The sequence below is a fragment of the Schistocerca piceifrons genome, chromosome 1 (genome assembly GCF_021461385.2).
Source record: "Schistocerca piceifrons isolate TAMUIC-IGC-003096 chromosome 1, iqSchPice1.1, whole genome shotgun sequence".
NCBI classification, from domain to species: Eukaryota; Metazoa; Arthropoda; class Insecta; order Orthoptera; family Acrididae; genus Schistocerca; species Schistocerca piceifrons.
In genome coordinates this window covers 1,131,450,078-1,131,594,256 of record NC_060138.1, presented here as the reverse complement: position 1 = coordinate 1,131,594,256, position 144,179 = coordinate 1,131,450,078, and positions in this window count along the sequence as shown.

Here is a 144,179-nt window from a genome sequence, read left to right as displayed (position 1 = left end):
GAGTATGACCAACTGCAATCATTACAATAGCCAAAACAATAATGGATGACATACAACATAAACATTTAGTTAAGACTAGATGACTGGCAACAATCTGAAATAAAACAGAAGCTAATATAACAATTTTTCTTTATTTTACTCTAAAAAACGTAAAAGTATAACATCAGAAATGTTCAACAGCCTAGGTTGAAGTAGATGCTTGAGCACAGCCAAAAACTGGTGCATAGGCAGTCCCAATGCTGAAATAGTGGTCATACTGTTTCGGAATTAATGGATTCCGTTTGGGCATATAGTTATAAGGAATGCAATGTGAACGTGTATACCAGTGTGGAAATGTAGAACTATATATAACAACATAAGCTCTTTGAATTCGTAGCGAAACCCAAATGTTCACCTTTCATAAGGTTAACCACAATGAACTGTGCATGTAATGTAATTATATTCGATGTGAGAAGTTAAATTTACTGTACCCATAACGTGGATGCATGGCGAGGAAGCATGCGTGTGTTGCGATAAAACTGCAAAGTGAGTCAAATGAATAGCACGAAGTACTAATGTTGGCGAAATGCAAAGTACCGATGCACTATGCGTTGTCTGTATTGAAAGGAGCTACACAGCGAGGCAGGAACATTGTGGTGATGGCCTGCAAGAGCACTGGCTCCATCTCTTGGCGTGGAGTGAATCTATAGAGGAAGCCTGGCATGATAGCTACATAAGATCGGTCCATGAAAATGGCGGAACCAGCTGGCAGGCCAGGAGATACTACCGTACAGTCAGCTGTAATGGTTCCAACGTATATAGCTCTTGAATTCTAGATAATTACGGCTAATCTAAGCAACCTTAGATTAGTTGAGTCAAATCCAATATACATTTCATATAGTGGCTTCAGATAACTCTAAGAACCAGTTCTTACTGTAAAACTCCTGCTCATTAAGCAACTGATGCAATGGAAAGATTCCATGCATATATATTTCAAACTCTTCCAAAACATCTCACAGACGACTATGAGGGGCGATGTGCAAAACCTCAAGTCCTTCGGCTTTTTGCAGCAAGCAATGCTTCTTCGTTTTCAGATGCTGTCCCAGAGCACTGGCGTTGCTGGGGTATGAGTGCTCTGCGTTTCTAGTACTGAAATCTATCCCTGTCTTACCAATATAGAAATTATCACAATCTCCACATTGTATCTCATATAGAACTGGTTTACTAAAAGTACTTCTTGGTTTCTGTCCTACATCATGCCTGAATTCTATATGTAAATTGCCTCTTCTTTTGAAAGAAACATTGATATTAGCCTGTTTCAAAACTTTAGCAGTTTTATCACAGTGGGGACCATTGTAGCTTAGACTAACAAAACGATTTTTGTCCTCTTTTTTGACTACCTACATTTCATTTTTTGGTGATTGTTAACTGATAACAGCAGGATAGTTATATGATCTAATACCATTCTAATATGTTTAAAAAATTTCAAAAATTCCTTTTTTGTATAATAGATCTTTTCTTTCAAGCTGTTGCCACTAGTCTGGGCTGACATAAGTGATAATCCTATATGTCATTTATTATATGTTTGTCTGTTGTAATGCTTGATGATGCTTATCAAACATTTTCTTTAGGATGGTTGTAAACTTATTCTTTCACATCTTATAGTTTATTTCTAATGTATACCTGTTTCATTTCTTTATTGACCTCGCCAGTTATTGGTTCCAAATATGCCCTATTTTCTGATTATAGAGTAACGACTACCTCTATAATATTGTTCATGATGCTATCCAATGAGGCACTTTTCATTCAAATAGTTCAAATGGCTCTGAGCACTATGGGACTTAACATCTGTGGTCATCAGTCTCCTAGAACTTAGAACTACTTAAACCTAACCAACCTAAGGACATCACACACATCCATGCCCAAGGCAGGATTCGAACCTGCAACCGTAGCAGTCGCGCGGTTCCGGACTGAGCGCCTAGAACCGCTAGACCACCGTGGCCGGCACTTTTCATTCTGTCAGTATATGAGTTTATCCTACATAAAAGTAGCATAAATGCCTCTTTGTCAATTTGTTGGTGAGGATGCGATATGTACTTAATTGCAGCACACAGTTGTTTGTATAGTTACCCTTTGACTTACTTTCTATGGTTAATGTGGGCGCCACCTACTAGCCTTCATTTACTTTTTCGATAGCTTAATCGCCACACTCAGTCTGGCACTGGTTCTATTTGAATAGACAAAGGTTCTGTCAAATATGCCCACATGACATGAGATCTGTATTGTATTCAGTCTATGTCCTCACTTCTGTGAGCTTTGTAATAAAGTCTGATTTTAATGTATGATACTAATTGAAATTTCTGTTCATTGAATACTAAAGTCCATACTTATGTTATTAAGTATATATTTGCTATTGTTAATTTTCATGTATACTTTTTTTCCACCACATCAGTCTGCTAATGAAATTTTTAAATGGATAATGCTTAATAAAGAAGCGTGTGATCAAGACTTTTCTATACAATGATTTATAAGTATATAACCTTTTAACAACAAGAGTAGTATTTACTTCTTTGTTAAAACTGATGACATAACTGCAGTTTTGTAACGCAAATGATTTGTCTATAAGATGCATGTTATTATTTTTCTTGACAATTTAGACTAACACAATTACAATAATTATCGGTATTTTCCTTTCTTGATAGAGTTACCATACTTCCCACATTTGTTTCATTTTAACAGTGTTTCTTATTTATTCTTGACTTCAACATTTGTCCACATGAATGAAAGAATTTCAATAAGTGATAATAATTTTTCCCGTAAATATATCTCTTGAAAATTTTATGTCTTTGTATAGAAATTGCAGGAATAATGTGACATTAACAATACAGTGTTTTAAGCACTCCCATTATTATTTTGACTTACATGAATATTTAACTTATGGAAGTTTGAGTATAATCAAAAGAAAATTCACTGATAAATGATCGCAATTGATAGTACTAATGCAGTGCTATAAGAAATACAAAAACTGAAGGACTGAATACATAAAATGAAATACAAATGTGTACCATGTTCGATACAAGTCACGTGTATCATATTGTACAATATGTGAATGTTGATCTGTTACTTTATGCACCTCTCAGAATGTCATGCAAAAGAATTATAGACGGGTTTCTGGCAGTACATGTATAAGAAAAAAGAAAACTTTTTAAGTGTCGGAATTGCGTCGATACTGGCTGAACTTTATTTGTTAAAGCCTCCCCTTGAAAGAGTGCCTGTTTGTGATGTTTTTTTTTTTTTTTTTAAAAGACCTAATTCTGTAACTGTAAACTTTATTTGTGCTTTTCAGTGGAATTCGCCCAAGGCATCCATGTTCACAATCGATCGTTTTCTATTTTCATCATACATATACATGAAAAATGTATAGTATTAAGAACTTCCGGAAGTTTACAATCGTATGCCGCTCCGTCCGAACAGGCCTTGAAGGCCGAAAGGTACCAACAGACCGCCGTGTCATCCTGAGTCCGTAGGCGTCACTGGATGTGGATATGTAGGGTCATGCGGCAAGCGCGCCGCAGTCCCAGTCGCTATCAGCTGTTGCGACATGTGTCGCTATTTCTCAATCAAGTAGCTCCCCAAGGGGGTTCACAAGGGCTCAGTGCACCCCACTTGCCAACAGTGGCAGAAGACTTGCCCGGTCAGCCGTCCAAGTGTTAGCCGAGCCCAACAGCGCTTAACTTCAGTGGTGTGGCAGGGATCGATGTGACCACTGAGGCAAGGCTGTTGGCTTGCAAACGTACTTTCGAGAATTTTCGTACGTGCGAGTGTCGTGGACAAACTGTTTCGTAATAAACTGGTGATTGCAATTCACACTAAGGTGACAAAAATCGTAGGGTAGCGATACGCACACATACAAATGCCTGTAGTATCGCGTACACAAGGTATAAAAGGGCAGTTCGTTGGCGGAGGTGTCATTTGTACTTAGTCGATTCATATGAAAGAGTTTCAGACCTGATTATGGCTGCACGATGGGAATTGAGAGACTTTGAATGCGAAATGGTAGTTAGAGCTAGACATATGAGACATGTCATTTGTACTCAGTTGACTCATGTGAACTGGTTTCTGACGTGATTGTGGCTGCACGAAGGGAACTGACAAGGGTAGTTAGAGCTGGACACATGGGGCATTCCATTTCGGAAATCATTGGAGAAATCTGTTTACCGATATCCACAGTGTGAAATACGTGCCGAGAATAACAGATTTCAAGCATTACCTCTCGCCACTGACAACGGAGTGGATGTCAGCCGATACTTAAACGATCGAGAGCAGCGACATTTGCGTAGAGTTGTCAGTGCTAACAGACAAGTAATACTGCGTGAAATTTTCGCAGAAATCAGTGTGAGACGTACGACGAACGTATCTGTTAGGGCATTTGACGTTAATTGGCTCTGGCAGCAGACGACTGATGCGAGTGCCATTGCTAACAGTGCGACACCGCCTTCAGTGCCTGTCCTGGGCTCGCGACCATACCGGTTGGACCCTAGACGACTGGAAAACCGTGGCCTGCTTAAATGGGACCCGATTTCGGTCGGTAAGAGCTGACAGTAGGGTTCGAGTGTGGCGCAGTTCCCATGAAGGCCTAGATCCAAGATGTCAACAAGGCACTGTGCAAGCTGATGGTGGCTCCATAATGGTGTGGGCTGTGTTTACTTGGAACGAATGTGTCCTCTGGTGGAACTGAACGGGTCGTTGACTGGAAATGGTTACATTCGGCTACTTGGAGACCATTTGCAACCATTCATGGACTTCACGTTTCCAGAGAACGACAGACTTTTTATGGATGACAATGCGCCATGTTACTGGGCCACAGATGTTCGCAGGTTTGAAGAATACTCTGCACAGTTAGAGCGAATGATTTGGTTACCGAGATTATCTGAGATGAATCCCGTAGAACATTTATGCGATATTATCGAGAGAAAACTTCGTGCACAAAATCGTACACTGGCAACACGCTCGCAGTTATGGACGGCTATAGAGGCAGCGTGGCTCAATATTTCTGCAGGGGACTTACAGCGACTTGTTCGAGTCCATGCCAAGTCGGGTTGCTGCACCACGCCGGGAATAAGGACGTACGATACGATATTAGGAGGTGCCCCATAATTTTTGTCACCTAAGTGTATACCCACCTTAGGTAACGAACGTATCATCTCACATTAGTTTTCTCTCGTAACAAGAGTGTATTTGACAAACTGCCTATTGGCTTCTGTCTCGGGTTCTTCGGCCGACGTTCATCTAATGATTTTACTGACGTTTCGTCATCTCGAGTGGCTGGCATTGTCAAAGCTTCACACTCCATTGCCGGTGGTGAACTGGAGCCGAGCTCGCGGCCGCAGACTATATGTACCTGGCGTGCCAACGTCCGAGGGCTTCTCCGCGGTAATTTCCGGTGCTGTTCTCCTCTTGCTACCTGCGAAAGTCGTTCACTGCAGTACGGGAAGCCAGGATCCGCTTACCTTGAGGCTTTCCTCTTTCTTGTTGAAACTGTTCGCGTGTTTTTGTATTTCTACAGCTTCTCTGAACAAGCGCATGTGATAGTGCTTCTCTACAGCCAGAACTTCCGTGTCGGCGAATTTTATTACGTGGTCGGTCTCACTCAGTGCGTGCTCTGCCACGGCCGTATTCTCCACCTACCCCAGCCTGCAATGTCGCTTATGGTAAATTGAACAGCGTCCATACAAACATAAAATTTACCATGGAAGTAGAAAAGGACAAAAAACTGCCATTTTTAGGTGTGCTGGTCACAAGGAACGGCGAAGATCTGGGACACAGCGTGTATCGAAAACCGACACACACAGACCGATACCTGCACAAACTATCAAACCACCACCCGAGCCAGAAAAGAGGCATGATTAATACGCTCGTAACGCGAGCACGACGAATATGTGAGCCGCAACACCTCAGACGCGAAATGCAACACCTGGAAAATGTTCTGAGGAGCAATGGGTACTCCACAAATTATACGGAAGTGTAACAGAGCCAAACACTCAGCGAAGTGAGGAATCAGAAAAATAAATGTCGGGTACGGCCTTTCTGCCATACATTCCCAGAGTGACGGACAGAATCGCCCGTATATTGCGCAAACATGGCGTAAAGACTATTTTCAAACCGACAAAGAAGATCAAAGAGTGTATTAGATCGGCAAAGGAGAAAAGGGACCCACCTGCAACGTCGGGAATATACCGTATACCATGCGCATGCGGAAAAGTTTATGTCGGAATGACTGGAAGATAAATCAACACCAGGATCAAAGAACATAAGCGACATTGCAGGCTGGGGCAGGTGGAGAATACGGCCGTGGCAGAGCACGCACTGAGTGAGACCGACCACGTAATAAAATTCGCCGACACGGAAGTTCTGGCTGTAGAGAAGCACTACCACACGCGCTTGTTCAGAGAAGCTGTAGAAATACAAAAACACGCGAACAGTTTCAACAAGAAAGAGGAAAGCCTCAAGGTAAGCGGATCCTGGCTTCCCGTACTGCAGTGAACGACTTTCGCAGGTAGCAAGAGGAGAACAGCACCAGAAATGACCGCGGAGAAGCCCTCGGACGTTGGCGCGCCAGGTACATATAGTCTGCGGCCGCGAGCTCGGCTCCAGTTCACCACCGGGAATGGAGGGTGAAGCTTTGACAATGCCAGCCACTTGTGCTGGCGAAACGTCAGTAAAATCATTAGATGAACGTCGGTCGAAGAACCCAAGACAGAATCCAATAGGCAGTTTGTCAACAAATGGCCACGAAAGCCTTAACAATTTTGTAAGAGTGTATTTGTCTGTATCCATCGTAAATCAACGCTACCGTCAAACTGTGTTGTGCGTAACCTATTTCGCAGTAAATGCGCTTTTGTGAATTACGGTTGCCATACGTATCCAATACATAGTGTCAAATTAGTTTCCTCCTGTAATATAAGTATATATTGTCTGCAGTTATCGTTAATTAACGCCATTGTCGAATTTGTTAGTGAACGTAACCTGAAAAACATTTCAAAGAAGATGTAAATTTTGTATCAATTTTTTCTGTCCTCATAGATATCCCGTTTTGGCTCTCTTCTGTTCTAGAAGATTAGTGGTAATACTTGTAGCATATCAGACCCATAACTTAAAATAGAGTCAGCAAGCTTAGTTTAAATCAGTTTGTTTACGGTTCTGTAAAACATTGCACTGGGCACAATGCAGACTTCCGCGTATGCTGTTCCAGTAACGGGATGAGTTAGTTGCTGGAGATCGCCCCAGCTACTGTCAGTCAATTGGAAGCTGCTGTGAATTGGTATATTGAGGGGGGGGGGGGGGCTACTGAGACTCATGTACCAAAAATACCAAAGGTATCGCACGTTACTTGAAGTACTTGAGTCAAGTACTATCCTTTTCTGTAGATACTGTCTCTTACGTGGGAAATTCAGAATCTACCAGAGAATTCGTCCAGTTGTCTGTGTGTGGTGTGTCAGTGGTATCTCTGGCTCTTCCTGTACAAGGGAGACAGTTTCAAATGGCTCTGAGCACTATGGGACTTAACTTCTGAGGTCACCAGTCCCCTAAAACTTAGAACTACCGGGTGATCTAAAAGTCAGTATAAATTTGAAAACTGAATAAATCACGGAATAACGTAGATAGAGAGGTACAAATTGACACATTTGCTTGGAATGACATGGGGTTTTATTAGAACCAAAAAAATACAAACGTTCAAAAAATGTCCGACAGATGGCGCTTCATCTGATCGGAATGGCAATAATTAGCATAACAACGTAAGACAAAGCAAAGATGATGTTATTTACAGGAAATGCTCAATATGTCCACCATCATTCCTCAACAATAGCTGTAGTCGAGGAATAATGTTGTGAACAGCACTGTAAAGCATGTCCGGAGTTATGGTGCGGCATTGGCGTCGGATGTTGTCTTTCAGCATCCCTAGAGATGTCGGTCGATCACGATACACTTGCGACTTCAGGTAACCCCAAAGCCAATAATCGCACGGACTGAGGTCTGGGGACCTGGGAGGCCAAGCATGACGAAAGTGGCGGCTTAGCACACGATCATCACCAAACGACGCGCGCAAGAGATCTTTCACGCGTCTAGCAATATGGGGTGGAGCGCCATCCTGCATAAACATCGTACTTTCCAGCAGGTGTTTATCATCCAGGCTGGGGATGATGCGATTCTGTAACATATCGCCGTACCTCTCGCCCGCCACGGTAGCAGTTTCGCTGTCCAGCGCCATCTGTCGGACATTTTGTGAACTTAGTTTTTTTTTTTGTTCTAATAAAACCCCATGTCATTCCAAGCATGTGTGTCAATTTTTACCTCTCTATCTACATTATTACGTGGTTTATTAAGTTTTCAAATTTATACTGACTTTTTGATCACCGTGTACTTAAACCTAACTAACCCAAGGACATCACACACATCCATGCCCGAGGCAGGATTCGAACCTGCAACCGTAGCAGTCACGCGGTTCCAGACTGAAGCGGCTAGAACTGCTCGGCCACTGCGGCCAGCGGGGAGACAGGAACGAGGGAGAGCCTCAGATGTTACAGCCATCTGCCTGACCAACAAGTTCAAGTTGCTGTCTTCTACTGAACCTGAAACTGAACCATTGAGATTCACTTCACTTGTTGGGAAAAGTGATGAGTCCCATGTAAAGGGCACTCAGTGTGTGAGCCTGGGGATCTCATTCAGCATATTGAGCAGGCTGTTCTGAAAGCCATTGAGGAACAGGGTGTAAAATACCGCAGATTGTGGCAGACACTAAACCAACGATGCCTGTCACCAGGCTCTGAGGTCGTACTTGGACCGTTGCAGTGACTTGAAGAGAAGATTGAGAGTACCAACCTTTCTCATAGAATTTCAGAGGAGCTCACAATCAGCAGCATTGTCTCCAGCATAGATTATCGCCCCGCTGGTTCTCAGTCGAGTGGAAGACTATGGAGTTTCCGTGAAAAGGTAGATCGTGATTTCCTAGACTTGTGCCATGTGGTTGAGAGCACTCAGGTCCCACTAAAAGGGTCAAGTGTGCACTGCACATCTGAGGCTGTTGCCCAGGTAGCTGAGTGTGTAGGATGCACACAAGGCTTTTTTTAGATTGGACAACTTTCCATCCAGTTCAGACAATAACAGCTGTAGGAGTTCCAGAAGTATCAGTGTAAGATCCAAACTAATGCCACATATAGGCGAGAATGATAATATATCAGTTGTTAACTGTCGAAGCACTCACAACGAAGTGCCAGAGTTTGAAGTGCTCCCAAAAAGCAATGAAGCTCACGCAGTACTACGCACAGAAAATTGGTTAAAACCTGAAGCAAACATAGGCGAGATCTGTTGGAAAAAGTAAAATGTATTTTGAACTGATAGGCTAATGGGAAGAAAGGATGGCGTATTTGCCACAGTAGACAAGAAACTCAAACCCATCGAGATAGTAACTGAACCAGCATGTGTGATTGTTTGGACGAGACTCACTATCAGAGATAGGCATACCAACAATCAACTGGGGTAATACAGTATTTTTAGTGCTGGGTGTAACAAGACAACTCGTGAAACATTGCTAAATAACTTCTCTGAAAACTGCATAGAGCAGATAATTTAGGACCTAACTCACGATACAAATAAATTTGATTTAATGGCAACAAATAGACGTGACCTCTTTGACAGTCTCCATATCGAAAATGGTATCTCTGACTCAGTTGTAGCAAAAATGATTTCGAACGTACAAAGGACAACTAAAACAAGTAGAAAGATTAAAATTGTTCAATAAACTAGATAAAAATGCAGTAGTGCTATCGAGGAAGCTGAAACTTTTATCTCAGGACAGGAGCATCTGGGGGCAACTATGGCGCAAGTTAAAAAGAATAGTTGACCATGCACTACACATATGTAGCCAGTACAAGAGTTTGTGAAGGGAGGAACCATCCACAGTATACAGACACTGTAAAAACACTTCTAAGGAAACAGAGACCACTACATTACAGATCTAAAACAATGTATAGGGCTATAGATAGAGAGGTGCCCAATGAAACACATTTGGCTGTCAAGAGAGGAAATGCGTGAAGCCTAAAATGACTATTGTAACAGAATATTGGTTGGCTGGTTGATTTTGGGGGAGGGGACCAAACAGCGAGATTATCGGTACCAGCGGGTTAGCGAAGGATGAGGAGGCAGCTGGCCGTGCCCTTTCAAAGGAACCATGCCGGCATTTGCCTGAAGCGATTAGAGGATATCACGGGAAACCTAAATCAGGATGCCTGGACGCGGGTTTAAACCGTCGTCCTCCCCAATGCGAGTCCAGTGTACTAACCACTGCGCCACCTCGCTCGGTACAGAACCTTGTCGAAAGGTCTTTTACAAAACTGAAAGACATTCATGTTGTATGTTAAGATCGCAAGTGGCACGAAAGTTAGTGCGACGTGGCGCTGAGATAGCGTCCACCTCCAATCTACCCCATTCATCAATTTACTGAATAATTGCTTTCATGAGCGAATGTAAACTCGATTTAATCAGGTTAAAATAGAGAATGTGGTAGGTACTTACACGTAATTAATTTCCTGAGATAATATACTGAGTTACTTATGCATAAAAAAGTAGGAGCGAAAGCACTGGGAGCCAACATGGTCAATTTTAGGACAAGTTTCTCGCCGGAAAGGGTTACTTGGCTTTCGGATGCGGTGGCGTAGGAATACGACCGCCAGTTCCGAAAGTTGCGACGTAGAATACCTGTGAAGACATCCCTGCCTGACCGTTTTCCAGCCGAGAGAAGACACAAACTAGTGCGAAGCTTTCTTAGACCTCACAAGTGCTCTTTTTTGGGTCGGATGGCTAAAACAGAGATAAGTTGCAGGAATTAACATTATGCATCGCCATAGGTACTGACAGAAATATATCTCGTAGAAATAATAGTTTCTCATCATTGAACCGAGGTTATAAGAAAATGTGAATTCTGGTTTTTGGGGAGAAGGCGTTGGACCGAGCACTGGACGGAAGCCTGTATGAGTGTTCGACGAAAGCCGGCCGAAGTGGCCGTGCGGTTAAAGGCGCTGCAGTCTGGAACCGCAAGACCGCTACGGTCGCAGGTTCGAATCCTGCCTCGGGCATGGTTGTTTGTGATGTCCTTAGGTTAGTTAGGTTTAACTAGTTCTAAGTTCTAGGGGACTAATGACCTCAGCAGTTGAGTCCCATAGTGCTCAGAGCCATTTGAACCATTTGTTCGACGAAAGCTACCATATTGTTGAAAGTACACTGACAGAAAAAATTCGCAAGACCAAAAAGGAGTTGTGCGAAATAAATGAAAGTTGGCAGGCGTGTTTCTACACCTGAAAGATGATGTCTGCTCCAATTTCGGGCCAGTCGCATAAGAGTGGGGCTGGTAGGGCCACTATGAGGACGTAAATCAGATTTTCTATGAATGCACGCTGTAACAGTCGTGAGCACTAGCTTTCTTTAAGACTGGACGTTGTGAGGGACGGGAAAAACCCACCGTGGTTCAACAACAAAGTTAGGAAACTACTGCGAAAGCGAAGAGAGCTCCACTGCAAGTGTAAACGCAGCCAAAACCTCTCAGACAAACAGAAGCTAAACGATGTCAAAGTTAGCGTAAGGAGGGCTATGCGTGAAGCGTTCAGTGAATTCGAAAGTAAAATTCTATGTACCGACTTGACAGAAAATCCTAGGAAGTTCTGGTCTTACGTTAAATCAGTAAGTGGCTCGAAACAGCATATCCAGACACTCTGGGATGATGATGGCACTGAAACAGAGGATGACACGCAGAAATCTGAAATACTAAACACCTTTTTCCAAAGCTGTTTCGCAGAGGAAGACCGCACTGCAGTTCCTTCTCTAAATCCTCGCACAAACGAAAAAATGGTTGACATCGAAATAAGTGTTCAAGGAATAGAAAAGCAACTGAAATCACTCAACAGAGGAAAGTCCACTGGACCTGACGGGATACCAATTCGATTCTACACAGAATTCGCGAAAGAACTTGCCTCCCTTCTAACAGCCGTGTACCGCAAGTCTCCAGAGGAACGGAAGGTTCCAAATGATTGGAAAAGGGCACAGGTAGTCCCAGTCTTCAAGAAGGGTCGTCGAGCAGATGCGCAAAACTATAGACCTATATCTCTGACATCGATCTGTTGTAGAATTTTAGAACATGTTTTTTGCTCGCGTGTCACGTCATTTCTGGAAACCCAGAACCTACTCTGTAGGAATCAACATGGATTCCGGAAACAGCGATCGTTTGAGAACCAACTCGCTTTATTTGTTCATGAGACCCAGAAAATATTAGATACAGGCTCCCAGGTATATGCCATTTTCCTTGACTTCCGGAAGGCGTTCGATACAGTTCCGCACTGTCGCCTGATAAACAAAGTAAGAGCCTACGGAATATCAGACCAGCTGTGTGGCTGGATTGAAGAGTTTTTAGCAAACAGAAAACAGCGTGTTGTTCTCAATGGAGAGACGTCTACACGCGTTAGAGTAACCTCTGACGTGCCACAGGGGAATGTTATGGGACCATTGCTTTTCACAATATATATAAATGACCTAGTAGATAGTGTCGGAAGTTCCATGCAGCTTTTCGCGGATGATGCTGTAGTATACAGAGAAGTTGCAGCATTAGAAAATTGCAGCGAAATGCAGGAAGATCTGCAGCGGATAGGCACTTGGTGCAGGGAGTGGCAACTGACTCTTAACATAGACAAATGTAATATACTGCGAATACATAGAAAGAAGGATCCTTTATTGTATGATTATATGATAGCGGAACAAACACTGGTAGCTGTTACTTCTGATATCTGGGAGTATGGGTACGGAACGATTTGAAGTGGAATGATCATATAAAATTAATTGCTGGTAAGGCGGGTGCCAGTTTGAGATTCATTGGGAGAGTCCTTAGCAAATGTAGTCCATCAACAAAGGAGGTGGCTTACAGAACACTCGTTCGACCTATAATTGAGTATTGCTCATCAGTGTGGGATCCATACCAGATCGGGTTGACAGAGGAGATAGAGAAGATCCAAAGAAGAGCGGCGCGTTTCGTCACAGGGTTATTTGGTAAGCGTGATAGCGTTACGGAGATGTTTAGCAAACTCAAGTGGCAGACTCTGCAAGAGAGGCGCTCTGCATCGCGGTGTAGCCTGCTGTCCAGGTTTCGAGAGTGTGCGTTTCTGGATGAGGGATCGAATATATTGCTTCCCCCTACTTACAGCTCCTGAGGAGATCACGAGTGTAAAATTAGAGAGATTCGAGCGCGCACCGAGACTTTCCGGCAGTCGTTCTTCCCGCGAACCATACGCGACTGGAACAAGAAAGGGAGGTAATGACAGTGGCACGTAAAGTGCCCTCCTCCACACACCGTTGGGTGGCTTGCGGAGTATAAATGTAGATGTAGATGTGCAGATGTGCGCTGATGTTAGCCAAGGATACCTTGAAGGCGACAAAGAAGCCTTTAGCAACAATCAGTAAGTTTGAACTAAATCGTGTAATAGACTACGAGGAGATGGATGTTCCTTCTCCGATAGCGCAGAAACACTTGGCAGGAACGTAGCCACTGTGCATGACTGATTGCAGCGGTGGTCACGGACAGGTACGGTAACGAGAAGACCGGGCTCCGGACGGCCACGCGCCACTACCGAGAAAGAAGATCATTGCGTTCGGCGTATGATTCTGGCGCATCGTACTGCATCTGCAGCAGCAGTGTGAGCAGCAATTGGTAACAAAGTGACACAACGAACTGTTACACATCGGTTATTTCAGCTCCGAGCCAGATGCCCTTTAGCGTGCATTAAAGTGACCCCAGACCATCGCCATTTGCAACTACAGTGGTGTCGAGCGAGAGCTCATTTAAGAGCAGGGTCTGTTGTGTTTTTTTTATGAAAGCCGGTTTTGCCTCGGTGCCAGTGATGGCTGTGTGTTGGTTAGGAGGAGGCCAGATGAGGGCCTTTAGCCAACCTATCTGTGTCTTAGACACACTGGAACCACACCTCAAGTAATTGTCTGGGTTGCGATTTCGTATGAGAGCATGAGCACTCTCGTGGCTATCCCACGCACCCTGACTACAAATCTGTAGGTCGGTCTGGTGACTCGACCTGCTGTGCTGCCATTCATGGACAACAATCCATGACGTCTTTTCCAACAAGATAACGCTCGCCCATGTACCGCCGTTGTAACGCAACATGCTCTACAGACTGCCGACACATTGTCTTGGCCTCATCTACACTATGTGATCAAAAGAATCCGGACACTTACAAGTTCGTGTCCCCCCCCCCCCCCCCTCCCGCCCATTGGTAATACTGTATTTCGGAATGGCGTTGGTCCACCCTTAGCCTTGATGACAGCTTCCACTCTTGCAGGAATACTTCCAATCAAGTGTTGGAAGGTTTCTTGGGGAATGGCAGCCCATGTTTCACAGAGTGCTGCACTCAGGAGAGGTATCGATGTCGTCGTTCGGTGAGGCCTGGCACGAAATTCGAGTTCCAAAACATCCCAAAGGTGTTCCATAGGATTGAGGTCAGGACTCTGGGCACGCCAGACTATTACAGGGATGTTATTGTCGTGTGACCACTCTGCTCGATCGCGTTGAAAGATGCAATCGCCATTCTCGAATTGCTCTTCAACAGTGGGAAGCAATAAGGTGCTTAAAACATCAATGTAAGCCGGTGCTCTGACAGTGCCAAGCAAAACAACAAGCGGTGCAAGCCCTCTCCACGAAAAATACGACGACACCATAACACCACCGCTTCCGAATTTTGCTGTTGGCACAACACACGCTGGCAGATGACGTTAACCGGGCATTCGTCACATCCACACCCTGCACTCGGATCGACACATTGTGTACCGTGATCGTCACTCCACACAACGTTTTTCCACTGTTCAATCGTCCAATTTTCACGCTTCTTACACGAAGCGAGGTGTCGTTAGGCATTTACCGGCGTGATTTGTGGCTTATGAGCGGCTATTCGACACGAAATCCAAGTTTTCTCGCCTTCCGCCTGTCATATTACTTACAGTGGATCCTGAAGCAATTTGGAATTCGTGTGTGATGGTCTGGATAGATGTCTGCCTATTACACATTATTACTCTTTTCAACTATCGGCGGTCACTATCAGTCAACAGACGAGGTCGGCCTGTACGTTTTTGTGCTGTACATGGCCCTTCAAGTTTCCACTTCACTGTTACTTCGGAAACAGTGGAGCTAGGGATGTTTAGAGTGTGGAAATCTCGCTACAGACACAAGTGACACCCAATCACCCGACCACGTTCGAAGTTCGTGAGTTCTGCAGAGTTCTGCTCTCTCACAATGTCTAATGACTACTGAGGTCGCTGATATGGAATACCTGGCAGTAGGCGGCAGCACAAAGCAGCTAATATGAAAAACGTATGTTTTTGGGTGTGTCCGGATACTTTTGATCACATAGTGCATCACCAAGGTCTGTCTCCAATCGAGCACATATGGGATATCATTGGGCGACAACCCCAGCACTGACATTTCTGCAGCAGTATCACGATGACAACGTTGAGGATCGTCACAGGCGACGAGATGTGGATTTCTCACACTTGGCCACAGAAACCGAGCAGCAGTCAATGCGTTGTCTTCACAGTAGATCTCCAGTCAAGACGAAATTCAAACAGACTGTGTCGATGCAGGAAGTGATGTGGATGTGTTCTGGGACGGGAAGAGCATTCTGCTCATTGACTTTCTGCCCAGAGGTGAAACAGTGTATGGTGACCGTTACTGCGAAAAAATGCGGAAACTGCGACGTGTCATTCAGAACGAGAGGGGTGGAATGCTTACAACAGGTGTTGTGCTGCTCCGTGACAATGCTCGTCCGGACACGGTTCGGTGCGCAGCAACCGTTTTGCAGAAATTCAACCGTGCGCTGCTCGATCATCCAGTATAGAGTCCTGGCCTTGCTCCCAGCGATTTCCATCTTCTCGTGCATCTCAAGAATTTCCTGTCCTGTGTGCCAGCGTTTTGACGACGACCCTCACACGCTGGTCCTATTCACAGGCGGCAGACGTCTACCACACAGGTGTAGAAACGTTGATCCCGTGATATGATAAGTGTGTCAATTCTTTTGGTGACTATGTCGAAAAATAACTCACCATTGCTGTACCTGTAACCAATAAAGGTTTTCATGTGACTATGTTGTCTTTGCTTTAAAAAATACGGAACTTTACTTTCTGGAAGGGCCATATATACAATATGATCAAAAGTATGCGGACATCCCCAAAAACATTGTTTTTTTTTTCATATTAGCTGCAATGTGCTGCCGCCTACTGCCAGGTACTCCATATCAGCGACCTCAGTAGTCATTAGACATTGTGAGAGAGCAGAATGAGGTACTCTGCAGAACTTACGGACTTCGAACGGGGTCAGGTGATCGGGTGTCACTTGTGTTATATGTCTGTACGCAAGATTTCCATACTCCTAAACATCCCTAGCTCCACCGTTTCCGAAGTAATAGTGAAGTGGAAACTTGAAGGGACATGTACAGCACAAAAGCGTACTGGCCGACCTCGTCTGTTGACTGATAGTGACCGCCGATAGTTGAAAAGGGTCGTAATGTGTAATAGGCAGACATATATCCAGACAATCACACCCGAATTCCAAATTGCTTCAGGATCATCTGTGAGTACTATGACAGGCGGGAGGCGAGAAAATTTGGATTTCGTGCTGAGCAGTTGCTCATAAGCCACACATCACGCCGGTAAATGCCAAACGACGCCTCGCTTGGTGTAAGGAGGGTAAACTTTGGACGACTGAACAGTGGAGTGACGAATCACGATAAATAATTTGGCGATCCGATGGCAGGGTGTGGGTGAATGCCCGGTGAACGTCATCTGCCAGCGTGTGTACTGCCAACAGTAAAATTCCGAAGCGGTGGTGTTATGGTGTGGTCGTGTTTTTCATGAAGGGGGTTTCACCGCTTGTTGTTTTGCATGGCATTGTCACAGTACAGGCCTATATTGATGTTTTAAGCACCTTATTGCTTCCCACTGGTGAAGAGCGATTCGGGGATGGCGATTGCATCTTTCAACAAGATCGAGCACCTGCTCATAATGCACAGCCTGTGGCGGAAAGGCTTACACTAAAATAACATCTCTGTAATGGACTGGCCTGCACAGAGTCTTGACGTGAATCCTTTAGAACACCTTTGGGATGTTTTGGAACTCCAGTTTCGTACCAGGCCTCACCGATCGACATCGATACTTCTTCTGAGTGCAGCACTCCGTGAAGAATGGGCTTCCATCGCCCAAGAGACCTTTCAGCACCTGATTGAACGTTTGGCTGCGAGAGTGGAAGCTGTCATCAAGGCTAAGGGTGGGCCAACACCATACTGAATTCTATTATTACCGATGGAGAACGCCTGGAACTTGTAAGTCATTTTTAGCCAGGTGTCCGGATGCTTTTAATCACATAATGTACTTACGGTTCCAGGGATCCATTAAAAACAGTGGCATGTTTAGTGAGCGAAAGCTGGCCGTGCGCGTCCACAATGCCGACTTTCGCTGTTCTTTGAGAGTAGCCGCTCGTAAAGAAACTGCAGCACGGTTGCTGCTTTGTTTCAACTGCTGGCGAGGCGACGGTTATGATGGTACCATCGTCGTCGCCGATAGTGTCGCGTGCTTTGACCAGCAGAAGCTTGCAATCTTTCTTTGCGACCATCCATGCCTTTTAAGTGTAGGTAAACGCCAATTAGACGTTTTGGGTCACATCTTATAAGTGGTGTTTTAACAATTAGTGGCATCTCGTTGAGCGAGATATGACATAACGCTGAGTCAGTCATCTAAAACTCGTCAAGAATATCGTGTAAGTGCTGCCAGTCGTCGGACGATGCTGTATCAAGAATTTGTTCACTAGTCAACTCTTGTTGAGGGCCTCAATTCTGTGACCTGTACACCCTTTTTAATATGGTGTTTTTTAGAATGTGGTACTTGTTTTGTATTAGTATGTTTATACTAATGTCCAACACTAAAACAATATTGTTAAAAAGAGTAAACCGCCATTTGACTGTGTACTATTATACATTGAAACTGGTATAGACATGCGTATTCGAATACAGAGATACGTAAACAGGCAGAATACGGCGCTGCGGTCGGCGACGCCTATATAAGACAACAAGAGTCTGGCGCAGGCAGTTCTTAGATCGGTCACTATTGCTACAATGGCAGGTTATCGAGATTTAAGTGAGTGTGGAAGTGGTGTTATAGTCGGCGCACAAGCGATGGGACACATCTCCGAGTTCGCGATGAAGTGGGGATTTTTCCCGTGCGACCATTTCACGAATGAACCGTGAATATCTGGAATCCGGTAAAACATGAAATCTCCGACTTCGCTGCGGCCGGCAAGAGATCCTGCTACAACGGGACTAACAACGGCTGAAAAGAACCGTTCAAAGTGCCAGAAGTGCAACCCTTCCGCAAATTGCTGTAGATTTCACTGATGGCCCATCAAGTGTCAGTGTGCGAACCATTCAACGAAACATCATCGATATGGGCTTTCGGAGCCGAAGGCTCATTCGTGTACCCTTGATGACTACACGACGCAAAGCTTTACGCCTTGCTTGGGCCTGTCAACACCGACATTGGACTGTTGATGACTGCAAACATGTTGCCTGGTCGGATGAGGTTCGTTTCGAATTGTGTCGAGCAGATGGACGTGTACGGGTATGGACAGCCCAATGAATCCATGGACCCTGCATGTCAGCATGGGACTATTCAAGCTGGTGGAGGCTCTGTAATGGTGTGGGGCGTGTGCAGTTGGAGTGATATGGGACCCTTGATACAAGGCTAGATACAACTCTGGTGGGTGACGCGTACGTAAGCATCCCATCTGATCACTGCATCCATTCACGTCCATTGTGCATTCCAACGGACTTGGGCTATTCCAGCCGGACAATGCGCCACCCTACACGTCCATAGTTGCTGCAGAGTGGCTCCAGGAACACTGTTCTGAGTTCAAACACTTCCGCTGGCCACCAGACTCCACAGACATGAACATTATTGAGCATATCTGGGATGCCTTGCAACGTGGTGCTCAGAAGAGACCTGCATCCCCCCTCCGTACTCTTCTTAACGATTTATGGATAACCCTGCAAGATTCGTGGTGTCAGTTCCCTGCAGCACTACTTCAGACATTAGTCGAGTCCATGCCACGTCGCGTCGCGGTACTTCCGCGTGTTCGTTGGGGCCCTACACAATATTAGGCAGGTGTACCAGTTTCTTTGGTTGTTCAGTGTATTTATCTTTTGTATTCCAACGTTAACTGACTAGACTTAATAATGTTTCTTATTCCAGTCTCTGATCACAATACCAATTCTTGAATTGATATTGTGATCAGAGACTGGAATTAAAAACATTTGATATTATTGGATCACTGTTTTATACACGCGACTCTGTCGCAGTCGGTGAAGACTTAATAATGGTCTAACAACTTTTAGCATTGTACTTGATAATGCCATAAAAGCCGAAATCTGGATAGTACATAAGATAAATATAATAATACACAGCCAAATTAGGGTGTATTCTTTTAAAAAGTATTGGATGACTGTGGCTCAAGGCCATAAAATTTTTTTTGCTAAAACCAATGGATGAGGGACCAAAGCATTAGTTATCAGTATAAACTGCATTTCATCAATTAAAATACCATGTGCAGCAAAGGTAATTTCCAACACACAAAATTATAATGCTGGTTGCTGTGGTAAATATGACGGGATTTCCATGTCGCTTCATGGCTACATGCGATGTTTGGAATGTTTGTCATTGGTCTGGAAAATATCGAACATTGCGGAAATATTTGTCCTTTACTTTCTGAAGTTGCTTGGGAGATGAAGCCCCTATCTGCACAGTGTTTGGGTGCATGGTAATCTCTGAACCACTGAATCGGCGTAATGCTGTCTGTCGTTGTAGGTATTATTGAGCCACTTTGAATTTTTTTGTTTTAGTGTCCAGTTTTCTTTTCAGGGTCACCAGTTTATGTGGTTCATCAGCCACAATGAGAACCACATTTATTTACAGTCTGGTAAATACACACACAACACTTGGCTCACTGTACAAGAAGTGTATGTGACTAGTACCAGAGAGAGAGAGACTGGCTTAGCTGCTTGGCGCAAACAAAGATACAGGGTCTCGTACCACGGAAAAGATGAGTCAAATAGATAATAGAGTCAGTTTGGCTGACAAACAGCTGAAATCATAAAACTGAACAATGTTTCAAGGCCCGATGGGATCCCTATCAGATTCTATACTGAATTTGCAGGTGAGTTAGCTACTCTTCCAACTATAATCTATCTTACATCCCTCGAACAGCAAACCACGCCCAGTAGTTGGAAGAAAGGAAAGGCCGTACCTGTCTACAAGAAGAGTAGCAGAAGCGATACACAAAACTACCTACCCTTGACGATTTGCTGTAAAATGTTAAAATACCTTCTCAGCTCAAACGAAACGATCTCCTCCATGCCAACCAGCTCGGATTACGGAAACATAGATCATGTGAAACCCAACTCACATTTTTCTCACATAACATACTGAAAATTTTGTATCAAGGCAGTCAGATAGATGCAATATTTCTTGATTTCTGAAAAGCCTTTGGCTCAGCACCACATATATGCTTATTATCAAAAGTATGATCTTATGGGGTGTGAGATGAAATATGTGACTGCATCGAGGATTTCTTGATAGCAGCACGCAGTATGTTATATTGGATGGAGAGTCATCGACAGGTGTACAAGTAACTCCGAATGTACTCAATGGAAACGCGATGTGTCCCCAGCTATTCATGTCTCGCAGACAATCTTTGTAATATGGCGGCAGGTGGAGAGAATTTCGCAGAGGCTAGCGAAACAGTGAAAACTGTAAAAAGGGCGAGAAAATAGTTAAGAAAGGCGTATTGTGCACAATATGCAACAATACATAGAAGTTAAGTTGTGGTATTGATTCACGAAGTATAACAGCTTCACAACGAGTAACTGGGAGTGTAAACAGCAAAACAAATAGCGAAAACTGCGAACACTGAAACTTGTGATTTTAAATCTGAGCTACCTTCTTTAGCTCAATACGTAGTCAGTGAAACTGGAAGTCACACGAGAGAAGTAAGTTCGCTACAGACCATACTAGACGACGTGGAACAGTCAAGTATCGACGAATTGATCGTTACCGATAACTCAAAAGTGAGACCAAAACATTTTACTAAACAATCAGGAACACAAAGTAAATTAGAACAATGCAAACAAAAATCTGTTGCAAGTGCACTCACACAACAAACAAGTGAATATTGCAATTCAAACACCAAAACAGCGACAAATAGCGCGGAAGAAAGTGAACAGTGAATCCAGATATGAAAACAGCAACTAATAGTGCGGGAGTAAACAATCACAATTACCAGTGCAATGTGTCCATCATTCTCGGCGAATTCCTTGGGAATAAGCCTTATGAATCAACTGACCTCTCAAAAGAAAATTGGCAAGAGGTAAGCAACATGAAAACGCGAAGACTTGCCAGAACGTCTCAACAAATAATAATAACAAAGGAAGAATAAGTCTTATATGTACTAGTAAAAAACTGGACACGTTTTGAGGAGAGAAGAAGGCAAGGTTCCATTTGAGCGGAGTAAAAATGGTACAACAGCCGAAAATGCAACTGAATTTTTAAGACCACAAGAACTTTTTAGTTGAGAAACGAAGCACGAAGGGATTTAACTGCAGTTTTAAACTAGGTGTTGACTATGAACTAAAGGATAAATTAATGGAGCCCTCTGCGTGACCTGATTTCGTCATCCATTTAGGAGACGGCAGCACTAAGTGGAAAACACTCAAGTACTCGATGAGTAGCTGTGGGTTATATGTGGCTTGCCATGAGCCAACAAGTGGAGCGGCTTGCCTTGACACTGTCGTCGCCAACCTAAAAACCGGTGACTACAAAATATGTGTGGTGGATCCACTGATAGTAGATCATAACGCATTGCTTCTCCACCTAAATAGTCAAAGAAATAGTATGTGGTATTATGACTGTACTTCAGTAAAAGGAATTAACGGAGGAAGGAATAAACATCTTCAAAAATATGCTTGCCAGAACGGACTGGCAGTCTGAAGTAGATATTGTTGGAAAAATTAAAATCTTATGGCATAAAGGGTGTCGTTTTTGAGACACTGTAGTCTTACCTAAGAGATAAGAGACGGAGTGTTTGTGTCGAGGGAGCGATGATCTCGTGAAAGGGTACATGAACACAGTTACTGGAGGGCTCCATACTTGGTCCTCTGCTCTTTTTAATATTTGTCACTGAGTTAAGTTGTGATAGTGTAAGGTGTCAGGCAAATCCAACACCTTCCATGCAAACGCTGACATAATAGCAAATCCGGCAGTATGTCACATAGCTCCGAGTGAATCCTGACATTAAATTAACCAAAGTAATACGATCAACGAGTGAGCAAATGGAATACCACAGACTAACACAAGAACGCCTAAATGCATGTCATACCTTCCCACCGTGAAACAGACGCAGTTCCGAGGGGAGAAACGAGAACAGAAGCCGAGAGCAGAGTCGTGTAAGCTAGAAGGCCCTACAATAATGGACACCAACATTGCCCGCCGACCGCCAAGACCACCCCCAGCCCATGTTAAAAGATAGAGTCCTCCAGAAGAACAGTATAGATCTTACGATAACACTAAAAGGGGCACACCAGCTGCAAGTTTTAGCGTGTGACTATACGCGTCTCTGTTACGTTGCAAACATTAAAAACATTGCCCCACCACGAAAAGTATAACGTTTCTCATTGGATAGACAGAATTTTTGTAGGCGGAACTTAAGGTTAACACTGAGGCTCTGATTGGTCAGTTGAAAACACAGCCAGATACCTTTTTCTTAAACCAACTTCGGTAAATGGTAGGAAAGAGAAGTTACAGAGGGTTGCTTCCGAGACGGTGAGGTGTGTGGAGCTGCGCCGCCCGCCGCCCCCTGACGGTGACTAACCACCGACAAGGTAATGAACGCACGCAGTGCCGCATAAGAGTCATAAGGCTTCACTCAGAACTGCAGAAGTCTCATCTGTTACATCCCCTTTTTGCGTAATACTAGTGTCGATCATCAATTAAAGCTCATGGTATTCACATTTGCTACTAGAAGTTTAAATCTGAAACGCGATGATTTTTCTGTTATATAATTATTGAGAAGCCACATCAGCCACTGTAATTTACAAGTTAAATATGTAATTAAAGATAATTGAGGGTCACTGTAGACCATTTTGATAGTTTTCTCTTTTATGAAACTTAATTTAAACCTAGATTATAGATGTGATACGGCATAGGTCATCCTTCGATCCATTATAGAACTTGGAAACCCATCCAGGGAATATTCGTTCACATTTTTGTTGAACGCAGTTGGCTTTTATCATCCTGTATTAAAACATTTCCTTTTATCAATAGTGAAATTTATAAACAATGTTTTGTGAGTAGAATAAAAATTCCAATGGTAAATTTAACTGCTTTTTCGACGTTATTTTACCAGCTAACTAAAAATAGGAAAGCCTTGAACTCCTTCCACTAAATTTAGTTAGTATTAAGATTCTTTTACAGGGAGTGCAGTGGAGCTGACGCTGAAATCATTAAGTATTTGATTATATCATCGCTAGTCTCACTGAACTCTTCTGAACTCTACATGTCATGTGTGATCTGGCGTCTCCTTACCAGCAACAGGTCCTAGGTTCAAACTAGTCAATTCCCTAAAAAACACGCTCAGAGCGTCGTTGCGCGAAAGTGGTAGGGAGACACGACTTAGAACAAACAGACACAACGCAGAATGTTAGAATAGTCATACAATGTGCTTTCCAGATGACACAACCTTAATGAATAATGATAGAAATTCAACTGAGGCACTAAAGGATATTGTAATTTAGTTTGAAGTAGTCAGAAAGTGAAACTTCACAGATTAAAACTGTGTGGCAGACCCAGGCTCGAACTCGGGACCTTTGCCTTTCACGGGCGATTGCTCTACCAACTGGGCTACCCCAGCACTTTCGCAGGAAAACTTCTGTGAAGTTTGGAAGGTAGGAGACAAGGTACTGGTGGAAGTGAAGCTGCGAGAACAGGTCTTGAAACGTGCTTGGATAGCGCAGTTTGGTGGAGCATTTGTCTGCAGAAGGCAAAGGTGCCAAGTTCGAGCCTCAGTCCAGCAAACAGTTTATCTGCCAGGAAGTTTCATATCAGCGCACACTCTGCTGCAGAGTAAAAATTTCAAACTAACCAAAAAGTTGTGCAAAGCAAGCAAAACGAAATTAAATTACGACAAAGCCCAGAAAATATTATGTGACCTGGTGCCTGTGAACCCATAGCAAATGTTGAAAGTGTCAAACTCCTGGGAATCACATTTGACAATAAGCTGAGGTGGACCAAACACACTGCACATATGTGTTCTAAGCTCTCAATAGCAATTTATCTCCTCAGATAGCTCAAATGTGTGATAACAGATCTATATTTAATCACAACATATTATGCACTGCTCCACAGCCACGTAACATATGGATTGCCGCTGTGGGCAAAGTCTACTGAAAGTAAAACCATATTGCTTCTACAAATAGAGGTTGTAAGAATAATGTCTTGCAGCAAGAAATTTGACCACTGTAGACCCATTTTCAAGCAGTTGTGAACAATGACAATATTTAGCAAGTATATTTTCAACTTTCTTGTCTACACGAAGGAAAGAACAGCATCCTTCTGTAAAAGACAGGAGATCCACAACTGCAACACACGAAATAAGGCCGACATTCCAAGCTGACACCTAACTAAGACACTGGACAGCTTTCCCACAGCAATCCTGAGGATATTCAACCACCTACCACCGGATGTTCAAACATTGCCACCGAGGATATTCATACTAGACTCGCGCGTGAGCTCAAGCAACAGCCACCATATTCTGTAAATGAATTTTTCTCTACAAGCGGAACTGTTGACTGTTCAACATAATTCCACCACACGTGAAGCCACAGACTGGAAATATTTAAGAGCTATAAAGTGTTGTTCACAACGACTATTTATAAAATTAGTGTTGTGTAATGCTTCTTGTCTGTTATCGTAGTTTTAGTAATGGTTTTAGTAGATAATCACTAAGATCTGACGCAATCTGACCAGTCATGGTCGGTGAAAGATGTTTACTCAGTAATAATAACCTCAGACTTTTCATTGGTGATATAGTTATGTACAGTGAAATACAGTCCGGTCGAAGCTGTACAAATATTCACTGAGACCATCATAAGATTTCAAAGTGGTGCAAATACTGGCAATTTGCTTTAAATGTTCAAAAATGGAAAACTGTGCACTTCACAAAACGAAAACAAAACATAGTATCCTTTGAATATAATACCAGTGAGTCACAGTTGAAATCTGTAAACTCATACAAATACTTGGGTGTAACACTTAGTAGTGACTGGAACTGGAATGATCACATAGGCTGCTCGTGAGTGAAGAAAGTGATAGACTTATTGGCAGAATTCGAGGGAAATGCAATCAGTCTACAAAGGAGATTGCTCACAAATCACTCGTGTAACTCATCCTAGAATACGAAGTGCTACCAAAACATCCGAAATTCGTTTTACCGGTCAAACCAGTGGCAGTACCACATTCCGCGGCTAGATGTCTAGAAGTACACGTCTTAGCTACTGCATCACAAAGTTGTGTCATCTTTGGCGCACGCAGTTGTGAGTTGTAGTGGTGCATGTCAGGACGTGTTTCAGTGCTTCTGCGAATTGGGAAATGGATAACGTGAATGACCAACAGATTTGCATCAAATTCTGTTTGAAGCTGAAAAAAACTGCAGCTGAAACCCACCGTATGCTGACAGAGGCATTTGATGAGAGTGCACTGCGTCAAGGAAGAACATTTAAGTGGTGCAAGCGCTTCAGGAAAGGCCCAGAATCTGTGGCATATGACAAACATTCTGGTCGACCGTCAACATATAAAGCACCAGAAATGATCATGCTATTCATGAAGACTGACGATGACGTTTGTTTTGTGGGGCGCTCAAATGCACGGTTATCAGCGCCCGTACAAATTCCCAACCTTTGCTCAGTCCAGTCTCGCCACTTTCATAAATGTTGATGAAATAATGAGGACAACACAAACACCTAGTCATCTCGAGGCAGGTGAAAATCCCTGACCCCGCCGGGAATCGAACCCAGGACACATGAAGACTGAAGGTAGACACTTCACAATGTTTGTAACAAACTTGGGCTGCCGTACAGCACATGTCAACGAATTCTAGACAATGAGATGAACATGAGACAAATTGCAGCGGCGTTTGTCCCTCATCTTCTCAGCATCGACCAACAAAACCTCAGGATTCAGACATGCTCTGGACTGCAACAAAGAGTTCAAGATGTCCAAATTCTTATCTAGAGTCATCACAGGTGATGAACCTTGGGTCTAGGGTTATGACAATGAAACGAAGCACCAGTCAGCGCAACAGAAAACGCGATCTTTTCCAATGCCGAAAAGAGCTCGACGAGTTCGCAGCAACATGAAGTTAATGCTGATCAGTTTTTCAACATTCAGGGACAAATGTATTAGGAGTTTGTTCCACTTCGTCACATTGTCAACAGACAGTTTTACTGTGTGGTTTCGAGATGAGTAAGAGAAAATATTCAGAACAAACGGTCAAAGTCCGGGAAAAAGAAATGGCTCTGAGCACTATGGGACTTAACATGTATGGTCGTCAGTCCCCTAGAACTTAGAAACACTTAAACCTAACTAACCTAAGGACAGCACACAACACCCAGTCATCACGAGGCAGAGAAAATCCCTGACCCCGCCGGGAATCGAACCCGGGAACCCGGGCGTGGAAAGCGAGAACGCTACCGCACGACCACGAGCTGCGGACTGGAAAAAGAAAGGTTGTTTGGTTCTTGTGGTAATGGTCCCTCACCCTCCCTACTCGCCAGACCTAGCCCCGAGCGACTTCTACCTGTTCCCAAAGATGGAAATCGCGTTGAAATGGCGACGTTTTGGTTCGATTAAAGACATCCAAGTGGAATCGCAACGGGTCCCGAACACCATTCAGCCTGCGGACTTCCAGGATCGCTTCCAAAAACCGGAACAACACTAGAATCACTGTATACGTGCCTGAGGGTGACTACTTTGAAGTTTATGGAGAACGTTAGGACGTAAGTATGGAGTTTTCTGAATTTTACGATGTAATTCTCGGATATTTTGGGTAGTATTTTGCATTACTCAAGGATGTTCATCTCATAGGAAATAGAGCTAGCAGGGGATATTGAACATACGCAAAGAAGGGCAGCACGAATGGTGACAGATTTGTTTCACTCACAGGAGTGTGTCACTGTGGTGTTGAAACAAGTGAACTAGGAGACTCGTGAAGATAGATGGAAACTATCCAAGAAAATCTATTAACAAAGTTTCAAGAACTGCTTTTAAATAATAACTCTAACAATATCCGCTCCCATAGGGATCACGAGGGTAAGATTAAATGAATTATGGCACACAAAGAGAGATTTAAATAATCATGTTTCCCACGTTCCATGCATGAATGGAACGGGAAAAGCCATAATAACTGGTCCAGTGGGACACATTCTCTGTCATACACTTCACAGTGGTTCGCAGAGTATAGACGTAGATGTAGCAGTAGAAATTAAATAAACAGTTGCAGAATCATTACATCCTCTGAACATGGCGAAAAATAATGTTGCGGTTAGATTAGATTTATATTAGATTCCATACTTTTTCCATAGATCATGAATACGACATTTCGTAATTATGTGGAACATGTCAGTTTAACAGCAGGTGTCTTTGTATGCCATAATTCAAGTTTTTTCTTGTAAAATTACTAATTCATATCTAAAAATAAATCAACTGAGTAGAAGAAGTTGTCATTCAGAAATTCTTTTAATTTGTTTTTACATGTTGGTCGGCTCTCTGTCAGACTTTTGATGCTATTTGCTGAGAGATCAAAGACTTTTTTGGCAACATAATTCACCTCTTTCTGTGCCAAAGTTAGGTTTAACCGAAAGTAGTGAAGATCGCCTTTTTCCTAGTGTTGTAGCTATGCACAGTGCTCTCGCTTTTGAATTGGGATGGGTTATTAATAACAAATATCATAAATGAACATATACTGGGTTGTCCATTGATAGTGACCAGGCCAAATGTCTCACGAAATAAGCATCAAACGAAAAAACCCCCAAGAACGAAACTCGTCTAGCTTGAAGGGGGAACCAGATGGCGCTATAGTTGGCCCGCTAGATGGCACTGCCATAGGTCAAACGGATATCAACTGCGTTTTTTAAAATAGGAACCCCCATTTTATTACATATTCGTGTAGTACGTAAAGAAATATGAATGTTTTAGTTGGACCACTTTTTTCACTTTGTGACAGATGGCGCTGTAATAGCCACAAACGTATAAGCACGTGGTATCAGGGTAACATTCCGCCAGTGCGGACGGTATTTGCTTCGTGATACATTACCCGTGTTAAAATAGACCGTTTACCAATTGGGGAAAAGGTCGATATCGTGTTGATGTAAGGCTATTGTGATCAAAATGCCCAACGGGCGTATACTATGTATGCTGCTCGGTATCCTGGACATCATCCAAGTGTCCGGAACGTTCGCCGGATAGTTACGTTAATTAAGGAAACAGGAAGTGTTCAGCCACATGTGAAACGTCAACCACGACCTGCAACAAATGATGATGCCCAAGTAGGTGCTTTAGCTGCCGTCGCGGCTAATCCGCACATCAGTAGCAGACAAATTGCGCGAGAATCGGGAATCTCAAAAACGTCGGTGTTGAAAATGCTACATCAACATCGATTGCACTCGTACCATATTTCTATGCACCAAGAATTGCATGGCGACGACTTTGAACGTCGTGTACAGTTCTGCCAGTGGGCACAAGAGAAATTACGGGACGATGACAGATTTTTTGCACGCGTTCTATTTACCGACGAAGCGTCATTCACTAACAGCGGTAACGTACACCGGCATAATATGCACTATTGGGCAACGGAAAATCCACGATGGCTGCGACAAGTGGAACATCAGCAACCTTGGCGGGTTAATGCATGGTGCGGCATTATGGGAGGAAGGATAATTGGCCCCCATTTTATCGATGGCAATCTAAATGGTGCAATGTATGCTGATTTCCTACGTAATGTTCTACCGATGTTACTACAAGATGTTTCACTGCATGACAGAATGGCGATGTACTTCCAACATGATGGATGTCCGGCACATAGCCCCCGTGCAGTTGAAACGATATTGAATAGCATATTTCATGACAGTTGGATTGGTCGTCGAAGCACCATACTGCCATGGTCCGCACGTTCACCGGATCTGACGTCTCCGGGTTTCTTTCTGTGGGGAAAGTTGGAGGATATATGCTATCGTGATCCACCGACAACGCCTGTCAACGTGCGTCAGCGCATTGTCAGCGCATGTGCGAACATTACGGAAGGCGAACTACTCGCTGTTGAGAGGAATGTCGTTATACGTATTGCCAAATGCATTGAGGTTGAAGTTGACGGACATCATTTTGAGCATTTATTGCATTAACGTGATATTTACAGGTAATCACGCTGTAACGGCATGCGTTCTCAGAAATGATAAGTTCACAAAGGTACATGAATCACATTGGAACAACCGAAATAAAATGTTCAAACGTACCTACGTTCTGTGTTTTAACTTAAAAAACCTACCTGTTATCAACTGTTTGTGAGCCATATGTTTGTGACTATTACAGCGCCATCTATCACAAAGTGAAAAAAGTGGCCAAACTAAAACATTAATATTTCTTTACGCACTACACGAATATGTAATAAAAAAATGGGGGTTCCTACTTAAAAAACCGCAGTTGATATCCGTTTGACCTACGGCAGCGCCATCTAGCGGGCCAACCATTGCGCCATCTGGTTTCCCCCTTCAAGCTAGACAAGTTTCGTTCTTCGTAGTTTTTTCGTTTGACGCTTATTTCGTGAGATATTTGGCCTGGTCACGATCAATGGACCACCCTGTATATTGTGAAGCTACTATGAATTTCCCTAGTCTCTTAAATAAATGTCTGCAAGATGATTTTGGCTGGGCTGCAGCTTTTATTCTGATTGCAGGCGTTGGGGCAATGAATGCTTTTTATGATGAATTACCTCAAAATATAATACCATACGAAAGCAGTGAATGAAAATAGGCATATTACGCTAATTTACTTACATATTCATCGCCACAATTTATGATAATGCAAATAGCATAAGTAGATGAAATGAAATGTTTGAGCAGTGAGTTTCTTCAACTCAATCTCTCATCAGTGCACACCCCAAATTCTATATTTTTTAATGTTATTGTGCCATTTACTGTGCAGAACTGTATCTACTCTGTTTTATCAAAATTTAATGGGAGTTCATTTGCAGAAAATGACTTAATAATTTTCTGAAAGACATAATTTACAATTTCCTCAGCTAATGGACATGATCACTATGCTCATATCATCAGCAAAAAGAATAGCTTTGCATCTTCGTTAATACAGAGTGGCAAGCCATTAATATAGATTAAGAACAATAAGAGATACAAGATTGAACCTTTTAGAACCTCATTGTTGATACCTCCCCAGTTTGAGGAATCTGCTGAACTTTGCACATTACATGAACTGTTTTCTTCAACCTTCAGTACTCTTCCAGTTAAATATGAATTAAACCATTTGTGCTCTCTCTCACTCATTCCACAACACTTAAGCTTATCTAGATGAATTCCATGATTTACACAATTAAAAGCTTCTGAGAGAGCACATAAAATCCCAGTTGGTGACATTTGGCTATTCAGAACATTTAATATTTGATCAGTGGAAGCACATACAGCACGTTCTGTTGAAAAGCGTTTCTGAAATCCAAATTACCATTTTGTTTGAACTTTAGTTTTACAGATATGTGAAGCTACTCTTGAATACATTGCTTTTCCAAGAATTTTGGAAAAAACTATCAGAAGTGAGATTGGGTGGTAGTTATGGGCGACAGACCTATCTCCCTTTTTGTGCAATGGTTTAACAATAGCATATTTAAATCTATCAGGAAAATGACCTGTTTCAGTGAGTTATTACTTATGTGGATGAGAATCCTACTTACCTGTTGGGAACAAGCTTTTAGTAATTGCATAGGTACATTTCTACTTAAGTAATGGTGGCAGTCACTATCAGTTTAGTTGAGGTTAAATTGTGTGTATACTGTTAAAATGTGCACTTGAGAAAAGTTTTGTTTCGATTTCATGTGTGAAATGAAGACTGCACAGAGTTTTGTTATATTGTAGTGCTAATAACATTAATAAACCGAAGAACATCTGGAAATACTTATCAGGTTAATAATCTACACAAAACAGTCATGACACAACTGCTTCAAACCCCAAAGACAAGTATTTATATAAATTTCATTTTATTCTATACTACAATGTTATTATCTCTCATTGGAATACTGTACCAATAAAATCACGATCTTAACATTTTCAAATTTCAGAAACTGTGTATGATTACTTGTACTTATAATTGGGTGGGAACATTAGACTAGTCATATGACCAAGCTAGCACCCATTAAAGCCCCAGACTATGGTTCATCTTGCCAGGTATGTAACTAAATTTGTTGTTGGACAGAGGATTTATTAGTAGGGAGGAGACAGCATATTATTTTGGATGAACAGTCATCGACAGAAGTAGAGGTAACTTCAGGTATGCCACAGGAAAGTGTATTGCGAAGATTTACTGAAATGGAGAAATGTTCGAGATTTTTGCCAATTATATGAGACTTGAATACAAATTCCAGGAGACAGTAAACAAGAATGAAGACACAATTAATAATATCGCAAACAATATTTCTAAATATCATTCATTTTTCATATATACTATTTTGACAGTTATAATAAGGTTTTGATAACAACACAGACATAAACTATTAGAGAGGCATTTATAACAGATACAGGCCCATACTGATTCAGTACAGCAAGGATCTACATTAACTTTCACGATCACATTTTTCTTGCTTTTCGTTTAGACATTTGCTGTTACATTTCAATGCTGATAGAATATGAATAAATTTTATGCATCAAGTCCTTGAGGTGCGTGCAGTGTCAGATTTTTTTTATGTCTCTATCGATCAAGCAGATTAGTGAACAGGCTGATACATCTCCATATCTCGTACCTATAACTTGTTATTTAGGAGTTTGACACTAACTTACGATTTTGTTTAAAGAATTAACATTTGTGATTAATAATTTGAGTATTTTGTTGGCCTTGACTTACCATGTCAGTTCATGCATAACTTTAGATTGATAACAACAATATAAAAGTGATTGGTACTTCAATGTTTTTCTTCAAGTGAAGATATTTTTTATCGTATAAAAACATATTAATCAAAATAAAACAAAGCTGGCATTATTGTATATGGCAGCTTATTGTTATGTACATAAAGATAGATAACAAACAATAACCTTTGAACTAATGCTGATGTATTTATCTGTGGGCAACAATAGTGCCTCCAGCGCTAACGACGTAAGTATGTGGCAGGAGCTGAGCATGCTGAAAGTGCTAACGTCGTATATATACATTTCGAGGCCATTTTAGTAAACACGCGCTGTAAAACACATTGTATATGTGGACAACTGACACACAAGTCCAGCTCTTTTCCACTACTTGCATGAAAAAAGAACGTATGCCATAGGTAGAATTCGCATCTACAGGAAAAGTACGCCAAAACTTGAAGGCAAACTGCACAGAGGTAAGATGGAATTTAGGTCAACAGACATTACAGTGGCTTTTAAGTGGCGTGACAAGAGTGGTGAATGGGTGTTGACGACATGCCTTACAGCTGCAATTAAATCAGCTATAAAAGTGGTCCATCAAACTAATGTTGCTACCAGAAAACAGGATGACAGCGGTCTTTGGGCCCAGTGGACAAACACGACATGCTAAATAGCTTAACAAAATGCGAAAAGTGTCATCCAGGTGGGTGCCACGAATGCTGACGGACGACCACATGGCTGCCCGTGTGGCATGTTGCCAAGCAATGTTGACGCGCAACGACAGCATGAATGGGACTTTCTTATCGTCGGTTGTGACAATGGATGAAATGTGGATGCCATTTTTCAATCCAGAATCAAAGCGCCAGTCAGCTCAATGGAAGCACACAGATTCACCGCCACCAAAAAAATTTCAGGTAACCGCCAGTGCTGAAAAAATGATGGTGTCCATGTTCTGGGACAGCGAGGGCGTAATCCTTACCCATTGCGTTCCAAAGGGCACTACGGTAACAGGTGCATCATACGAAAATGTTTTGGAGAACAAATTCCTTCCTGCACTGCAACAAAAACGTCCGGGAAGGGCTGTGCGTGTGCTGTTTCACTAAGACAACGCACCCGCACATCGAGCTAACGTTACGCAACAGTTTCTTCGTGATAACAACTTTGAAGTGATTCCTCATGCTCCCTACTCACCTGACCTGGCTCCTAGTGACTTTTGGCCTTTTCCAACAATGAAAGACACTCTCCGTGGCCACACATTCACCAGCCGTGCTGCTATTGCCTCAGCGATTTTCCAGTGGTCAAAACAGACTCCTAAAGAAGCCTTCGCCGCTGCCATGAAATCATGGCGTCAGCGTTGTGAAAAATGTGTACGTCTTCAGGGCGATTACGTCGAGAAGTAACGCCAGTTTCATCGATTTCGGGTGAGTAGTTAATTAGAAAAAAAAATCGGAGGCCTTAGAACTTGAATGCACCTCGTATAAGGAGGTGCATCATATGCAGTAAGAACAAAAGAAAAAAATACTAAAGGACTCCCATTACCACTGTAAATAACGTATGTGGGACTGTGTATTGTGACTTGTTTCGAAACATATCAAAGAAAAAATTGTGATATTTGCTTCTTTGTAATATTATCTAGTTTTAGGAAGTTCAACAATAAGGAACAAGCAAAATACAATTTATTTTAAGAACTTACAGGTGAGAATAAATACAAAAGATCCTTCGATTATGACTCCACCACGGCAGGCGTTGCCATGTGGAATGTCCCAACTGCACACAGATGTTCGGATAGTTACGGCGCTCTCGGCAGTGAAAGTGTTAGGAGAAATGAGAAAGAGGAATGCTAAAATATGTGAAAATAGAACAAGGGAGGATTTGTACAAAAGAAACTAAAAAGTTACACGAGACGACATACTATGCAAAATTTTCACATATTATTATTTGCTGAACAGTTGTTTATGTATAATAAGCTTAACTGTAAACTAGAAAACCAACAAAGAATTTTGTGAAACGTGTGCTAAAAGATTATAAACATGATGGCAAACTACAAAAATATGTCTCAGTCTCAGTTCAGCATTAGTTCATCAATCGTCAGTAAATGTCAGTCGGTCGTATCAGTAGTAAACTATATCATGCCTGCATTTCTGGCTCAGTACAGTTTATTTACTGTTTGACTATTTTTTGTAGTAAAGACAAAGACAGCAAAGAGGCATAAATGTTTTTATTTGCGTTCAAATCCCACGACTGGACGTCATCGCTTAGACGAGGTAAGTACGCTACAATAGTTTTCATTACAATGTGGTAGTCTGCAAATATTTAGTAATGCACTATAACAGTGTGTAGATCTGCTGAAGTTTGGACCCCTGCTGTTCATGATGTACATTAGTGGCGTGCATGACAATAGTAATCTCAGACATTTTGCAGGTGATGTAGTTATCCATGATGAGGTATTACCTGAAAATAATCTGTGGAAATATAGGCAGATCTCGATAAAATTTCAAAAGGTAGCAGAGACTGAAAACTTGCTTTAAACGTACAGAAATGTAAAAAGGTCCATTCACAAAAATAGTACACACATCAAAAAAAGTTTTGCATCACATCGGTTCCGAGAGTTCCGAAACCTGTACAGAAAATTGGAATAGAGATAAACGTAAACACCATTACTGCCCTTTTTATTGCTCATGAAAACCACACATTGCATGTTGTACCACCATACAGCGAGACCTTCAGAGGTGGTGGTCCAGATTGCTGCACACACCGATACCTATAACACCCAGTAGCACGTCCTCTCGCATTGACGCATGCCTGTATTCGTCGTGGCATACTATCCACAACTTCATCAAGGCACTGTTGCCCCAGATTGTTCCACTCCTCAACTGCGATTCGGCGTAGGTCCCTCAGAGTGGTTGGTGGGTCTCGTCGTCCATAAACAGTCCTTTTCAATTTTTCCGGGCATGTTTGATAGGGTTCATGTCTGGAGAACATGGTGGCCACTCTAGTCGAGCGATGTCGTTATCCTGAAGGATGCCATTCACAATATGTGCACGATGGGGAGCGCGAATTGTCGTCAATGAAGACGAATGCCTCGCCTACATGCCGCCGATATGGTTGCACTATCAGTCGGAGGATGGCATTCAGGTATCGTATAGCCGTTACGGCGCCTTCCATGACCACCAGCGGCGTACGTCGCCTCACATAATACCACGCCAAAACAGCATGGAACCTCCACCTTGTTGCACTCGCTGGACAGTGTGTTTAAGGCTTTCAGCGTGACCGAGTTGCTTTCAAACACGTCTCCGACGATTGTCTGGTTGAAAGCATATGCGACACTCATCAGTGAAGAGAATGTGATGCCAGTCCTGAGTGGTCCATTTGGCTTGTTGATGGGCCCATCTGTACTGTGCTGCATGGTATTGTGCTTGCAAAGATGGACCTCGCCATGGACATTGGGAGTGAAGTTGCGCTGCATGGAGCATATTGCACACAGTTTGAGTCGTAACACGACGTCCTGTGGCTGCACGAAAAGCATTATTCAACATGGTGGCGTTGCTGTCAGGGTTCCTCCGAGTCATAATCCGTAGGTAGCGGTCATGCACTGCAGTAGTAGCCCTAGGCCGGCTTGTGCGAGGCATGTCATCGACAGTTCCTATCTCTCTGCATCTCCTCCATGTCCAAACAACATCGCTTAGGTTCACTCTGACTGGACACTTCCCTTGTTGAGAGCCCTTCCTGGAACAAAGTAACAATGCGGACGCGATCGAACCGCGGTGTTGACCGTCTAGGCATGGTTGAACTACAGACAACACGAGCCGTGTACCTCCTTCCTGGTGAAATGACTGGAACTGATCGGCTGTCGGACCCCCTCCATCTGATAGGCGCTGCTCATGCATGATTATTTACATCTTTGAGCGGGTTTAGTGACATATCTGAACAGTCAAAGGGACTACTGTGCCTGTGATACAATATCCACAGTCAACGTCTATCTTTAGGAGTTCTGAACCAGGGTGATGTAAAACTTTTTTTGGTGTGTGTGTAGTATCCTATGAATACATCATCAGTGACTCACAGGTGGAATCAGTCAACTCAACCCCCCCCCCCCAAAAAAAAAGACCTGGCTGTGACAAACTGCAGGGATGTGAAATGGAATGATCAGTCTAAGTGGCAGGGCACAGACTTCAGATAATTGGTGGGACGCTGGGAAAATTCAGTCAGTCGACAAACCACACTTCCTGTATACCACTGGAAGGTACATTTCTATCGTAGAATCTTTCTCGAGAGTGCGGTACCTATATCAAACAGGACTTTGAGGAGATATTGAATGTAACACAACATATATGGTTTTCTCTGCCAATTGCGGATGACAAAAAATTGTAATTTGTTGAGGGGGCATCGTGGAATATTCCCGTTTCAGTCCCTATAGTTTCGTGAAATGCCAAGAGGTGGTGGGCTATACGTCTGTAATGGAGGTGTGTTCAAAACAGAAGTTGTCCCCGAGTTTCTTTTGGCGGAAAACCATGCACTGCAGATTTTTATAAGCGCTTGGAAAATTTCTACAGAGACCTGGCAGTGTACAAAAGCACGGTGAGTCGTTGGTTAAAGCGTATCTCATCACCGCAACAAGATTACACTAACCTGTCCGATTTCTCCCGTACCAGCCAGCCGCACACAGCTGTGACTCCTGCAAGCCTCAGACACCTGAGAGCAGCTCGCAAAACTTCATTGGACCATTCTCCCTCATCCACCATACATCTACGAACTTCCACCTGTTTGCCCCAAAGAAAGATGCATTGCGTAGGAAGCAGTAGATGATAGGGAGTTTATTAATGCAGCAAGAGGTTGACTGTGACATCGACCCATAGAGTGGTACCATGTGGACACACAGGCCCTCCCAGTAAGATAGTGTAAGGTCACTGCATTGAATGGAAATTATGTTGAAAAATAGGTTTTTAGCCAAAAAATGGGGAATAATACGATGTGGTCATCTACAAATAAGAACAGCTTCCAAATAAGCTATGCATCCCCATTCACGTTACTGAATGAGGTTTTATATTCTGTTGTAAAAACCTGGAACACAGTATTAGCAGACATCACACAGCAAGTTGAAAATCCCCAGTTGTTCGAAAAACGAAGTAAAACAGTACCTCATCACCCACTCCTACAATTTAACAGAATAGTTGGATTTAGCAATGCAAATTGAACAGTTTCACATAACTCTGACATTTATGACAACACATGTTGATGCTGTGTATATAAAGTCAGCTGACAGCAGTTGAGCAGTGTAGGAGGAGGAGCAGTGGCATTTAGTATACTCTATAGAACTAGCCCGTAGTTAATAAACGATCTGATTCATTCCACGTGAATGAGGATCTCCTTTATGACAGCATTATGGCACATGTATGAATGAAATGTATTCAGTTTATGGGAATTCCAACTAGAAATGCTTGCAGGAAGAATCAGGATGTCAGTAAATGCAATAAACACACACTTTGTTACTAAACACAGACATACAAAGAAACACGTGCATATGATACAATTGTTCAAAATGAACTGAATGAGTCGAAGTATTCTCCCTGCGGAAGACAAAACTCGCTACCAAAAGTCTTGCTTTTTACCATTTCAGATCATCGATTGTGAGGTCCCCCAAGAGTTTTTGTGATATTTGATGGAATAGTGTTGTATGTGAGATTTTATTTCTGTCTTTCAGCATTGCATATGAATGGTTTTTCTTTGGTGCTTGCCGAGGTGACCATAATTTCTTTGGACAAAAGTGGGATTTCACAACTTTTCTTGTCCAAAAAGGGGGACATTCTCATTAAATGCCACTTTTAATTCCAACATTTCCTCTTCCTCTGGAAATGTAGCCTTTACTGATCTATTACAATTACAGAAAAGTGGGTGATTTATTCACGAGAAAGAGCTTCAAAAATTGAGCAAGTCAGCAACATGATGGTCCACCAATGGCTCTTATGCAACAGTTATTTGGCTTGGCTTTAATGGACAGAGTTGTAGGATGCCCTGAGGGATATTGCACCAAATTCTGTCCATCTGGTGAGGTAGATGGTCAAAATCGCGAGGTGTTGGGAGGACCTGTTCATAATGCTCCAAACGTTCTAAATTGGGGAGAGGTGCAGCGACCTGGCTGGCCAAGGTACTGTTTGGCAAGCCCAAATATAAGCAATAGGAACTCTCGCAGTGTGTGAGTGGGCATTATCCTGTTGAACTGTATGGCCATGACGGCTTGCCATGAAAAGCAACAAAACTAGCGTAGAATATCATCAATGTATCGCTGTCCAGTAAGGGTGCTGCAGATGACAACAAAAGGGGTCCTGCTATGAAAAGAAATGGCACCCTAGCCCATCATTCCTGGCTGTGAGGCCGTATGGTGGGCGACAGTCAGGTTGGTATCCCACTGTTTTCTGGGGCATCTCCAGATGAATCTTCAGCTGCAGATTTCATTGACTGGAGTAGAATTATCTTCAGTGACGAGTTCCACTTTAAACTAAGCTCCGATGACCAGTGAAAACGAGTTTTGAGATATCCCTGATAGCAGTGCCACACCAAAAAATTGTTGCCCATCATGCGGTCCAATATCCAGGAATGATGGTCTGAAGCACCATTTCTTTTCATGGCAGGGTCCCTTTGGTTGTCATCCACAGTACCATTACAGAACAGCGGTATGTTGACAATATTCTACTCCCCATTTGTTATCCTTCATGACAAGCTATCCTGTCCTTACATTTCAGCAAAATAATGCCCTTCCACACATGGCGAGACTTTCTACTGTTTGTCTTCTTGCTCGCCAGACTCTTACTTTGGCCAGCAAGGTCACTGGATCTCTCCCCAACTGAGAACGTTTGGAGCATTGTGGGAAGAGCCTTGCAATCATCTCAAGATTTTGACAATGTAACATGCCAATTTGACAGAATTTGGCATGATATTCTCAAAATGCTATCCAAAAACTCTGTCAGTCAATGCCAAGCCAAATAACAGCAGGCTGCGTAAGGGCCAGAGGTGGACCAATGCAGTACTGACATTCTCAGTTTGTGAAGCTCTTTCTCTTTTTCTGATATTGTGACCACATTTTGTCTGTATATGTACAACAGATCTACCAATATCCATTCCATTCAGATAACACTTTCGTGGTAGCAGTAGTAGTGTGGTGGTGGTGGTGGTGGTGGTGGTGGTGGTGGTAGTAGTAGTAGTAGTAGTAGTAGTAACTTTATTCATCCATAGATCTCTTTTTGTAAGGATATAGGAAATGTCAAAGTACTTACAAATTTAGAACAATTTACAATAAGCTAATTCGTATATACATATATTTACAGATTTCTAGTTAGAGACAATGATTCGATTTACTCCTAGTATACAATACGTTTCTTAAAATAACTTATTAAATAATATAATTCCACACCGTTCACTCGTATCTCACTATCAGTCACTCCACATGCACTACAAACATTGTTTCGTAACACTTCACTCATTTTACACACACACACACACACACACACACACACACACACACACACACACACACACACACACACTTTATATATAATCTTTTTGCCTTACATTGTACTAAGAAATGTAACATTCATTGTACAGAATGTGGAAAGACATACAGTAATGATCACGACAGAAAAAGTTTTGAATGATCACAAGGAGTTTGTGTTCTTGTGGAGTCCATACTGCAATTATATTTCTTTGGAGATGAAATTTCATTCAACTTATGTGTGCCCAATAGCTGTGAATAGAAATCGATACTATTTACTGAAGTTCAAACAGTTCAGTAAAATACATAAAACACTCCTCACTATAAACCTATTCTTCTCATCCACCTACTGCGATGATAGTAAGCTGAAAACTTTTTTAACATTTGCATTGTGAACAGGGAGTGAAAAGAAATAATGTGCTATGTTAACCTGCAAGAGCTGTAAAACCTAGTGTGTTCACTGTCTGTTTCCTCTTGTTTTACAAATGACGCACTATTCTATCAAATAAGACGGTATCTATTACTGGAATACCCTTTTCGTTTAATGACATTGAAATATTTTCAACTGCTGATCATTCTGGGTTTCTGTGACCAGCGTCCAAGAAAATATAGAAAACCAATACTCCATGTAACCAAAAGGATAAGTAGTCTACTGAGCCATCATAAAATACTGATACACGAAATTGATGCTGACACCAATGTCAAACAAAAGCAAAGAAAAACGAGCATTCAATGATTATAGCACTTAGTCTACTTACATATTAGGGGTACCAACTAGAACTGTTGATATTTCTAAAAATATTGGGAATCCATACATTAATATTTAAAAACGTATCATTATCGACCCTCGATATATCGAAAAAAGTATAGATATATCAAAGAAAAGAACATCGACCTAATGGCCTATTAAAGTATCGGCTGTATATTGAAATATACTGTCGGTTTTAGATCTGTATATTTAAGCATTGATTTGTTATTAAATAATTTGTACATCAAGAAGCTAGCTAGCTACCTGTTTTTCTTCTTTAACAAAAGAACTGAAAGAAGAACGATGCAAGTTCAGGCTTGGCGATAATCACTTTGCTAACAAATGTAACTGCATGTAGATGGCACAATAAAAGGGATCCGATGGGTTCATCTTTCGGTTTCGTCACATATCGGATTTGTCTGGAACACTTCATGCCGGCTTCCCTCTTTTTCCGTTCCTGTAAAAGCCAGCGGCATAGCAGTTTCAGTGTGAAATTAAACGTTGCAGTATCTGTTGGTAGCGCCGAGCGCCCATTACGTCAGCACACCCCTTACACGTCTCTGCCCGTCGCAAAAACCAATCTTATGATTTAGATTACGGTAATCTTTTTCAGCAACAGTTTTTGAGGAACGTTGATGTGAAGAAATAGCACGCTAGTTGCGTCAAAAATTGTTTTTATTTTTTAACGCAACTGGTGTGCTATTTCTCCACATCAGAAATCTTGTTATTTCATTCACCCCCTCCCCCAGTGGAACCGGACTTCTCCTTCGTGCCATCTACACTTGCTTTATGAAGTCAAAGAGAAAGAGCGGACATGATAGGAGCTCAAAAATTAGTAAGACTCCCTCACACAGTGGAAGTAAAATTATGTTCTACTACAATCTCATATATTTAACGAAAATTGTGAAAAAATTATAATACAAAATAAAAATACCGGCACTCGATACAGCCACTTTGATATATCGGGTAAAGAAATATCGCCTTTATATATATCAATGTTTTTTGGAAAAAATATTTGTATCTCAGTATACCGATATTTCATCAACAGCCCAAATACCAACATAAGGAATATCAGTTTCGATTATGAGTTTATAAAACTGACAGAGAATATCTTAACCAGTTTAGAAATGCTTCAAAACAATCCTTTGACAAATTGCTAGTTTTTTAGAAAATCAGGACAAATTTTTGATGCTCAAAAATGTGACAAACCCCTTAATCAGATAGTATTGTCATCATGTATATGCAAGAACTCGAAGTGTGAAATGATGCCAAAAAGAACAAGATTTTTCCACTGAAACATTTAGAAGCATACAATATCTGTTATCGAGTACTAATAGTTTCCCTACAGTAGTGCAGTTTACATAAAATCATACAAGGTTTGCCTCAGTTTCATAGAAATAAAATAATATGTTGTTCAAAGGAACACTATTGCACATATGGTATCTGTTTTTCTTATAATGTGTGGGCTACTGGAGTGTCTGAATTGAGTACATGCATTTGCCTTCATCCAAGAAAATGGATGCCATCTTTTTTTGGCTGACTTCAGGGTGTGGAAGTTCTTTGGCCACGGGGACCTGCTGTGGCACCATTCTTTTTATTGTTCCTTGGTTTCTGGGTTCTAAATGTGAAGCCAAATTTCATCCTCAGTCTCTAACCTCGCCAAAAATGTCTTGATAGCTTCAAAATGGTACAAAATGACTCCCGACATGTCAACACTTTCCTTACACTGATCACAGTTTGCTGAAAACTTGCACTTGTCCAGGATTGAGGTGATAGTGAAACCAACAGGCTCCTGGGAGGTGTCCTTACACTGATCACAGTTCTAATATTTTGCCGCCCTTTTTGCTGAAAACTTGCACTTGTCCAGGATTGAGGTGATAGTGAAACCAACAGGCTCCTGGGAGGTGTCCAGTACACATTATCGAAAATGCGTTGGTATGCGAAGTGTGTGCTAAAACATATTTCCAGATCTGAACCCTATTTATACACCAGCATCTGTCGGATATTTGTTAGTCCCAAAGAATTAGCTGATGGACAGCATCAGATGTTGTAGGGTCTATTGCAGTGTCAGGGCGACCACTGAGGGGGGTGGGGGGGGGGGGCCTTGTCTTCATCAGTGGAATGGCCCATCTTGAAACAAGACTTCAAAGTAGCAAGCACTCTCGTCTCTCAGTGTTTGTGACACCTCAGTGTGAATGTCCTTTGTGAGCTTTCCCTGGAGAAACAAAAGTATCATGATACTCCACTGATGAGAAACTTGCGTGTGACTCTGCCATCTCAGTTATCACCTGCAACAGAAAATACTATACAAATACTGAACTGCTGGTAGTTACACAGTTACATATTAAGATTTCAAACTTTCAATTAAGTCTCCCCTTTTTTTAAATTTCAACTATAAGGCATAAAAGCTACGTACTTTTCAGCAACCTCTCGTAAGAACTTCTTAAATAACTTGATTTCATCATGAGCTTATAATCTTATTCTATGTGAATGACATTGGATTTTTTTTCGTGTGGTCAAGTGTCACATATTTGTTGAAAAGATGAAAAACCTGTGGTTTCTTAAGTTCAGTTGCGTTATTTACAGAGTTTATCTTTTGTTCTAAATGTGCAGCATATCAGGATTTACTTACATTGCTGAGGAGGGAGTCCTTCAAAGCATTCTTTGATTGTTGTTATGAAACTGACTAGTCTACTCATAAAGCAGCTTCCTCATTAATCACATTGTCCGACCCTGGTAGCTGAGTGGTCAGCGCGACGTAATGTCATACCCAACGGCCCGGGTTCGATTCCCGGCTGGGTCGGAGATTTTCTCTGCTCGGGGACTGGGTGTTGTGTTGTCCTTCTCATCATCATTTAATCCCCATCGACACGCAAGATGCCGAAGTGGGGTCAAATCGGAAAACTCTGCACCAGGCGGACGGCCTACCCGACGGGAGGCCCTAGCCACACGGCATTAATCACATTAATATGCCTCGGTTTTGGTACAGATGACAGGACTTTTTAAAACTGCGAATAATTTTCTAGTGCATGTTGTCATTATTAAACCTCACAGTACTAAGGGGGTATACTTTATACAGACTGATTCAAAAAGAATACCACAACTTTAGGAATTTAAAACTCTGCAACGACAAAAGGCAGAGCTAAGCACTATCTGTCGGCGAATTAAGGGAGCTATAAAGTTTCATTTAGTTGTACATTTGTTCGCTTGAGGCGCTGTTGACTAGGCGTCAGCGTCAGTTGATGCTAAGATGGCGACCGCTCAACAGAAAGCTTTTTGTGTTATTGAGTACGGCAGAAGTGAATCGACGACAGTTGTTCAGCGTGCATTTCGAACGAAGTATGGTGTTAAACCTCCTGATAGGTGGTGTATTAAACGTTGGTATAAACAGTTTACAGAGAATGGGTGTTTGTGCAAAAGGAAAAGTTCTGGATGGCAGAGAACGAGTGATGAAAATGTAGCACGCATCCAGCCAAGCATTTGTTCGCAGTCCAGGAAAATCGACTCGCAGAGCTAGCAGAGAGCTGCAAATTCCACAATCAACTGTATGGAGAGTCCTACGAAAAAGGTTAGTTATGAAACCTTATCGTCTGAAATTGGTTCAAGCACTGTCTGCAGCTGATAAGATTAAAAAAATCGATTTCTGTGATCTTACCCCCTGCGATTTTTTCTTATGGGGGTATGTTAAGGATATGGTGTTTCGGCCACCTCTCCCAGCCACCATTGATGATTTGAAACGAGAAATAACAGCAGCCATTCAAATTGTTACGCCTGATATGCTACAGAGAGTGTGGAACGAGTTGGAGTATCGGGTTGATATTGCTCGTGTGTCTGGAGGGGGCCATATTGAACATCTCTGAACTTGTTTTTGAGTGAAAAAAAACCTTTTTAAATACTCTTTGTAATGATGTATAACAGAAGGTTATATTATGTTTCTTTCATTAAATACACATTTTTAAAGTTGTGGTATTCTTTTTGAATCACCCTGTATTTTAAAATTTTGAGAAAAAATTTATTAACTTAATCAGTTCTCTTACCAGATTCTGTAAATGTTTTATATTTTTCAGTAGAACATAACCCAAAAATTTAGGTCTTAGTAGTAGATGTCCCCAATGTCTGTCAAATTCAAGATTTTCAGGTTCAGGACCTTGCTCACACATTAGTATCCAAAAGTATGTTGTGTGTAAAGGGTAACAACAATTAACGAAATCTGCGTTTTAACATTATTTTTGTGATGGTCATAAAGTTCTCCCAATGAGATAGTACTCATTATTGAAAATGCACTGGTATGCGAAGTGTGTGCTAAAGCATATTTTCAGGATTGTACCCTATTTATACACCAGCAACTTTTTAAAAAAGTATGTTGTTAATATCAGTTACCACCAATTAATGAATTTGGATTTTTAAAAACTTTTCTTAGGGTTGGCATAAAGCACTGATTGTGTAGAGGAAGGTGTTGAAATTGAGTGACTGTAGGAGGATACGAGAGGACTTAGACAAAATTTCTAGTTGGTTTGATGACTGACAGCTAACAATAAATGCAGAAAAAATGTTAGTTAATGTGGGTGAGTATAAAAAACAAACCCATAATGTTCAGAGACAGCATTATTAGTGCTTTGCTTAATCACAGTCGCATCATTTAAATATCTGAGCATAACACTGGACACTGATATACAATGGAACAAGCATGTAAGGATTGTGGCAGAGGAGTCAAATGGTTGACAATAGCTTATTGGGAAATTTTACGAAAATGTAGTTCATCTGTAAAAGAGACTGCATATAGGACACTACTGTGACCCATTCTTGAATACTGCTTGAGTACTTGGGATCTGCACCTGGTCAATAAAAGAAGACACTGAAGTAATTCAGAGGCAGGTTGCTACATTTGTTAGTGGTATGTTTGAACAATATGCAAGTGTTACAGAGATGCTTTAGGAACGTCTGGTGGGAAGGCAACATTATTTTTGAGAAACTCTATTGAGAAAATTTAGAGAACTGGTATTTGAAGGTGACTGCAGAACAATTCTGTTGCCTTCAACATACAATGCACTTAACGACCATGAGTATGAGATACGAGAAATTAGGGCTCATACTAAGGCATATAGACAATCAGTTGTTTTTCCCTGATTGTACTTGCGAGAGGAACAGAAGAGGAAATGACTAGTAGTATGCGGTAGTCTGCAACACGCACTGTAGACGGCACTCTCCACAAGCACCATATGGTGGCGTTCAGAGTATGTAATTATGTGTAGTTTAACAAACACAAATGTTATTTAATAAATTTGTATCTAACAATGGAAACTCCAGGTTGGAACGACAACAATATAAAGGAAAGATATATTGCTACTCACTGTAAAGATGAAATGCCGAGTTGCAGAAAGGCACAACGAAAGATAGTTACACATTAGCTTTTGGCCAAAGCCTTCTTCAGAAAGGGAAAAACACACATTCATTCACACGAGCAAGCACTTCTCACATACACATGACAGCCATCTCCGGCAGGTCAAATTTGAACCCAACTGTTGCATAGAACAGAAGCAGCAATCTGGAAGAGGCGGGGTGGGGGGGGGGGGTATAGTAAGGTATTGGTAGGGGGGAGAGAAGAGCGCTGTCTGGCTTAGAATGCGGACAGGCACAGCATTGGGAGATTGTGGGACAGAGTGATGGGGCAGGGAGATGGAGAAGTGGAGGGGGCGCAAAAAAGTGTGAAGTGGGGAAGGGAAAGACAGGTGGACGGATTTGCAGAGTGAGGCACAAGAAGGGGGTGAGGGGACAAGAACAGGGAAGAGTTGATAGGTCAGAAGGAGCGGAAACTGTCGAGTGGAGGGTGTGAAAACATTAGGTTACCATAGGTTGAGATGAGATATTTTGGGAGCGAAGAATGTGTTGCAAGGATAGCTCCCATCCGCACAGTTTAGAAAAACTGGTGGCAGGCAGGATGATCCAGATGCCCCAGATAATGAAGCAGCCATTGAAATCAAGTATGTTATATTCAGCTGTATGTTGTGCCACAGGGTGGTGTACTTTGCTGTTGGCAGTGGCCATCCATCCTGGTTGACAGCTGTTAGTCGTACCAATATAAAAAGCTATGCAATGATAGAGCAAAGTTGGGATATGATATGGGTTCTTTCACAGGTGGTCAGTTGGCAGTCCAATCCCTGCATGCTTCCACTGTGCATGACAGTTGCATTTTGGTCGGAGTTGCTGGAGATGGTGGTTTAACTTGTGATCCTCGATCTAACTGATCCCCCTTCTCCCTCTCTTCCCTTATCCCAACACATGCATACTCCCATACCACGTGTTCCTTTTCTCCCACGTGACTGTAGGTTTTTAATGTATTGGTATACATCAATACATTATTTTTAAATAGTTCCACGCGTTTTGCATATTTTTACATATTTGTGCATATTTTTACATATCTTTGCATGTTTTACGAGTTTGAGTGCCTTTTCTGTTATCTAACTTCCCTTCCAATCGTGTGACACCTTGATTTGCCTATTTATTCATCATTCCCGTTTCCCCTACATCATCCCTGCCACAATGGACCCTTGTTCCATCTTCCTGTACCAGTTCAGAAAAGTACCCATTTCCCAGGCTAAAACCCAGGCCCATATCCTGTTTCTTAAATGCTGCCTAAACCATGGAATCCCCCTACACAACGGCCTAACCATAAAAATATGTTTCTTTGGACCCCACCCTTCTTTCACAACGATCTCCACCTTTTCGGACTCAGCCAGTCCCTGGACCTCACAAATGTGGTACTGCAAAAACACATCTCCATGGCACAGGCATCCCAGAATCACCTCTGCTCCCTCCCAAAGATACTGTTACTGTACAGTCTCTGCTAGATACATCACATCTCTCAAATTTCATCCCTTGTTCTCTATCACCTGGAGGTGCATTCGAGACACCACTTCCACAAGTTATCCAACCTGCTGATATCCTACTGCCACCTAGGGGCGCCACATTCAAAACCCTATACTACCCACAGTGTTCCTCGTTTTCAACCCCTCATTGCACCCAGATCCTGCCTAGCTGACCTTTTCAGCTTGCCACATCCCCCAAAACTCCCTACCATCTCTCCACCAAATCCATAGCAAAAACATTCCCTTAACACTGTTATTAACGTTTCTATAAAAACCCTCAGATCTACAGTAGTTTCAGTTCTATCCAAAGGCCTCACCTTTATCCCTACATCCAAATTTAACCAAGTTGGACTTGTCAATGATCTTCTCTCCTCCTCCCAATCACCGCAGTGGAAACATTTCTTTGCCACCAATCCCTCCAACTTAAATCCAACATTGAACCCTGACTCTTCCAGATCGTACTACCATCCAACAGTGATCCTCTCCTCCCCCCTCCCATATAAAAACTCCATGTTCACCTTCCAGAAATTCCTTACTTCCAAGCTGGCCTAACCATCTTTCCCCACCTCCCTTACTCAGAACACCAACATTTCAGCAGAGGAAAAGTCAGCATACACAACCTCAAAACAAATCCTGAGCCAAAAATCCTACTTACAGACAAGGATTCCACCACTGTTGTTATGAATCACGCCGACTGCCTGGCGGAAGGACTCTGCCAGTTGCATGACCCCTCAACCTATAAACTTTTCTAGAGGGATCCAATACTTAAGTCCAATACAACCTCCAATTCCTGCTTAAGGTCTTACGCCCTTCCCAGAACCTCTCCTCTGAACTCATTTCCCCCCTTAACCTCTATGACACCCCACACATCCACTACCTACATGCTCACCAAATTCCACAAACCAACAACCCTGCATGCCCCAACTGTGGATGGTTATTGTGTCCCCCCATTGAAAGAATTTCAGCTATCGTTGACCAACACCTCCAATCAGTTGCTTGTAATATCGCCTCCCACGTCAATGACATGAAGCATTTCCTTCACAGACTATGCACCATCCCCACCCCTTTACCTCCTGGATACCTACTGTGACGTCCCCTCTCCGCCGCGTGCTGTCGACGCCGTGGAGCTGTTACTGCTACAGCTCAGTCGGTGGAGTCGAGACGCGATGATGGATGTCTCCGTCAGTTAACGAGAGAGATCTGAAAAAGCTCTTCATAAATCGTTCCTCGCGTAATGATTAAAGTTTGATTGCGAGTCCGCACAGTTTCCTTATTAATGCGAACTCTCATTGTCTCTTATGGTTTGAAGTTGAATTATTATTTGCCCAGTTAACACTTTAGTGCAGTAATTGATGAATCTTCTCTCATGTGCATCGTCCACATCACCAAAAGCGAGGAAAAAGTTCAATTCCAGATAGTATTGGTCGTTGTTTGTTCGTTGCTAAGTAAAATTGTTAACTCTATATGACTTGAGATCCACATATACTCTCTAACAATGTCTTAATTATCTTGCGTCGTAATATTATGCATATACAAACCTTCCTTGTCACAACTAACAGACCATGAATTTACTTCACTATTCATTAACTTTTGATGTGCACTTGCTAAATATTCATAGAATGATGGAGGTGACACGTTGAATTTCCACTTTTGTTGAACAATTTTATTGTTCCTTTTCGTTAAATACTTTATAAACATTACTCCACACGCACACGCGGTTAATTAGCACTGACAGTTCTGTTAGTTTCAAGTATCGTGACAATTACGACAGCTTTAACCCTCGGCGTAATTGCATCTTCTTCATGTATTCGTGTCAATGTCTCCTACTCGAGACTAAACGTGTATTAAAGTCTTTTTCAACTTTGTCCATTCCTTTCTATAAGTTCACTTACATAAATGTTGAGTCCAGTCTTGCCTATTTCCGTTAATAAAGTCCAACAACTCGGTATACACAGTTAGCATACTACCTCGGTTCAAGTCTCTAGTCTGAATATCAGTTCACAAAATCCGTATGTCTCTGTCACGCAACAACGACTCTTGAAAGTAAAACAATCTCATCGCGCTCTGTTCACTCAACTATGGCAAGAGCTGCTCTCGTATGCTTGATAGCACGATAGCTAGCAAGCGACTTTTTCCGTGAATGAGTATTGTAGACGCATTGCATTTCTTCGTTGTGTTTACAACTCTTCAAGATAAAGGTTATCTCTGACCGACATTTCTTTGGACTTAACTTTCATGGTATTAATTTGCAATTATTACTTAGATGTTTGGCAAATAACTTAAGATGACGTTTCTTTCTTCTTCCTTTCTACCAAAACACACTCTGTAATGCTTAATGTTGGTGTTTATCAAGACATTCTGGTGTTATATCATCGGCAAAGTTGTTGTATCTATCAGGATAACTTTTCCCTACTTTACATCATGATGGTCTTTCCTAATTGGGTTTTGGGGCTCATTAGGGTGTTACACTACTCATCATTGTTGATGCCACTTCCCTATACATCAACATCCTTCACACCCATGGTCTTTCCACTATTGTGAAGACTCAAAACCCACTGCCTCGCCCTTCTTAATGATATACTAACTGTATCGTTACTTCTCATTTGAAGGGAAGATATACACACAAATGTGTATCACAACCATTTGGACCTGCATGACACCCTAGTATACCAATGCATTTATGGGCCATCTACAGCAGACCTTCCCAGCCTCCCAAAAAAGCCAGGCTCGGTTCATTGATGGTATCTTCCCACGCACTACAAATCCTCCCACAACACCCAAGAATTAGCCACAAATAGGAGCCCTCTTTGTCACCCAGTACCATCCCAGACACGAAGAACTAAACCACATTCTTTATCAGGGCTTACAGGAAGAACTAAACCACATTCTTCATCAGGGCTTTAAATACCTATCATCATATCCTGAATTGAGACACATCCTATCCAAGATCCTTTCCACCCATTCCCTATGTTGTCACTCCCAATTCCAGTTCCTTGCCACAGGAATAATATTGCTGTGGAAGACACACGTGCAAGACCTGCCCAATCTACAACCCCCTCTCCCCCCACTTTCAATTCCAGTCCTGTCACAGGCTTATCCTATCCCATCAGAGACCAGACCACCTGTGAAAAGAGCCATGTCATATACCAGCTTTGCTGCCTAGCTTTTTATATTCGTATGACTACCAGCTCTCCACTAGGATGAAAGGCAACTTCCACACGGAGACCAACGGCAATGTAGATCACCCTATGGCACAATATGCAGCTGAATGTAACATGCTTAATTTCAATCCTCTCGTCCACCAGCAGTTTCTTTGACATGTGTGGATTGGAATTATCCTTACAACACATCCTCCAGTCCATCCTGGACTCAAACTATGGTAACCTAATTCACCACACCCTCCACCCAACAGTTTCCACCCCTTCTGTCCCCTCATCCTCTCTGTGTGCCACCCTCTGCTAAAGCATCCACCAGCCTTTCCCCCTCCCCACTTCTTGCTTTTTCGCTCCTCCCCTGACTTTCCCACAGCCTTCCAAAACTGTACCTGCTTTTAGTCCTCCTTACATATTCCACTAGAGACCGCTCTTCTCTCCCCTCTGCCCATACCTTGCTATACGAGGTAGTCCCTGTAAGTACCCGGACTTATTGAGAGACGACAATCATCGCTGGAAAATATCTCTGGATTAGAAAGTATACGATCTATGAAACATAGGTTTCAAGTTCGAAGGTGCCACATTGTGAGTGAACTTTGAAAATGGAGAAAATTGGTCATCATTATGTGATACAATATTTTTTTTTTGAAAGGCGTCAGCGTAACCAATATTAAAGCTGAACTAGATTTTACTTTAGGAAAGTGCTCCTTCGTTGAGAACAGTAAAATAATGGATAGCTGAGTTTAAATGAGGCCGTACGAGCTGCCAAGACCAGCATCGCAGTGGTTGACCAAATGAGGTGACGACTCCAGAAATGGAGAAGAAAATCTACAAAATGGTACACGATGTGATCGCCTGAACGTGCGCGAGCTAGCAGACATAGTAGGCATTTAAATAGTGTGGTACTTTGCATATTATTTGAAAATTTGGACATGAGACTACTGTGGCTAAGATTTGTGCCACATTTGTTCACACTAGCAAAAACAGTGTCGTGAAGATGTTCCAATTGAGTGTTTAGCGAAGCTTCGCAGCAACAAAGCTGATTTTTGCTCCATTCCATAGCCGTGGATGAAACATAGGTCCACCAGTTCCCTCCCGAGACTTAAGAACAATCAAAACAATTGACACAAATTGGAAAACCGACTCCCAAGAAGGTGAAGACCGTTTCATCTGCAGGCAAGGTCAGGGCGTCGGATTTTTGGGATCGCATGGGATAATTTTCATTGAATACCTTGAAAAAGGTATTAGGCAAACTTATTGCAGCGTTTGGGCAAAGAAATCAAGCAAAAACGGCCACATTTGGCCAAGAAGAAAGTGTTGTTTCTTTAGGACAATGCATCATCTCATAAGTCCGTTATCGCAATGGCCAAAATTAATGAATTAAAGTTTGAATTGCTACCTCATGCAACCTATTCGCCAGATTTAGCCCTCTCGGATTATTTTCTGTTCCCAAACTTGAAAAAAATAACTCGGTGGTCAAAGACTTTCAACAAACGAAGACGTGATGTCGGCAGTTCATGGCTATTTGGAAGAGTTAAGTTTTCATCATAAAAAAGGTAGCGAACTTTTTGATCATCGCTGGGGAAAGTGTATAGAGCTGAAAGGAGATGATGTTGAAAAAAAATCGTTTACCAAAATTTTTGTTTTTTCTTTGTTGGGTCGGGTACTTACGAGACAATCCTCGTACCTTCTCCATGCCTGCCCCTTCCAAATTGCTGCTTCTGTTCTACATAACTCGTGGATTCCTGTCTCAGATGCCAGAGTTGGCGGTCATGTGTGTGTGATATGTTCTTGCTTCGTGTGTGTGTTTGTGTTTTCTGAAATAAGCTTTGGCTGAAAGCTATTGTGTATCTTTGTTGTGCGTGCCTGCATCTCAGTCATCTTTACAGAGTAGCAGTCTGTCTTCCTTATATTGTTACAAATTTAATCTCAATTTTTAAACACAAAGAACCTATTGTTAGACTTGATTACCGGTTGTATGAAACTGAAATCTGATCGAATGTGGGACCCTTATTTTTAAATGAAACAATTATGGGCATCAGTAATATTGCTCAGTCTCTAGACAAAGTATTTTATATTCCATTTGATGAGCTGCATTTTTTAACCAAATTTTAATTTATTTTGAATAATGTCACTTCCATGTGATCAGTAAATGAATTTTGATAATTAAAACTCCTATTTGTTAATAAATATGGAATTTAAATAAAGTAAAAAACAAGTGGCGAGTTTCAATCCAGTGACTGAATGTGAGACTTTTACACTACACAGGGTAGTAGGAGTAATCCATCGAACTACAGACCTATATCATTGACGTCGGTTTGCAGTAGGGTTTTGGAGCATATACTGTATTCAAACATTATGAATCACCTCGAAGGGAATGATCTATTGATACGTAATCAGCATGGTTTCAGAAAACAACGTTCTTGTGCAACGCAGCTGGCTCTCTATTCGCAAGAAGTAATGGCCGCTATCGACAGGGGATCTCATGATTCCGTATTTCTAGATTTCCGGAAAGATTGTGACACTGTTCCTCACAAGCGACTTCTAATCAAGCAGCGGGCCTATGGGGTATCGTCTCAGTTGTGCGACTGGATTCGTGATTTCCTGTCAGGAAGGTCGCAGTTCGTAGTAATAGACGGTAAATCATCGCGTAAAACTGAAGTGATATCAGGTGTTCCCCAGGGAAGCGTCCTGGGACCTCTGCTGTTCCTGATCTATATAAATGACCTGGGTGACAATCTGAGCAGTTCCCTTAGGTTGTTCGCATATGATGCTGTAATTTACCGTCTAGTAAGGTCATCCGAAGACCAGTATCAGTTGCAAAGCGATTTAGAAAAGATTGCTGTATGGTGTGGCACGTGGCAGTTGACGCTAAATAACTAAAAGTGTGAGGTGATCCACATGAGTTCTAAAAGAAATCCGTTGGAATTAGATTACTCCATAAATAGTACAATTCTCAAGGCTGTCAATTCAACTAAGTACCTGGGTGTTAAAATTACGAACAACTTCAGTTGGAAAGACCACATAGATAATATCGTGGGGAAGGCGAGCCAAAGGTTGCGTTTCATTGGCGGCACACTTAGAAGATGCATCAAGTCCACTAAAGAGACAGCTTGCACTACACTCGTTCGTCCTCTGTTAGACTATTGCTGCGCGGTGTGGGATCCTTACCAGGTGGGATTGACGGATGACATCGAAAGGGTGCAAAAAAGGACGGCTCGTTCTGTATTATCACGTAATAGGGGAGAGAGTGTGGCAGATATGATACGCGAGTTGGGATGGAAGTCATTAAAGCAAAGACGTTTTTCGTCGCGGCGAGATCTATTTACGAAATTTCGGTCATCAACTTTCTCTTCCGAATGCGAAAATATTTTGTTGAGCCCAACCTACATAGGTAGGAATGATCATCAAAATAAAATAAGAGAAATCAGAGCTCGAACAAAAAGGTTTAGGTGTTCGTTTTTCCCGCGCTGTTCGGGAGTGGAATGGTAGAGAGATAGTATGATTGTGGTTCGATGAACCCTCTGCCAAGCACTTAAATGTGAATTGCTGAGTTATCATGTAGATACATTCAAGCTAACAACTATTATATTTGAAAGGGGCTCAAGTTACTGGACGTGTATGTTTGGCAAAGTGAAAATTTCTAATATATTTTAGCAATGTAAGTAATCATTGAAAGTTGGAAACTGATGATTTTTTTTTTTTTTTTTTTTTTAAAAAAACCCACATGTACGGATAGTGAAATCGTGCACTCTTTTATTCAAGTTACTATTATGTTTCTAGAATGAAATTTTCACTCTACAGCAGAGTGTGCGCTGATATGAAACTTCCTGGCAGATTAAACCTGTGTGCCGGACCGAGACTCAAACTTGAAACCTTTGCCTTTCGCGGGCAAGTGCTCTACCATCTGAGCTACCCAAGCATGACTCACGCCCCATCCTTACAGCTTTACTTCTGCCAGTACCTCGTCCCCTACCTTCCAAACTTTACAGAAGCTCTCCTGCGAACCTTGCAGATCCGCAAAAGGCAAAGGTCCCAAGTTCGAGTATCTGTCAGCCACACAGTTTGAATCTGCCAGTAAGTTTCATACTGTTATGTTGATTGCACACAATATAACACAGTTCTACATCCCACAATAGTAATGAAAAGTGCTAAAACAATTAGTGTCTGACAGTCCATTCACTCTTCCTCCTCACCATTGTTCTTTCCAGGCCACTTCAAAATTTCTTCATAAAAAGGTTTGTGTTCATCCAGCAAACATTGTTGGAGTTTTATCAGGTCTTTGATTATATTATATTTAATTGGAACTTTTCCTGATGTGTAAGTTCATTTTCCTGGGCAGTCAATGGATCATGTTGGAGGCCCAGACAAAACCAGTGACTAATATCCTCCGATAGTGTAGAAGCTGTAATACAAACCTTTCTTGTATTAAAAACAGTATGTATGAAAGTGCTGACAATACCACCTGCCCTTTCCATCCAATACTTTATTTCTTCAGCAGTTCTGGCCTGGCTGTTATGACTTAGAAGCCTAGTATTTCAGCAGCAACAGCTTAAGGAATTTAAGTGGATTCGAATTTATATCCCCTCATTGGAAATTCCCAGAATTGGTTAAGTAAAGCAGGAATCCGCTGAGAGTGCGATCCCTAATCTGAGCTAAGCAGTTGTTTGATAACAGATGTTGTTCGGTGTACTCTGGTTGTGCAATGCATGTTTAACTGTATGGATAATAAAGCAAACAATGTAAAACAGTAAAAACAATTGTAGTGTATGGTCTTTTGTGATCACTACTAATTATACTACCCAGGTGTGCAAGTACGAAGTTTGAAATAATATACAGCATCGTCAATACAGCTATAATTTCAGAAGGGCACAAGTTGCAACTGATGCCTCTTGACTTTTAAAAAGGGCTCTAGTCACTGACTGTAGCCCCTATAAAAATAACATTTTTTCAGATGCTATAAAATGTACTCTGACAGACTGACACCGCTTTAACTTAAATTCGTGCAATTATAAATGTAGTATCCAAACCAATAAACTCAAAATGCTTTATATGTAACAGCACTCGCGAATCTTTTAACTGCCAAAGCCGAGTTTTCTGAGAACTGTATCGTACTGCTCTAACAAGCCACTGATCTGCCATTAAGGTTCAAATACTGTAAATATAAAACAAATCTGAGAAGGCCTGCTGGTAACATCCCCTTGGTAGTTTAGGATAATTAATGCCCTCTTTCTTTCATTGTTTAATTAGCTTTAGCTTTTAGTGTATCTTTTAAAATTTTCTGCCTCTGCTCTGACAAACAGCATGTTCATGCGTTGTATGCAAGGGTGTAGCTGTGAGCTTTGATTTTATCTATGAGGGATACAAAGTTGTGATTGTTAAACTCAACCTGTACCCTAACACAAAAACCACTAGAATTATTGTGTTTCAAAGGAGAAAGCCCTGTAAGATTTTTGTAGAGTAGTTCTTATGATGAAGTCTTACTCCATGAAACATCAATTCTTGTGCTTTTGCATTATGAAAGGTCATTGTGTCTAAATTTCCACTCTGTATAGCAATTTGTTTTATGGTAACATTAGTCAAGCCTGTTGCCAGCAACCTACCGCAATTCCTGAATGCTGAACTTGTTATTAAATAAGAAGTAGCAATGTGAACCAAGTTTCCACGTTTTGTTTCATAGATATTTAATTGTAGCTGGGCTGGCCTTTTACAGTATTAATGAAATTGTGTGTCTGTTGATAAGCTGTTGTTGTGACATTACTACAGAGAAGCGACATGTATCCATATCTTTCTGTAAGGTGGTGGGACAATAAAACTAAAGAACCAGAGGTTGCAGAGTTTCAGAGGGAGCATTAGGGAATGATTGACAATACCAGGGATGAAACACAGTAGAAGAATAGGTAGCTTTGAGAGATGAAATAGCGAGGGCAGCACAGATCAAGTAGGTAAGAAGATGAGGACTAGTAAGAACCCTTGGGTAGCCTGAGAGATATTGAATTTAATTAATGAAAGGAGAAAAGATAAAAATCAGTAAATGAAGCACGAAAAAGGGAATACAAAGGTCTACAAAATGAGATAGATAGGAACAGCAAAATGGCTAGAGGAAAGCATAAAAATAGATGCCGCCTACAGGAAAGGTAGAGATCTTTGGAAACAAGAGAACCACCTGTACGAATATCAAGAGCTGAGATGGAAAACTGCCCTAAGCAAAGAAGGGGCAGAAAGAAGGGAAAACAGAAAGGTAGGGGTAGTATGTAGAGGGTTTACATATGGGAGATGCAGTTGAGGGCAATATTATGGAAATGGAAAGAACATAGATGAACATAAAATGGGAGGTATGATACTGCGTGAAGTGTTTGACAGAGCACTTAAAGACCTAAGTCAAACTAAAGTCCCAGGAGTAGACAACATACTGTCAGAACTACTAATTGCCTTGGGAGAGCCAGCAATGACAAAACTCATTTTGTTTGGTGAGCAAGATTTATGAGACAGGTGAAATACCCTCACACTTCAAGAACAATATAATAAAAAGCATGAGCTGACATGTGTAAAATACTGACTTATCAGTTTAATAAGTCATGGTTGCAAAATACTGACACAAATTCTTTACAGAAGAAGAAGAATAATAATAAGAAGAAGAAGAATGGAAAAACTGGTAGAAGCCAACCTTCGGGAAGATCAGTTTAGATTCCGGAGAAATGTAGGAACATGGGATGCAGTATTGAACCTAAGACCTCTCATAGAAGGTGGGTTAAGGAAAGTCACCACTACATTTATAGCATTTGTGGACTTAGATAAAGCTTTCGACAATGTCAACTGGAATACTCTCTTCCAAGTTCTGCAGGTGGCAGCGGTAAAATACAGGAAGCAAAAGGCTATTTACAGTTTGTACAAAAACCAGATCATAACTATAAAAGTTTATGGGCATGAATTGGAAGCAGTGGTTGAGAAGGGAGTGAGATAGGGCTGTACCCTGTCCCCAATGTTATTCAATCTATATATTGGGGAAGCAGTAAAGAAAAATTTGGAGTAGGAATTAAAGTCCAGGGAGAAAAAATAAAAACTTTGACGTTTGCTGATTACATCGTAATTCTGTCAGAGACAGCAAAGTACTTGGAAGAGCATTTGAACAAAATGAATAGTGTCTTGAATTGAGGATATAAGATGAGCATCAACAAAAGCAAAACTACAGTAATGCACTGTAGATGTATTAAATCAGGTGATGCTGAGGGAATTAACATGGGAAACACAATACTTCAGTAATAGATGAGTTTTGCTGTTTAAGCACCAAAATAACTGATGATGGTTGAAGTTGAATCGTATATGGAAGTGAAACATGGACAATAAACTGTTTAATCAAGGAGAGAATAAAAGCTTTTGAAATGTGGTGCTACAGAATGATGATTAATTGGGTAGGTAATAAAGAGGTATGGCACAGTACTGGGGAGAAAAGAAATTTGTGGCACAACCTGACCAGAAGAAGGGATTGGTTGGTTGGACACATTTTGAGACATCACAGGATCACCTATATGGTGCTGGAGGGAAGAGTGGGGGGGGGGGGGGGGGGATCATAGAGGGAAACCAGTAGACGGACACAATAAGTAGATTCAGAAGGATGTAGGTTGCGGTAGTTACTATGAGACGAAGAGGTTTTCATGGGATAGAGTAGCATGGAGAGCTGCATCAAACCCATCATTGGACTGAAGACAACAGCACTAAACTGCAGTCCTTATAGCCCAGATCAGTTCTCAAACCTTTTTCCATGCCAGTTCCTTATTGGTGAACCACTCACAACACTCCCACAGCCTTTCTTACAGAGCCATCGTCAAGGTTGTCGAGACTCCAGCTCGTCCAGCAGTTTAAGCAGTATGTGTGGAAGCAGTGATTAAAGTAATATCTAACACAGTTGTAGGAGAGAACCAAACAGTCATCAACAAAAGACCGTCTACAGCCAAGTACAGTGGTTCTCCTGAAGGAAGACAACATGCTATCCTTCGGCTGACAGTCTGGGATCACTGTTTGCACACACTCTGTTACTGATCATTCTGTGCAAGTTGTTTCAGTGCATGCAACAATGGAAACCTATAAAAAATCACTATCGAATACTGTTTTGTTCAACAGAAAATAATTTCATTTCCTCGTTTGTTCGACCTAACTTGTGCTGCTTGTGATTATTTGTGTTCGTGTTAATTTATATAAATTAAGTGTGTGGAATATTCCATACTGGTGCAAGGTGCTGGCAGGGATTAGGAGCAGCTGAACACTGTCGCTGTGGGTAAGAAATTTCACTACCTAGCACCCAACAAAAAAGTACGGCCAGACCAGGCCACAGCGAACTGAGACAGGCTGTGAAAGACACTGCTCCAACACAACTGTAACTTTAACACAATGGTGTGTTAAATAGACAGTCCACTTTTATCACCTGCCTTTCCTTAGCAAAAAGTGCATGCACTGTTTTAGCTGTGAAAAGAGCCAGGTAGTGCAGGATTACTGCTTATTTCGTGGCTACCTGCACATGCAGTTTAGAACTTCTAAGAGGTTCTCCCGCTCACCATATATGTCTTAAATTTACGACACACACATATTGTTAGAGTTACAGCTTGTTAACAAGTGAAGGAAGAGCATACCACAGAACTGCTGAAGCACCTTAACAAATCTCTATTTTTAGTCCAAATGCTGTCAGACATTTGATATTAAAAACTAAAAAGGCTAGCATACTCTACTTACTTTTCTTCCACACAGTCATACTGGATTATTTTCCACGCTAAACTTTTCTGGTCCAAAAACATGTCATACGAATTATTTGTGGTGTGGACTCTAGAACATCCTGCAGAGACGTTTCAGGATCTACTGCTTCCCAGTACATCTATCTATCTCTTAAAGAAATTTTTCATTAAAATATATATCTTTTTCAAACCAACCACTCAGCAGAATCAATTCTAGAAATAAGAATAATCTTTACAAAAATTAGAGTTACTTACTTTGGTTCAGAAATCTGTCCCATTATTCAGGAACATACATTTTCAGTAACTTATAGCAATTATAAAAAGTTCAACCACTAATGAACTTCAGTTTAAGAAAAGCTTAAGGGACTTACTGGTGGCCAGCTCCTCCTACTTGGTAAATTTCTAAGTAGAACCAACTGATTTGCATATTTTACCAATAATATGAAATAATTCAAGTATTTGTTCAACCAAACTTCTGTACAAATTCAATGCAGCAATGTGACCATTTTGCTATAAAACGATTTTTCTATTTGATTATGCATGACTACAAATTATAATATGCACCCTAGTGTATCAAATGTTTACATGCCTTGTGACAAGTTATTTATAACCTTTTACATAAAAACATGTTTAAGATTTTTTTTCACTTATTTCACACCCTTGAGGACCTTTTCACTTGGGATATGAGAGGGGTACATTAGCATATTGGTTTTCCCTTGTAAATATTTAATGTGTATTTTTTTATTCTGACATGTTCTTCATCCTGGAGCATTTCCTCACTGGAGCGAAAAGTGTGTAATCTAGTCCAGCTTCCATGGAAGGTGAAAACAGTAACAAATACTCAAAGCATGGGCAGTGTTTTCATCCAACTTCTAAATCATTTTTATTTTCAGTCACAAATATTTCTTGCAGTTAATTCAAAGCATTGAATATTGACATGTGATTACCATGTACAATATTATGACATCTATATTCTGCCCTGGACCACGACTTTATGCTCAAAACAAATACAAGCAATTACACACCTATATTTAGTAGAATCTTAAATGTCCCTAATATCCATCATTATGATTTTTTTTTTTTGTAGGCCCATATATTAAAACACTTGTTTCTGTGTTGGAAAATTTTATTTCATTATTTACTACTTTGTCAGGTCTAATTCAGGTAACAAGTTGCTCATTGCAATACATATATTTGAAAGAAACAGACAAAATACAAGGGCAATGAAAATACTACAGTAAATACAATAGACTACTAGCAGATGGGAAAAAATGACATATTTAACATAAGAAATGAAAGTATGTATGCTCAAATTAAGTATAATTATCAAACAAAAGAAATATTGTAATGATGAAACCTTGACATTTGAGAAGCCTAAGAATAAGCTACCAGACTCTGAACCACCTAATAAAGAAGAAATTAAAGAGATCTTGAAAGGATTGAAAAACAATAAAGCATCTGGTAAAGATTCGTTAGTCGCGGAACTACTGAAATACGCAGGAGAAAACTTAATAAATAATTTCGAGGCGCTGTTTGAAGAGATTTGGAATACAGAGAAGATTCCGGAGGAATGGAAGACAGCATTGGTTCATCCGTTACATAAGAAGGGTGCCAAGACAAATGCAAATAACTACAGAGGTATCTCATTGTTATCAGTGGCCTATAAGATCCTATCCAAGGCACTACAAAACAGGATTGAAAATCAGGTAGAGAAAGAACTGGGTGAATATCAGGCTGGGTTTAGAAAAGGAAGATCATGCAGTGAACAGATATTCAGTCTACTCTCCATAATACAACTTCGCGCACGCACATCGAAAAATCTAGTAATTACATTCATAGACTTCAAAAAAGCATATGATTCTATTGATAGACCAACTCTGATTAACACATTAGAAGAATTTGGGATTGATGATAAAAGCAGAAGTCTAATCCAGGAAACCCTTACGGGAACAAAATCGCAAGTGAAGTTTTTGGGTAGATTGTCACAGCCGTTTGTAATTGGAACAGGTGTTAGACAAGGGGATGGGCTCTCCCCGCTGTTGTTTAACACTGTCCTTGAAAAAGTGGTCAGGGAATGGAGAAAGAAGATGGCAGAAGCTGGAGTGAAAAATGGGATAACGTTAGGAAGAAATAAAACAAAAATTGAATGTCTGGCATTTGCTGATGACATGGCAATATTGGCAGATGACATCGAAACAGCAAAGATTCAGATAGAAATGCTGCATGAGATCGCTGAGAAGACAGGTCTACAAATATCGTATGAAAAGACAGAACTGATGATACAGGACAAAACAGACCCAACACAGACATTGCAAACTAAATATGGAATAATTAAGAGAGTTCATAAATTTAAGTATCTAGGGGAATGGATTACACCGACAGGGTTACCAAATGTTTCACTACAGGAAAGAGCAATAAAGATGGAAACGGCATACCAGCTATGCCGAAATGTATACAATAAAAAGTCGATCTCCATCAATGCCAAGCTCAGGCACTACAATGCGGTAATAAAACCAGAAAGTTTGTATGCGATTGAATGCATCCCACTGAACAGAAAACGTCTGTTGGAGAAATTGGAAATAAAAGAGAGAAAAATACTGAGAAAGATCTTAGGACCTAAAAAGGATGGACAGGATTATAAATTGCGATCCAATAAAGAGTTATACGAGAAAATTGAAAAACTGACAACATCCTTTAAAAAGAGAAGACTGAGTTTCTATGGGCATGTCAAAAGAATGGCACCAGAAAGAACGGCAAAGAAAATCCTGGAATACATGGAAAGCAGAAAGACACAAATTAACTGGCTGAAAGAAGTAAAAGAAGACATTGCAGAAATGAACATTATACCAGAGACAGTTTACAACAGAATGGGATATAGGAATGCCATCAACAAAATACAGGGATTCAAAGACCGAACGCAATCAAAGAAGACGGGAACAACCTGGTCGCAAGAACGTAAAGAAGCCCACTCAGAAAAAATGAAGAAGTACTGGGAAGAACGCAAGAAAAAGCACAAGAAATGACTGATGCTTAGCGTAGTCCAAAGTTGACTGTAACGAATAATAATAATAATAATAATAATAATAAATGAAATGAAAATATTAATTGACAAAACATTTACAATAATTAAATAAAATTTGAAGTGTGTGTTTACTTTGATCAGTAATTAAATATTCAAAATAAGTTATGTAAGACAGTACAACTTAATAATAGATTTTAAACTGAATCATCATCATCATCATAGAAAGATTATAATAGCAGAAAATAGGTTATCAATAAATGTATTCACATTTCCTAATTTGCATAAAGCTAATAAATTTACAAATTAATGAACTACAACTACATGATAACTTCATGGAAATGTCATACTATAAATTCAAAAATACATAGAACTTTGCAACAATATGCTTACATTACATGAGCTGTTGCTCCAACACTTTATCCATGACCTATTTTTTTATGGATAATTGTCTTATGTTTAAGAAACTATCATCCATTTACAAATACAAATTTTCCACATTTCAACTTTTTTTTCTGAGTGTAAGCTGTAACGTATTAATGCTACAACAGAGGAGGAAGGGGTACAAAAAAAAGAAGAAAACATTTTGTGGACACCCAAGAGGTTTTTCATTATTCATGTATGTTATTCTGACTTATTTGTAATTTCTAATCTTTTATTCAAAGAAATTCTTTGAATTACAAAGCTGAACACACTGCCCTTGTTGCTTTTGACATTTGTGACAATTTTAAAAGAAATATGACAGAAAATTTACATAAATGAAATGTGTTTTTCCTGAACACAGAATATATGAGTAAATTTGTTGGCATACTTAAATAATACATACAAATATACACTGAACATGACCATATAAATTATTATCCTAAATGAGTACCTGAAAATGTAGGGGAGTGGGAGAGAGGCAGGAGGCCGTGGGAGGGGAAAGGAGGTGGTGGAGGAACAAGTTCATTTCACTTCTCACACTATGTTGCCATTCAAGGTAGTTCTCTTCTTTGCTTGCCAACTAAATGTCTTATCTACACTCGAAGTGACCACGTATATTTGTATAAGAGCAACACAGTTTATCACGTGTAGAGTATAAGCAAGGCTGAACAAAACTTGCACCATTCTCCACTAGACACATTCCAGCTCGCACCCCATGCCAACACCCCTTCCTTACAACATATCCATCCTCCCCTGTGATATGATCTGGAACAAGGGCTGTTCACTGAGAAAGTAGCTTCTGTTTGCTGCTAAGAGATGATCTTCAAATGCTCAAGCGGAAATGGTGAAAGTTTCTTCCTTCACAAGCAGCAAACCCACATCTCTGTGCTATGTTAGGTGCATATGAGCAATTGAGTTCTGTGATGACTTGTTCATGGACAGTAGGAAATAAAGGCCACGTAAATGTACATTGGTTATGACACATGATATGACACCACCACTTAGCACTACATGAAACAGGGTGTATAAGGAGTCCATGTACACACTCTCAATTCACTGGACACAGTGGTGGGGCTATCTGGTTGTCTTCTTGTTTCAGTCCATTCATCATCAGAGGTGTACATCTACTGGTGTCTGGTCAGTATCTTCAGCTCTGATGAGTGCAGCATTTAGAGCTGTGATACACAAGCTGGGAGCTACCCAGTCTGCCACTTTTGTCACATTTGGCTGATATCGTTCACTAGAAACCAGAAGCTGTGGTTACTTTCTACCAGTAGGAGATATGGGTCCTTCTGCAAATTGGTCATATGAAGCATCTTAACAATAATAGAAACAAGGGATTCATCCATTCCCAGCACTGCTGTACTCTCTTCCTCAAAGTGACTGTTTCTTGTCACAACTCTGGCTTCAGCAGCAGTAGCTCCTGTGATCATTCCTCTATAACAACAGTCCACATCTCTTACTCGTGTCCCTCACTCACTGAAATTCTTGACCTAGGCTGTTTCTGATGATGTATGAGAGGGACAGATTTACTCTCTGCGTGGTCACACACTAACAATGACATCTCTACACGCCTTATCTTGACTGTGGGGCAGGCAGGTAGGCAGGCAGCCAGGTGGCCACTGTTCATGTTTACTGGTGTGTTCCAAATGATGGGTGATGGCCAGGAGATATATTGTTCACTTGTCTGTACCTTCCACCAACCCCAATTGATGGGAAGGCTATCTTTGGATAAAATGCGAGAGGAATGGAGGAGAGAAAGTAACCTGCAACAAAACCACTGCACAAGAATATAAATAATATAAACTGGCTGTTTTGTTTATACATCAGAAAGAGACCTTTAGTACATTAAGTGCAATTAATGGGAACCAGTGCACAGCACAGTAAGTGAGAAAGACAATCACCTGGCACCACGGTGCATACAAAGCTCTGACCTATAGGCCTGTCTCTCTTCACTGTCAGCTGTAGGTGCCATCATATTTTAATAAAAATGGCTCAGGTCATCACATCAATCTTCCAGCCTTTGGTGCCAATGCTCAACATACCATCACCACCTGAGCTGCTCTCACAATGCAAACCAGTCAGACAATGGTGAACAAAACATGACAAAACCAAATATTTAAAAATTGAATCCATTGTTGTTACTGTATTGAAATTTATAACAGACGATATCCTGACAGAAAATGGAAAACTTTTCTGTGTGTACATATTAAAACGTTCATTGCTTAACATACTGGCAAAACTGGAATTTTGGCTTGGTGAAGCACAGTGTGCGCTGCTTACATCAAGTGTTCAGTTGGAGATGTTACATCACTGATCTAAGCACGACCTGTTGGTACATGCAAAATGCATGTACTACCTTTCGATAGTAAATATTTTCTCTGAGAAAGATCAAATGCACTGAATGATACAACACTAAACGCTTTAGCATAAACTCACTTAATTCCAAAAACTTTGTGACACATTTTGCTTTTACATCACACAACATCAATGATATTGAATGAAACACACTATTTAAATCTATTAACAGATGTTACAGATAAATAAATTATCTACTTACAAAAATTCAAGTACAATGTTCTGAGACTCAAATCGTGAGTGGCCTGCACAGTTTAAGCGAAATGGTGAACTACCAGATACTCAGAAGAATGAATACATCGTTCTATTTAGCATCTCTTCTACACACTATTTGAACAAAAAACTTCATTCATTTGCAGCCACTATGCCATACATAAGTCTGAGGAATCAACAATATACAAGAGAGGTATAGTGCATCAAACTGTGGTGAAATGTTAGTCCAATCCAATTTATTTCTTGCCAAGCAATAACGAAATACCACAGAAAACAAGTACCACATACAGTACAGATCTGTCACTGCCAAACTGCATAGCAGTTTAACCCTCCTAGTACCACGGGTGTCCATATGAGCCCATGAGCACACTGATATGTTTCCCCCGAGTCAATTGTATCCAATGATGTTTTGTTCATTCGTATATTTACAAAACATTATGTTAGTTCATTACAATACTGTCAACATATCCTATTTAAATTACTTGTGGCCTATGTGTTACTTGTGGTACTCAGTGAGAAGAGAAACATCCTGGTAGTAGGAGAGTTAAGATGGAAGTGCACACAATTCCTCAAACAAAGCTCTCAGTAAGAAACTGTATAGTTTGGAGTTGAGTCAGATAAGATGAAAGTTCCTAATGACAATTATTCTCTGAAATAATACATAAGTAACCATATTCAATGTTTTCTTTTTAAGACCTTCGCACTAATCATACCAATAATAATAATAATAATAATAATAATAACAATAATAATAATAACAACAACAACAACAACAATCATAATAATAACCATAATCTAGTATTGGTAATGGGAATAAGGCAGTTTAGAGAAAGAATAACATGGAAGTACGAAATAATATTGGAGAAAAATAAGATCACAACAGAAAAAGAACTTGGAACATCATTTTGCTCATGAATGTCTACAGAAAAAAGAAAAATAAATCATGTTAAGAAGATGTAAACAGATTTATAAAATTTCTCATCCTTTAGAACCTGTGATACTTGCATCCTATAGTTTTATGCTTAGTTTCTGATCTGCATTAACACATTTTGAAGTTATACAATAGGTTAACTGGCAGAAATGACACCACTCATCAACCAAGCATATCTTTCTCACATGTGCCCTACCTATGCACAATCTGTGTATGTCTATGACTGCACACTGATTGAAATCAACGATGATCATAGGCTGCAGTTTAAACTATTAAATAAGAAATACAACTTGCTTAAATTTATCACTTATGCCATCACATATACATATCTATGATGGAAAAGCCTGTTTGTTGATCAGTAAGGTACTTTAACAGGTGTTTAAAAATTTGCGTGAATAGTTAAACTTTGTAAAGCAAACAACACAACTGCTTTTATATCTTACATGTTTACTGTAATTATACTGCAATATTTAGTGGCAATGAGAACAAGAAATTAACATTTCGATAATTAAAAAAGTACACTGTGAGAGTATGTAGTATGTCTACATTGCAAATAGGAGAAATAAGCCAGTTTGTAATAACCAAGTATGAACAGAAAAAATTAATACGGTAAGTGCTACGCATCATCACAGATTTTAATCTACAGGTACTATTATGTAAAAGAATCACAAAAAACCTTGACACATCCAGCATTTAATGCTATAGTTGGAACAAAAATTTACAATGATGTGAAAAGGGTAAATAATACAAGGATTTTTTTTCTGGTTCATGCACAAAGTCATCGATTACACATTTATGGCAGCCTGAGAAATATTAAGGAATAATTTTATTATTGCTCGTACATTTAAAAACTGTTAAACTATTCAAAAATAAATAAATTTTGGGTTAACAAAGTACACAGAATCTTACTGATCTTTCACAATTAAAACACTAGATTCGCCATTTATCTATAGAGGTTTCTGTTATGGAAGAAACTTAATTTTTATTACTCTTAGGTGGAAGTAACATGAGCTATGTAACCTCCTTCACACACAACATGTTTTCAAGCTATTTATAACAATGAACTTCAACTGAGTGATTCATCACTGACACAATGCAACACAATAGCATTATGAACATGGCCAGAGCTGAAATGTTGAGTGTAATGGTACATTTGGACACGTTGTATACAATCTACACATACTCCACTATTCAAGTTGTTATGCTGTGTTTAATGCACTGATGCTTTACTTTTCTACGTTCAAATCTGGTTACTGATACAACTTCATTCAGTGTTGGTTAATTTGCAAGGTATATATGCCACTCCAGCACCAAATGGGAGATATTACTGTGGGATCCCTTGACTCAGGAACACCACCTTCTGGCCTAGATGACTGCAACCACTTGTGCAAAGAACTGTGCTCCTCTGTTCTCATCCCTAACAACTGTCCATACATTGCCTGTCTAGTTTTGGGGGTTGTACTCTATGAATACTATCAGAAGCCCATAACAAATATTCTTTCACACATACCTCACATTGAATCTCAAGGCTACTCTAGTTCATATATGCAAGTTGTGTGTCAACCATTATTTTCAGTTAAACTAGGCTCAAATTAATAGACATTTGAACACAGTAGTATAAATATACACAAAAGAGTTGCCTGTCACACCAGAATTAAACAACTGCTTGCCTTCTTACTTAAAATATATATATTGAAATTCAATATTTTATTTAAAGTGAAAAGTCTGTTTTTGTTCATTCACTACTTTGAATACTCTGTAGGATCAAATTACATCTAATGCCATTAACCTGTACTATTACAAAGCTCTTAAAATGAAAGATTCTTTGTGTGAGTTGCTTTCACCACTGCCTAGTATCGGTTCTAATGATTATATTTAACCAAAGGAAACCCAGAACTTTCATTTATTCTTGCGATCATTTTACCACTGACTATTACAACAATTTGAGTGTAGAGTGGGCTTTGTCTACAGGCTCGCTTGCACCACTGCATGCCATAAGAAGTACCAACTTGACAAAACCCACAGAAAATCAAATCATGTTTCCTGTGTATGAGGAACATGAGGCAAGTAGTAAGTTAGAAACTCTGCAGTGCAGAAGCAGCAACACAAAAAAACTAGCTTTTACACTGCTTGAAACAATTTTGTACACTTATCAAAGCTAACAATGTGAGTGGCAAAAATACTAAATGTGTGGGCTCCTGCGCACTTTGTGCAACACCACACCCCAGTACACACACTTTTTAAGACATAAGAGCACCATACCTGAACAATGGATGTGGCCAACGATGAGACATGCCACAATGCAGCCGGTTGTACACATACCACAAACTTATGGAAGCTGTCGTTTTGCTAGGATTGCTCCTCCCCGTGTTTAATAAAAAGTGGGAGACTAGAAACTGATGCTCCTCATAATGTTGTTGTTATTCTATCTTGGACTTTCCACTGTTTAATTTCATCTCTTACACTACAGTAGCCACGTGTGTGTACCTTATCATTTTATGACTGTTATATTCATAATGAAGTCTCTGAATTCATGTGGTCTCAAGTTATAATTCATATAATTAATACAGACAATTATTACTCTCTTTTAAATGTATTTCCATTATGTGCTCTTTAAGATTTTGGCACTTTGCTGTATTAGATCTGACCACTGATATATAAGTTCGGTATGTTCTTGGTAACAATTCTGAAGAGAGTAATTGTCCCAACACTCCTGGAAAGTTGCTGCAAATATGTTGGAAAATAAGTTTACTCATTTTGAGCTATAGGGTGCAATCTGTAGTGATAACTTAAAAGAGGAAGAATTTCATACCCAAGATTGCTGTAAGAACTTTATTGTAGATAACCAGTTTTGGTAAAACTACAATAAAGTTTTTTTGCAGAAATCTCAGTTAAGAAGTTGTTGTTCTAAATAATCACAACAAATTGCCTCTTCGAGCTCAAGATGAGTAAACTTATGAATATTGTGCCACACTGGGCACAAAGTAATGCACACAGCCTACTCGCATTACAAGAGAAGATCGCAAGAATCTGCACCAAGATACTGCTCAAGAAGTGTAAGGTGTATTGTCTTTTGGTTGCTCTATAGGTTTACGGTGAATTATTTGTATAAAGGTTTGTAGTACTCCTTGTAATTTTATTGCAGAGCTGAAGAAAACAATGTCTTACAGAAACCGGTTATCTACAATAGTTTTTTATAGCTATCTTGGCTAAGTAGATCATCTCTAAGTAATGCTAGAAAATGTCTAATAGTTCTGTGATACAAAGCTAATGAGTATTGGCTGTTTCTAATTATGTGTTTCAAATTATGCTTATGCATACTTCGTGCACTGAATACAGACCTCACTGAGAGAGTAGTTTAGGAAAACATTACATAGATAACCAAGAGAGGCCAAGCTGCAGTGGGTAAAAAAAAAATAAAAAATAAAAATAAAAATAAAAAATAAAAAAAATAAAAAAATAATAATTTGGAACCACTAAGAAATCATGGCCCTTGCGAAACTTATTACAAGAGAGAGAAATGGTGATAACCACTGTGGTTGTGTAACCTTGTTAAGAGAAGGAACTGAATGAAGAGCCATTTTCATCAACATAACTTATTGCATCACCTGCAGAAAATCAAGCACTGCCACCAGTGCAAGCAGGCAGCCCCAGCACCACCTCCGAACTGGGAGGGGGTGTGAAGAGGAAACAACCTGGAGAACCTGCACCTGCTGCATTAATGAAGGACATTGTGACCACATACCAAAGACAACCACGTAGACAGTTTTTTGGCATGCATAAAAGTTTGTCACCAATGTGACAAAGCAAGAGACAGAATTTATAAGTCTTGTCCCTACAACTAGAACAAGTACTAGAATAGACTGAAAATGCAATGTAAAGTAACTGTTCTATAAATGAATTTAAAGAAATGAAATAAAATATTGCTTGTCGTCGTCAGTCTAGAGACTGGTTTGATGCAGCTCTCCATGCTACTCTATCCTGTGCAAGCTTACTATATATTTCACTGATAACATTGGAAAAACAATCACAAGAAATGAATTTTATCTTTGTTCATTGCAAACAAGAGCTGCACTTTGTTTAATATGTACTTCCAGATAAGATCATTGTTTTAAATAAATTTTCCATATAGAAACAAGCCTGAATTGCACATACATACATACATACTTACTAGGTTGGCAACATAAATCACAGTTGGTTTTTAGCCTTGTTGATCAGCCTCCTCCATCTTCATTGGTCACTGTATCCTCCTTCAGCTAGTCCATCATATTCGTAACCTCTCTGATCCTGTCAATCCATCTCATCCAAGGTCTTACCCTTGGTTTTCTGCCTCTGATGTCTTCTTCCCCATAGCACTTCAGTCTCCTTTGTCTCAATCACAGCCACAATGTCCAACAATTTGTACAGCTCCTGCAATTCACAGTTTCTTTTTTCTCCAGCTGTCTCCATCCTACACTGGTCGAAAAATCTGTCTCACTGCAGCATTTTCAAATGTCATGAGATTTTAAGCTTCCTGGCAGATTAAAACTGTGTGCCTGATCGAGACAAACTCAGGACCTTTGCCTTTCGCAGGGAAGTGCTCTACAATCTGAGAGCACTTGCCCGCAAAAGGCAAGGGTCCTGAGAACGATTCTCGGTCTGGCACACAGTTTTAATCTGCCAGGAAGTTTCACATCAGTTCACACACTGCTGCAGAATGAAAATTTCATTCTGTCAGGAGTTTTACTTCCATCTTTTGCATCAAAGTCTAGGTCTCTGATCCGCTTGCAATATGTTGAATTAATGACCTATAGATCCTAATCTTGATGGAAGCTGGGTCTTCAGCAGCTTTCTGAGTAAAAACTTTGATCTGTTCCCTGCTTATTTTCTGGTCTTTCACATTCCTTTTATTGAGTACCACCCCAAAATATTGGGACTCTTGTTTACCCTTTACCATCCACATCTGAGGGCCTGTCATTGCTCTCTCTTCTCATTACAAGGTATTTGGTCTTATCCATATTCATCTTCAAGCCTTCTCCATTTACTCTTCCATTAACACCCTTAGCATCTGAACAAAATCTTGTTCAGCCTGTGCTATTAAAACTACATGATCCACATAGGTCCGGATGTTCATCCTTCTATCCAAATATATTCCTGTCTCCAAGCTTGTTACCCTTCTCAGTGCACTTTCTAGAACCAGATTAAATAGAAGGGGGCAGTGGCAGTCTCCCTGTCACACTCTAGTCCTCACCTTGAACTTCTTAGATCTTTCCACTCACTTTCACCACGTGTTATCTCTTAAATACATGCTTGTGTTAGTTTAGTCAGTTTTCTGGGAACCTGTGCTCTTTCCAGTTATTGCTACATCACTTGCCTGTCACACTCCCATACCCTTTTTGAGAAGGCCACAAAAGAGACAGTGAACACCTCTGAACTTCATGGCTCTTTGTAGTACCTGTCTTACTGTACATAGTTGGACGATTGTTTCTCCTCTTTGATACCTCCTTGATGTATGGTATTGTCGCGAATAGTAGAAGATAGAATTAAAATCATGTAGGCTGTAGGCTGGAAAAATATTGCTACAGATCAAGCGAGGTGGACGTGACCAGACTATCTCATGTGTAATGTGTACTCGACTAACAAGAGCGGAGTATGCAGTATCACGAGGCTCAAGCACAGTTAGTGGCAACCCTTGGACACAGCAAACAGTGGAGAATGGCTAGTTCATCACGTAGGCATCACATGCTGCCGCGTGACTAGCCTACTCAGGGCTCAAAGTTCGGGGGTGCTAGAACCTTCTAGAACAAGTGGTGCCGGGTGCACTACCCCCTATAAAAGCGGATAGCCACTAGATCGAAGGAGAGTGATGGAGTGAGGTTGTGTAGTCTGCATCGGGATTGCTGGCAAGAGTTGCAGGAGAGTATTGAGCACAGCAACAAGTAGGGACTTAGGCTGAATCGGACACAGCTGACACTTAGTCTGGTGCACTCGCCTCTGCTGTGTTAGGGACTTAGGTTTTGGGAAGTTAGGGGATGGCAACTGGCATAGCCAGATAGACAATCATTGGAGACTGTATATAGAATCTTATTTAATCAAAAGTGCCAGGGGGTACTTCCAGTATAATCGTTCTATGCATCGAGTGTTCATACATGAAAGCTTCCCTAAGATCCTATCCGAGTTCCATACTCTAGCTCACCTTGCAGCCTTCCCTACAACGGAGCAGTGAGGAGTTGGCGGCCCAACACCACCGCGAGACCTCATGCCAAGTAAGTTCTCTGACGCGCACTGACGCAGTCCTTCCACTCCCTCTCAGGGACACGTCAATGGGACCATGACAGTATTAGCTGTATCAGGAACAACATACTCAGGATCTTACAGGCTGTGGCATAGTAAGATAATTCCTCTATAGTTGCTGCATCTCACTGGGGTCTCCTTCCTTAAATATTGGCAGATGACAACGATTGCTTCCATTCTGCCAGGATCCTCTATCTCCTCTAAAATAGATTACATAGTACATTCTCTCCTGCGGGGATCTCTCTTCCTCTTTCGGCATCTCTGCACGTATGCTCTCTATCCCCCGTTGTGTTTAGTCTCACTTCAGCCATTTTTATGATTTCTCCAACCTCTTCCATGCTCGGCAGTTAATCTCTGATGCTGGTATTGTCACTGACTTCCCTGTGCAATTCTTCTTCTTCTTATGCTGTTATTGCAACACTGTTGTCAGTATTGTCTACGTTCAGGAGATCCTTTTCTGCCAGTGTTATCTTGCTGTTTATACAAACCCTGTTTTGGAGGAGATACATCTGAAGTTAAGTTGCAGAATTATACTACATCACTGCAGTGATTCTGTCCTCCATAGACAGGGAGGATGTCTCTCTGTGTGACACCTTCAACACACTACATGTGTGCCCATTTGGGATCTGTTGCCCCAAAGCACACTGGCATGGGGATGCACCTGATTATTGGAAGAGCCTCTTGTTTGGCACTGTATTGGGAGAGTTACACGTGCCGAGGATTCAGGTAGACAACATGCAAAAAAACAGTACATTCCCTAGTCCACTCACATTCTTGCGACGGTGAACAGATTATACTGTGTAACTCACGTGATCAAATCCCTGGCTCAGCAAGCCTTGGCCACCACCACTTCTGAACCATCTAGAGGCATTCCCCATGCTGCCTTGAACACTCACCCACCAGAAGCAACATCAACCAAGGTACATCAACGGGACTGTAATCCTGACATTGACGAAGACATATCAGACCCAGGAACAGAGAAAGGGGGATGAGTGGGAGAAGCAGCAAATCATCTTTCCATTCTGGCTCACGGCTATCCTGCTGGCAGCCTTATCCATAGACAGCTTCCTATGCATAGTGATAATGAAGTACCAAGCCATAACCAACCATGATGACAGAGTAAATATCTCCCCCCCCCCCCCCCCCAAAACTCTGAGGTCTTGGACACCATTTCAACACACCGCACAACAGGCCTGTTCCTTCGGATAACGCAACTCATTCATGGATAAACAACCTTGAACAAACTGGATAAACGTCTATAAAACGAAATGGGAGTGCAAAAACGGTTCGAACCCCTCAAAACATCACTGCTGTTCAACAGGCAATCCTCAGAAGTCCATGCCAGTCTGCCAAACAACATGCTCTATGTCTTGGAATAAGTAACACTTCGGTGAGAAGGATTCTTTGTCAAGATTTACATTTTCACCCATACAAAATACAGATTGTGCAATCTCTCAAAACAAGTGACTATCAGAGTCGATTACAATTTTGTGAGGAAATGGCCAGAAGACTTGTAGAAAATGACAACCAAGTAAACGACTTGTGGGTGAGCAATCAGGCGCATTTCCACCTCTCTGGTTTTGTTAATAAATAAAACTTCAGATACTGGTCAGAGGACAACCCTGGCACACTTCACTTCATGAAACGCCTCTTCATGCTCAAAAAGTGACGGTTTGGTGCGCAATGTTGGCAAGAGGAATCATGGGCCCATTTTCAGAAATTTCTTACGTCACAACTCGCCCGATTTCCAGTGAATCAACACACAATGTTCCAACAATCCACACTGCAAGAGTTGCCATGAATGCTGTGAATGCTTCGTTTCCAGGAGGCATCATTTCCTGAAACGGGGATATCCCTCGGCCCCCTTGCTCTCCAGATTTGACAACCTGCGACTTTTTTCTATGGGGTTACTACCCACGCAGAGAACTATCCCTGCTCTAAAACAACGAATTCGGGACAAAATTGAAGGAATACCAGTCAATATGTTGCAAAATGTCATGGGAAACTTCCATGCCTGGCTGCAGACGTGCATAGTGGCTTCCAAGATGGCTGCCAATTAAGTGACGCCAGAAACTATTTCCAGAAAGTTAAGTGATTTAGACAGGAATATAATTTAGTTTAACACCAACTACAAATTAAATATGTGCATTAGTGTATCGTTTAGTCTTGCCGTTAAAGGTTTCACTTTTCTTTGCATATTTTTCTCAGAAAACACGAAAAGATCGTATCTTCGCGAAGTCGCGTTTAGGCTTAAATTTTGAAAACGTGTTTGTTTCTTGTTTCTTGGTAACAAATAAGTAAACTACCGTAAATAGCGTATAACTTCATTGTTTTAATACAGATTTCAGAAAAACAGTGTAACCTTATATCAGAAACTTGCTTATATACATTTGTTTATAGGCATAATTCACGTAACGTTTTTGGAGAATCAAACTTAAAGTATCTCGTTTAATTGTCCTTTTTTTCATTCCAGCGAGTGAAATATATAATAAAATGCGTATACCCGCATTGTTTTAATACAGATCTCATAAAAATAGCGGAATTTTAAATCAGGAACTTGCTTATATACACTCCTGGAAATGGAAAAAAGAACACATTGACACCGGTGTGTCAGACCCACCATACTTGCTCCGGACACGGCGAGAGGGCTGTACAAGCAATGATCACACGCACGGCACAGCGGACACACCAGGAACCGCGGTGTTGGCCGTCGAATGGCACTAGCTGCGCAGCATTTGTGCACCACCACCGTCAGTGTCAGCCAGTTTGCCGTGGCATACGGAGCTCCATCGCAGTCTTTAACACTGGTAGCATGCCGCGACAGCGTGGACGTGAACCGTATGTGCAGTTGATGGACTTTGAGCTAGGGCGTATAGTGGGCATGCGGGAGGCCGGGTGGACGTACCGCCGAATTGCTCAACACGTGGGGCGTGAGGTCTCCACAGTACATCGATGTTGTCGCCAGTGGTCGGTGGAAGGTGCACGTGCCCGTTGACCAGGGACCGGACCGCAGCGACGCACGGATGCACGCCAAGACCGTAGGAGCCTACGAAGTGCCGTAGGGGACCGCACCGCCACTTCCCAGCAAATTAGGGACACTGTTGCTCCTGGGGTATCGGCGAGGACCATTCGCAACCGTCTCCATGAAGCTGGGCTACGGTCCCGCACACCGTTAGGCTGTCTTCCGCTCATGCCCCAACATCGTGCAGCCCGCCTCCAGTGGTGTCGCGACAGGCGTGAATGGAGGGACGAATGGAGACGTGTCGTCTTCAGCGATGAGAGTCGCTTCTGCCTTGGTGCCAATGATGGTCGTATGCGTGTTTGGCGCCGTGCAGGTGAGCGCCACAATCAGGACTGCATACGACCGAGGCACAAAGGGCCAACACCCGGCATCATGGTGTGGGGAGCGATTTCCTACACTGGCCGTACACCACTGGTGATCGTCGAGGGGACACTGAATAGTGCACGGTACATCCAAACCGTCATCGAACCCATCGTTCTACCATTCCTAGACCGGCAAGGGAACTTGCTGTTCCAACAGGACAATGCACGTCCGCATGTATCCCGTGCCACCCAAAGTGCTCTAGAAGGTGTAAGTCAACTACCCTGGCCAGCAAGATCTCCGGATCTGTCCCCCATTGAGCATGTTTGGGACTGGATGAAGCGTCGTCTCACGCGGTCTGCACGTCCAGCACGAACGCTGGTCCAACTGAGGCGCCAGGTGGAAATGGCATGGCAAGCCGTACCACAGGACTACATCCAGCATCTCTACGATCGTCTCCATGGGAGAATAGCAGCCTGCATTGCTGCGAAAGGTGGATATACACTGTACTAGTGCCGACATTGTGCATGCTCTGTTGCCTGTGTCTATGTGCCTGTGGTTCTGTCAGTGTGATCATGTGATGTATCTGACCCCAGGAATGTGTCAATAAAGTTTCCCCTTCCTGGGACAATGAATTCACGGTGTTCTTATTTCAATTTCCAGGAGTGTACATTTGTGAACAGGCTTAATTCTTGTAACGTCTTTTTTTATTTTCGGTAATTTAATTGATTTATTCTAGCTAAAGTATTATTTTTGCCATGAGTGAGAAGTGCCTGACTTGCCGTAGAATTGTTAGTTCCGGGGTTTGGTGTGATGGATGCAGTAGTTGTTTTCATTGGGGGGACTGCAGTGGCGTGGGTGTCGGGAAAGTGGATCAGGCTCATCAGTGGTTATGTAGGATTTGCAGCAGAGATAGGAAAATAGTGGAACAGGAGGTGAAAATTGATGCCCTTCAGGCTGAGCTAGATCAGGCTAGGGAAGATCTGGACATGTTAAGGAGGGAGAAGGGCAAAGAGGTGGGAAGTGGCAACAGGTAACAGAAGGAACAGGCCTAGAACTAAGTCTGACAGTTTTGTGGTGAATGTCAAAAATAGGTTTGACCTGTTGCTTCAGTTAGAAACTGATGAGCCTCAAAGGTAGGTGTAGACAGGACACAACAAACTTTCAATAGGAAATTGAAAAAATGTAGGAAAGTCATTGAAAAAGGAAGAAAGTTTTGTTGTTAGGCAGTTCTCATGCCAGAGGTGTAGGCCAACTTCTGCAGGAGGAATTAGGACCAGAATACCAGATCACAAATTTTTTCAAACCAAGTGCTAGTCTGGATCAGGTGACAGAGGATTTAGGTTCACTCTGTAAAGGATTTACCAGGGTAGACACCGTGGTTATTGTGGGAGGGCCAGGGAACAGTATCGACAGAGATCCTGGGTACAGTATAGAGTGTGACCTGGTAAAGATTGCGTCGGCATCGAGACATACCAATGTTGAATTTGTATCTGTCCTGAGACGCCATGACCGGCCTCATTTGAACTCTTCTGTTGGGAAAGTTAATTTGGAGTTGGAACAGCTGCTTGGGTCAGGTGCGGGGGCTCATATTGGTGTGGTTCCTGTTGATTCTCTCAGTAGGTGGGACTATACCAGGCACGGCCTACATCTCAAAAGGAAAGGGAAGGGTAAACTGGCTGGAGTAATAGCAGGAAATTTAAGGGGGGAGGCACTGCCATGAATGGTAAAATACCAGTGGTTACAGGTGTTGGAGCAGCACCTTTTTTAGGATAGGTAAGACAGAAAGATGTCAAGTTCCGCGAGAGGTCAGGATTGAAACAAATCTTCAGTTTAGGAAAGAAATTAAACAGCACAATTCTAGCACATTGGATCACCAATCACAGCTGTCAATTATAAATTTTCACTAATCACCATAAAATTTATCTCCACCGAGTTGTATCTCAGTCCTAGGTAATTGCATTGATGAATTAAAGTCACCCAACCCAGTTGACAATCTACCTCTCTGAACACCATATGACCACTCGTATAGGAACTAGGCCTAAGCACAATGAGAAAGACAGGAGAGTACTGCAAATGTTAGCATAAGGAAAGGTTCTCATAAAAGTATAATTAAAAATAATTTAAGTATATTTCATCAAAATATTGGGAGTTTAAAGAATAAAATAGATGAGCTTCTGGTTTGTTTAGAAGACTTAGAAGCTGAGGATGAAATAGATATACTATGGCTGTCTGAGCATCACATTGTTACTGATACGGATAAGGTAAATGTAAGTGGATATAAGCTCTCTGCACATGTAATTACAGAAAATATGGAGAAAGGAGGAGTTGCCATATATGTCAAAAGTTATCATTGCGCAAAAAGTATGGAAACAAAAAAGTTTTGTGTAGAGAAACATATAGAAGCATCCAGAATGAGATTTTCACTCTGCAGCGGAGTGTGCGGTGATATGATACTTCCTGGCAGATTAAAACTGTGTGCCCGACCGAGACTCGAGCTCGGGACCTTTGCCTTTCGCGGGCAAGTGCTCTACCATCTGAGCTATCGAAGCACGACTCACGCCCGGTACTCACAGCTTTACTTCTGCCAGTATCTCTTCTCCTACCTTCCAAACTTTAAAGAAGCTCTCCTGCGAACCTTCGCAGGAGAGCTTCTGTAAAGTTTGGAAGGTAGGAGAAGAGATACTGGCAGAATTAAGCTGTGAGTAACGGGTGTGAGTCGTGGTTCAGTAGCTCAGATGGTACAGCACTTGCCCGCGAAAGGAAAAGGTCTCAAGTTCGAGTCTCGGATGGGCAAACAGTTTTAATCTGCCAGGAAGTTTCATATAGAAGCATGTGCCTGTGAGCTTAAATTAAATAAAGGCACATTTATAATTTTAACTGTATGTATGTGTTGACCTACAACAGGTTTTACTTTGTCCTACATTGACTCACTCCACAGTATTCTACCAGAGACAGCTGTCGTCGTATAATTTCACGATTCATGACATTGGTACTGGAAACATCACTGTAAATTTGTGGGATGAATCCACCGCAATGAGAGGTTCAGCCGAAATAGTTTCCTGTCTGCTTAAATTTGTGACGCAAAATTATGATACGCCTCAAGAAGGTATGGAATGAAAACTGATTGATTGGTCTGACCGCTGTGTCGGGCAGAACAAAAACTGGAGAGTTTTAGCGCTTTATTTCTATCTAATCAGCTGCAAGTACTTTACAGAAATGCATCAGAAGTTTTTATGTTCGGGCCACAGTTTCCTACTTGCGACAGGGATTTTGCAGTCATCGAGAAAAGAAAAAGTGTCAAAAGTTATGGTTCCTTCAGAATGGAAGCACGTCATTGCTGAGGACTTTGTCGATCCTTCAAAACTGACCATTCACGAGATGATGGAAGACTTCAAGGACATAGGACCATCGAGTTGCTTTTGAAGAAGCCGCCTGCTTTGAAAATTACTTATGTACTTTGGATGAAGCTGTGTAGTGACAATCCTCGAGGTTTAAACGTGCGCCTTACCCACAATGTGCTTCGTCCATGGGAAAGACACTGTATTGTAAAGCATGGTTGCGAATATCAAGTAAAAAATTGTCCATTGCCTTCTGAATTCTGGTTGCTCTATAATGGGACACAAAGTTCACAAAGAGAAGAAAAGGGATCTATTGGACATGACGAGATATATGGAACCAAAATACAGGCAGTTTTATGAAAATCTTCAGTGTGACAACTGACTATAATGTACTAGATTTGAGCCTAAACTTGATAAACTAATGTTGTAATTTTTTTTTTAAGATCAAGCAATTCAGTTTACAATACATATTATTAGTATCTCGTTTTAAATCTCTTACTTACTATTTTTGGATTCTAGACACCTTATAATTACAGCAGAGCACTGGCTGATCTGGAGTAACGCTGTATATCCATTGCCATACAGCGTTATTCCATTTTAAAACTTACTGATTTTCGAAAAATCTGCTTAGCTAAATTTTAAAAACCAGAAATGAGTATTTTCCACAGTCTGTATGCACAAACAATACATATCTGCTATTACATTATTATATCGTATTAATTCTCTGGAACTACAAGTTTATGTCAATTTCCCAACAACTGCGAAATGTGCCATACAGCATTATTCGTGCACATGCTTCAAATATCTATAATAATTCCGTATGAAAGTGTGTATAAAATTCATCAATTTTCCTTTTATATTTTTTCCAAAAAAGGAAAATTTGTAATTACATTCTCGAAAAAAAAATCAATTGTTAATAAGTAAAGATGTAGAAGTTCAATAAACATTAAAATGTATGTACATATGTTCATAACATTTCTTAATAACTGTACCAAATTTAGATTGATTACACTAGGCAACAATGAAAATATTTTGGGCTTAAAAATAGTAAATTTACATGTATTTCCATCTGCTGAATTCAAAAATCACCATAAAAATGACAGATTAGCTCTTGTTTGGAGGATAAAGTGACATTTCATTTCTTAGAGTGAAGATTTTAAATTTGTTTTTTTTTTTCTTTTTTCTGGAGTTGGCACTCCTGTCAAATAACAAAATACAAATGCTCTTCAGCTGTTTGTAAGTCAAAACATAGATACTGTTGCTTTGACTGTAAACTACATGTAGTTTCTACTCAAATTAATGCAAAATTTCTGGTTCACAAGTGCTTTTTTAGTGTAAAATTTGAAAAAATGCCACGAAAATGCGTAAATATGCTGAATAACTTTTATTATATTTGTGGTGAAATAACATTTTCCTCACAGAAATGCAATCTGACGCCTCTTGTAAAGACTGCCTATCAGTATTATTTCGGTATGAAAGTCGGGGACCAGGATAAGTCTTGGGCTCCACATATATGTTGCAAAACGTTCAGTTACACTGCGAGAATGGCTGAAAAAGAAGAAACGATCTATGGCTTTCGCTGTGCCAATGATTTGGCGGGAGCCTACAAACCATACTGATGACTGCTATTTCTGCCTGACTCCACCTATAAAGGCAGGATTGTCTATGAAGCATAGAAGAACAGTTCAGTTCAGTATCCGAATCTTCCATCTGCTATTCGACCCATTCCACATTTGAGTAGTTTACCAGTTCCTGCTCCACCAAAAAATTGTGTGTTTGAAGTAGAAAATGAAGACAGTGTGGAACAAGAAGAACCAAACAAGCCTGATTTTGAGGGAAAAGATGATAAACCGCACAGACTGAGTCAAGCGGTATTGAGTGATCTCATTAGAGATCTTGGCCTGTCAACGGAGAATGCAGACATTCTTGGGTCTCTACTACAGCAATGGAATCTTCTCTAAAGTGATGTGAGAATCTCACAGTACAGAAAACGTCACAAGGAGCTGCTTCCCTTTTTTTGAGAAGAAAAATAATCTTGTTGTTTGCTGCGACATTAATGGCTTGATGAAATCTTTGAATTTGAACCATGATCCAACTGAATGGAGGCTATTCATAGACTCCTCCAATTTAGTTCGAAAGCTGTGTTACTTCACAATGGGAACCTTCTTTCATCTATTCCTGTTGGTCATGCTGTTCACATGAAGGAGACATATGCAAATATGACAGCTCTCTTGGACTCAAATATCATGAACACAGATGGAAAATCTGTGGTGATCCAAAAGTCATTGCCATACTCTTAGGCATGTAACTGGGTTACGCAAAGTGCTGCTTCTTATGTATGTGGGACAGTAGAGATCGGAAATTGCAATAAATTAAAGAAGACTGGCCCGCAAGTAATCTTCACCCTAGCAAGAAAAATGCCGTTGCCAAGCCTCTTGTGGACCCAAAAGACGTTCTTTTTCCACCCCTTGCATATCAAGCTGGGTTTTGTAAGGGATGCTAGTATCCAATGCCCGGGTCGATAGAAGACACGAGTCGATCGTTGAGCGCTGCAGTAGGCAGAGAGACGGCAGAGAGACGAGCGTCGAGTGCGGAGTAGTACTAGAGAGTGTCGAGTGAGAAGTGGTACTGGAAAGATGGGCAAGAATGGAGGTCGAGTAAATTCACCGAAGTGTGACAGGAGCGCGTCCCCCTAATCGTCGTGGGGTGGACCCTAATCGATACCGATTCGCGAGTGATACGACACCAAAAGTGACAAGTGCCAAATTTCGTGTATTGCGTCAACCGCGTCAGCCAGCAACAAACATGGATTGCAGTGAGGATTGTTGTGGATGTTAACCATCATCATTGCGCATGACGAAATACCTAAAATCAGTAACCAGTAAGAGATATAACCGTAATTAGATGTGTAAGGCAAAGGTAAACTGCCTCAGAATTTGTGTGTTAGTAGAAAATATACAGTTTGTACATCGCAACCTTTGTGGTCCTTAATAATAGACAAACTTTTAATCATTCCACTATTCAGTCTCAGAACAGCTGCACTCTGTTGAAATACCCCCGAAACCACAGCAGGAAAACCGATAGCCTTCATCCATTAAGCACACAGTCATATAAACATAATAATTAACTGTTTGGTGGCTTCAATAAATTACACAAAATCCAGTAAAGGAATTAAACGGGAGTGTTTCAGTTTGATGAAAAACTTTGTCAAAGCTATGAACCGAGAAGGACGGGCCTTTAAGTGCATAAGAGAGAAATTTTCGAAATTAAGTTATGCAAAAGTTAAGGAAGGCAGTTTTGTCGGACCACAAATATGAGAACTTGTAAGGATCCTGCATTTGAACAGTTTTGGAGGGGAAAGAAAAGGAAGCCTGGGAAGCTTTCAAGGGTGATGTTCATGGATTTTTAGGCAACAAAAGATATGACAACTACAATCATTTGGTGACAGTGCTCCTGCAAAAATACTGTACCCTTGGATGCAACATGTCCCTTAAGATCCATTTTCTCCGCTCCCACCAACACTTTTTCCCTCCTAACTGTGGAGAATCCATTAATATGTAATACTTCCACATTGTATCACAGAAACTAGCGCTAATAAAAAAAAAATTGTCATATTTGTTTTTCTCAACCCAAAATTAGTAGGAATTGCCTCATGAAGTGCTAGAAACATTAAAAATTATTTTTTTTGTTGCCCAGTGTTATCTCAAATAATTATATTTTTATAAAATGCTTTTCAAAGTACTGTAGTTTTGTGTACGTCCCGCCTTAAAGAATTAGTTACTTATTTGAATCTTCCCGTTCCACTGGCTAATCCTGTACATTCTAGGCAGAGTCGTCTTGAGTTCTTTGAAGTGCTTTTCGCAGCTTTGTCTTGGTGCTAGACATAATATACATCTGCTTTCTTCTGCCACTTTAAGATGGTACTTGAACCCACTGAGTTACCCCAAAATAGCACTCCATTCTGCAACTGTGAATGAAAGAAAGCAAAATATGCAGAAATTAATAAATGGTTACTAATAATGTGTCTTCTTGTGTGGTAGGAAGAGTGTCTAGAAAGTTTGCCACACAGATAATTTGTATGCTTATCCCATGCGAGTTTTTGATGTAAATGGAATTCCAGTAATTTAACACATTTTGTGTCTTGTTTAAATGTCTTTAGATGAAGTAAACTACTTCAGTTTTTGTTTTATTTATAGATAAATGATTGGCCCTGGACCAGTCTCTGCTCATTTTAGTTACAACTTTGTTATATTCTGAGACAGTAAAACAAAATCTGCAAGGTATAAAGACGAACTGTTTAACAACAGGTTGTTGGACATCAGCTTGCAATGAAAGTTATATGGTTGTGACTGGACACTTCATAACTGAACACTTCCAATTACAGTCAGTACTGCTGAACTGCAGTCATTTCAGTGGTGCCCATAGAAGCCCAAATTTGCCCACAGCTTTGGTTAAAATTACAGATTATATTTAGTCTTGGTGGCACAATTTTAATGCTGGTCACAGAGAATGCACCAAATATGAAAAATGCAGTTTCCACTATTCTAAAGTGGGAACATTTTGGTTATTATGCCCACACACTTAATTTAGTTGTGCAAGATGCATTGAAAACGTTCAGGAAGTCGACAAGAAAGTGAAGAAACTTTTTTTTTTGTTTTTGTTTTTTAAGAAGCAGCAGCTGCTGCAGCAGCAGCACAACGGAGCGGCTCTTAACATGCCGACAGAACAGAGGCACAGTAAACATTAAGAAATTGATACAGGACTTGCTCACAAGATGGAATTCTACCCTGTTTATGTTGGAACATATTGTTGAATTACCAGAGGTAGTAAAAATTACAGTTGTCCTTTGTAACAGGCCAACAGAAAGTCCATCACTGTTAAAAGATGTGGGAAATCTGCTCTGAACTAATTTTGAAACCGTACAAGCAGGTCTCAAGGCAGCTCAGTGCAGAGAACTACCCAACTGGCAGCTTGATAAGTTAATAATTTACTTTATTTGGCTAACGTAAGTTCAGTGCCATTTTATTGTTTACTTTTATTATGTGTTGTGTAGTTTTCAATATATCTGTCTCAATTTTCTGGTTATAGTTCTGACATGGCCTTCAGGCGGTGTGTGATGAAATTGCAAAAATGTTACATGAAGTTTCGATGAAAGCTGTTGATGCATTGAAAGAGGGACTTACTAACCTGTTTCAGAATCTTGAGCAGAACAAATCCATTGCCCTTGCTACTCTGCTGGATCAACGATTCAAATTGCTGGCATTTCAGAACCAGACAGCAGCAGACAACAGAAAGAAACAGTTAATATTGTTGCCCCGAAACCTGAAAAATGTAGGCCAAAAGGTATTCAGCCTTCACAACAACCTGTTGAGCCAAATAATTTGGCAACTGAGTCTTCTCTGTGTGGGGCATATTTGATGAGTTGGTGGAATACACACAGCCACAGGGGACAGTACAGTCATACTATTCTGGAGGTCCAAAGACATGTTGACAGCCCAGTCATCAGTAGAAATGATCTCCTGGCATGGTGGAGACAAAATCAGTTCATTTACCCAACTATTGCAAAAGTAGTGCAAGAGAGATTCAATGTTGTTACAAGTTCTGTGCCTTGTCATAGGGTGTTCTCTAAAAGTGGACATTTAATAAACGACAGAAGAACCCGTGCAAGCTATCAAATACACAAAAACTAATATTTTTGAATGCCAATGGTACTTGTGATTAGACATGGTTGCTGGCAAGTTACACACGACAACACAGTACATTCTTAAACTGCTCATAATCAGAATAGGTGTTTATGAACAAGAATAATTTTCATCTTAAATAAGTTTCTTACGTGCATATATGGTTTTGCAGGAAATAGTGGACACTTGTGAAATTTGATTACATGGAGGTATCTAAGCACTAAGAACTATCCCAGCCCTTAAAGAACGAATTCAGGACGAAATTGAAGGAATACCAGTCAATATGCTACGAAATGTCATGGGAAACTTCCAGTCCCGGCTGCAGAAATGCAGAGATTCCAATGGATAGCATTTGACAGGTGTTTTATTCAAAAAATAATTTTTTCACTTATTATACAGTAAATGGCTACCTTTATACTTTATATTTATAACCATTAAATTAAAAAAATAAATTTTCTTAAAGCATTAGTTACTTATTTAAATCTTCCCATTTCACTGGCTAATCCTGTACAGGGCTATTACAAATGATTGAAGCGATTTTATAAATTCACTGTAGCTTGATTCATTGACATATGGTCACGACAAACTACAGATACGTAGAAAAACTCAAAGTTTTGTTCGGCTGAAGCCGCACTTCAGGTTTCTGCCGCCTGAGCGCTCGAGAGCGCAGTGAGACAAAATGGCGACAGGAGCCGAGAAAGCGTATGCCGTGCTTGAAATGCACACACATCAGTCATAACAGTGCAACGACACTTCAGGACGAAGTTCAACAAAGATCCACCAACTGCTAACTCCATTCGGCGATGGTATGCGCAGTTTAAAGCTTCTGGATGCCTCCGTAAAGGGAAATCAACGGGTCGGCCTGCAGTGAGCGAAGAAATGGTTGAACGCGTGCGGTAGCCCGCGGAAGTCGACGAATAAAGCAAGCAGCGAGCTAAACGTACCACAGCCAACGGTTTGGAAAATCTTACGGAAAAGGCTAAAGCAGAAGCCTTACCGTTTACAATTGCTACAAGCCCTGACACCCGATGACAAAGTCAAATGCTTTGAATTTTTGGCGCGGTTGCAACAACTCATGGAAGGGGATACGTTCAGTGCGAAAATTGTTTTCAGTGATGAAGCAACATTTTTTCTTAATGGTGAAGTGAACAGACAATGTGCGAATCTGGGCGGTAGAGAATCCTCACACATTCGTGCAGCAAATTCGCAATTCACCAAAGGTTAACGTGTTTGGTGCAATCTCACGGTTTAAAGTTTACAGCCCCTTTTTCTTCTGCGAAAAAAAGGTTACAAGACACGTGTATCTGGACAGGCTGGAAAATTGGCTCATGCCACAACTGGGGACCGACAGCGCCGACTTCATCTTTCAACAGGATGGTGCTCCACCGCACTTCCATAATGATGTTCGGCATTTCTTAAACAGGAGATGGGAAAACCGATGGATCGGTCGTAGTGGAGATCATGATCAGCAATTCATGTCATGGCCTCCACGCTCTCCCGACTTAACCCCTTGCGATTTCTTTCTGTGGGGTTATGTGAAAGATTCAGTGTTTAAACCTCCTCTACCAAGAAACGTGCCAGAACTGCGAGCTCGCATCAACGATGCTTTCGAAATCATTGATGGGGACATGCTGTGCCGAGTGTGGGAGGAACTTCATTATCGGCTTGATGTCTGCCGAATCACTAAAGGGGCACATATCGAACATTTGTGAATGCCTAAAAAAACTTTGAGTTTTTGTTTGTGTGTGCAAAGCATTGTGAAAATATCTCAAATATTAAAGTTATTGTAGAGCTGTGAAATCGCTTCAATCATTTAGTATGAGGTTGAGCGAGAATTATGCCCTACGTAAAATTAATCAGAACAAAAATTCCAAAGAGAAAGGTCTTATGCGTAACTCTTCGGTGTCCAAAAAAATTCTGAAATAATGTAACTTGGCTGCACTGGAAGAATGTGAAAGTCCCTCGGCAGCTGCCCGGGTCAGCTCATGCCGAGCGCTCATTCACAACAAGTGGCAGCAGGTAGTGGCGCAGCATTTGCGACACACCCTGTGCCAGTCCCTCAGCATCCCGGATTTCTCCGGTTTGGGAAGTGGGCTACACCAAAGGGCTATGTGGGGTTTCCTGAATCTACGAAAATCGTGCCCAATACCTGCTCCCTTTGTGTCGGGCTTAACCACGCCCGGGCCATCCTAATCATCCTAAACTACCTGCTCCTCGGGCAGAACAGCAACATTCTTGTTCACCTGACAAAACAGATGTGGAGATAAAGGAAAGACTACATAATTGCTGAGAAAGAGTTCGCGAAGAGAAGACAGTGCCTGAAGCCCAAATTTTTAAGCAGGAATTTCAAGATCTGAAAGATAAAGGATTAGAATCTGTGGCATATATTCCAAATTATGACAGCTCCAGGACTCAATTGTGTAAGGCGAGAAGAGGAGCTATTGGGACAACCCAGAACCCTGGCTCTAGTTCGGAAATTCACTTGAGCGACAACGTTTTGAAATTAACAGGCCATAGATTTTTGAATATTGATGATGGTTCTGTTCCAGGCAAGAGACTTCTAGTATTTGCTTGTGAAGCAGCAGAGAAAGTCCTTCGTGACAATTGAACTGTGCTTATGGATGGGACATTTGACAGCTGTTCGAAACAGTAAAAGCAATTGTACACAATCCATGTCGACATCTGAAGTACAGAGGAGGCAACTAAATCATTTCCTGTTTTATTTGCTTTTCTGCCAGACAAAAGTCAAAATTCATATGAAAGACTTTTCTGGATTGAAATCTAAGATGGCTGGGTCATCACCAAAAACTGCAGTGCTAGATTTTGAAATGGCTACAATTGAAACAATGAATTCAGTGTTCCCAGAAACAACTTTCCAGTTGTAATTTTCACTTTAACCAGTGTCTGTGGAAGAAGATATAGGAACTGGGATTAACGGAAGACTACAGGGATAGGGAGGAAGTCCGATTGTTTTGTCGCATGTGTGCTGCAGTGGCACATCTTCCACTTAACACTGTCAATGAAGCGTGGATTTTAATAATGAAACAAATGCCCAGTGGACAGAAGATCACAGCATTTTCTGCCTATATGGTTGATCAGTGGATGGAAAATCCTAATATACCTATTGAGATGTGGAATGTTTTTAACAAACGACACAGAACGGAGAATGCTGTTGAAGGTTGGCATAGAAAACTGAACTCCTCAATAAATCAGAAACATCCAAATATGTACTTTCAGATTCAAACGCTGAAGGAGGAGGAAGTGAATGCTATTTTTGAAATTAGAAAAGGTTCCACTGGCCTACCTCTTCAAAAAAAATAGAGAAAAGGTACATAGATCTTGACAAAAGATTAAAAGACATTACGAAAACATACGAAGAATCTTGAGATTTAAAAACTTGTTTAAAATCTATAGCCTTTTTACAAAAAATTGAATAAGAAACTACGATCGATAAGAAAAAAGGTTATCAATTTGCTACTGCAATGTTTAACAACAGCAAAAACAAAAAATAAATAAAATGAAAAAACATTTAAACATGCCTATGTACTACGTGCATAGCCAGTCCATTTCAGTCAAAAAGTTCACGGTTACGAATATTTATTTGTAGTTGGAAACACGAGCGTCACCACAGAGGGTGTCAAGATATTCGAAAAGTTGGATGATAAAAAATTTACCGCCATGTTCTGTGTGAAAAATTCTGAGATTTGCTGTGGGCCTTAAAAATATTGTTGTTTCAAAACGGTATGTGTAAATACAGCACACAGTTTACCAGCATCAATAATTTAAGTTAACTTGCTGATTCTGGAGTTTCGTCATATATGTCATATGAAACTAATTATTTGTATTTGGTGGATCTCATTCACGAAAGTACACTTTTAACAGTATTTCTAAAGTTCTTATACAAAATCTGCTATTTATTGAATTTTTGACTCAACAAACCTGAAATTTTACTTGTTAAATTTCTTACATAACATGGTCACTCGTCCTGTGAAGCTTCCAGGATTTTTGGTGAGGAAGGGGGAATTAGGACTCAGACAGCTGGTTCCCCACTTTTCAGTCAGTCTTTTAAACACGATCATATTTGCCTTTATTGTGGTCCAACAGGAGCATTTTTCAGCTCATTATTATGTCGTTCATTTTGTAAAGATGAAATTCTAACTAGATGAACTTTGGTGGAGTCATCTCGAAACGGTGCTGTATGTACCGTTCCATGATTAAATACGATGTTTTGCAATCGTACCTTCAGGAAAAGGACAGCATCACTGATAGATATTCACGGGTGCAGCCACTTGCCATTTCTCTCTCTCTCTCTCTCTCTCTCTCTCTCAACGTGGCCCACAAAACTCCCATGACACAGGATGGAACATTGATTTATTATGTTGTAAAATATTTATTTAATGTTAATATGTTCACGCACGTGAAATATCCTTTACAACCTATTCCCATCTTTCCTGAAGCGATGTCAGCCATTAGTTTAGAAGTAGAAAACTCTTGGTAGACTGTAGTAGTGCTGACTATTTCCTTAAGCTGAAGTGGCAGAACCACAGGCAAAACTTTGTCAAAGAGAATGTGAGGACTTAGGGTTTAGTTGGGAGAGGTTGGTTAGGCTACCCCCTCCACCGAACACGAGAGGGTCTCAGGAGCTCCACCATGGTAAGTGGCTGTTCTTCGGAGAAAGGGCAAGCGAGTGGATGTGCCTTCAGCATGTCCGTCTCGATTGGTAATGGAAAAAGGTATTGGAATAATAGATATTTGTGACTAACCCACTCTTTTTCAGCTCAGTGTTGAATAGGGAAACCAATGATGCCGCTCATCGTTATTTTGATTATTTTCTGTTGTATGATTTTTGTGTATTGAGATTGATATATGTATGTCTTTGCGTTCACGCCACTTGGTAGGAAATCTTAGGCTTGAATAGTGAAATTGTCCATCTATACGATAGAGTTAGGTAACAAACTGTGTGACTTTCAATTTATTTGTGTGTGTGTTAGGAATTTTGGAAGGGTTTATTGATTTTTAATGTGTGTTTTCTGTGTATTACAAATAGGGGCCACTTGCTCCATGTGTGACGAACTAGTAACAAGGCAGCTACGCTCGCCTATAGAGAAACACTAGTAGAAGCAATAGATTATTTAAATAAACTGCTACCGCCTCACAGTAGAGGCATTTACACAGTTTCAACCGTTTGATTAAAATCTTGTAAGCATGTGGAAAGCCACTTTGAACCCATGTGGTCATAGCCACCAAGTGCACAAGCAGTATCCTTTGATATTGGTTAAATTCTAGCTGAAGATGCTATACGGTACACAATAGGAGTATAGAAGAAAGCTTTATCGTCTAATGCCAAGCCGACCTCTGTCCTCATCCCATTGCATGCTAGTATTGAATATGTGCACTAGGTGCAAGTTTGAGCTCTTGTCTATCGTGTCTTGTGTGTTTTAGTATTAAAGCAGCGGGAACATTACTAGTGGCAAAAAAGTAAGTTGTGCATTATTACTAATCAGGGTGTAAATACTGTTAGACACTGCCATAATTGCCGGCAGTCTCGTCGGTTCCTACTGGCCGTGGGCCAACATGTTTAATATCTACACCCATAAAGGGCTGTAATACAGATGGAGGCGGTTTCTGAGAACCTAGGACAGAAAAGCAGTGTAAACTAATTGCAAAATTCTTCCTTATCGTTAAAGAAAGTAAAATATCCCTAAACATACTTATAACTAAGAATAGATAATTTCCCCACAAACATAACTTTTAATGAAGGCAACTTCTGCCATAATATACCCCCAGCGAGAGTCCCTTTTCAATCTATATTAAGCAATCTGCTTGCTTGTGGAAAGTCGCTTAGTGATCAGAGGGGTAAAAATGTATCGGGAATCAAATCAGCAGTGTAGAAATAAGTTTGATAATTGATCACATAAATTTGTATCCCCAAAAAATTACTCACTATGGCACAAGAGAACAGCGTTATTTAAATAGCCAACTTAATGTCAAAATCATGCATGAGCAGTTCAGATTAAGACATCCCAAGCAAGTAATATTAAGTACGAATTTTATTAAAAAATATTCAAAGAATGTTTTTCACTTACATTTGGTCGACCACAAGTTGACATGTGGTACTTGTGAAGCGCTTCAAAATAAATTATGAAACAAAACTCTGAATGAAAAGGCTAAGAGGGTTGCCGCTGCAGAAATGATGGTTCATAAATGCAGAGCTGCAAAGTTTTCTGCTCATATTCGTGAAGTACAAGTATTTTGTCAAAAAAACGAGGATGTTGCAGGTATTGCCATAGATTTTATGCAAAATCTGTCCCTTCCTACCATTCTAGTTCAGGAAGTTATCTACCTTCGGCAACTCAACGTTAATGCATTCAATACTGACAACCTGAAGACAGTATATGCAACATTCTACATTTATCACGAAGGTGTAGCAAAGAAGGGTCCCGATGAAGTCTGCACATTTCTGCTGGATTACATACGAAACGAGTTGCCACCAAACATAAAATACCTGCATATATTTTCAGATGGCTGCCCAGGGCAGAATAATAATAATAATAGTATGTTCAGGTTCCTCATGGAAGTTGCAGCATCTCAGCGTGTACTCAGAATTTATCGTTATTTCCCGGTCAGAGGCCATTCATTCTTACCCTTTGACAGAGACTTTGCAGTGATTAAGACAAAAATTCGAGCTGTCGATAGGATTTATAGCATCATGCACTTTGTAGAACTTATTGTTGCTACAAGTACCTTTAACAAATACCGGGTTGAAGTTGTTTCCAACAGAGTTTGTACTGGCTTTCACGCAATTGTGGCCTAAATTTTACAAATGCAATGCCTTGTCGTTGGAAACAATGAACAGCAAAGTGCTCACAAGGAATGAGAAACAATCCTTCACCGTTTCTGAATTCATGGAATTTGAATATAACAGTGACTGTAGTGGGAACGTCATTGCAAAACCATACAATGGAAGCCTGGTGACTCATTTTTCGTTTACTTCTTGATTTAAAAAACAACATTAACTCTACCGGACGGCTGCAGCATACGAAAAATGTGTACGACTAAAATAGCTGACCTCAAGAAATTGGAGCCGTATATCCCTGAAGAGAACCTATTCTTTTACAGAGCTCTCTACAACTGGCCTTCAGTACACAGCAAAGGGCCTGACAGTGAATAATAGACATGAGTAAAAGCAATATTTCACTAAGCTTGCTAGTTATCTGATCTGTTATGTACACATAAAATAAGAATTTTGGTAATGAGAAATAATATAGCTGACCAGAAACTGTTATGTAGCGTAATAGCAATTTTTGTATTGAACATAACATGGGTGTAAACTAGATCGTGTCCATGGAAGAAGTCCATGCGTGCACCAGACTTATCTTCTCTAGAGGATCTTCTGGCCTTGTGCACATGGAAGCCAGCCTGTCAGATAGTGGCTCCTGCAGGAGCTGAATGACAAGAAATATCGGACCTAGCCTCCGAATTTTCCAACTAAATATTGAAGGACTAAGCAGATAAAAATGCGAAACTGTCTCGAATTCTCCGTGAGAGGAACATTGATATTGCTATACAAGAGACTCATGTAACTAGTGCAGTCGATCTTAAGGCAAGAGGCAGAATACCAGGATATGAGATACTAGGTGCGACATACTATCAGTCACATAGCTGTGCTACTTATATCCGCAGCAACATAGAAAATGTCCAAGAATTGCACTCTGGCATTGGCAGTGGAATCCACACTGTCACTGGAAGTGGAAATAGTTTCAATAAATAATTTTTACAAACCTCCACTCGTCCAGTGGCCTCCAGAGGTACTACCCCCACTCCCCCATCCGGCTCTGTACTTGGGAGATTTCAATAGTCACCATACAATGTGGAAATACATCAGTGACCAGAATGGAGTTGCACTCACAGACTGGATGGAAGAAAACAGTTTAAGTCTCGTATTCAATTCAAAGATAAGGGAACTTTCAGATCAGCAGCATGGGTTAGAGACTCAAATTCAGATCTATGTTTCTCCACCCAGAATCACAGTGGCCAACCAATTAGCATATCCAGAACGATCCTACCAAATTTCCCACGCAGTCAACATCGTCCACTCATATATGAAATAGGCATACAAATCCCGGTGATCCGATCCATACCAAGACCTAGATGGAATTTCCAAAAGGCAAACTGGGAACTGTTCTCCCAAGAACTTGACAAGGTCGTAAGATGGATCCCAGCAACACCTAAAAATTACAACAGATTGGTAGATGTAGTGATTGCAACAGCAAAAAAGTGTGTCCCACGTAGGTACCGCAAGGAATACATTCCGGGCTGGAACAAAGCTCGTGAGAACCTTTTTGAAACATATGTAAAACATGGTGATACAGACGTAGCCGATGAACGGCTACAGACACTGGATGAGGCTCCAAGAAATGGATGGATTAAGAAGACTGTTGAAATGGATTTTAAGAAGTCAAGCAGAAAAGCTTGGAGCTTATTAAAGAAGCTGGGGGGAAGTAAACCACCAATCAAAGTAGCTCTTACAGTGCTACCAGATCAGATAGCAAGTCGAATTTTATCACTATCTAGAGCACCACGAGACAAACACCACACACAAAAGGCAAGAAGGGAATACAGAAACATATAGTGAACAACACCTCACCTCAAGAAACTGAGTACTCTCGGAGCTTCACAATTGGTTTCAGCAAATCATCGTTTTCGAATTATATGTATACTGAAATAGATTGTTTTATCTGGCCAATTCTACCTTCCACAAATGCTATATTACACATTAAACATTTACAGTTATCATGACAGCGTTGTTTTATATATCACAGTGGTTATTTATATATGTAATTTGAAAACAGGTCACTTTACATTTTGTTCTTTATGTCGAAATGACTGCATTTGAAACAGCAAAAAATAATATTAATACACCTGTCTGCAGATCAAGTAGAAAATTTATTGTTACTGTAATTCTCATGCTGCCAAATGTAATAAAATAATGTACTATTTTACCTATACAGCTCTAAATATATATAAAAAACTTTATAATTAAATTAGCAATAACAGATTTATACATATATATTAAAAAAAAAAAATTCTATCACTCTACACTAGTGTAAAAGACATTACAGTTTTGTAAAAGAATATATGATTCTCTCCAAACATGGGACATCATCGTCAAAAGTTACGATATATCGTAGCATCTGTGACACCCATATGTTTGTAAGCTCTTTGTATGTACCAAAACATGTGGTGCGTGGTTGGAATGAACTCAGTGACAAATTTAAAGTGTACAGTGAGAACTATTACGTGTGCAACAACGAGGATGCAGTGGGAATGCATTTACATCGATTGGATGAACGTTATAGAAACAATCACTCGAAACCGACGTTTCACGACAATTAATCTGTAAAAACACACCAAATGTAGAAAGAAAGCGTGTAAACCGTCTGATGATGAATCGCAACGATTCGAAACCGGTAACGGTTTCCTTTGAATAAAGGAACTCAAAGTAAATTTGTGGCTGGTTGCTGTCCTAACACGATCAACAGTTATTTAGTTATTCACATTGGACAATTAGGACTGGTGTTTATCTTTAATGCTCTCCGAGTGGTTCTGATAGGTAGCAATGAGATATAGTAATATTTCACATTGCATCATAACCGGCACCTTACCCGTTTTAATATCACTGAGAGCAGCTTCTAGTGTATTTTGAATGTGCCAAAAGCATTTAACATTGTTCTTATGTGAGAAACAATATAAATGTGAAATGAATACTGAAACTAATCTAAAGAAATCGAGCACATGGACAGGATGTACCAGTAAACTTAATTATAAAATCATTACAGCAAATTGAATAGAACATATAAATAAAGCACATTAATTGACTCTCCGATATATGTTCGCACTAAAATTCAGCACTAGTTGATTTGTTATAAACAAATTTAGAAATGTAATTTTATCCATTGTTTTTCAGTGTTTGGACGAGAATCTTTGGCATGTTTACGTTCAGCTACTACAATGTGTGAAAAAGTGTGTGTATATATCCCAGTATGTACTGCAAAATTAAAGATATGTATTGTGTATACGAACTGCACAACAGAAGCAGACATCGTACAATGTTGAACTGTAAGTCAGTTTCATATTATTAACACTGTTAAACTTATATCTATAATATACCATGTTGTAACACAAAAATGTAATATCAACAGGCAAACAACTAAAAAACCTGATGTAAATCACTAAAATGCACCTGAAGATGAGCCTCCAGGGCTCGAAATGCATAGTGCAGTAAATAAACGCAACTTGTGACTGAAGGCGGTTTGTTGTTCATTTTAGAAACGTAATTGTTACCTGTAACATAATTGGTCAGAAATAGTTATATTAACTCATAACTAAGTTGAAAATAGGTTCACCTTGTTCAGCACTGAGATTATAAATTTTTAGCAATGTGTATCTCATATTCCGTTTAACTTCTAATTGTGATTTTACATAAAACTGTAATTTTTATTGTGTGTAACTGTTAACAAAAGTCTAAATAGAGGTCACACAGGCGCCTTTTGGGGCACTAGTTTTTTGGCTATGGTTGCGATCACATGTATTGTAGGGTCACTCATTTGTTGACTTCTGTGGCGTGAACTCTGTCGTTTGATGTCAACTTTTTTTGTACATGTGATGTAACCGGTACAGTTCACCAGGCTTGGACACCAGGGTCCTGGAAATATATTGGTATTAAAACTACACTGTGCTTTGGAATTTATTTGGGAGTCTTCCGCAATCCTTTTCATAGGCTGCACAGTGACGAGACAAGAATCCAGGAATTTTACAAACCCCCAAGAACTAAATAACTCAATGGTGGTACAATAGACATGTAAACAGCAGCGCATCGACTGCGCATTTCACTCAAAACATTTGCAACGCAGAGGTGGATCAGCTGGACTGTGGAATCGACAACAACGCGGTAGTGGAAAATAAACATCACAATGTGGTGGTTTGAGCTGGAATCGCCTGAAACTGCAACTGACGCTGGCGGCAACCATCTCAAATGCACCCTGAATTCCTGACTCGATGTGGGTAGGAAACGAAGAAATGGCTGACCAAGTTTTACTCATGCATACTAACATCGGGCTGCCTGCCAAAAGCTTTTAAAATTACTAAAATAATTGTTGTGCTGAAACCAAACAAACCATCAGATAAAGCCGAAAGTTACCGCCCTCTCACTCTTCTCAGCTGCTGCAACAAACTTCTGGAAGGGCTACTCCTCAACAGGCTGGGTCCACGAATCCTAGAAGTCATCCTGCCAGAGCAGGCAGGTTTCAGACCCAGTAGGAGCTGCACAGACCAGGTTCTAAGTCTAACAACATATATAGAAGCAGGTTTTCAAAAACAAAAAGACTGTGGTAGCTTTCATAGACCTAACAGCTGCCTATGGCACAGTATGGAAGGAAGGACTTCTACACAAACTGATAAAAGTAATCCCCTGCCATATGACACAGACTTAACAACATGCTTTCGGATAGATACTTCCAGGAGATACAGGATAATGACATAAGCAAACAGAAGAAACTGAACAATGGAATGCCTCAAGGATCAGTTTTAGCACCAATGCTCTTTAATCTTTACATCTCTGACCTGCCTGAAATCATCTCAAGGAAGTTCAGGTATGCTCATGATATGGCCTTAGCTATCCAAAGCAAGCAGTTTGAAGACACTGAAAACATCCTCACAACTGACCTAAACAAAATGCGCGAGTATTTCACCTAATGGAGGCTAATACCAAATCCCACCAAGGCTGAAGTCAACTGTTTTCATTCGAACAACAGAATGGCGGGATATGAGCTGAAGGTTCATATGAATAACAGTCAACTGCTATATCACCTACATCCAAAGTACCTGAGGGTCACTCTAGATAGGACATTATCCTTCAAAAGACACCTGGAAAATGTATCCAATATAATAAGCTCACTGAACAGCCTCATTCGGAGAATCTGCAGCACTAACTGGGGAGCAGCAGCAGACACACTACGAACCTCTGCACTCGCCTTAGTGTACTCTGCAGCCGAGTACTGTGCACCAGCGTGGTTAATCAGCAAGCATGTAAACACGGTGGACACCCAGCTGAACGCTGCTAGGAGAACCATAACTGGATGCATAAAGACTACCTCACTATATTGGCTTCCAACACTTAGTCATATAGCTCCACCCTCCCTGCGAAGACAGGAAGCTCTGATGAAGGAATAGACAAAATAATGAATAACCCCCTATTTCCTATCCAAGAAGATGTCCTAACTTTGGAAAGAATACGACTCCACTCCAAAAACCCCCTTTAAGACTGGCACAGTAACTGCCAGTTGCCAACTTCAGCATGGATACTAAATGGCACGAGAGCTGGAGTGATAGTGCCTCCCCTGACAACCATGAACTTATCTGTCCATCAGAGAAACCTAAGGAATCATACCCAGTGACTGGAAACATTGATCCATCCTCTCCATAAAAAAGGGGATAAAACAAGACAAAACTACAGGGGTATGTCTTGTTACCAATAAGATACAAAATTCTGTCTAAAGCACTTTTAAATACGAATAGAGGAACACGCAGGATCTACTACAGTAGATTATCACGCAGGATTTAGGGAAGGGAGATCATGTGCCGAACATATTCTTAAATTAAAAACAGTTTTGAGGGTGAGAGCTACTGAAAATAAAAACACAGTAGTTACTTTCGTAGACTTCAAGAAGGCCTACGACTCAACACTATTCCAGATACTTTAAGAATCAGGGGTAGATGAAAACACCAGAAGACTTTTTGAACAAACGCTCAAGTATACAACATCAAGGATTTCTGAACCATTCAAAATCAAAATAGGAGTTCGAGAAGGAGATGGACTGTCCCCAATTCTCTTGAACTTGGTTTTAGATAAAATAGTAAAAACACGGGAAAACACATTAAAAAGCAGAGGCACAAAGGGTATAAGCATGGGCCAAGGAAAGGAAAAATCTGAAATGGAATGTTTAGCCTTTGTGGATGATACGGCATTGATAATTGAAAACCGAACAGACGCAACAGTCATGCGTGATCTGTTACATGAGACTGCTGAAAAGACTGAGCTAAAGATATCCTATGAAAAATCTGAGTATATAGAACACAAACATAATGCAGAAAAGTTTATGAAAACAAAATATGGAAAAATTAAAAAGAGTTGATAAATTCACATACCTTGGGAAGTGGATCCAAGTCAATGGACTGGTTAACACAAAGAAATAAAGTTAGAATTTGCATATAAATTAACACCAAACTACTACAATAAGAAATCAATATCCACACAAGCAAAGATTAGATATTATAATTCAGTTATTAGGACACAAGCAACATATGAGGAGGTGAGAAGCCAAGGGGTATAAGTGACATTTTCTGAAAAAATGAGTTAAGTGCACAAATGGATTCCTAATATATGTAAAATTATGGTGGCCAAGAGGTACAATTGTATCTCTGTCTGGTGTTGCAATGTCTTTTTTTAGGCGTTAAAATTCATTGCTTTCAATTATAATGCTGTCGGCGAATGAAAGGAAGAGTGAAATAGTTAATACTATTTGTTACTATTTCTGAAGTGGATTGTATTCTCTGTTTGCTTTTTGAAGCTATCAATCCAGACTGTTCACTTGCCAGTTGTTATTGGTAACTTGGTAATGTCGGCTACTTCAGATTATAGACTTACGGGGATCAAATAAAACATGAAAGATAGGGTATTGGTAGGGTAAAAATGAGATAAGCAGAATCGGCTAAAAATAACCATAATTAGAGTAAATTATGGAAGGAAGTAAGGTGGAGGTACAGCCAACTTGTTTACCTGATCAGAAATCCTCCTTTAAAAATATTGCTGTGGACCCCAGTAATTTAAATGGTGTGATAGTAAGCAGGAGATTTAGTAACTGTATGAAACAGCACGCGCAAATCGTCATATAAAACAGCGGTATACCATATTTTGATAGCTATTTTCATTTACCAGTACTGGAAAATTATCATTTAATACATGTTTCTGTACAAATTTGGTTTTTATGTTGTTTCTTGTTAGTAACATAGACTTAATGATCCTTTAAAAGAAAGCTTTTTTCGTAGGCCATTTTTTCCTTATGTTTCACATATATGTGAAAATGTATATGTGTAAAAAGTTTCAGAATCAGCTAAAACTTATTAAAATTGTATACTGGGATTATAAAACACATTTGTATGCTAAACTGTGAGCTGTTTTTTCCATTGTTTGGAAAGGTGGAGGAAAAGTGGAGTAAACAGAAGGCAATCATATCTTGAGCAGCTGACTGCTTCCTAAGTTCAGTTTCATCACAAATAGTGTTTGCTTTTTTAAAAGCAATTAGTAACTAGTTTGTTTACTCGCTGTATTTCAATTTGGAAATCAGACTATCAGTAGTGTTGAATGCCTAGAAATTACATTAGACTGCAACCTTAAAGAGAAAAAGAGGGTATGCTTTGGTAGTTCAAAATTAACACCAGGTGTAAATAAAAGCTGTTACTCAACTGTAATTTAAACATACCATTGGAATCTCAGAGTAATGCTAAAAAGTTCTGAAAACACAAAGAACTGTTCTCAGTAAATATGTGTATACTTGCTTGGCTACATGGGCCATCCCGTAACTTCATTCAAGGTAAAACAGATTGTTGCTGAGTTTGTTCAGCTCAGTACTACAGAAAGCATATTTACCAGTGAAAAGCAGTTTTGCCAGTGAGGACTGGTTTTCAAATTTTACCAAACACCCAGCTCTAATCACCCAGAAACTTTAAAAATTTTAAATAATCTGTAGGAGCACACCAACATGCCCATTTGTCTTTCCCTTAAAAACATTTCCCTTAAGATTTGGAATTGGAACTATCAGACTGAAGTGTCTAAACAAATTTGTTAAGGCCAAAACGTGGTTTAAATACTGTATGTAACATTAATGGACATAGTTAATATTTCCTCTGTATAAAAATCTACCCCTTTCCTCAAAATTTATATTACATTTATTTGTTTTACGTAGAAATGTCTAACAGACCATTATATGAATTCTTTTTATGTTGCCTCATCCTTTTATTGTCCTATCACTTGTGTAAGTACTTTCTTCAATTTAGTCAATAGGTCTTGTTTTATGCCCCCAAGTATTTTTTCTTTTTTCAGTGAAATGTTTGTGTAAATATGAAACATTTTTAACCATATTCTGACAAGTACAAAAGCTTTTCACCCAAAATTTCGAAAGTTTAAATATTGTTTTGTTTTTACCCCTCCCTACCCAAGGTAAAATGTGTACTTATTGATAGTAATTATGAATTGTGGTGTGGTCTACATACCTGCCGCACTTCTTATATCAAATGCATATTACTGTAGGGAGGTAAACTCTTAAATAATTTAAATGAAGAAAAGTAAAGAAGTGATAGTAATACATGTTGTTCTCTCTTAACAGGAAATTCTCCTGCAGTGGAAAACGTGTGTTGGAGCTGCACAGAAATGACTGTAATGTGCAAGAAATTAAATCTTTAAACATCCTTGTTGATGTTTAAACAAGGGAGGAGTTTGGTCAGTGGTTGGCACAGTTTGAAAACGTAACAGAAACAAGTTATACAATAAGGTGCACTGAACCTGCATCAGGAAAGTATGTTGTTTTCAAACAAAGGCTGGTCTGTCACCACAATACACGCAATGTAAAAGTTCATGGTTCAGTGCAAAGGGCAACAAAAACCACTAACTGTCCATCAAAAATGACAGTGACATGATAGATACAGAGGTAAATCTGTAGAGAAAGCAATGCTCTATAAGGAAATGCCGTGTTTAGGTTAATTTGGTGTTGGGTCGTAACCACAGTGTTGAGAATGCTGCTGCTTTAAGATTTAGGCAACCATTGAGTGATGTCAAAGAAAAATTAATCGCCCTGTTTGGAAGAGGTCATTCACCAGCCACTGCTCGTGTCAATAAAGATTGAAATTCAGCTGAATTGTTCAGATTACCCTTTAGTCCTTGCAGACAGAAGCAAGTGTCCTGATTACAACTTTTGTCACTATTTGTTCAATAAAGTTTGTAAGAAAAAGTATGGGCCAACAGACTTCAACGAAGAAGGAAAGCAGCTGTTGCAACAGAAGTTAGGAATACAACAGCAAAGTTGGAGCTGTGTGTGCCAAGTTGATTCTGAAAGATCATGATTATATAGCATGGTACACTTACAAATTTGTAGCCTGATGAAAACTTTATGCATATACATTTAGCTACTGTTAATATTTGTAGAACTGTTTTTCAGCATTTGCTCACCACTGATGCAAAAAGTCCATACTCGTGTAAAAGCTGCTTCCAAACTTGTATTTATGGATTACACTGGTTCTTTGGATCATGATAGCAGCAGAGAGTTCGTTTTACTTACTCACAGTGAATGTGGAGGTTTACCACTAGGAGTTCTGATTATGTCTTCAGAAAGCTGCAGAGTTATAGAAATGGGACTAGAGTTGCTGAAAGAGAGAGTGGGGGAAAATATTTTTGGGGGAAACCATCAATGGCCCGAAGTGTGTTTCTGCCTGGCGACAGCCCGTCAGAACAAAATGCAATTAGAAGGTGCTTCCCAAACACAAAAACTTTGTTGTGTATATTTCATGTCCTGCAGGCAGTGTGGCGCTGGCTTCTCAATGCAAGAAGAGTGCGAGTTCTTCCAGGATTTTGAAAAAATAATGTTTGCACCAACAAAAAGTGAAGCAATGGTAAACTTTAATGTAACAAGAGCGAACATCAGTGAAAACCATCAAAATTTATTGAAATACTTGGAAGGGTATTGGGATAGGAGAGAACTGTGGACGCTTTCACATCGGTGAGGTATGCTTATAGAAGGGCACAACAAATAATATGAGTGAGGCCTTCATGAGAATTTTAAAGGACAGGATTTTTGAGAGGGTGCGTGCCTTCAATGTGGTTCCGATGGTGGACTTTCTCACAAAAGGTGAATTTGTATTATCAGAGGAGACTTATTGATGCTGCTAATGAAGCAAGTCCTATGTCTTTCTGCGGGCCTATAAAGGCTCCTTCACAGGAGATTCTAGCAAAAATCAGGCACGTCAAAGAGGATGCTCTGCTCGTTCCCAGTGAAGAAAGGGAGAATCATTATTACATTGTAAATATGGCTGTTCTTGTTTGCACTTGTTGCCGAGGTAATACAGGGAAGATCTGCAAACATATAGACTGGGGCAGAACTGTTTTACCATCAAGAAACTAAAGGGAGGTGACGGATAGTGACAGTATACGTAGACTATTATTTTATTGCTACAAATGAGGAGCCTCCTGAAGGGTGGCTAGAGCCTCTGTATTGCTCTCAGAATGCAGTGGCTTCAAATTCTTCGGAACATCTGGAGCAAATCGATACAGGACTGCTCTCTGAAAGCCAAGAAGAGATGCCAGAGACACTTCACATGGAGACATTTCCAGACAAAAGAAATAATGATTTAATAGACGAGATAAAAGCTTGTCTCATAGATTTTTCAAATAAATCCCCCGAGGAAATGAGGAAAGGCCTTGAAGTCATGTGTGAAAGATTGAGGAAGCTTAAAACGCTACCTGCACGTGCATCTTATTTGGCAAATTTTGGTCAAGATAAGTAATTCAATATTGTATGAATTCTCATTTTTGTTACAGAAAAATCTAGAAAAAATCGTAACTATATTCCCATTCAGCCCACTGCAATAAGCAGAAGAAAAAACAAGTTGGCAAGTCGCAGATGTCTTCCAGGGGGAACACGAAGACCACACTCAAAGCAAAGCAAGGAATTTGTAAAGACAGTAGAAATTTCTGAAATGGTAAGTATTACATTTCTAAAGGCAAGTATGGCATTTTGAAATTTATCTAGCAACTTTCTTTTCCCCAAAGGGCATATTAAGGAATAAAGTAATTATTATTTAACATTAAGTTTGAGGGAGCACTTCTAGCACTGCTGGACATACAGTGCTATTGGCTAACTTGCATAAATTTAATACTGTGTGCTAATGGTGGTGTAAAGACCGAAACACTACACAAAAGAAATAAGAAATTGCAACTGAAAACTGCCTCCAGACTGACCCCACATCCAGTATTGACAAAGGCTATGGCATGCAAGTTTCTGACACCATTTTTAAAATAATTCTTATTTTATCTGAAGGCAGCTCTGTTAGTATAATTAAAGAAAAAGGAAATACTTAATTATGATTTGATGTGACTGTCAAACAGAATAATTTGTAGACATAGCTATTGAAAAAACTGAAGTCACTCAACACCTTGAACTTGGCGTGGATAATAATTCCATTACACAGAAAGCCAACTGAACGATACACTGCAAATCAGTCAAAGTGTTTACACACACACACACACACACACACACACACACACACACACACAAGTGTGTACAGGATATTCACATCGGTGCAAGCAACATTGCATATTTCCATTGGCTTAAGACTTTCTCATGCAAATATGAATGTTCACACACAGTTCACAACACGTCTTGTTCCAAAGCAGTGTCATTAGTACATTATGGAATAACTGCTGATGGGTAAAAGTGCTCATATCTTGTGTTAACAAAACTTCCTGATGGGCAGTTGCCACAAGTTCTCCATTGGCTTAAAATCTCAGTCCTGACTATATATATAGGCAGAGAAACTACATCTGGTATTGATTATCACCCATATTAATGTATTCACGTTCAGACTGTTTGCTAATCTAGTTTAGATGTTAGGTTATTAACATCATGGCATTTAATTTCTTTGGCCCAGTATGCCTTGCATGTACAGTAAATTTCTCATTACACGACATCTAAATTTTAACATTTAACTAGGCCTATATTTTTATTATTAGTTATCTAAAGTGTTTCTGAAAGGTGTGGCATACAAATATTATGACTAAGTAGCTAATTACAATATAAAGATGTAAATACATACAAATGTGGAGCCACTTACTTGGAACTTATTATTAACTGCTAAACATTAGTGCACTGTTCTTTTATGGCAAAGACTGGTTTTAGCGCATGTGTAAAACTTTTCTCCCAAGTGTTATAATGAACATTTTTAATCAGTACAAAACAACAAAATTCATACCAGAAAAATTGAATATTTTGATATAGAAATGGATAAAAAAAGCCATGTTACATAAACATTTTCCCCCAACATTAACCGAATAAACCGAATATTGGAGCAACAAACTCAGTAATCCATAATTTAGAAATAAAGGTTTTCAGTAATGTTAATGTAGATTTTAATTTCTTTTCAGGCTACCTTTCCATCACCAGCTACACAATCATCCCAGTCAGCTTCGAACTTTTGAAGGTGCACGACTGTTTACTGCAGCGTAGTGTGTAGTATTTTCTTTAACTGGGATCCAACCTAATGAAAATATAAAGGGGGATGATTGTAGCAATTAAGTTTTTTCTTAAAGCTCACGCCTAGCCTCATTACTGAAATATATAATTTTTTTTCCTTGTAGCTCACGCCTAACCCGATTTTTGAAATAAGTTTTTTCTTAAAGCTCAGACCAAACTTCCTATTGAAATATAGAAGATTTTCTTTAAATTGGGATAACCCAACAATGTGGATACTTATTGCATATTTTGCACAAGTTTCTGGGAAATGTGAACTACATTTTATATTCTGCAATATGACTTCTTTTGATTTACATCTGTTCCTTCAGGTTACATGTGGCTTATTTAATTTGTCATATTATATCTGCTTTTGTAGTTGTGTCAGCTGATAATGAAAAATGTTTTTCTGAATGTTAATATACATTGGCAATAATAAACTTTAATGCTGACAGGAACGAACTGTTATTATCTTATTAATTGGCATTAAAACTTCATTTTAGAAGATTAAGTGAAGATATTTTGCAATGTTAATATAAGCATCACATTTAAATAGGAATCATGAACATATTGCCCCCATTTACACCAAGGCTGGCGTAACGGAATTGCTTATTATGATAGCATCCTCTGACATGTAGAGTCTAAACAAAAATTTTCCATCTCAAATTAACTAAAAAGGAAGTAAATAATTTTTTGCTGGGAGAACACACCTTCAGGCAACCATCCTAAACAAAGAAAAATGCATTAATGTCGTAAAAAACTTAATTTTTTGACGAAAGTAAATTTAAGAAAACTTTGACCATATTTCATCCCGTGTGGGGTTGCTAGTCCCCCATAGGGCGCCTCCCCGGGTGGCGGATTGGGGAATGCTCTCCAGATATGGGGGGGTACCGGGGAAATAAAACACCCGGGGTGGACCAAAACTAGCACGGGTAGGGAAGACTCGTTAAGCCATGGTGAAGGCAAATCCCTAGGGGTAGAGTACCCCAAAATCAAGACTCCTGGTCCTCCAGGTTGGGGGTTGTGCAGAGGGCTACCAACCCACTCATGTAAAACAATGGCCGCTCAGGACACTCAAGGTATGCCTCGGAAACAGGACAGAATTTACTGGAACAGAAATTGGCAAAGTTACAAGGATTTCTCTTTTGGCTCGTGGAATGTCAGAAGTCTATACCACCCAGGAAGCGCACAAATACTAATAAACGAACTAGGAAAATACAAGGTACAACTGGTAGCGCTCCAAGAAATAAGATGGCAGGGAACGGGATCAATGAAAATAGGAGACGGGACAATAATGTATGGAGACTGCGGTCAGCGCCATGAATTTGGAACGGGCTTTTGCATTCATAAAACAGCAATTGACACAATAAAGGAATTCAAATCAATTAATAACCGTATATCACGTATTACAGTTCAGGCTCAGTGGTTTGATATTACACTTATAAATGTTCATGCACCCACAGAAGATAAGGAAGATGACGTGAAAGAAGAATTTTATAGTCAACTGGAACAGACATATAATTCAATAAGTAGACATAACGTAACAATAGTGTTAGGAGACTTTAATGCCAAAGTAGGAAAAGAAGAAATCTACAAACCAACCATTGGGAATTACAGCTTACATGATGAAAGTTCAGAGAATGGTGTGCGACTCATAAACTTTGCAATGGCAAATGGTCTCACATTAAGCAGCACAAAATTCCAACACAAACGCATTCATTTAGGGACATGGATATCACCAGATGGAAAAGTAGTGAACCAGATTGACCATGTCGCCATCCAAAGACGATTTCAAAACGGTATTAAAGATGTTAGAACTTTTAGGGGAGCAGATTGTGAGACAGATCATATGTTAATCATAGCTCAAATGAAAATAAAGCTAAAAAAGAAACAAAGTACAAATAGGGTTGAAATTAAAAGGTACGATGTAGAAAATCTGGCAGAAGAAAAAATAAAAGAAAACTTTAGGAAAGAAATGGAAATTAACCTATCGGAATCTAGACTGACACATAGTGACCAGCAAGACGTGGAAAGTAGATGGAGACACCTCAGAAACAGTATTCAAGATGTAGCTTCCAAAACTATAGGTAAAAGAAAACGAACTAACAAAATCTGGTTTAATATAAAGTGCCAAGAAAGAGTACTGGATAGGCAAAATGCGAGGAAGGCATAGTTACAAGACATGGACAATATTACACTAAAGGAGAGATACTATAAAATCCGCAAGGAAACACAACGAACTCTAAGACAAGAGAAGAGAAAACACTACAACAACATGGTAAGAGAAGCGGAGGATGATTTCAAGCATCACAGAGCAAGGCAGATGTACCAGAATATAAAAAAGTCCTTGGGAAAATTCACTAAAAGGGAACAGTTTATAAAGGACCATAATGGGAAAATACTTACAAACAAGAATGACATACAAGAAACATGGAAGACATTCTTTACACAGCTGCTCAACTGCAATGATCCACAATATTACTTTACATTTGAAGAACCAGATACAGTTGATATACAAGTCACCGCACCATCAGTAAATGAAATAAGACAAACAATAAAGAAATTAAAGAACAACAAGGCCTGTGGGGAAGACCAGGTATATGCTGAGCTTTTAAAAATGGAGGACCACAATTGGAAATAGAACTACATTCCTTAATTGAAACAATTTGGGAGACAGAAAACATACCGGCCGATTGGAAAACTGCAATTATATGCCCCACTGCAATTATATGCCCCATCTTTAAGAAGAATGATCCCCTTGTCTGTGATAACTACAGAGGAATTGCCCTACTCGATGTCACGTATAAAATTTTGTCGATGTGTATACTACACAGACTGATTCCCATAACCGAAGAACTGATTGGGGACTACCAATGTGGTTTCCGCACTAACAGATCCACTTTGGATCACTTATTCACATTAAGACAAATAAATGAGAAGGCATGGGAATTTAATGTAGATATCCATATTCTATTTATAGACTTCAAGAAGGCCTATGATAGCATACACCGACAGACACTCTTAAACACCATGAAAGAATTTGAAATACCATTAAAATTAATCAAATTAGTTAAAATGTGTTTGGAAGAAACCATATGCAAAGTTAAGACACCTGCAGGAGAGACTGAAAATTTTAAGGTGTACACTGGACTGAGACAAGGGGATGCCATTTCACCTATTCTATTTAATATTATCTTAGAGAAGATTGATAGAGAATTCACCAAAACTAATCCACAAGGGATCCAACTGCAGGGACAGAGCATTACTAGACTTACTTATGCAGATGATGTAGCCTTAATAAGCACTTCAAAAGCTGAATTAATCAGGATGATGCAAAATTATTACAAAATAGCTGAGAAAGCTGGACTTCATGTGAATGAAGAAAAGACAGAATATCTAGTCATAAGTAAAAAACTCCAAAAGAATACACCACTGACCGTAAATGGTCTCACTTTCAAGGCAGTTGACCACTTCAAGTACTTAGGGAGTCTTTTTAGCAGAGACAATAGAGCAGAAATAGAAATAGACGCCCGTCTAGCAGCAGCTAATAGAACTTTTTACAGCTGTATCAAAATTTTAAGGATGAGATCACTTAGTACTGAATTCAAAATCCGTTTTTATCAGTCAACTATTGTACCAGTAGCATTATATGGATGTGAAGCTATTACATTCAGGAAAAAAGATGAAGAAAAACTGTTGATATTTGAAAGAAAAATACTAAGAAAAATATTTGGACCAATCTTCGATGAAAATGTCATGGAGTGGAGGATAAGGAAAAATGAAGAACTACGGGAGCTGTACAAACATAGTACCATTGTGGAAATGTTAAAGAAGAGAAGACTGAACTGGGCTGGTCATGTAGCAAGGATGCCGAAGAACAGACTACCCAAAATAGCATCCACTAAGAAATTAGAAGGAAAGAGAAGAAGAGGAAGACCTCGAATTAGGTGGATGGAGAATATCCGGGAAGATGCAACTAGGATGGGCATCAACTCTGATTGGACAACAATTTCCCTGGATAGAAATAATTGGAAGAGGCTCGTAGAGCAGGTGTATGGTCGATAAGGCCTTAGCCACGCGTAACGTAAGTAAAGTTGACCATATTTCATAAATGTCTGACAATAGAATGCCGTTCTTATAGTAGATCCAGATGTCTTAGTTTTCTCATAATAAACCTGCTCATAACGCCGTGCCATAACGACGTGTCACACCACAACACCCTTAGGTTGCGAGTCAAGGCGCACAGGTGGAATCTGACGCTTCCATTGACCTCTAGTTTCTTACAGTTTTCGATTTTCCGTAATTAGGCTGACATTCCTGATTATGGCACATGTTACATAGTACTGATGAATATTATGTGGTAGTCCACAGGTATTTCAAATACTCATTTACAGTGTAGTGAATGTTAGTTAATAAATTTGTTGTATATCTTTGACCAAATGTGTGGGAATCATTTACACCAATAATGTTCAGTGGCATCCTTTGCACTCTTATAGACTCGAAACTAGTAATCTATGTGTAATTTAAAAAATAAACACGTTCCATTAAATGAATATCTCTCTGCGGATACATAAATTTTAAAAATTAATAAAAATACCGCAATAATTTAATTTTATGCGTTAGAAATGGCTTGTGAAAGCCAGCGACTGTGGAAACAATAGGTTTGTTTATAAATAACTGCTACCAAACGATTTTTACTTTTATTTATATTTTTCACGACGCGTTTCGAGAAATAATTCTCATTTTGAAGTGCATTGTTCTGTATACTATGCCATTTTTTCCGTGGTGGTTGTGTGGGGTTCTGCTTGTTCTATTGTCCTTAAATTCTTCTGTGGTCCAATTTTCTGAGCACAATACAGGCATACGTAAAAAAAATACACACACATGAATAGTTACAAGCGAAAACACCACGAATAAACGGGACAGGATGGTGAACAATGCACTTGAAAATGGTTATTATTTAGCGCGCAACGCTACGTGCAAAATATAAAGAACAAAAAATTGTGACTGGGAGCTCAGTTATTTATAAACAAACCCTTAGCGCCAACAAAATTTGTGATTTGTCACGTTTTCTTAAGCTGACATGTTTATTGTTCCATAGTTATATTTCACTGCGTCAATACAAAATCATCAGTAAATCACATTCAAGGTTTATAGTAACAACCACACCAAAAGCTTTACATTCTACGCAATAAATCCACAGTTCTTCGATTTTACGGCGGCTAATCAGCACTAAGGCACAACATTATTCGTACTTGTAATCTTAGCACATTATTCATAAAGAAGCACGTATAATTTCAGCGAAGAAATACAACTTTCACAGAAGAAAACAAGTTTTCACACCTAATATATATATATATATATATAGACACACACAGGGTGATTCAAAAATGCATGTAAATATTTTAAGGGTGTATTTGTGAGGTAAATATAAGACAAAAATGTTCTATAAATGTTTTTCCATAAACGTTTAATTCCAGAGTTATCGTTAAATACGAAAGTCATGTCCGTATCAAAACGACGGCAGTGCAAGCAGCAGGATGCCATATTCTGGTACGTAATTCACATACGTATCTCCCAACAGTTGATTCGAAACTGCATGAATAGTGTTTGTTTTTGTTTGCACGTGATGTTTACTCCTACTGTACGGAAGATGGCGCTGATGTTGTTGGTAACGGAAAAGTACGTCCTGTCGTTCATTCATCGTCGGAAGGCTAAAGGTTTCGTGCACATGATGTACTCAAACAGTGAGTATGCTGATATGCACCTTGTGTATGGTGCAGCAGATGGAAATGCACTTGCAGCAAGACGAAGGTACAGTGAGCTGTTTCCAGGAAGACGGTTACCAAGTCATCAGACGTTTGTATCTGTGGACAGATGTATGCGGGAGTATGGCATTCGTCCTGGGCCACATTCAGGTCGACCACTTTAGCATGCAGTGAACGTCGAGGAACATGTTTTGGACCTGGTAGACCAAGATCCATCTATCAGTACGAGACAAATTAGTGCAGCTGTACGACTTCCACAATCTACTGTATGGCGGCTGCTTCGGAGACAACAGTTGCATCCATTTCACCTGCAAAAAGTGCACGAATTGACACCTGAAGACTATCCTCGCCGTCAGCAATTCTGCCAGTGGTTACAAGAGCGTCATTTGAATGATCCAATGTTCATTCGGCGGATATTATTCACAGATGAGGCCATGTTTACTCGTGCGGGTGTAATCAATTCGCATAATATGCACCAGTGGGCTGTCGAGAATCCTGGCGCGAGAATTGTGCGTGGATATCAACATCAATTCTCCATAAACATTTGGTGTGGTATTGTGGGGAATTACTTACTCGGACCTCATGTTCTGCCTCCAAGGCTGAATGGGCACGCGTACTGCGACTTTTTGGAGGGAGAATTGCCTGGATTGTTACAGGATGTCCCTCTTGCAACACGAGCCACCATGTGGTTTATGCACAATGGTGCTCCCGCCCATTACAGCCGCAACGTAAGGGCGTACCTCAATTCTGCGTATCCACATCGATGGATAGGTCGCGGAGGACCAATTGCTTGGCCAGCCAGATCACCTGACCTGAACCCTTTAGACTTTTATTTATGGGGCCGACTAAAGACATTGGTGTATTCTTCTGCAGTACCGAACAGAGAAGTGCTACAACAAAGAATTGAAGGTGGTTGTGAAATTATTCGTGGAGAGTTGAACGGACTGTGTAATGTGCGGATATCATTGATGCGACGAGCACGGGTCTGTCTGCAAGTTCAGGGACAGCATTTTGAACATGCATTGCATTAAGATTTGTGCAAATACAGTACAGTACAGTACAGTACAGTCTGTAAAATGCTTCAATTTTCCTTAGTTATTGTGCATTGCTGTAGTTCAATCAACAGGACCTAAATTAATACAGTGTTCGCGAGGAATTGTTTCAGTTTGTTACGTCACGTTTATTTATCAGTTTGCGTTGTTAGTCCAAATGCACTGTAATTAAACTGTGAACTCTGGGAATTAAATACCTTACGTTGTATTGAATGTATTATCCTGTTTTGTTCATAACTCTGTAATAAGCCAAGTATGGAAAAAATTGTATAGAACATTTTTGTCTTATATTTACCTCACAAATACACCCTTGAAATATTTACATGCATTTTTGAATCACCCTGTATATATATATATATATATATATATATATATATATATATATATATATATATATATATATATATATATCTCCAGGCCTTTGCGCGTAGTCTCCCACTACAAACAACTGTTTCCAGCCCGGCAATACAGCGTTTATAAGGCGCTATCTGATTGGATTCTCTGTTTCGCCCACTTCTGACCACTCATTGGTCGCTAGCTTGGAGCTCAGACGGATTGGAGGGGGTATGGCTAGATCCCGGGTCAAGTCAGGAGTTGCGTATTGTTTGGCAGCCAGCGTTGCCAACCATACGATAATTACAACGTGAACTCGATATACGATAGTACATTGCTGATAATTGCGGAATCTACGATAATTTTTGTGAAGATTTAAAATGAAAATAAATTGATACTTGTAGTTTCATACGTTAACAATCTGTTTTCATATATTTAAGTCCATACTCTCTTCAATATAAGCAATTTCCTCTTTCTCTCGTCCACTCCCCGCAATAGTCCAACGACTCTTAACACTGTATATTCGCTTCCGGGGAATACCCCTACTGCCTAACAAATATTGTTTCACAGCAATATGGGCTATTAGTGATGGGCTAAACTGCGATTTTCCGATATCAGTGATTTCTGTGAATGCTACTTTTCAGTATCTGTTATTCTTAACTGATTTGTCGCAGTTAAGGAACATAGGTCGTGTATCCTCCGCCACTGCTATTTCTGCGATTTCTGTGACTTCTGCTACTTATGCGATTCCTGCGACTTACCACCGTATGAAAAAGTTACATCTGTCAACACAGAAAATTGCATCTCAACAAACCTGTCATTGGCAAGTATGTTTTACGTTTTTTCTTCCGTTGGCTTTAATTTTGTATTAAAGAAACAACTGTGAAAATATTAATAGTGTAATTAATATGTAAGTAGCCGTACAGTACCGTAATAGTTCGTATTTAGAAAATGAATTCTAACATATTGTTATGTTCACAGATACATGAACTACATTTCAGTCACTCAGTAAAGTGGTAACTCAAAATATCATTGTCAACAGATCTGAAGAAATTGCCACTGCGTCTTTAGACCGTTTTCGTCAGACGAGAGGTTAGTTTCTAAGCGTTTCGATGGACTTAATTACTTCAGTGAGATCGTTCTTGCAAATGTGATTCATTATAGCAAATATTAGCAATCTACTCTGTCAATTATATTGCTAGTAATTAATGACAGCAAAAATTGTTTAATAATCCTTGTGTTTTTGCAGACATAGTTTTGACTCTGATTACTGGTTGCTGTACGTATCAATCCACATCAAAGCTGTCGAGAGAGACTCGTGAAGATTCAAGACAGCTCTTAGAGGATTTGCAGTTTAAAACTGAAATAATTGTGAAATAAGTGTGTGAATGATTAAACTGTGTTTTATTGAAGTAGTTGTGCGATTTTAAAGGAATAATAAATGTCAAATACAGTGAGTGAATAATAAAAATCTCATTTTCCACATGTTTAAGCCGTCCTATACCCATAATTTTCCGCCACTTATTGGTAAACACTTGTTGGAGAGTGACATGCCGCCCCCTCCCTTTCTCAACAATCTTGGTGTGACACTGACCTGTAACATATCCTGAAGTCTACAATATGCATTTTGAGGCTGTTGATATGAAAGTGGGAAGTACAGATCTTCCAGTTAAATCAGGAATAGCTTAAGTGCATTACTTGAAAGTAACACAGGAAAAGCTTACTTACGTAGGTGGTAGTAGTGTCGGCAAAAAGTTCTTGTGTATGAAGTTTCCGTGTAGAAAACCAGGTGTAAAACTTTTCTCCCGAGTCTTGAACTGTGTCGGAACAGAAGTGAGGCATTCATATGACTTTTCATTTCTCTGCACTTATACAGATGTCCGAGTTCTGCTGTGTTAACATTGCAAAGTCCTGTAGGCATGTGTAGTATTAACCAAAACTCATATTGGAAGCAGAATCAAACATTTGTTACGTTACTTGATATTTTCAGGAGAAAAAGGCAATGTTGCTTCTTATTAATATAATACATTCAGAGTCACAGCAGTATTTGACCAACCATAACTGATGATGAATGTGCATGTCGTCATATAATATGAAGGGCTTATTTCAATAGTGGCACAAGTCCATTACCTCCACTTTTCTGTCTATAATGCTTCTGAAATTAGTGATCCAAACAAACATAAATAAAGGTCTAGCAAGAAGCCATATGCTTGAATATTTCTGGTATCTCAACTGCAGATTTTTTAGCCCTCATTTAACTTTACGACTCTGTATCTCAAAATGAACGAAAATGGACTTGTACCACTAATGAAATAAGCCCTTCATATGCACACACAGCACATCGATCTCGTGAGGCACAAGGCTCGTACGTAAAGCCTTGTCAGTACACAATATTCCCCCTGAAAATTTAGTAGGATTTGCTTCGGATGGGTGCAACACAATGATGGGGAAAGATAATTCTGTTTCTAGTCGAATAATTAGAAATTTTCCTGGTATTTTTATACAGAAATGTATATGTCATTCATTGCACCTACGTGCAAGTGAGGCTTGCAAACAATTACCAAGACTATGTGAAGACACAGCAAGGGATACATATTCATTCTTTAAGGAGAGTTCAGAAAGAATAGCCCAGTTTGTGGAATTCCAACAGTTTTGTAATGTCGAACCTCACAAGATACTGCATCCGTCTCAAACAAGATGGTTATCTTTGTTAACTCTTGTTTCACGTATTCTAGAACAATGGAATGCATTGCAATTATTTTTCACTTGCAAGCGGGAAGAAGAAAGACTGTATGCAGCTGAACAGTTAGCGATGGAATTCAGGGACAACTTTGTACGTGTATTTTTTATATTTCTCGAGTGGATTCTTCCGAAATTTTTGTCTCTGAATCAATATTTTCAAAGCGAGAAATTAGTAAATTGCTCTTTGCATGATACAATGTGCAAAACGTACAAAGAAATCCTCTGCTGTATGTCCCTTGATTATATCAATAAAACTGATTTGACAGACATATATCCAGCAAACCCAGCCCAACTTGTGTCTTATACGCAAATGTATTTAGGTGTAGGTGTGATGGATTTCATGAGCCAATCTGAAAAAATCTCACAAAAATCTAAAGTGACTGATTTCTACTACAGAGTGCAACAGTTTCTTATACAATCTTGTGAGATAAAAAAGCGGTAGGATTTCAACAATTCTGTTCTAAAAATGTTGAGTTGGTTAACACCAGATATAGCTTTGTCAAAAAGCGCTGCAAGGCCGTCAACGCTTGTTCCACTTATAAAGTCGGTTCAGAGGATTTCTCCAAAAGACAAAAGGCTTATGCAAATGATTGATGATCAGTGGAGAGCATTGCCACATGCAGAATTTCCCGAAAATCTACGGTCTAAAGAGGTGGACGAATTTTGGGTGTTCATAAAGAACGCTAGGGACCTTCATGGTAACCAAGAGTTCCTCCACATAGGAATCTTTGAGCTACATATATTAGTTTTACCACATAGTTTTACCACACTCTAGTGCTGATTGTGAGCGGGTGTTTTCAAAAATGAATATAGTGAAGACACCATTGAGAAATAAGTCACTTTCGGGTACAGTCAGCGCAGTAATGCTCACTTCCCAGCGTGTGAAGAATTGTGTACAGTTCGAACCAACTAGTGCAATGATTGCATCAATGAACACGCCCAACATTTATGCTAAGAAGAAGGAATCTCATCGGGATAGTGACGCCGATTCCGCCGATGTGGAGTTCGACAACGATGCTTATTAGAGGGAGTTAAATTATATTATTTTTAATTATATTACGTACACAGTGCTACTTTTCGATCGGGGTTAGCGAATTTTCCTTGCATAAAATCTGTGATGCTTTGGACACTTTCGAGTTTATCTGGTTCTGAACGTATTTTTAGTACTTAGCATCGCGATTAGAGACGTTTTGGTTCGTAATTAGGAGGTTTTATGGATAACAATTTTAAAAGATGAGAAGACACTGCCATTCGCGATTGAAAACAAATATTGTTTACGTCATATTATCAGCATTGTTTTTTTATAAGATTATCAATATACGATAATTTTAGATAAAAAACGATAATTTTAAATACAAAATGCATAATTTTATCTTCTGGGGTTGGCAACGCTGGAAGCAGCAATAATGGTGGTGTGTGTGTGTGTGTGTGTGTGTGTGTGTGTGTGTGTGTGCTCTACTGTTACGAAGTGAAATTCGTTGTTTCATTGCATATAACTAATAAAACAAACTTCATTTACTGCCTTTGATCAATAAATACGAACATTAATATTATTTTTATTGTAAATTGGACATAAAATACGAGAGAGAAGAGTAACTGACATCTCCAGAAAGGGACACTTCTGACAGCTCCGAAGGTGAGTAAGTACATCTTTCATATTATTGTCTCGTGTTTTATTTAAACACTTCAAAAATACGTATATTTTATATTTAAAGTGAAAAGCTGTTGATATTATTCGCCAGAATGACTTTTTTGCTACAGACCAGACAGATGATATTTCGTATGAACCAGAGGTAGATAGTGTAAATACTGACTCCAGGGAGAACTGTAGTGATGAAGGTAATTTTCTATAATTGATGCAATATGAGCAGTAAACTAAGTTACAGTTTGTAAAAAACTTTCCTGGCAGAGTAACTCCTTTCTTCTGATAGTTCTCGGTGAAGTCAGAGTGCATTGTGCTGTTTTCTGCTTGCAGACACTGCCAAACGTAGTAAGCAAACGGTAAGTGCTACGAAAGATTTATTCATTAATTCCACATTCATTGACACTACTCAGAACTACATTGCTTTTACAGTGAATATCTGTATAATATTATGCTTTTATGAAGCATTGTTACTGCCTTGCTTCGGTAATTTCTACCATAGTGAATTATTAATGTGAAGTTAACAGTACTACACAGAATTGTCTCCACTCATCTTTCCTCACCCCACAGCCATGTTGGTGCATTTTCTTGTTCACATTTTCGCCTTGCTGCCCAAAAAAGTTTTACAAGCTGTGTATTTACTATTAACAAATAATGAGAAATAAAAACTTTCATTTCCTGAAAAAGTAAAACCAACCAGTTTAACGTACTGCTCTATGCTGCATTCAGACGAAAATGAGGGGTCTGATTAAAGTAAACGGTGGAGGGCACAAAGCTTCTAAGAGTGTACAGCATGTGGAGAAGAAAAGAAAAGAACACGAAGGACGCATTTAAGGAAAAGAGTAATATCATCTACAAAACGTAGTTAAGGCAAAGAATATGTGGATCGCAAAGGAAAGTTGCACAAAGAAAGAAAGGTAAGAGTGTACAATCACAGCTGCCAATTAAAGTGCAATCAAAATTTCAGTCAACAAACAAGACAGGAAGTATTTAATGAATATTGTCGTCTTGGTAACGGACTTGCAGACCTTCTTGTACTCTTGTTACTGTTAGAGAGCCAAATAGAAGGAAAGGAACTTCTACAAAAGGAAAATCTATTAGTTGCCAATATTCTCTCCAGGGCAAAGTAGTTCGCAAAGAGTTCTTTTTGAGGACCCTAGATGTGTAACAAGAGAGTAACAAACGTGGTACAAAAGAAAACCACTTCAACTACAAATATTTCACTAAGGACAAGCGAGGCCATAAAACCCCTGGAAAAAAGACTAATGAAGCTTAAGTAGGTCTTATAAAGGAACACATCAAAAGTTTTCCAACGTACATTAACGACTATTCACGACAAAAAGCACCTAATAAGTATCTGGCAGGAAACCTCAACCTCAAAAAATGTATCAGCTTTATAAGGAGCCAATACGGGAAAGCTTCTACTGCCATGTTTTTAACACATGCTTTAATCTTAGCTTCCACAGTCCATATACAGACATGTGCTACCTGTGACAATCTGCAAAATACCATTGACCATGGATTGCTTGACGGAAAACATGGTGCTCTTGTTGGAAAGAAATTCCATCTACGGAAAGCAGAAAGTGCTCAGAAACAAGTGATGGATGCAAAAGATCTGGGTGCTAAAGAAGCTCGGCATGTGACTTACAGAAAATGCTACCAATACCAGTTCTGACATGTTCACAAGCTTATGACTCTCGACAATTGTGGACTTACAATTTGTGTGTTCATGATTTGTGTACAGGAAAAGCCTTCATGTTTATGTGGCATGAGGGTCAAGCGTCACGAGGATGTCAATAGATAATGTCTTGCCTACTGAAATTTATTAACAGTTTGCCACCAACCATCATGCATCTCACTGCATTTGGTGACAATGCAGGACGACAAAACAAAAGTCAACACATAGGGAAATTTTGGCTCTAGATAGTCAATAACACTCACATTGAGACCGATGACCATAAGTTTCTACTTTCTGTCCACTCATCTAATGATTGTGACAAACTTTGGAATTATTGAACGCAGCAGAAAAATTTCATAAAGGGGTATTTACGCTCCTTAAGACTGGATTGATGTAATCACCAAGGCGTCAAGACGTTTTGAGGTAGTGAAAACGTGTGAGACGGATTTTGTTACACTAGACTTGATTGAACCATTTTTTCTAAAATCTGAAGGAAATTTTTAAAAATGCTTCAAAAAAGATGAACCATGGACATTGTTTTACAAATGTACCTTCAATGAAGATTTTGAATTCATGTACAATATGGAAGTAGAAAGCATTGTAAGCCATGTTCAGATACTCCCAAGACTAACTCACAGAAGAACTCCGCCAAAAATTAAGGAAAAAGTACAAATACTTACTGAACCTTCTACCATTTGTACCTCCTGTTCATCATCATGGTTTTTACACAGAACTCAGTTCTGCAGTCTATCTACAAGAGTGGATAGACAAGTGTCGGCCTTTGTCAGCGGCATATGCAGCACACCATCAGGAACAGTTGATAACAGAGAGTGATAACTCTGAAGGTGAAAATGTCAATATTTCTGACAGTGATTCAGATTAAGAATGCAACAATGGAAGAAAATTATTGTAGTTGTTTCCATTACTTTCCATTTTTTTAAATCAAAAGGAAAGATTACGCATTTTCAGTTTTTCTATAATTTGCAAAGAAACTTTTTTCTATATTTTTTCAACATTAATTATTACTGTATTTAATGTGGATTATGTATTATGATTCATAATATACTAAATAATTTGAAAATTCTTTTAATATTTCTTTGAGATCATACCTTTCTAACTCCCACTTGGAAGCCAATGACAATTGTTAAATGACTAATTTGATTGCTGTAGAAATATGAGGGAGATAAACATAAAACTATATCTTCAAATGATATGCAACAATGTGTTCTATATTTATGTCCTAGAATTAACTAGTCAATTTTAACTTTAAACTTGATTATCTCAAAACTAACTTTCTGTCACTTGTACCCATTGGCCTCTCACCACCTCATATGGATCAGAGTTCCTAACACTGAATAAGAAAGGCGAATTACGAGACCTAGAATTAAGAGAAAAATACTACGAAAAATTGTAGGTCCTGAGAAAAACAATGAGAATAGGTGGATTAAAAGAAGGAATGAAGATTTATACAAAAACACAGAAAAGATCACGGATGCAATGAGGAAGAGACGGTTAAAATTTTATGGACATTTAGAAAGAATCGAAGAAACACGGATTACAAAGAAATTTTTTAATTACGTTAGTAAGCTGAAAAAACTGTAGGGTGGATAGAAGCAGTAACGAAAGATGCCAAAAAAATAGGTGTTCAGAAGAAATAATACGTGACAGGAATCACTTCAGGCAACCGATAGAAAACGCAAACTATGAAGATGAGCCAAAACCTCGACTCAAGAGAGTGCACAGATGAGCCGAGACAAGCAGTTGGAGAGAAAATGAAGTACTGGGAAGAAAGGGGAAACACCATACGTCTTAACTCTGACTGGTGAAGGCGCGCCGCCTGCTTGGCGCGGCCGAGGTGCTGCAGCCTCCGGCATAATCCGCCTACCTGCGCTGCGTGCCTGTCTCTCGGAGCCGCCGCCCCCCGGGACCGGATCGGCCCGCGCTGCTTAAGGGGGCCACACCGTGGTTCAGGTCGAAAAAAAATCAATTTCCCGTTTTCATCATATTTCGATAGATTAGGGCTTTGCTTAAATGCTCTGAAAAGAATTTTGCTGAAAAAATTTTTTTCGAGCAAATAAAGAGCTTTTTCCTGCCACCTGTGTATGTGCCACGCCCACTTTTCTGTATTTATCTTAGATCTTTATACCCCTACATTGCACGTTAGGGATTTTTTACTCCTGAGTGTGATGGCTATTCTTGGAATACAACGGTCGGTATTATTCTGTTTCTGCTGTTTGTAAACACGCTTTCAAACACGCGGTTAGTTTTGTTCAAGTGTGATTGCGAGTAGTTGTTATAGAAAACTTGCAGGTATACTATGGACAGGGAGCAGGTATACTATGGACAGGGAATTTCGGGAAATAAAGAAAATCTGGAGGCAATGAAGAGAGAAGTTTGGGCCATATTATTCCACAAGTCCTCTACTAATGGTAAGCCATGTCATGGATTGTGTGCATCAGGTGAAAATTCGTGGTGCAAATACAATAGGGCTCTGGCAACTGGAGAATCTTATTCTCACCAGCATTATCTTCCTGCTGATGTTATTACAGCAATACACCTGTTTTCAGAAACCTGGCTCATCCTGACCTAAGGAAATGTCTGCATGGGCAGAGACAGAACCCAAATGAATCAACAGCATAATTTGGTACCGCCTTCCTGAAACTGTATTTGTAGGCATGCATACAATGAAACAGGATTTCATGATGCTGTTGCTACATTCAACTGTGGTAATATTGGAAAGTGCTGGGTACTGAAAAAGCTGGGAATTAATCCTGGTGAAAATCTGACCACTAGGCTGCAACATTGCGATACAATTAGGATAGCTGATGCAGACAGGGCTGCATCTAATATGGCCAAGAAAGCAAGACAAACATCCAGGAAGGTGGAAAAGAAGCTGGAAGGCCTGCTACAGGCCAAAGAAGCGCCATCATATGCAGCAGGACAGTTTTAATCAACTGTCAGTAACAAATTTCAAAAGTTTTTTCTTTAAAGTATATTCCCTGCAAACTAAAATTTTCAGTACATATGCCCCATTGTATCAGAAACTATCATAGATAACTGAATGAAATTTACAGAGACTCTGCATAACAAAAAAGCCACCTCTGGTACTACATTCATTAATATTCCCCATTAGGATGTTCACAAAAAAATATTTTCTGCAGAAAAACTTAATATTTTGTTAATAAATTTAAAAAGTATTTCTTAAAAACTATAAAATGGATAAAGTAGATTTTAGTACAGTTGACCATTAGCATCGTGTAATATACAGTAAAAATATTAATGTCCTGCATCGAATAGTTTTTTTCAGAAATGGGTCAAATACTTGCCTAAATTAACAAGGGTTAGATAGGCAGGGTGTAGTCCCCTTAACCCGCCCCGTGCTGAATATGTCTCGGCTGAATACGACTCGCGCAGAGCCAGCGAGAATTTTTGGCGACTGAGCTGTAATATATCGGGCAATAGTCTTTGTAAATAAATAAAATTTAGCCATCTTGTACAATTTTATGCGTTCTCTTAGGAATAATAATATAAAGAATTTTACGAGCCATATTGAGCCAGAAAAGTTTAGGTAAAGTAAAAGAAAAATATGTACTCGGCGTAACTACTTTTGCCACAGAACAGGTACTGCGCCGTCTCAATCACCAAGTGCGTTCATGTGCCAGTGAACTGCTATATATGTAGTCAGGCTTCGTTTGAATAACTTTACACCTGTTACATCTATTTCGTATCCTTTTCGTTCCGGGCTTTGGACCGGCAATGGCGAAGTTAAAACTAGGTTCACATTTTTTTTACATTTTTGCTTTTTTTTAGTAATTCATTTAGAAGAGTCAAACCCAATTTCTGTTGTTGCGCCTGTACAGACAAAAAATTTAAATATACCCACTCTGACAGTCACACAGTACAAATGTCTCTATTCCGAATCTACTTCGCTCGATTGGAATACATTGCTTAGAAGATAATCGTCTTTTAACAGCAAGAGACTTTCATCTATACAAAGCTTGTGATGTTGGCGAAACGAATTACGAACTTCTTCAACAATCGTCCTAATTTTAAATAGACGGTCACCTTCAGTACTCGCAGAGTTATCACTGTAGTGTAACATTCTCAGAAGTAGACAAAAAGGTCTCGGGACAATTTCGCTGAAAACTGTTGTGTTCAAAAGTGTATCTCTGGACCAATAATCAATTTTAACTTCTTAACTTGCGCCATTAGAAGGCAAACAGCAACAAAACATTTCCTCAAGTGCAGTGTCTTCCCACTTTGACAGTCGAGAATCCACAGATTCTATAGTATTTTCTCTGGTGTAAACGTAAAAACGATTTGTTTCGTTTGCAATAAATTGCAACGGTTCTTGAGACATAAATATCACAAAAAAATGAAAGAATGCTTGGGTCAGTATTTAATTGACATTTGTGTCCTGAACTCTAGTCATCAAAGTAACGGTTTAAAGGCTGGAAATCGCTTTCTTTCCAGTCAAATGTATCACTTAAGTGCGATCTTTCCTGAACCGTTTCACTGTCACTTTCTGATTCCTCAGATTCAGAGAACTGCTGACTGTAATTCTTGCTCTTCCCTCTGATGTAAAGGGTTGAGGACTACAGCTTCGAGATTCTGTTGAAGACTCGTCACTGTTAGCAACGTCATAATTCACACTCACTATCTCTCTTAGTATGCATATCCAGATCTGTGCAACCACGGCGGCGTGACATTTGTCACTTGAAAACAAGAAAACTAACGAAAATACAGGAATCTAAGATGAAGTCTGCGAAGAGCGAACACAGCAAAAAAGATATATACGCACTGGAACTACAGTGTCAGACCACTGAACAGCTACTAGAACAGCAGGGCAGAAGACAGCTCTGCGCGCATACACGTCCGTAGCGCACAGGTAGCTGTTACTCAGCGCGCCAAACTCGTCCCTAGCCGGCGGCGCGGGACGCGTAAGGGCAGACGTAGGGCAAAATAGTGAAAAAATTCGATTTTTTTATTACATACTTTATTAGGTTGAGGTTTTAAGAATGACATCTGAAAGTTTCGTAATCGAAATCTGCCTAGAACTATTTAAAAAAAAAATTTCTTCGACCGTCTGCGCTTGCCACGTCTCCTTTATCTGTGCTGTGCTCCACTCCTCCTTGACACTAAATACAGGGCTATTACAAATGATTGAAGCGATTTCATAAATTCACTGTAGCTCCATTCATTGACATATGGTCACGACAAACTACAGATACGTAGAAAAACTCAAAGTTTTGTTCGGCTGAAGCCGCACTTCAGGTTTCTGCCGCCTGAGCGCTCGAGAGCGCAGTGAGACAAAATGGCGACAGGAGCCGAGAAAGCGTATGTCGTGCTTGAAATGCACTCACATCAGTCAGTCATAACAGTGCAACGACACTTCAGGACGAAGTTCAACAAAGATCCACCAACTGCTAACTCCATTTGGCGATGGTATGGGCAGTTTGAAGCTTCTGGATGCCTCTAAGGGGAAATCAACGGGTCGGCCTGCAGCGAGCGAAGAAACGGTTGAACGCGTGCGGTAGCCCGCGGAAGTCGACGAACAAAGCAAGCAGGGAGCTAAACGTACCACAGCCGACGGTTTGGAAAATCTTACGGAAAAGGCTAAAGCAGAAGCCTTACCGTTTACAATTGCTACAAGCCCTGCCACCCGATGACAAAGTCAAACGCTTTGAATTTTCGGCGCGGTTGCAACAACTCATGGAAGAGGATACGTTCAGTGCGAAACGTGTTTTCAGTGATGAAGCAACATTTTTTCTTGATGGTGAAGTGAACAGACACAATGTGCGAAACTGGGCGGTAGAGAATCCTCAAGCATTCGTGCAGCAAATTTGCAATTCAAAAGTTAACGTGTTTTGTGCAGTCTCACGGTTTAAAGTTTACGGCCCCTTTTTCTCCTGCGAAAAAAAGGTTATGCGACACGTGTATCTGGACACGCTGGAAAATTGGCTCATGCCACAACTGGAGACCGACAGCGCAGACTTCATCTTTCAACAGGATGGTGCTCCACCGTACTTCCATCATGATGTTCAGCATTTCTTAAACAGGAGATTGGAAAACCGATGGATCGGTCGTGGTGGAGATCATGATCAGCAATTCATGTCATGGCCTCCACACTCTCCCGACTTAACCCCATGCGATTTCTTTCTGTGGGGTTATGTGAAAGATTCAGTGTTTAAACCTCCTCTACCAAGAAACGTGCCAGAACTGCGAGCTCGCATCAACGATGCTTTCGAACTCATTGATGGGGACATGCTGCGCCAAGTGTGGGAAAAACTTTATTATCGGCTTGATGTCTGCCGAATCACTAAAGGGGCACATATCGAACATTTGTGAATGCCTAAAAAAACTGAGTTTTTGTATGTGTGTGCAAAGCATTGTGAAAATATCTCAAATAATAAAGTTATTGTAGAGCTGTGAAATCACTTCAATTATTTGTAATAACCCTGTATATTTTTGTGTTATTTTTCAGTCAGACAATCGAAACGAACAGCAGACGTATTTAGCGGGCTGTGACAAAGATTATACATGCCTGTTCCTTTGGTTATTAACATGATTTGTTTTTGAATAGTGCATGTTACAGTTTGTTGTTTGGCAATTTATTAGCTTTTTGCTTAAAATGGTTCGTAATAGTGGCCGTGTATTCAAAAGAGTGAGAAAGTGTAATTTCACGTGTAAGGAGCACAGAATGTTTAAATAAGAATATTGTAAATGTTCCTTGTATGTCTGAAGAACAGTTTTCGATGAAAACGCCAAGTTCGTTGAAGAAGAAAATCAGTGAAGGAATTAATGATGCAGTGTACAGTGCTGAAGACGAATTTTGTAGTGGATTTAGGTTAATTGACCTAGAAATTCTTACCCATATGATTAATGTTTTATGTGCATGTGGTAATTGTGGGTCCAAGGGCCTCAGACTGTATGATGACAATGCCAGAATTAGCATTGTAAGTAATACACATCTTTTCTGTGACGTCTGCAAATATGATGCTCAATTCAAGACTTCTGCTCTCCATGGGAAAATGTATGAAGCTAATACAAGGTTGTGTTATGCCATGAGATGCTTGGGTGTAGGAAGAGAAGGCACGAATTTGTTTTGTGGTTTGATGAATATGCCTCCACCAGTGGCTAGATTCACTGAGTGCAACAAAACACTCCTCAGAGCTCTTGTGGCTGAGTGCAAGGAAAACATGCAAGCGGCTGTTGAAGCTGTAGACGTTAACAGTGAAGGGGCAGAAGGTAATTGTGATGTGAAGACAGATCTGTGTGTCTCCTGTGATGGAACGCAGATGAAAAGTGGCCATACATCACTTCATGGTGTGTCACCTGTCATCAGTGTGAACACAGGAAAAAACTTTGACTTCCAAGTAATGAGCAAATATTGCTCTTATTGTGACACCAAAAAGAATTATGACAGCAGTGAAGAAGGGAGGTGCCAGGAGATACACAAGAAAGTCTGCTGTAAGAATTATCAGGGGTCAAGTGGTGGGATGGAGGCAGCTGGGATGAAACTAATATTCCAAAGGTCAGTAGAACAATATGGAGTTAGGTATGTGAAGTATCTAGGTGATGGAGATTCTAGTGCTTTTAAGACTTTTTAGAGGGCAATCCTTGTTAAAATTGAAGAACTTGAATGTTGGGGACATGTTCAAAAGCGAATGGGTGGCAGACTTCTCAGACTGAAGAAAGAAATCAAGGGCAAAAAATTAGAAGATGTAAAGCCACTGGGAGGTGTTATCAGATTGTCAGACAAAAAAATTCACACATTACAAACATATTAAGGGAAAGCCACCAGGGACAACGTACACAAAAAAAACAATGCAGCAAGCAGTGTGGGCAATATTCTTCCACAAACTTTCCACAAATCAGACTCCTCAACACTACCTCTGACATTTCGTGGTGCAAATATCTTCGGGCAGAAGCCGTGGAAAGCCATACACCCATAACCATGGTTTGCCACTTGCTGTTTGAAATGTTGTAAAGCCAACTTTCAGACATCTAGCCAATCCTGAACTGCTGAAAAAATATGTACATGGGAAACTCAAAATTCAAATGAGAGTTACAATCACCTTATATGGATGCATTGTCACAAAACAGTGTGTGTCCTCAAATGATGTGGAGATAGCTGCATGTGATGCCTGTCTGGTGTTCAACAGTGGTAATGTAGGCAGGATTAAGTGCCTGCAGAGATTAGGCTTCCATCCAGGTGCATTCACACTGATGATACTCTGAAGCATCGATGAAGTGCGACTTGACAAATCCCAGGCAGCAGAGGAAAATATCCAAAAGATGACTACGCAAAGGAAACAGGGAGAGAGAATACCCCAGCAAGACAAGGACGAGAATGAAGATTATGGATATGGACAGCATTAGTGTGTAGAAGTATGGCAATATTCTTAAAAACTGAAATAAAAACTTGAAAGAGATTTCCTGTAAAGTGATTTTTTTTAGATTTAATGTACCTTTTCTCAGGAACTATAAGAGCTAACATCCTGAAATTTGGCAGAGTTGTTAAGAAGTACTTACTGAATAATCATGTGCACCAATTTTCTGTTATTTTTTCTCTGAGAAAAGTTAGTCTTTACAATTTGAGAAAAATAGAGCAGTCCTGGGTAACACAAAACTGAAAAATTTGAAAGTAACTATGAGCTGAAACAAAAATTTGTTACACACGTTTTAATAGCCTTTAATGAAGAAGTATACAATAAAGTTTCAGCTTCAATGCTTGAATAGTTTATGAGAAAAGGTACATTATATGTACACTGGTAATTAAAAATTCAAATCCTTATAAAATGGAATTCCATGAACATGGTCAAACAAAAACTGCAGAGACTATAGTTCATTATGTACTACACAATAGTGTCAAGTTTTAAGTTTGTAACTGTAATGTTGTTGGAGATATCGAAGTTTAAGTATCAGTATGCAGTTTAGTCTACGTCTGCCCCATCCCTAGCCGGTGGCGCGGGACGTGTAAACACTTAGCGCTGCAGGGAAGACTCAAGGCCGCGTGTATACACGTCAGGCGCGCCGGGGGAACAGCGAGGCATGACGAGTCAACACGTCCGCAGCAGTTAAAGGGTTAAGTTGTATGCGGTCCATAGGTGGCCAAATTCATAAATAAAAAAGCATTACTGTAAACCTACTACATTGTCTTAGAAAATGGAGAAGTGATACTGCAACGTGGCACGGCCCAGGCCGGCCACGAACTGAACAACTTTTCCTTCGGGTAGAAGAGCGCTGACCTAGGGCTTCCCACCTTAATTATGCGACCGGCAGCGCCTCCTTAGACCCAGTACGCTTGTTTCTGCTGCTTTGTTCGTGTCCGCCCGTGAAGAGCACGTAGTGGGGAGTTTCAGCGTAAGGTTTTGTAAAACGCTTAGGAGAGCTATACTGAACATGGAGGGCAGTGCAAAGACAGTGTTTAGTGAAAGGGGTCAGATATACGTTGTTTACAAAAATTTCACCTTCAGACGCTATAGGGAGGTGAAATCGACTGGCGAGCAGGGCGCGAGATGCTCTAAGAATAACTGCAATGCAAAAATTTTTACATTAGGGAATGATCATGTTTTGTCGAGGTGCGACGGAAATCATAGTCATCTTCAGTGCAAGACTTGGGAAGAAAATCAGTGTCGAATTCAATAAAATCGAAAGCTTTATGTGATACTGACGAGTGACCGGCAAAACTCATTAATAAGGAGGTGCAGCAGCAGAGCCATTTGGTCAACATTTTGACTCATCGACATGTAACATACACAAGAAACATTGTCAATACAAGTCTTAAGTGCCATCCAAAATTGCCAAAATCAACAGAGGTAGGCTAGAACATTTGGCGGTCCATTCTATTAACACGAAAACAATAAAAGACGAGGAATTTGTATTGAAAAATGATCCTGACTCAGGTTTGATAATTTTTTCAACGGAGTCAAATCTTCGTTATTTATGTGAAAAGGACGTAGTTCTGATGGATGGCACATTGGATTATGCCCCAAAATTTTTCTTGCAATTATTTACGATTCAGGGGTACAGCTGTGGGATGCATATTCCACTGGTTTTCTGTCTTTTGAAAGACAAAAAGACGGCAACGTACGTCAGTGCTCTGGATTGTGTTAAACAGGAATGTCTAAACAAAGGAATGTGCTTCGAACCGAAAATTTTCATGGTTGATTTTGAGGCAGCAATCCACGGAGCTGCTAATTCAGTCTTTCCCGAGAGTGAAATAGCTGGCTGCTGGTTTCGTCTGTCCCAAGCTCGGTTAAGTTCTTTCTTTTTCCATCTTTTTTATCTTATACTAACAGTATAGTTTCGCTTGTGACTATGCAGTGTTGACTGTTTTTCTTCCTGAAACGACCACTAATTCTTTTCAGACGTTACGGTCTACACACAGTTATCTACAGTGTGTTATCCAATCATTCTTTAAGGCTATTTACCAAATCGCAGAAAACTGGATGATTGAGCATTTCTTTAACTGTCCATCATCGAATTGTAGTAACAAATCTGAAAAACGCGCCCATTTATCTTATTAAAAAATACTGTGCAATATTGGGTTTACATTCGACTTTAGTTAAATGACACTAATAAAAGTCATTAGTTCTGTTTTCAAATACTGACTGCCTGCGTCAGTAAATGTTATAATACACCGATTAGAAAATATTACGAGAAGTTTGTTAGTATTTATGGATGGCATTAAGTACTTAACTTTCATCAGTTTTCAAATGATACCGTCTAGTGATGAATTTTAACAGACCGTATTTTCCACAAAACTTCTTTGACCACGAAATTAGGTGAATGAGTAAAAGTCGCATACTGGAATAGGCATTCATTGGTGCTAATTACTAGCGAACCAGTTGTTCCAAACTCTGGAAAGAATGGATATGACCCACAGCAGCAAAGTAGCATGGACTTAATAAAAAAAACTTAATTGTGACTTTGGGACAGCTAAACAATGCTCTTCAGTAAAACCCAATCAAATTGCCCATCAGCTCCTACTAAATGGAAAACCCAACAAGAAATGTCAGAAAATAAAAATCAGCAGAATTCAGAGTCAAGAGTCAAGCATGTTCGAAATACCATTTACCATGAAAGATCTTCATCATGGAATGAACTCAATGAAAAACGGGAAAGCTGCGGGAGTCGACGATATATGCGTGGAACAGATCAAACAGCTCGGACCTAGTGCCAAGCAATGGATCCTGCAGCTCTTTAATCATTGCTTAAAAACGTGTAAGATCCCAAAGATGTGGAGGAAATCAAAGGTAATGGCGCTACTAAAACCTGGGAAAGACTCAGGTCAACCTAAGAACTACCGCCCAATAGCACTCCTGTGCACTCTGTACAAACTGTACGAACGAATAATCCTAAACCGCATAGCAAATATCGCAGACCAAAAGCTCATTCCCAACAGGCTGGATTCAGACCCGGGAAATCTTGTACCAGTCAAATCCTAGCACTCACAGAACACAGAGGAAGGGTTTGAAAACAAACAAGTAACAGGTGTAGCATTGGTGGACTTAAGTTCTGCATACGACACCGTCAACCACAAAAAGCTCATGGAAAAACTGTACTGTACATTTAAGGATCATCAGTTCACAAAAATCATTGAATCTCTGCTGCAAAACATAGTTCTATGTAATGCTGGACGGAAAAAAAAGACGATGGCGTCGACAAAAGAACGGTCTCGCCCAGGGCAGTGTGCTGGCCCCCCTACTATTTAACCTATACACCAATGATCAACCAACACCGGAACGTACTACCCATTTCTTGTATGCCGACGATCTGGCCATTACAGCGCAAGGAAATAGCTTCGAAGAAGTAGAAGGAAAATTAGAAAGCTCGCTACAAGTAATGTCTGAATACTATAAAGAGAACTCCCTCAAACCAAATCCATCTAAGACACAGGTTAGCGCTTTCCACCTCCGCACAAAACAGGCAAACAGGAAGCTGAACGTCACCTGGAATGGCAACAAACTGGGCCATACGGACAAACCAACATACCTTGGTGTCGTGCTGGATACATCACTGACGTGCAGATATCACTGTGAAAAAAACCTGTCAGAAAGTTGCTACCAGGAACAATATTTTAAGAAAACTGACGAATAGTAAATGGGGAGCTAGTCCGACTGTATTACGAACAACTGCTGAAGCACTTTGCTTCTCCACGGCAGAATATGCATGCCCTGTATGGTCTCGATCCACACATGCCAAAAAAGTCACTACAGTCCTTAATGAAACATGCAGGCTAACAACAGGATGCATGAAATCCACTCCACTTGGGAAAATATACAAAGCAGCTGGATTCTCATCTCCTGAATCCCGAACAATTGCGCACGAACATACAGAAAAACTTAAACAGATTTTCGACGAGCGCCACCCGCTGCATGGTTCTTCATGTGGACGTAGCAGACAAATCCCGCAAGAGATTTCTCACTAGTGAATTGAACGAGCCTCCGAAGGACTAACCTGCCACACAAGAAATACCCAGCGGCATTACATCAAGCTGGAAGATTTGGAGAACACTGAACCGCATCAGAACAGGCGTAGCACCAGTTAAAGCAAACCAAGTCAAATGGGGCTTCAAGGACGAAGGAGACAACAAATGCGACTGTGGTGAAGTTCAGGATATGGAACACCTTCTACAGTGTTCCATCCGTCCCACAAGGTGTACCCTTGAACTATGGCTTGAGAAGAGATAAACATTGGACTTGGCCCGACATTGGGCTGAAAGGCTTTGAAACAAATCTCCGGACACGAAAAAGTAAAGTAAAGTAAGTACGTATTGTGATGGCATGTAAAAAGCTCCACATCTCCCAAGAGATAATACAGATCTTTATGGAGAGCGACTCTGAAGAATCGCTGTGCTATCATAGACAGCGATTCAGATGAAGAAATTCTCTCACGAATATTTTACAATCTACAGGCGACGTTTATTCTCATTAATTTCCATCTGTAATTACTAGAGCTACCACAATGTACCACAAGGCTGAAATGCATCTGACTTCAAAAAGAGGCTGAAAGGTGGTGATCTGAAAATGGAACAGTGTGGTAATAGAGTACAATAAATCAATGGGGCTAGACGACCGAAGCGACAGCCAAATAAAAACAGTGGAAAGTACACGGAAGTCGTCCAAGTGGTACAGGAAATTATTTTTCCATATTTTGGACATGGCAATGTTCAATGTCTGCTTAAACCGGAAATACGGGACGAAAATAAAATACGAAAAGTTTCATTTCAATGTAATTAGAGAAAGTTTTGGAACTTTTTACGTCGATCGCAAGACAGCGGATGGTGGTAAACGTCATGAGTACCCTACATGTGTCGACACATTTACCAGATCAGTGGGCAAGGTAAAAGACATGCATAGTCTGTGCTCGAAATGGTCTTAGGAAACAAACTAAGGTTTGAGGTGTGAGAAAATTAAGAATGTGTGTGTGTGTGTAGGCGCGCGCGAGTGAGTTCAGTTAGGTAATTCAAATGCTTCCTACAAATAAGGCAATTACATAATTTCTTGAGTGAAAACGACAAGTGTCCATCTATTACTTCAAGTTTTTGTAGACATGATGTAAACAGAATATAAATGAGCGTTACATAGAGCTTGTAGACAAGTTAACACTTTTCCCAGAGCCAAAGTTAGAAAACTGAATGCTCATTTAAAACGTTTACTTTGTAGAGAACTGCAAAAACAGACTGTACTTTGCACTTATTTGTGTATTTTGATCTATAGACGCTTAATTTTATTAAAGTCAGCACTCAGCAGTGTCTGTTTAAAAGCGGGACAAGTTACAGAATATAGTAGTAACTTTCTAGAAATAGCAGAATAACAATTTACACTTTACTATTTCTGTAGAAACTGAAACATTCCACAAATACATCGCTTAAGGGTATACGGAATGAGTTTTTCGATGAAAAAATCGATTTTTGGGTAAAAGCATTTTGGAAAAATTTAGACTCTCCCGTTTAATACCATGTATAAAATATTTGGATGGCGTGAATAGAACTATTTTAAATAATTTCGACACACGATGTTCCGCACCTTGTATATGAGACGCGAAATATACCTGATATAGACAGCGTTGCCAGAGATATAGTTGAGCACAAGGGAGTTAGCTTTTCTGTTGGCTACACTGCTAGACAGTTGACAATAGATTCTGCACCATTTGTATTGTTTCCTTTGTGAGTACATCCATGTCATTGTTGTGAAAGTCTTATGTGGAGAAGTCATTGAGTTTTCTTTCCTTCAACATGCCAAGACCTAGTCTGAAGGTATTTAGAAAGCGTGTACATTGGCGCAAGAAAGTAAAGTGTATTAAAAATTCGTCTGATTCATCTTCATCAGTATCTGATGTCCCAGTAGCGACTAACCCCAACACTGGTAGTGATACATTGAGTGATGCTGCTGCCACTACACCGGAAAGTGCTTCAAGAAGAAACCTAGCTGGAATTGAAGAAGAATACAAGAAACTAAATGCTGGGACTACAAAATATGAGGTAATTAACGTCTCTTTATTATCAGACGTTTTGGAGAACAATGTGTGCTGCAAACAATGTGGAAAATGTGGTGTTTCATTGAAAACAAACTTACATGTAGGACTTGCTTGTGAATTAGAGTTGATGTGCAGTTATTGCAAACAGTGTTACTTTCTTCAATTCCTCACATGTTGCTGCAGATACAGGTAAACTATACAATATAAACATTTAACTGGTTTATGGATTACGGTGTTTAGGAAAGGGCAGGGCTGCAGGTGCCATGTGTGGTGTGATGAACCTCCCTCCTCCTCCACCTTCAAAATTTTAGAAACACATAATTGCAATAGGCTCTGCTGTAGCAGATGTGGCACAGGAAAACATGAAAGATGCTGTCGAGGAAGCAGTTGTTGAAAATAATAATAGCAGAGACTTGTCCATAGCTTTTGATGGAAGCTGGCAGATGAGAGGCCACACACCTCTGAATGGTCTAGTAACAGCTACAAGTGTGGACACTGATAAGGTAGTTGATGTGGCAATACTTTCCAAGCATTGCAGATGCAAGGAGAAAATGAAAACTAAACATGAAGAGGAGTGCATGGCAAATTACTATGGGTCAAGTGGTGGTATGGAAGTTGCTGGTGTAAGAAGTATTTATCAACGCTCAGTAAAATGGTACAACGTTAGATACATAAATTATCTTGGAGATGGTGACTCAAAGGCTTTCAAAGAAATTGAGGAAGTGAGACCCCATGGTAACGATGTGAAAATTTCCAAACTGGGGTGTGTTGGCCATGTTCAAAAAAGGATGGGATCAAGACTTCAACAGCTCAAGGCTAGCATGAAAGGCAAGAAATTGAGCGATGGAAAAACTTTAGATGGGAAAAATAGACAGATGCTACAATAGATCATATTCAGAAGTGCTATGGTCTAGCAATAAGACAGAATACAGCAGATGCAGAATTAATAAGAAGAGCAGTCTGGGCTCTGTTTTTTCATACAGCTTCAAACAATGAGAATCCCCAGCATAGGCTATGTCCGAAAGGAGATGATAGTTGGTGCAAGTACAACAGAGGCAAGGTAACTAAGAAACAATACAATTACCCTCATCACCTGCCATAATGGATGAAATAAAACCAATATTCCGAAACCTCGCAGATATTAGTCTACTAAAGAAATGTCTTCATGGCCGGACTCAAAATCCAAATGAGTGTGTGAACCATGTGATATGGAATAGACTACCTAAAACTGTGTGTGGGTATAAACACACTTCACTTTGGCGTTTATGATGCTGCTTCATCATTCAATCAGGGCAATATAACAAAGTGCAAAGTTCTGCAGAAGTTGGGGCTCTGTGTAGGACTATGAACTGCTGCAGCTATGCTTTGTTTGGACAAGGAATGGCTCAGGTCTTCAGATAATGCCATAAAAGTATATTCAAAGATGGCTAGACAGCATAGCAGAGCCATCAAGAGGAAGCTGTTGGACGATTCTGATGATACAAGCTATGGAGCAGGCTTGTACTGAAGTAAAAACTTTGAAGCTAATTTCCCGTAACTTTAGTTATTTTGTGTATAAGGTACATTTTCTCAGGGCCTATATATATAGCAGAAAGATGAAATTTTCTGTAGTTGTTCCTTAAGACCTAATATATCTGAATTAAAAGATGTGGAATTATTTTGTATTAATGGATGTAAATTTTAAAATACTTGTTAAAATGTATAACTTCTTTAACATTTGTTGTTGTTGTGGTCTTCAGTCCTGAGACTGGTTTGATGCAGCTCTCCATGCTACTCTATCCTGTGCAAGCTTCTTCATCTCCCAGTACCTACTGCAATCTACATCTTTCTGAATCTGCTTAGTGTATTCATCTCTTGGTCTCCCTCTACGATTTTTACCCTCCACGCTGCCCTCCAATGCTAAATTTGTGATCCCTTGATGCCTCAAAACATGTCCTACCAACCGATCTCTTCTTCTAGTCAAGTTGTGCCACAAACTTCTCTTCTCCCTAATCCTATTCAGTACCTCCTCATTAGTTACGTGATCTACCCACCTTATCTTCAGCATTCTTCTGTAGCACCACATTTCGAAAGCTTCTAGTCTCTTCTTGTCCAAACTAGTTATCGTCCATGTTTCACTTCCATACATGGCTACACTCCATACAAATACTTTCAGAAACGACTTCCTGACACTTAAATCTATACTCGATGTTAACAAATTTCTCTTCTTCAGAAATGATTTCCTTGGCATTGCCCGTCTACATTTTATATCCTCTCTACTTCGACCATCATCAGTTATTTTACTCCCTAAATAGCGAAACTCCTTTACTACTTTAAGTGTCATTTCCTAATCTAATTCCCTCAGCATCACCAGATTTAATTCGACTACATTCCATTACCCTCGTTTTGCTTTTGTTGATGTTCATCTTATATCCTCCTTTCAAGACACTGTCCATTCCGTTCAACTACTCTTCCAAGTCCTTTGCTGTCTCTGATAGAATTACAATGTCATCGGCAAACCTCAAAGTTTTTATTTCTTCTCCATTGATTTTAATACCTACTCCGAATTTTTCTTTTGTTTCCTTTACTGCTTGCTCAATATACAGATTGAATAACATCGGGGAGAGGCTACAACCCTGTCTCACTCCTTTCCCAACCACTGCTTCCCTTTCATGCCCCTCGACTCATAACTGCCATCTGGTTTCTGTACAAATTGTAAATAGCCTTCCGCTCCCTGTATTTTACCCCTGCCACCTTCAGAATTTGAAAGAGTATTCCAGTCAACATTGTCAAAAGCTTTCTCTAAGTCTACAAATGCTAGAAACGTAGGTTTGCCTTTTCTTAATCTTTCTTCTAAGATAAGTCGTAAGGTTAGTATTGCCTCACGTGTTCCAAAATTTCTACGGAATCCAGACTGATCTTCCCCGAGGTCCGCTTCTACCAGTTTTTCCATTTGTCTGTAAAGAATTCGAGTTAGTATTTTGCGACTGTGACTTATTAAACTGATAGTTCAGTAATTTTCACATCTGTCAACACCTGCTTTCTTTGGGATTGGAATTATTATATTCTTCTTGAAGTCTGAGGGTATTTCGCCTGTCTCATACATCTTGCTCACCAGATGGTAGAGTTTTGTCATGACTGGCTCTCCCAAGGCCATCAGTAGTTCTAATGGAATGTTGTCTACTCCCGGGGCCTTGTTTCGACTCAGGTCTTTCAGTGCTCTGTCAAACTCTTCACGCAGTATCTTATCTCCCATTTCGTCTTCATCTACATCCTCTTCCATTTCCATAATATTGTCCTCAAGTACATCGCCCTTGTATAGACCCTCTATATACTCCTTCCACCTTTCTGCTTTCCCTTCTTTCCTTAGAACTGGGTTCCCATCTGAGCTCTTGATGTTCATACAAGTGGTTCTCTGATCTCCAAAGGTCTCTCTAATTTTCCTGTAGGCAGTATCTATCTTACCCCTAGTGAGACAGGCCTCTACATCCTTACATTTGTCCTCTAGCCATCCCTGCTTAGCCATTTTGCACTTCCTGTCGATCTCATTTTTGAGACGTTTGTATTCCTTTTTGCCTGCTTCATTTACTGCATTTTTATATTTTCTCTTTTCATCAATTAAATTCAATATTTCTTCTGTTACCCAAGGATTTCTATTAGCCCTCGTCTTTTTACCTACTTGATCCTCTGCTGCCTTCACTACTTCATCCCTCAGAGCTACCCATTCTTCTTCTACTGTATTTCTGTCCCCCATTCCTGTCAATTGTTCCCTTATGCTCTCCCTGAAACACTGTACAACCTCTGGTTCTTTCAGTTTATCCAGGTCCCATCTCCTTAAATTCCCGCCTTTTTGCAGTTTCTTCAGTTTCAATCTGCAGTTCATAACCAATAGATTGTGGTCAGAATCCACATCTGCCCCTGGAAATGTCTTACAATTTAAAACCTGGTTCCTAAATCTCTGTCTTACCATTATGTAATCTATCTGATACCTTTTAGTATCTCCAGGATTCTTCCAGGTATACAACCTTCTTTCATGATTCTTGAACGAAGTGTTAGCTATGATTAAGTTATGCTCTGTGCAAAATTCTACAAGGCGGCTTCCTCTTTCATTTCTTCCCCCCAATCCATATTCACCTACTATGTTTCCTTCTCTCCCTTTTCCTACTGATGAATTCCAGTCACCCATGACTATTAAATTTTCGTCTCCCTTCACTACCTGAATAATTTCTTTTATCTCGTCATACATTTCATCAATTTCTTCATCATCTGCAGAGCTAGTTGGCATATAAACTTGTACTACTGTAGTAGGCATGGGCTTTGTGTCTATCTTGGCCACAATAATGCGTTCACTATGCTGTTTGTAGTAGCTAACCCGCACTCCTATTTTTTTATTCATTATTAAACCTACTCCTGCATTACCCCTATTTGATTTTGTATTTATAACCCTGTAATCACCTGACCAAAAGTCTTGTTCCTCCTGCCACCGAACTTCACTAATTCCCACTATATCTAACTTTAACCTATCCATTTCCCTTTTTAAATTTTCTAACCTACCTGCCCGATTAAGGGATCTCACATTCCACGCTCCGATCCGTAGAATGCCAGTTTTCTTGCTCCTGATAACGACGTCCTCTTGAGTAGTCCCCACCCGGAGATCCGAATGGGGGACTATTTTACCTCCGGAATATTTTACCCAAGAGGACGCCATCATCATTTAATCATACAATAAAGCTGCATGTCCTCGGGAGAAATTACGGCTGTAGTTTCCCCTTGCTTTCAGCCATTCGCAGTACCAGCACAGCAAGGCCGATTTGGTTAATGTTACAAGGCCAGATCAGTCAATCATCCAAACTGTTGGCCCTGTAACTACTGAAAAGGCTGCTGCCCCTCTTCAGGAACCACATGTTTGTCTGGCCTCTCAACAGATACCTCTCCGTTGTGGTTGCACCTACGGTACGGCGATCTGTATCGCTGAGGCACGCAAGCCTCCCCACCAACGGCAAGGTCCATGGTTCATTTACAGAAAATAAAATATCTGAAAAACTATACATTATTTTTTCAAAATTAATAATTCAGCATAAAAGCAGAATATATCTCTGCGTTCTGTGAAAAAATTCAAGAGTATCGTCCAAATAACAAATGAGAAAATGTTCCTAACTTTTAGCTCAATTTAACATTGTAAGCATAGTGCGTTCCGTATACCCTTAAATACGCGGGCTGCGTCTTGTAGCGCTGTTCCCGAGGCAGCGGCGGTTCCTTCGTGACATCACAGGCTCAGCCAATGGCAGGACAGAACGCTTACTGCTCAACCGTATTTTTTTTTAAGGACCTTGAGTACCTGCTAACACCTGGTCTTGTGCGCGTCGTGTTGTGTGAACTGCATTATCTCAGTGCCTGCTTCTTTGTTTCCACTACGAGTGTGTGATAAATTACTGTAGTGACTTCAGTGTACAAAATGTTCGAAAATAAAAGCGTGGTCGTCCTAGAGTTCGTAGTCCGAAATCATCTTCGAAGAAAGTTGGGCAAGGAATAGCATTGAGAGGACAATCGCGCAAATACGTCTGCAACGTAAGACAATATTTTGAGATGGACAGGGAGAAGGGAGGGCCTCTTCTTTCCGTTAATAAGGTAGTTGAGAGGACTGCTACAGCATTAAGAATAAGCAGAACAACCGTTATAAACATAAGCAAAGAGCAAAATGAAAAGCTGAATACACATTCCGGGCCATCAAATCTTAACTCCAAGCCGCCACGTCCGGAAACTCCGGGGAATAAACGACGCGTCGAGAAACGTGTGACGAATGTTGATTCTTGCGAACAGGATGCGATTTGCAGACATTTGTATGCATATTATCACCGTAGAGAGCATCCAACGTTACAAAAACTGCATGTAATGCTTGAAGAAGCTGGTCTTTTTGTTGGCAGTAAGTCATCTCTTCGGCTGGTTTTATTAAACCTGGGATTTAACTACAAAAAATTAAGTGGTCGTACAGTTCTCTTGGAATGGCAAGATATTGCTGCTTGGCGACGCCGATTTTTGCAGCAAGTAAAGGACATTGAATTCGGTGATTTAGTGTGGCTAGATGAAACATGGGTGAATTCTGGTCATACACTGCAGGCAGGTTGGTCTGACGGATCACAAGAAGGAATGGCAATACCTGTTGGGAAAGGAAGCAGAATTATTGTTGTTCATGCAGGTACCGTCCGTGAGTTTGTCCCTGGCTGTTTACATGTTTTCTGGTCAGAGAGAACCTCAGATTTTCACGAGGAAATGAACTACGCCACCTTACTACGATGGTTTGAAAATTCAGTGTTACCGAATTTGGAGAAACCGTCGTACATCATTATTGACAATGCGCCATATCACACTGTTGTAAAGGACAAAACCCCAACGCTATCTCCTAGAAAAGACTAAATTATACAGTGGTTACGGCGAAATAATACAAAATTCGATGACGGAACGAAAAAAGTGGAACTATTGGAACTTGTGTCACAACATAAGCCACGACACCCGACACACGTTGTAGATGAAGTTGCCAACAAACATGGAAATTCTGTAATTAGATTACCTCCCTATCATTGTCACTTTAATGCTATAGAGCTAATATGGGCCCAAATCAAGGGGTACATAGCACGTGAAAACAAGACATTCAGGCTTTCAGAAATGGAAAGACTTTTACACGAAGCTGTTTCTAAAGTAACTGTGGAAAACTTGAGTAATGTAGTACATACAAAAGCTGTCATTCAGGAGGCACGGAATTACGAATCCTTATTGGAAGATAGTGTTTCCGAATAATTAGTTATTACCGTCGAGGAGTCATCTGAAAGTTCTAGCGACAGATATAAGCGGCGTTTTCCAGGTGTCTGACACAGAACACGTCGAGGGATGGTAAGTTGGGAAAAAGGAAAGTATCTTTTGGTGGTGTTGATTTCGTTGTCTTGGTATTTTGAGTTGTGATTTGTTGCGAAATTCATGGCACAAGACGAAACTGTAACTAACGGCGGTATATGTGCTGCTTTCTCCCACCCCGCGTAAGTTATATCAGCACTTCAACGGTACGCACAATACTATTCTAGTCTTGGCGAAACTGTAGCACCCACCCACTTCCAACAAGCTCTAAAAATAAATTCAAACCTTAAGTCCACGAAAGAAATTATAAAGCAAGTTGCATCTATAAAATGTAATATGTCTCTCACTAAGAAGCACAAATGTGTATGCTCGGATGTGAGAAGTACGCTTTCTCAGTGTTTCACACAAGGACAAATTTGCAGTCAAAGAAGAGGAATCAAGTAAAGTGGTGCTCAGAGGATATTGCAAATGCTCTTACATTGAGAGCTTCGCCTCCTATAGCATATGCGTATTTCAGAAGGAAAAATTATCCATTTCCTTGCAGGTCAACACCCCAGACATGGACGAAACAGTTCAAGTCCCAACCAGGTATTTTGAAACCAGTTTTGGAGTTAAAGGTATGTCAGAAATGTTCACATCAGAGGCGATTGGTGTCCTCAGCTTCGACGAGATGAACATTGACGATTGTGTGACTTACGATTCGTCCAGCGATGTAGTACTCGGACCAGACAACAATGTCCTCCAAGTCGTCATGGTTCGCAGCTTGTTTTCAAAGTGGAAGCAGACAGTGTATTATGACACTGATGTTGCAATGTCTAGTGATTTGTTGCAGAATGTCATAAAATAAGTTGAAACAGCACAGGAATCCATATACTAGCTGTTACGTGTGACATGGGACCAAAAAAATATGAATGTGTGGAAGCAACTTGGAGAGTCTATATCCAAGACTTTTTTCAAACCCTGTTGATCATAGCACAAAATACGAGGTTATTTTTGTTGTTCCAAATTTGCTTAAATTATTAAGAAATCATTTTCTTGATGACGGAATCACTTTGCCTGATGGTACTGTGACTACAAAAATTATTATAGAAGATCTTATTAGACATCAGAAAGGCGATCTTTCGATCAATCATCACATATCGGAGGTTCACATTAGCGTTAGGTGGACGTGATCGTCAATGTCCGAAGGGCTGCACAGCTATTTTCACGTCGCACTGCCCAAGCTGTGAGATATATTCTGCGTGAAGATCGTGAAGGAAGCTTCACTGTGGTGGTGAACGATGTTTACGATGTGCTGAACTCTAGATACCCACAAGATGAGAAAGCTCCCCTTAGAAGTGGTTACGGGTTTAATTTCAGAAGTCAGGAAAACTCTCTAAAAAGATTTCTTGAAATGTGTTCTAATATGCTAGTAGGGAAAAGAAACTGTCTACTCCCGTTTCAGAAGGGATTCATTATACCAATAAAGTCACTTTTTGGACTTTACAATAAGAAAAATTCCGGAGCTACTTATAATATCGACGGCTCCAAGTATTAACAAGGTAAGTCTGAAATGGCTAAATTGAGTTACGATGCTCGGCAGAATTGTTGCCTCCGTACTTTTCCCCTGTGTAAGTATCGTATCTCGAGCGCCGCAACTTAGAATATCGTAAGACAGCTAAGGGGCTCTCACCAATGTTAATGATCGCAAGTTATGTTACGATGTTTTTCCTGGGAGAATTGTAGCAGAACAAATATCGTAAGTTTAGTTACGATGTCTCTACAGGGAAATTTTACTGTGTAGATGTATGCGATTTTTTCACTCGCCCATTAAGTTGGTAGCATTGTCCTCCCAGGTTGTTTGTAGCCAACAATAAGTATGTTCATTGTAGATGTGGTCATCAGTCAGGGTTGTGACATGCACGAGAATTCTCGTACGCATACGAGAATTTCGTCATTTGTAAGATGTACGAGAATTTTGCCTAAAACTTTTTTTTAGCGTTTAATCCAATCTTTGCAGAAACAGACAATGTCTTATGGGATAACAGCAATCAGTGATTTTATAATGTTACTTAAAATCCGTCTTGATTGCAAATTTTATATTCATATGACCGGTTTCGGTTCATTCAGAACCGTCTTCAGATCTGATATTTCAGTTACAGGAGTAATCCGTCACACGTGATGCAGCATGTGAAAGTTGCTGGATTTGGACGGATTACTCCTGTAACTGAGTTATCAGATCTGAATGAACCGAAACCGGTCATACGAATGAAACATTTGCAATCAAGACGGATTTTAAGTAACATTATTTAATCCGATCGATAACTGGAGTCATTACAGACGACTTACTCTACCCTATCCTATCCTAACTTAGTCTACAGACATCACAGAAACATACATCATGCCCACGGGGGAACTCTAACCTTAGTAGTTGCGGGCTCATGGCTCGTGACACCACACCAAGTCGTGTGGCTATGGAGGCGGGTCCAAATTTTTTACCAAATATACATTACACACATTTGTTTGGAAAATAATCAATTCATCTGTTATATTTTAAAAATGATTAGAAACTGTTACGAATCCATGCAGTCTGTCAACAAATTTCAGACAGGAGAGAGCGCCAAACTACCGACATGACAAAACGATTAAAGTCGAGAATGAGGCTTAGTTCAAAGCCAGGCCTTGGAAAATAAATAAGCTAACAATAACGAATCACTTTGCTTTGCATGACATATTTCACTCAGTTCGAATTGCGGCCAACGAATCTCAAAGCACTAAATGGAACTTTAATCAAATATTATGCGAAAGCAATTAACAGTGACTAATTACCCTACAATACTGTGGAATTGTTAAGTACAAACGAAACATTTCGTCAGACGGTATTGTTTCGCCTTCAACAAATGATACTCTTAACAATGCGTACGCATTTCGCGTATAGTCATTACGAGTACGTTTAGCTGAATTCATTTACTGTGTAGTTTCTTTTTGTAAGTGTTTCGGGTTACTGTGTGACTGAGTGGAGAAATGGGAAGTGACAGTGAATATGAAAACACAAGCACGAAACTTTCGTGCACGCTGGAGAAAAAAACGTCTAAAAAGAGGTGAAATCTCTAAGACAGAACGACCTGTCCATCGACAACAAAAATTTCGTGATGAGTGGCTACATATGCCAGGTTTACGTAACTGGCTGGTGCGCGATAGTGATCCGCACAGGGCGCGATGCAGATATTGCAATACCAGCATGGTTTCCGAAATCCAGAATATTAAAAACCATTCTAGAAGTAAGAAGCACCTAAACATGGTGCAGTCTGCTACCGTGCGACAGCCTTCAGTTGCTCAATTTGTCACAAACGCACAATCAGTTAAGAGGAAGGTTGCTAAAGCTGAAATCAAATTATCAGCATTCTTAGCAGAACATAATGTGGCATTTTTAGCTGCTGACCATTTATCCGGTTTGTTAAAAGATATTTTTCCAGACTCTGATATTGCAAGGGCAATGACAAACGGCACAAAGCACGTGCCATTATTTCTAATGTTATTGGGATGTCACACAAAGGAGTGTTGGCGAAAAAACTACAACACGCCAAATTTAGCATAATGACCGACGAGTCCACAGATATCGGAACTGTGAAAAATTCCTGCGTGGCGATTCGCTTTTATGACAAAGATTCAGGTGAGTAATAATAAGAGCTAGTTTTGAAATAATAAATAATAACCAAATTAATTCTAAAATAAAATTTCCTGTTTTAAGTTACCACTTTTTATCACTTCTCCTTTTACAGGTTGTATTGAAAGTAAGTTTTGGGAGCTATATAAAGTTTATGAATATGGAGACTTAAATGTTGAGAAAGCTGTAGAAGCTCTCTACAATGGTGTAGTAAAAACGTTTCAACAGCATAACATTCCATTTGCCAATATTATTGGCTTTGGAGCAGATGGTTGCAATACTATGATGGGAGTTCGTAGTTCTGTAGCAAGCAGATTCCGAGATAGCTGCCCGGGAATTTTTGTAATGAAGTGTGTTAGTCATTCGATGCATATATGCGCAAGCGAGGCGTGCAAGAACCTTCCAAGAGCTTGTGAGGACCTCGCGAGGAATATTTACGGTTTTTTTCTAACTCAGTGCGAAGAGGCAGGCAGAGTTCAAGGAATTTCAGGTATTGTAGCATTTTATATCTCATATACTTTATTTTACGTCCGATCGTGTGGAAATAGGCTAGACATTATGTTTTATTCCAGGTATTTTTAAACTTCGAACCACACAAATTACTACATTCTTCACACACACGTTGGCTGTCAATGATCGCGGTTGTTAGGACAGCACTGGAAAACTGGGGTGCTGTAGTGCTGAACAAGTTTTCAACTGTTTACATGACTCCTTTGCAAAAATGTATTATATGTTCTTAGAGTGGATTCTACCAAAATTTACTACTTTCAACGAGTATTTAGTCTAGAGCAATAGTAATTGTTGACCTTCATGACAAGATTAAAGCTCTCTATACAGAAATACTTCTGTATTTCATGAAACACACATATGTCATGGGGAAAAATCTCAGTGATGTTGACCCAAAAAATGCAGCTCATCATCTGGAAGATTCACAACTGTATTTATGTGTGAAAATTCTGAAGAACGTTGGCACACCAGAGATAAAGAATCACCCACATCTTATCAAGGATTTTTACCATCGATGCAGGAACTTTCTTGTGGTGGGTACACCTCGTTTGCCTGAAATCATATCTAATTTGTGTTTTATTGTTTTCTATACATTTGTGTGTCATACCTAATGAGAGCTATTAATTCTCAAATATTACAGACAGCTTCGTGCCAGATCAAATTACAGTATGATATGGAAGATACAGTGCTGTCCAAACGAGCAGCACTCAAACCTACAAATGCCCTGTCACAAAGTTTCCGAGATACACCACCTTCACTCATGCCTTTAATGGAACTGTTGCCACGTATAATTCCTCCCTCAGATCTCTATTTAGCACAAACTACGGATGACCAGTGGAGGTGTCACCCTCTGGTTTTGGCTTGTCTCCCAGACTCACTACAAAAGGAACAGTCACCGGATAAAATGTGGAATATATTAAATAATGAATCTGAAGAATTTAAGGAATTGAGCATTTTCGCTCTCTCAATTTTGAGTTTACCTCATTCAAACGCAGACTGCGAAAGAGTTTTTTCTAAGTTATGTAAAGCAATGAAGCTAATAACTAGTTAATAATATGATTTCATACTTGTCAGGTTATTGAAGTTTCATGTTCAACTTCAGGTAAACCTCTTGAAAACCAAAATTAGGAACAGACTCCAAACCAGTACACTGAATGGAGCACTTCTTGCCTCTGAATGCATTAAAGAACGATCAAGAAACAATGGAACATGTGTAACTTTTGAGCCAACTCACGAAATGTACGAGAAAATGACGTCAGACACACTTTATAAAATGAAACAGGAAGAAGATGTAGACATCGAATTTGTTTCATAATTACAAATTCTTGTTCATAGTTTTAT